The 144179-nt window shown below is 38.6% G+C and overlaps 1 protein-coding gene across 1 annotated transcript; it reads right to left on the bottom strand.

Annotated features, from left to right (window-relative positions):
- Positions 1-26380: 26380 nt before the first annotated feature.
- Positions 26381-117219, bottom strand: LOC149145868 (uncharacterized). Its single transcript, XM_089446542.1, has 10 exons — positions 115509-117219; positions 113184-113657; positions 112747-113048; positions 110005-110766; positions 109497-109775; positions 109172-109333; positions 108102-109037; positions 107786-108001; positions 29132-29392; positions 26381-27080 (listed from the first exon to the last, which is right to left on the bottom strand). Exons 1-10 carry the CDS (start codon positions 116830-116832, stop codon positions 26721-26723), a joined length of 5076 nt encoding a protein of 1691 aa, XP_089302668.1. The 5' UTR covers positions 116833-117219; the 3' UTR covers positions 26381-26720.
- Positions 117220-144179: the final 26960 nt, after the last annotated feature.

Genomic DNA, 144179 nt, shown 5'->3' with positions numbered 1-144179 from the left:
ACATACATACTAGCCCTGTTGAAATTGACCTTGATGAACTAGCCATTGAAGTATCTTGAAGATTATTTGAGCTGAAGTTCTGAACCAGACCTTGGAGTTATATTTGGGACTTGTTGAAGAAGATATTGGAAGTATCGAAGGAGTACTATAACCATTTTGAAGAATTGAAGCAGAGGGTTGGAGCCCTAGAGGATTAGAGTCCTCACACAAGGTTGGAGACCTAGAGGATTAGAGTCCTCAAGAAGGCCAAGTTGGAGCTTGGTGTAGTACAGGTTGGAGCCTGAATTGTTGAGAGGATTGGAGTCCTCAAGAAGGCCAAGTTGGAGCTTGGTGTACTACAGGTTGGAGCCTGAATTGGAATCAAAGATTGGAGTCTTCGTCTAAGGTTGGAGCCCTGAAGTAATTACAAATGTACAGATTCTTGTCGTAAAAAGGGATTGGAGTCCTCGTCATTATTATTAATAAAATTATTCCTTTGTTGTACATTTTTGTGTTCAAGTTTATTAAGTGATCTTAACTGGCATAAAATAACAATTGTAAAAGAAAAATTGATTCACAACCCCCCCCCCCCTCAATATTTCCAACACTTGTTTAAGCAAATTTATTTTTTCAGGAAGTGGCAGATCACCTATTTTTATAGACAAATTCATCATTTTAAAATCAGTCCTGCAAGGAGGGATTGAGTAGCAGGATGCATGAGAGAGAGATTTAACTGATTCCTTTCTAAATCCATGGCAGAAAGCAACCTGGTTTAATAAACCGAGGTTGATACTACTAACAGCTGGTTTCCATATCACCTTTCATCTTGTGACTTTTTTCTTTAATTTGTTTGTAGTTTTTCTGCAAGGCATCTACATGAGATGGAGTCCTATCAGTTGAAAGTGCTGCAAGATCAGTAGAAATAGAGGAAGAAGCTGTGTACTCTGGATTCTCCAATTGCATTTGGAAACCACGTTGTTTAGAGGGCACTTCAGTCAATTTGACTTGCAAATCTTCCTCTTCTTCTCCTTGAACTTTAGCTTTCTTTCCTGGTTGTAAATCTTCCATTTCAATGTCTGTTTTCTCGGGAGAATTCATCTTCAAAAACTTCTCCCTTACAGAGGGGGTTTCAATATCCATCTTCTGTTGTAATTTGTCACCTAACCCAGTTTCTTGATTTTCCAGCTTTTCCAGGTCTGGTTTGCCATCATGTGAATAAGGGGTTAAACCAACCTCAACTCTTTTATCAGAAATTATGTGATGTGAATCATATTTCCATCTTTCCTCTTTCTCAAAATTAAACTTTTTCAACATATATTCAATCTGTGTAAGAGCTTGCCTAGTGTTTAAAATGAATGGTCCTACAGTCCTCTTCAATTTAAAAATGTATCCTCTGCATCCAGGAAGAAAATGAATCTGGTCTGCATTTAGACTTTGTCTTATAAATTCCATAGAAAAGAGTCTCATGGGAAAAATGTTGGCAGCCGATATGGCTATACTTCAACTCCATATATTCGTATTTCCATGTAGTCCTCAAATACATACCAATCCCCCACTCTCAAACTGAGTATTGAGTTGCAGAAGTTCTTTTGCCTCAGGCAAAATCCTTGGAGGTTGTTCATATTGAATTTCCACAATCTTGGGTCTAGGATAGAATCTTAGAATCTCTGACACTACCAAACCAAGAATCTCAACAGAGCTACTTTGCACAGAGGAACAATATAAAGCAGTAAATCACACATGCACAAGTATAAACAACTTTTTACACATTTCAACCCAACATCATTATATTAATCAACATATAATACAACTGTGTAGGGCTCCCATACAAGGGATACAAGATACAATGACAATCTCGTTGCAGTTTCTATGTCATATCTCGTCCTGCCAGTCCTTCGCTTCCGTTCTGCTCTCTAGCTGACCCTTAGTCCATCAAGGGGCAACACATAGAATCTCCAGGAGGGCTGCCACCTATCACTGCTGCAAGTCGCTTCTGCTACAATGATCACAAGCTAATCCAATCTGCTCTTCTAGGCTGGCCAAAACCTGAGCTCCAATCTGCCTTCTATTAGCTTCTTTCGTCCATCAAAGAGCTACACATAGGCTCAACAACTTCACCCAACCTGCAGTTGTCAACCTCTCTTTATGATTGCTTGTCAAGGGCTACTTTGGGCCATCAACACACTGCCCTCCACCAGTCCAATGGCACCCAATACTTCACTGCAAGATCTGCTCCTAGGATAGGCTTGCACGCACCAAGACAAGCCCTCCAAATGGCTCACAGACTGCTACAATTCTGTCCACACTAGGACAGCCTTCCAACTAGCATCAAATCAACATGAGACAATCAACCAACCATGCTTGACTGCTTTCTGAACTAGTGTAAACTGCTGTAGCCTGTTAATGAGGCTGCCTGGTTAGGGCTTCCAACAGCCACCTGTCAGCCCGTTTATATGCTCTCAACTAGCCTCCTACAGCTCTAGCATAATTCCTCCTCCTTGCTGCTGTCAAATGCTTAGCTGTAGGGCTCAATTTATGCCACTGTTTACCCAAAACGGCTCACTGTTCACCAAGAAACGGACCTCAGCTCCCTAAGCAGACTCCTGTACCCAACCGCAGCCTAAACAGAAATGATAATGCCACAAACTTATCTCTACATGGCCCAGACTTGTCCCTTGAGGTTTCAATCTACTGTCCTAACTCGGCCTCTTGAAAAGCACAGTTTCAGACCAAAACGGCTCTCCTTCCACTTCGACCTCCTCCCTGAGCTTCGGCTACCTCAGATGATGCTCTCCTATGATTTGATGCACGTTGGATGATTGAAATGAACTCACAGATCTGCCTAATTTATATCCTTCACATGTGGTTCTGATCCAGGTGGATATTGGTGGCCACCCACTTATTCCACTTACCCCCAACATTGTCTCTTTCAGTTTTTCGGTTCCCTTAATTGTAGCATAGTTTACTATTTTTGGCAGTTTTTCGGGTCCTGAACTTCCGGAGCCATTTTGAGGCCCTAAATGATGTTTTTAGGGAAAATGGAGAGACCGAAAACGTCGCAATATGGTTTGCTTGTTTGTTTTCGGCCTTCTCTTCGAGATCTTCAAAACAAGGTATTCTGATAGCCAAACGAAGATTGTATGCCAAAGTTATGTCCCCGAGAAGTTGATGTACCAATTTACCCAAACGGGGCCCACAGTTTTGGCGCTTCATCTCCTAGGGTTACGTTTTTGGATGTTTAGGGTTTTCCATTGTTTTTCAATAATAAATAGGCCTTTGAGCCTCATTGTAACACAGTTCAGAGGCATGTAGCTGCCACATCTCTTCTTAGAGATAAACTACCATTGCCCGAGCTAGTCTTATTTCCATTCTGTTTGTAAGCATATTTCAGTATTTGATATTAATGAAATTAAGTGTTATTTCTACTGCATCTTTGTATTTATGCTTATATCTGTAATTTGTTGTGTTCCTGTTTAAATTTGGATCACGTTCCGACAAATTCATGCCAACTGTCAACAAGTCTTTCTAAAGCCAAGCCTACTTGCACAATTCATGACAGTGACATTCAAAAATTCATAACTCATGATCTAGAGCTCCAATTTGAGTGATTTTCGAAGCGTTGGATTCGCCACGCCATCCTCTATCACCTCAAATTTTCTCATGCTCAAATTCCTCATGGTTTTGTCCCAACTACTTTGGGTACAAAACCCCAACCTTGGGTTCCAAGCCCACAAATTGAAATAAATTTGTGGTGCTCCAACCTCCAAACCTTGAACCCTAGAGCTTGGAGTACCTCCCAAGCGACTCAAAATCAACACTCCCTCTTAGCGATGGAGGCACTTCCAAGACTAGGATCATCATCATCACTACTCGTAACCAGTGTTGATAATATCGGCATCGGGAAAATATCGGCGAGGGTCCAGAAAATATCTTATCGGCAATATCGGCAATATCGGCAAAATATTGGCAAATATCGGCAAGCATAAAAAATGCATAATATATTCATTTTTTCCAGATTTTTAAACATATAAAGCAATAGCAACATGAAATAAACAAATTTGCACATAAATATATATGATGTCAAATAAAAATGATACATCAAAGGCGATACCAAATCCTGCTGATCCCTGATAATTGTCCATTCAAGGACTCAAATGTGGAGAACCAATACAAAATAACATCACATATATAAAAGTATCTCATCATCATGAGTTATATGTAGCACAACAAATAAAACTAGCAGCTATCTATCTGAAATCACTGCCCTCTCCCCCTTTTACGGGAAAACATGATGGGCTGTTTGCCAGGCCTGCCCCTAGTAGTAGGAGGCCCTAACCCTGCCTCTGCACCTAATGTCAAATAATGAGTGCTAGGTATGGGGCTATGCTCTCCTATATCTATAGCAGATGGTGTTGATGTTGATGCTCCCGCAGTGTCCTCCTCCTCCTCTGAGTGCTGCTGCTCCTCTGACTCTGAGTCCTCCTCTTGCTGCCCCTGCTCTAATGGATCATCTGCCACTGGCTCTAACCATGAAGGTGACTCCTCCAAGAGGGGCTCCTCAGACTCCACCCTCCACGGAGACAATACATCATTATTGTCTAAGCTAAGTCACATGACACGAGGACACGAGACACGGAGGACACGTAAATACGAGTATTCAATACGAAACACAACGACCTGGAAACAAGACACGAGGGACACGTTTTATATATATATATATACCAAAATATAGTTTTTTATCCATATTAAATTGCAGGTTGCAACTTATCTAATCAAATTAAAATATAATTACTTCTCAAAGTTCATAGTTCACTTTAAAAAAATAAATAGAATCAAAATTTACTATTTAGAAATTAGAATGTGATATGCTTGGTCTTGATTCTTGAATATTCAATGTTCATTGTTCATGTACAACTTACAAGCACATAAGAAAATAACTAAAGTCTAATCCTATTGATTTCCTCTACCCTCTTGCGAGAAAATGCCACAGCTTTCCCTTTCCCTCTAGATGTAGATGCTGGTGCTGGTGGAGTTGGCAGTGGAGTTTGCTAAGCTCTAGACGCTGAAGAACTAGAAGTAGGAGCTATAGGAGGTAGACGACGTCCTCTACTGGTGGCAGGGGTAGCCCGGGCAGGTGGTGTCACCTAGAAACATTACAATCTCTCAATCCTGAAATCCTAAAAAACTAATAAGTCTGCTGCATTTTGAATGAAATCTAAAATTCTACTTTCTCCATATGAAATCCAATGAGGCCGGAACCACTCTCAAACATCCTGAGTCATTTCATGGTAATGTTAAAAATTTAATTAAAAGGATGAAAATGAAGATTAAGGAGAATGTCACTTTTACTTTAAGAATTTAACATTACCATGAATAGCATATCAATACTAGGGCCTAGAACGCTCAAACCCTCCTTGGCAGCAACCACATAGCTCTCCCCTTCCTTCTCTAGCAATCAGAAATGAAAATGATATGAAAAAAACCAAAATCGGATTTTTATAGGCTGTGCAGAAATTTTTTACAGTCACTGGGCGATATTTTCGATTGTCACGCGATATTTTCCAAAATATCGGCGATATTTCGGAAATCGCGTGATATTTTCAAAAGCCGAAAATATCGCGATATTTTGTCGGCGATATATCGGCTCGTCGAAAATATCGCAATATTTCCGAATATCGCCGATATCTCGGCGATGTTATCAACACTGCTCGTAACACTCGCCCAACTCTTGGAACTCACCACTGCAGCAATCTCTGTCGGATGAACTACACCTCTCTCGGAAGTGTCGTTGTCAATGGAAACATCTTGCTTCTTCTTCTTCTCCTGTATCGCTTTCCAATCCCTCCATTATTCCTTCTTGGCAAGATGTGGAAGCACCCTTGCTCCCCACTGACCATGCGCTCTTCTTGGGCTGCAAAGTCTCCCTTTGTATCTACAAGCTCCCACTAGAACTCAACTCCCTCTGAGCCTCCCGAACCTGGACCTTCTTCTTTGGAACCTGTACTCGCCCCTTAAAGCCTGCACCTACAACTGCTTCTCTAAAACCTGCACCTAGTCCTCCTACTTATTCTTCCCATGATCCATAGGCTTGCCCATCAACCTGTATAGACCATGCTCTCTAACTCCAAGCTCAATACCCACGGAGTTAGAGCCTCTATATCTGAGTCTTGCCTTCCCATCCTGAAGAAAAGACCCCAAACCCTTTCTTCTCAATCATCGAGACAAATATCACACTATATCTAAGTCCTGGTACAAATAGTACATCCTGGACCCACATCACCCGTCCTGTCTCCATCCTGAATGGCACAACTCCTAATCCTCAGATCTCCTTCTGACTCTTGTCGCCCAACACCATGTGCAACTTCGAGTCCCATTCAACTAGAGTCTCGAAAACCTCCTGTGACCCTGTCATATGTTTCGACGCACCACTGTCCACGTACCATCCATCCTCATCAATAGTATCGTGCGAGAAATGAGAGATCATAGCAAAGTCCTCCTCCAACCTTCTGGAGAGAGCATCTATCTCAGCAAAGGTGACAACATCGACGCCCTGCTTCCCTTTCATCTTCTTGTCATCTCGTCTTCTTCATTGGACATCTTGACAAAAAATGACCCATCTAGCCATAGTTGAAACACTTGACTTTACTCAAGTCCTTAAGCTTACCCTTCATTCGTGCCACAAGTGCCATGTCATCATCTGAAGCCCTCTTCTTCGAATGAAGATCCTCATCTCGTAAGTCTTCCTGAATGAAGTCATCCCACAACCTATTCCAGTCTACAACTTCTCTCTGGCAACAATTCCTTTGATGAAGGGCTTCCATTCCTCAGTGAACCATTTCAAAGCAATCATCACCATATCAGAATCTGAAATAGTCACACGAATGGCAGCGAGCTCATCTTTGACCTAAGACAATCTAATCAGATACGAAGTCACTCCTTCACCCTGTATCATCTTGGTGGACTTCAACTTATCCTCCAATACCAGTACCTAGTTCTTATTCTTATTCTGGAACAAATTCTGAAGAGCCATCCACATCTCATGTACAGTGTTCTTCCCGGACAAATGAGGTATTAGGGATCCTTCACACCATCAAAAGATGATCAATTTCGCCCTCATATCTAAATCCTCGTACACTTCCAACTCCTTTGGGTCAGTTGGCTTCTTGATGGCTTTCTCAGCGAACTCCCAGATCTTGTTGACCTGCAAGACCAACTTGATCCTTTCCTTCCATGGACTATAGTTGGACAACCCCTCCAACCTATCCTCATACCGAAGACCAGCTTGCAACTTCAACATTGTAGTGAGCCCTTCACCTACAATGTGACCAACTCCCTCTTAAGTTGTACTTCATTATGCACACTCTGATTCATTGTCTTCAAAAGTAGCTTAGACACGCTTTGATACCATGTTGAATTTCCATGATCTTGGGTCTAGATAGAATCTTAGAATCTTTGACGTTACCAAACCAAGAATCTCAATGGAACTACTTTGCACAGTGGAACAATATAGAGCAGTAAATCACACATGCACAAGTATAGACAACTTTTTACAAATTTCAACCCAACTTCGTTATATTAATCAACATATAATACAACTGTCTAGGGCTCCCATACAAGGGATACAAGATACAATGACAATCTCGCTGCAGTCTTTGTGTCATATCTCGTCCTGTCGGACCTTCGCTTTTGTTTTGCTCTCTAGCTGCCCCTTATTCCATCAAAGGACGACACATAGAGTCTCTAGGAGGGTTGCCACCTATCACTGCTGCAAGTCGCTTCTGCTACAAGGAACATGGGCTAATCCAATCTGCTCTTCTAGGCTGGCCAACGCCTAATCTCCAATCTTCTCTTCTATGCTAGCCAACACCTAAGCTCCAATCTTCCTTCTAGTAGCTTCTTTCATCCATGAAAGACCTACACATAGGCTCAACAACTTCACCCAACCTTAAGTTGTCAACCTCTCGTTTTGATTGCTTGTCAAGGGCTACTTTGGGCCATCAACACGCTACCCTCCACCAGTCCAAGGGCACCCAATACTTCACTGCAAGATCTGCTCCTAGGATAGGCTTACATCCACCAAGACAAGCCCTCCAAATGGCTCCCACAAGCTGCTACAATTCTGTCCACACTAGGACAGCCTTCCACCTAGCATCAAATCAACATGAGACCATCAACCAACCATGCTTGACTGCCTTCTGAACTTGTGTAGATTGTTGTTAATGAGGCTGCCTGGTTAAGGCTTCCAACAGCCACTTGTCAGCCCACTCATATACCCTCAACCAGCCTCCTATAGATGCCGCATAATTCCTCCTCCTTCTTGTTGTCAAACGCTAAGCTGTAGGGTTCAATTTATGCCATTGTTTATTCAAAACGGATCACTGCTCACCAAGAAATAAACCTCGTCTCTCTAAGCAGACTCATGTACCCAACGATAGTCTAAACGGAAATGATAATGCCACAAGCTTACCTCTACACAGCCCAGACTTGTCCCTTGAGGCTTCAACCTACTTCTGTCATAACTCGGCCTCTTGAAAACTACAGTTTCAGACCAAAACAGCTCTCCTTCTTCAACTTCGACCTCCTTCCTAAACTTTGGCTACCTCAAATGATGCTCTCCTATGATTTAATGCACGTTGGATGATTGAAATGAACTCACACATGTGCCTAATTTATACCCTTCACATGTGGTTCCAATGAATTCATGCCAACTGTCAACAAGTCTTTCTAAGGCCAAGCCGACTTGCACAAATCACAACAATGACATTCAAAAATTCATATCTCATGATATAGAGCTCTGATTTGAGTGATTTTAGAAGCGTTGGATTTGCCACGCCATCCTCTATCACCTCAAATTTTCTCATGGTTTTGGCTCATCTACTTTGGGTACAAAACCCCATCCTTGGGTTCCAAGCCCACAAATGACTTTGTGGTGCTCCAACCTCCAAACCCTGAACCCTAGGGCTTGGAGTACCTCCTAAACTACTCAAAATCAACATACAATGGCCATGAAAGATGATAAATATTGATAAAATACCTCATTGTTCTCTTTCCATCTTGATGACATGGGTCCATTCAACCACTAACCTCATTTGACTATTTGAATCCATTATGTTCAGGTTCAAATGGTTAAATTTATCTACATGTAAATATAGAAACAAATGGACCAAAATGGATGGATATCTAAAATAACAAGTTATATGAAAATTCTAAAATTGAAGATTGATGGACTTAGCTAGGTATGAGGGAACATCTAAAACAGCATCAAGACTTGGCATCAGGCTTAAGAATCCTCAAGCTTGTTCAGTGATTATCCACGTATCATCCTCCCGAAGAAGGAACAAAATCATTGTTAGGACTTGCTATGCAATCTTGAAAAATAGAGCTATGGGGTAACTAGCTGTAGGTGGAGGAATCTGAGAGTTTGATGGTAAAATCAAATCTAAAACAGTTCTCTCCATCAACTTTAGAAAGGGCTTTGTATGTAAGGGCCAACATATCATCAGGAACTTTTTGTCCTAATGATGAATCCACTTCTGGACCCAAAACGTAGACATTCCTAAAAAGTGACAGTGGAAAATCTGAGCTTCCAATTGTAAATTCTACCACAAAAATCTGAAACATTGGAGAAATTTTTAGGATTTTGAACTTTAAGAAACTTAAAGGCCTCTTGTATTCACCTAAAGAGGACATAATAAATTTCTTTGAGGAACAAGAGAATACATATGCCAACTTACAAACTTCAGGAAATTGTAGAAAATTGGCACAATGGCATCGTAAAGACTCGATTACACAAAGCAGAGGAGGTCATTAGATTCTTTAGAACGATCAAGGGCATCCTGTTGAATTTACAAAAGGTATAACGGGCAACAGGTCATCAATTTCAAATTCTCAGTCCATTGATGGAATGGAACCAGATGGTGAAGTGGTTACAGGGTTTTGGGTGATCTTTTGGGTTTTTTTCATACTTACAACTTAAAGAAACAACGGAGCTAAGAAATGGGAAAATGTGAGTTACCCAGTGTGTATAGAATGATGCGGAACTAAATGTAGATGTGGAACTAGTAACAAGGACGTCTTTACGGACCAAAGGATGAACAAGCTTAGACCAAGAAAAACCCTTTTAACCTTGGTGGGATAGGTAAGAGAAATCAAACGGTTGATGACATTACAAAGGTGACATGGACTAACAAGTCAACAGGTAATGGTTGATGTGACGGTCACTTGACTTGTCGATTTTCGATGCTCTTTTACCGGTTGTTTTTTTTAAACCAATTATTGCTTACGACAGGTGCCTCTCATGGTTTATGGAAATGCGAGGATACCCATCGTATCAAACGACAGTTGTAGATCTTCAAATTAGTGGTTTCCATCATACCACTCTATAGCGAGTGCTCCTCATTTAAATCTCGGTCGTGTTAACCTGTCATAAAACCGTTCATTTTGCTTGATTGTGCTAATAGGCCGCAATCAGGTCTCAACTTGCGCACTTTTTATTTTTTATTTTCCATTGCATTATGATCCACTTTTGCATAGTTTCATCAGAAACTATGGCGGGTTCATCGCAATTTTGAAAAAAAAAAGTGAGTGTGTCGATCTTTCGACGCCACTTCCATCGGTAACAACATTGCAACCATGGCAAGTTTGTCGCAATATCTTTAAAAATAAATTGTGAACTTGTCGGTCTTGCAACACTACTTCTGACATCAGCAATGTTGCAACCGTGGCAAGTTTGTCACAATATCTTTTAAAAAAACTAGTGCACCCGTCAATCTTGCAACGCCTAGTCCGACAGCACCAACATCGCAACCATGATGAGTTCGTCACAATATCTTTTAAAAAAGTGTTGGCCCCATCAGTCTTGCAACACCTCTTACCACAACACCAATGTCACAACTGTAGCAGGTTTGTCGCAATATCTTTTAAAAAAAATGTTGTTCTCGTCGGTCTAGCGATGCCAGTTACGACAAATAGCAACGTCGCAACCATGGCAAATTCCAACAAGTATTTGCGCCAAACATGTGTCAACACTTCAACGATGCCTATCGTCGGAATTCTAATGAATAGGAAGAGGGCAAAAGTACAACTGCACCAGAAACAACATTTCACGAAATCTCCTTTGTCGTTTGTTATGAATAAATGTTAGGATATTCCGACACATAGGATATAGTTAAGTTCAACTTGGTCTAGTATAGAGTTAGGTTAGAGTTAGGTAAAGTGTGTTTCTTTACCGTTGTACATTTTGTAACTTACAATCCGACGGTCACGATATGTAGTGATCCGACAGTTCACTCTCACCTCGGTATTACCGACACTTGATCCGTGGCTTGACACCCGATTGGTCCATGAGTTCTATTTAAAGCGCATGGAGGGACATTGTTCGGGTAATCTGTGCATGAGAGAAGCTTATGTAAATTTTCATTCTTTGATTAATAAATTGCCTGTAGTACCCACGTTGGGACAGGCCGTGGACTGTTTCCCTCCTTGCACTCTGAGGGTTTTAACCACGTCAAAAATACTGGTGTATTGATTTGAGATCTGGTTGTGAGCGGTGTCCTTTTGGTATTCTTTCTGTGGAACTTACCCTGTAAATTCCTACATGGTATCAGAGCTATTTGAGGGCCGCGTCCGTTGGTGATCCAAATCTGAAGCCGGTAGAACTGCATGCGGCTGTAGTTTCCTAGATCTGCTGTTTCTGACTGCTTTCGGGCCGAGAGGACTGCTCTGTTGCGTTCGGAGCATCTGTTCCAGTGAGGAACCCCTTTCGTTTCACGCGAAAAGGTTTCCGGTAGCCCTAGTTGCGTCATTTTTCAGATCGGGAGGTATACAGTGTTTCTTTTGCAGTTTACTGTTATTTTCTCTCTGCTTATTTCGGTCTCAGTTTATTTAGCCTTTTTTTTAACCGGATCTATACCTTTCATTTCTGCGTATGCTCTTTGCCCTGCGACTCTGTGCGATCTGGGCAAATCAGAAACAGAAAGGAAGGATTTTTCTCATGCGTATGCTCTTTTCCCTGCACCTTAGTGTGATCTCGGAAAATCAGAAACATTGAGAAAAATATTTAGTTTTTCGGCTAAAGCTAACTTTGAGATTTTTTTTAAAAATTTCTAGTTTTTTGGCTAAAGCTAACTTCGAGCCGCAAGGTTCGTTTTTCTTTGCATATTCGTGTTGGGTTTTGTGTTTTGTGTTTTGTAGGGAAAAAGAGCTTTCTCAAGGCAAGCACGCAAACCAAGGCCCCCCCCCTCTCTCTCTCTCTCTCTCTCTCAAATTTTTTGTATAGATCAATTGGTTCAAAGCTATTTTAAGAGAGTAGAGGTCTTGGGTTCAAGTCTCCATTTTGTGGGGGCGGATTTTTTCATTCGCGCACTTTGCCGGCAACGTCAACAATTTTTTTTCAAAAAGCCATAACTTCTTCATCCGGAAGCCTTTTTCAGAGCCGTTTTTTTTAAAACCGCCTATTTTTTCGAGATCTATCCGTTGGAACACTTACTTTCAGCATCTTCAGCTTCAGTTTTTTTAAAATGGAAAGTCCATGCCAAGTCATTCTTGACAGCACTAACTACTTCCAATGGGTAGAATACATGGAAGATTTACTTAGAAGTAAAGGTCTCTTCAGAATAGCCACAAACCAAGAGAAGAAACCAAAAGATGAAGACAAAGCGGCAAAATGGGAAAATAGACAATATCAAGCACGTGGTTTGATAGGGATGTCTATTTCTCCTGATCTTAGATTCCACATTGCAGGACTTGAAACTCCTCATGAAGCATTAGAAAAACTTGCTAAAGTTTTTGGGATTAAAAATGAAATTAGAGCCCATCAACTTGAAAATGAGCTGCTTACTTTGGATCCTAATAATTTTTCTTGCATTGAAGATTTCTTGTCCAAATTCAAGACCCTTAGATATCTCTTGGAAGGTGTTAAAGTTAAGAAAGAAGATGGTAACCTTATTTATTCCATCCTTACTAAGTTGGGACCAGCCTACTCTGTATTTGTTTCCACTTTCCATTCTACAAGGGAAGCTTTCATTTGTCAAGGACAAGACTACAAGGCCCCTTCCTTTGACTCCTTTTGTGATTCCTTAATAAGAGAACAAGAAAAACTCTTACACCTTGGTCTTCTTAATCTTGGAAACTCTTCCACGAAAGCGTTAGCCGCCCAGCAGCAACCAAATTCAAAGAATCCTAAGAAGTCATATCCTCAAAAGAATGGTCCTAAACCATCTCAGCCTCAAAATGAAAGATCATTTCAGCAAAATGATAAGACCAATAAAAACAAATGGAAGAAGACTGATAGACATTGTAACTTTTGTAATCGAGATGGCCACTTAGAATCTAAATGCTTTAAGAAGATGGAAGCCTTGGAAGCCGCAATGAAGAAACATAACATCCATGTGGAGCCTACTTCAACTTCAACTTCCGGAATGGCACTTTCTGCATCTCATTGTCAATCATCTCAGTCTGGTTATGCATTAAATGTATCTTCTTCTTCTTCTCATTCTCATGAGTGGCTCATTGATTCTGGAGCCTCTTGTCACATGGCCAAAAACCAAGCCATGTTTTCTTCTTTAAATGATTGTAACACCAAAAATATATATATTGGTGATGATAGATCTCTTAATGTTGTAGGGACTGGAACTGTTCATCTAGACAATGGTCAGTTTAATGATGTATTATGTGTTCCAACCTTATCCTGCAACCTTCTATCTGTCTATCAGATAACTCACTCAGGTGAAGGTAAAATTGTTGAATTTTCACCTCATGATGTTGTAATCAAGGATCTAAAAGATCCTAAACAGATTCTAGCTACTGGTCTTGCTAATGATTCCAAAAGGTTGTATAAGTTTCACAACTTTGGGTCATCCAATCTTCCCTCAGTATTTGTTGCTCATAATGATGAAGTGAGCAAACTTTGGCATGAGCGATTTGGTCACTTAAACTATCGCTCCCTTCAGCATCTATGTAAAGAAAATATGGTGACAGGTCTTCCTATGGTATCTTGCAGAGATGGTGTTTGTTCCGGATGTGTACTCGGAAAACATCATCGGGACAGTTTTGACAAACGTGCCTCTTGGCAGGCCTCAGCCCCTTTACAGCTTGTGCACAGTGATTTATGTGGTCCTCTTCCCGTTGCTTCATTCTCTGGCTGCAAGTACTTCTTAACTTTCATTGATGATTTCTCCAAACGCACTTGGGTATACTTCTTAAAACTCAAGAGCGAAGTATTTAACACTTTTTTGGCCTTCAAAGCCTTTGTTGAAAAACAATTTGGACATCAAATTCTTAAGCTAAGAACTGATAATGGTGGAGAATATGTTAAAAACACATTCATCAACTTTTGCACCGAAAATGGAATTCAAATGCAACATACTGTTCCATACACTCCACAACAAAATGGTGTAGCTGAAAGGAAAAATCGCACCTTAAAGGAAATGGCTAATTGTATGCTGCAATCTAAAGGACTCAGTCTTAGTTTTTGGGCCGAAGCAATTAATTGTGCAAATTATATAATCAATCGCACTCCTACTAAGGTTCTAGAGAATATCACTCCAGAAGAAGCTTGGAGTTCCATTAAACCAGATGTAAGTCACTTTCGTGTGTTTGGAAGTGAAGCATGGGCCCATATTCCAGATGAAAAGCATAAAGCTTTAGAACCTAAGAGTGAGAAATGTACTTTTGTTGGATATTCTGAAGATATAAAAGGTTATAGACTTATTCCATTTAAGTCCAAAAATGTTATCATTAGAAGAGATGTAAAATTTGATGAAAATAAATCGGCCTGCGAGCCTAGTCCGGCGGATGTGCCACCTCTTCCTATCTCTTCTACTTTTGAAAACCTTTCTTCTTCAGATGATGAAAGCGAGGATGATAATCCTCCCCCACCTTCTCAGGATCCTCAACTTCCAAGATGGATCCGTGCTACTCGGGATGCAGCAGGTGATCTTGCCGGTGATCCTACAGATAAGCGACGTACACGTTCTCAGTTTGAAAGAGCCTCTTCTTTACTGGCTCAAGCTCCAGTAAATCATGATCCTGACACTTTTGCAGAAGCTTCAGGCCATCCACATTGGGAAGCAGCTATGAATGAAGAATATCATTCATTAATGACAAATGATACATGGGATCTTGTTCCTCTACCAAAGGGACGCAAACTTGTTAGATGTAAATGGGTTTACAGAACCAAGTATGGACCAGATGGGAAAGTTGATAAACATAAAGCTCGTCTCTTTGCTAAGGGCTTTTCACAGGTTGAAGGCATTGACTACACTGAAACCTTCTCCCCTGTTGCCAAAATGAACTCTATCCGCCTTGTTCTTTCCCTTGCTGCCTCTTTAAAATGGGAAGTCCATCAGATGGATGTTAAATCTGCCTTCTTGCATGGGGACTTGCAGGAAGAAATCTATATGGAACAACCCATTGGCTTCATACAAACAGACTCCAGCCTTGTTTGTCGACTTAAGAAATCCCTTTATGGCCTCAAGCAAGCTCCTCGGGCTTGGTATGCCAAAATGGATAATTTTCTTTTAGAATCTGGCTTTTCTAGGTGTCATTCTGACAATACTGTCTACACCAAGAAAGTGGGCAACTCTCTTATCATCCTTGTTCTTTATGTTGATGATCTTATTCTTACTGGTAGTGATCCCAACCTTATAAACCATGTGAAGTCCAGCCTTAAAAAGAAATTTGAAATGACAGACTTAGGACATTTACACTATTTTCTCGGTCTTCAAGTCTTGCAATCCCAAGAGGGTATTTTCCTTTCCCAGTCCAAGTATGCTTGTGATATTCTTCGTCATTTTCACATGGAAGACTGTAAGCCAGCCCCTTCTCCCTTTCAGTCTGGAGTCAAACTTTCAGTCTCTTGTACTTCTCCTGAAGTTGATGCTACCTTATACCGTCAACTTGTCGGAAAACTCTTGTATTTAACCCATACTCGTCCTGATCTTTCCTTTGCTGTTGCCCTTGTTGCTCGTTTTATGCAAAACCCCCGTGAAAGGCATTGGAAAGCAGCTAAAAGAATACTTCGTTATGTTCGAGGTACAGTACAGTTTGGGATTCATTACAGTGCCAAAGCAGCTCCTCTGTTAGTTGGTTTCACTGATTCTGATTGGGCTGGTGACCCTGCTGATCGGAAGTCTACTGTCGGTTATGTCTTCACTCTTGGTTCAGGACCTATTACATGGGCTTGTAAGAAACAGGCTGCCATTTCTCTTTCGTCAGCAGAAGCAGAGTATCGTGGTGCCGTGGAAGCTAGTAAGGAAGCCTTGTGGCTTCGTCAGATCCTATCAGAGTTTGGCTTTGAGCACCAGCATCCAACCACACTTTGGTGTGATAATCAAAGTGCCATTCAGCTATGCAAAGATCCAGTCCAGCATCAGCGCAGCAAACACATTGAACTACACATGCACTTCATCAGAAAGCTCATTCATGACCATGTTCTTGAAGTGCAATATTGTCCAACAGATGATTAGGTTGCAGACATCTTCACAAAGGCTCTCACAGAGGCGAAGTTCACTAAACTTCGATATATGCTTGGAGTTCAGGAAGTTGTCACTAAGGGGGGATAGGCTCTAGTGCCTCCTTCCTTCTCCTATTGTGTCATATTTGTAAATCCTTCAATCCTATCCCAAGTTGTTCTTAAGGGGGGATGTTAGGATATTCCGACACATAGGATATAGTTAAGTTCAACTTGGTCTAGTATAGAGTTAGGTTAGAGTTAGGTAAAGTGTGTTTCTTTACCGTTGTACATTTTGTAACTTACAATCCGACGGTCACGATATGTAGTGATCCGACGGTTCACTCTCACCTCGGTATTACCGACACTTGATCCGTGGCTTGACACCCGATTGGTCCATGAGTTCTATTTAAAGCGCATGGAGGGTCATTGTTCGGGTAATCTGTGCATGAGAGAAGCTTATGTAAATTTTCATTCTTTGATTAATAAATTGCCTGTAGTACCCACGTTGGGACAGGCCGTGGACTGTTTCCCTCCTTGCACTCTGAGGGTTTTAACCACGTCAAAAATATTGGTGTATTGATTTGAGATCTGGTTGTGAGCGGTGTCCTTTTGGTATTCTTTCTGTGGAACTTACCCTGTAAATTCCTACAATAAATATACAGGAAATAATGTAAATGATAATAATTAATAATGATTAGTTAATTAGTAATTAGGTTGAAGAGTCATGTCTAAATGAGACATGACTCTCCATGAAGAGGCACATAGGCAAACCTCTCACTTTCATTTGTATCATATTATTCATACATATAGTATATAATATGTGTATCCTCATGAATAGCTTTATATTCCAAGTCTTTTGGAGTAATTAATCTAAAGAAGGAACTTTGTTCGCTTCATTTTGTATCAGAGCAATTCGATCCTTTGGCAGCTGCACAAAGCCGCGCTCTTCAATCCAGGGCTTTGGCCATCGACTCTTCGTCAACTTTATTATTGTTGCTATTCAAGCGTTTCGCTACAATTTGGAGTTTCTCTGTCTTTTTGGCCATAATAAAGAATAAAAAAATTTAAATTTAAATTTAAAAAAAAATAATAATAATAAAATAAAAATTAAGCAAAAGAGGCAATATAAAAGAAAAAAATAATAATTTTTAAATTTTTAAAAATAAAATATATATATATATATACAAGATTATTAAAAAAAATAAAAATTAGAATAAAATAAATTAAAAATAAAAATAAAAATACTTTCGTCTAGTTATAGCCGTGGTGGCACAGAGAGAGCTACCACCACTGCTCGATGGGCACATCGTCGATGGTACCAATGATCTAGAGTTGCCCCGGTCGTTGTCATCGTCCAAACTAGAGGCTATCTACCGGTCAGCTAAACACAACCTCGATTCCGCTACACTGAGTTAACCGCCAACCTCATCGACACTGGTGTCGGTGTTGGAACTGCAGCCATCAGGCAACCATAAGTGCATACCACCCTAACCAAGTCTCCGCAACGGACAAAGGGAAGTTGCAACAATCAACACGACCAAGCACTGTAGCTGCCGCAACTACCTTTGCCCTCCGCCACGACCGCCATTCTTCACACCCAAAACTCGTCATTATCTCTTTGTCGTAGTCATTGCTCCATGTTGCTCTATCAACCATCGCATTCTCCCTCTTCTCCCATCCATAAAGACTCGTACGAATCTGCAGCCAACACTAACCAAATCGAACCATTCCAACCATTGTGGGGAATGTGACCCATCCAAAAAGTCACACCTTATCATTTTCCATTAAATTTTGAAGAAAATCTATTATATTAAAAGCATTAAAAATTAAAAATAAAAGAGGAGTGTGCAATAACATATATATATATATATATATATATATATATATATATTTATATAGTGTAAGAAGGGAAGATTTGAAAAAAAAATAGAAACAACAGAACTAAAAAAAAAAAGAAAAAAAATATAAATAATAAATAAAAGATTTAAAATATATATATAAGATAAAATTATTAAAAAGGTGAAAAAAATAAGTTAAATTTTTTTTATAAAAAAAAAAGAATAACAATAAAAATTAATAAAAAAATGAGTTAAAATAAGTGAAGAAAAAACAAAAAGATGACATCCACCAAAAGCAGTGGCTTTTTTTCAAAATGTTCGTTTTGTTCAGAGGGATATTCTAATTGTCAAGAGCCATTCCAAAATCAAAATGTGGTTTGCTAGAAAATGCTACAAATTTTTTACCTTAGTCGAATATCTAAGTGATGCACAAAAACAATCAATTACAAGAGATATAGAACAATTAATGGCAATATATAAGCAACAACATGTTGATTTTAATAAGGAAATGAAGAAAACAGAATCCACATTACAAGTTGAAAGCCCATCATCACTCCTACCAAATGATGTAATCCAGTGTACCAAGAAATTGCAACTAGAAGATCAAGAGAAAGGAAAAATAGCCAAATTTCAGCAAAACAAGAAAGCGTTACAACACAAACATAAAAACCTTGTGGATGTGCATTACAAGGAAATAATGGAAAAGGATGAAGAAATCTCTCTCCTCAAGGACCACATCGAAAAATTACTTGCACAAGTTAAAAGACTAAGGTCACAAAGAAAGAACTCAAGAAGCACTTATCAGAACAAGAAGAGGAAACTTTACGTTTAAAGAACCTTAATAAAAATTTATTAGAACAAATCAGAGATCTAAAAAATGAAAAACTTAAAAGTCAAAACATTGAAAATAGGGTTGATGAATCAGAAACCAAAGAAATTTTACGTCTAAGAAACCATAATCAAAGTCTACTCACTCAAATTAAGAAACTTAAAGATGATAAGAAAGCATTAGAAGACAAGTTAGAACAATTTACTCAAGAAGAAGTATCGAAATCTCCAATCGTAATAGTCCAAATTGAAGACAAGGGAACAAATACCGATCCAGTGAATATCATAACTCAAGAAGAATGTAAACTAGTAGAAGAGAAGACACACTTAGATGTTGCAGTTCAAATGATAAACACCCCAAGTAAAGGTTCTGTAACCAACTCAACAACATCGTCACCTGAGGTAAATAAAAAAAATTCCCCACACTTAATAAAGGAAAGTCAAACCAAAAAAGTTCCCTATCGACATCCAAATCATGAGAGTAGACAACTCAACCATGCTACATATCGGGACCAATCAGAACAGAAACAACAAACTGATGTTCCAAAGAATATTGATGTAACCTCAATTCAATCCTATGATGACAAGTCGTTACAAAATCCCAGTGATCAAAATATTCCGCAGAAAATTAATCTAGGATGGTATGATCCCTTCTCAGTGCGACAGCTTTGTTTGTCACTTGGAAGATCATATCAACTTGTATCAACGAAGATGATTGTTCCAAGACGAGAAGACATTCGAACCCGAAAAAGAGATCAAACCTTTTTCATCGACAAGCTTTGAGGACAAAGATTTTTAAGGAAGAAGGCAATGTTATGAATAAATATATAGGAAATAATCTAAATGATAATAATTAATAATGATTAGTTAATTAGTAATTAGGTTGAAGCGTCATGTCTAAATGAAACATGACTCTCCATGAAGAGGCACCTGCATAGTATATAAGCAGACCTCTCACTTTCATTTGTATCATCTTATTCATACATATAATATATAATATTTGTATCCTCGTGGATATCTTTATATTCCAAGTCTTTTGGATAGCTACGAGACATCATCGGAAGAATGACAAAGAACCATCGAAAATTGTGTCAACATTTAGTAGTGTCATGTGTTTGCTGCTTAAGAAACTAATAAAGACTATTGGATAGAATCTAGAGCATGAGCAACCTTGATATTCAAGAAATAGTCGGTAACAGGATCTCCTTGAAAAACTGAAGCTGAAAGCAGGATTATGGTCAAATTGTAAGAAAGATCATCCTTTGGTTGAACGAAAAGTTCTTCCCCATGTTGCAATGGTGTCTAATCAAATTATTCCTAGACCACTGTGCGGATAGGTAATGACAATCACTTATTGATCCAATTCTGCATGGTTGATTTGTTGCTCTTTCTCTTGAACTTGATCAACATCAATTGAATGAACCAATGAACCCACTTGAATATTTGGATTTTCAGCTTCATCTTAATGAAAATCTGCATATGACTCAGACTCTTATGGGGAACTTGGATCTATTGTTAGCATTGCCACGTAGATACTGCTAAAAGTAGAATGTTCTTAAAATTGGATGAAACCACCACCACCACCAGACTCGGAACTAAGTGGGAAGTCCCTGCTAAAAATAGAAAGTTCTCACATTTGGACAAGGACAACACCATTGGATCCAGAACACATTGTGCAACCGGATGCATAATCAAATCTAACATGCAACCACTGCTAAAAATATAAAGTGCTTGGAATCACAGGTAAGTATACTTGTTGGATTCATCTTTCAATAAGAAATCCAAATCCAAATCATCTTTCAATAGAAAGTGCTTGCATGCCACCCAAAAGTAGCTCATCGCACTCAAAATCTCACAAGGATTCTAGATATGTCATTATCTCTAACATGAGAGCCTCTAGATGCAAACTAATAGAAATAGTAAATGCCATGAATGTCACCAGAAAATGGCTCACTGGAATCCCAAGTTCATAAGGACATCAAATATGTGATCCTTATCGTTGTACCATCCTTGGAACTCCTCCTAGAAAGTAGGCAACCTGCTGAAAATAGCAACTCTCTAAAAAACTATGCAAATAATGTGACTCAATCATCATTGAATCAATTATGTGACTAGTCATGCTCGAAACGTTCCCCAGCCTGTATCTGTATCAATCTGTGAACCTCCAACTGAATGAAATGTGCTGGTCCTTGACCAATTCATAGGCAAAAATTCAACACTTCTCAATAGATTGGGGAGTCAAGATCCATCTAAAAGTTGATGGAGGTTCTTATAACTTATAAAACTCTCAACTGAGACCATAAAATTTAATTTCCCAAGTTGATACTGTTAGTGTCGGTCTTGAAAGCCCTCCATCAGTGATCAAAGCTCTTTGCATTTGCATTAGTAGGTGTCTCATTAGTGTCAAATTTTGCATCCCGTTAGGCATGTCATAACCCTGATGGAGGAGCTGGTCTATTTATACCCCTCTTGGCTTTGCTGGATCAGGTCATATCAGTCATTGAGTTTTTCAAGCTTGTCTTGTTTTGTCTTAAGGTCAAAGGTCCTAGGTCTAGGGTTTTGGTCATTTATCTCAGCAAGGTCATGTCTTTGAAAGTCCTTGAGTGCCCAGCAAGCCAGAGGGAGGATTGTAAACATGTTTCTTTGATATTTTCATCATGTACAGTTCATTTTTAACCTTGGATTTAAAAACTCTGTTTTTAAAGCCAAGGTCATGTTAAATTTTTGTAAAAAGAATGAAATTCCAAAAAGTCTTCAAAAAGGCAGCAATAACCCTGGTCCCCTTGCCAAAGTCCCTCAGATGATCTACCTGCAAAAAGAATCAAGTCAAAGCACTCAAAAAGTCAAATTCAGGATAAAGGAAACCAAAAAATCAGTGTTTTAAAAAGTGTCAAAAATAAACTTTATAAAGTGGGTTTATGGATGAAATCTTTTCAAATGGAGTCTATAAAGGTTCTACTTCCCTCCTTTTACTCTCATTGTGCATCCCAACGCTTGGAAGAGAAGTTTGAGAGAGTGATTGGAGAGAGGAGCGAAATTGCAGTGATTTCGGGCAGCTGAGTGGTGCACGACCCGTTGAAGGAGGTGCGCGACCTGTTGGGCGGTGCGCGACCCGTCCAGAACCCCTCAGCAGTGCAGAAATACTACGGGCGCGACCCGTTGGGAGGTGCGCGACCCGTTGGGAGGCCTGCGCGACCCGTTGAATCGTTTGCCTGCAGACTTCAACAACATTCCTCAATCTCCCTTCAAATCATCCAAATTGTTCGAGGTAGGCTCTTTACACATTGTCTTGGAGGTTAATGATGGATGTAAGCCCTCATGCTATGATTTTAACCTCAAATCATGCAAATGAAAAGACTTATATGGCTGCAATATTCATGTGCAAATTGTGCTAGGGTTTATGGTGTTTCAAGCTGTTTTTCCCTTTGATTGGTTTCCTTCCCTTCCCTTTTGCCCACCCTCATATGTACATTTCTTTTCCCCATGATTATTTTATAAACGAAATACAAATCCCCTTCCCATCCCTAAATCACTAAAACAAAAAACCCTAATTCCCCTCTACCATATGCATATGCAAGATAACAAAAACTGTTGGTAAAATGTCAACATGTGTGGTGTATGGTTTCCCTTTTGTTTTTCCCTATTAAACATGTATGCATATGTTCCCATGTTCACTTTTATGCATGTTTTTCCCATATGCAATACTCTTTGCAAATGATTTCCCTATTACAAATATGTGTTCCTATATGAATATGATTTGCAAAATTTCCCTTAAAAACTCCCTGTTATTTTTATATATTCCCATTCCTGGTTAAAAAGTTCCCTCCCCTAACATTTCCCTCATGTTTGGTTCCCCTTGAAACAGCATAGATTTCAGCACTTTTTGCAGGCAGAGACAGCAGTTTAGTTTGTCCACTTTGCTCCAAAACCATGTCAGAAACCGAAACTTATGAGCAAAGTGATGACCATTCATCATCTACAGAGGTTGAGGAACAGAGGAGGCCTCGTAGAGGGGGTAAGGGAGGACATCATAAGCGAGAGGAGCCTACTTCTTTGGCAGAATTACAGGCCTGTCCTTTGGCAGTGAATTGCTTCCAGTACATGTCTTGCTATCAGTTTTGTGAGAGGATCTCTCGATTCAACATCATAGAGAGTTGGCCCGCTTGTTTGTCTTACACCTCCATGATGGACATGTCACTCTGGCAGGGGTGAACTTCACATTGACACCTGAGGTGATCTCACAGGCTACAGGGATACCAAATGTGGGTGAGGTGTGGCCTAAGCGCAGGTTGCTTGATTTTGTTCACTTTGAGCCCTATGTCCGGCCATCATTTGTGAGACTTTTGACAGGTGTTTTCCCATTCAGATTTCTCCGGAGCGAGTATGCTCCCCTCATGAGGCTTATTATGCATTATTTTACCTGTGAGGGCAGATTTTCACAGGTGTATTCATATCACATTCGCCTTTTGATGCATTTCACCCGAGTGAGGATGATGAACATCCCGGTCTTCTTGTTTCATAACATTCAGAGGATGGTGCCCATGTTGCAAAGGAAGACCCCGGCCCAGCAGTACAGGAGCCTTTGCCATTATGGTTTGATTCAGCTAGTAGTATTGCATCAGTTGACACAGCAGGGCATCTCATGGGAGGAGTTCATCTCCCGTGAGTTTTTCACAGTGCCACCTCAGCCACATCAGGAGGTCATTCATGAGGAGGGAGGACCATCTCAGCAGCCTGATGCTCCCGTCACCCGACATGTCAGCTCCACTCCTTTGGTCACTTATCAGAAAGGCCCAAGGGCCTTATTTGCAGCAGCTAGGCGAGTACTATCTCCACAGCAGGTGGAAGGGGTCTCGCCTTCATCTTCAGCTCAGCGAGTGTTATCTCCACATCAGGTGGAAGGGGCCTCGCTTTCTTCACCAGCACAGGTACTGCAGAGGGGCAAAGAGCCCATGATTCATGAGGATCCGGTGATTGATCTCGAGGCCAGTTCTCCTAGCCAAGAGGCGAAGGAGATCATTCAGCATCTTAGGGCTGAAAATGATGTTTTACAGAGGAGACTTGAGGGTGCCCAATGGACCATCACCTACCTGGAGCAGCGGAACACACAGCTAGAGGAGGAGAAGGCACTTGATGAGCTATGGAGGATTCGTAGCGACCGAGTCTTGAACCGTAGGAGGCCCGGTGATCCATTGCCTGTTGACCGAGAGTCACTGCTCATTCAGGAGAATGCCCACTTGGAGAGGCTGTTGGCTAAGGCCAACCAAGAGAAAAAGCTGTTGAGAAACATGAAGAATCACTATTGGGCAAGAATGCATGTATGCAAATCCAAGATGAAAATGTTCCAAAGGAGGTTGTCTGAGGCTCTTAGGCGGAGGAAGAAGACCAATCCACTCTGTATCTTGGCTGAGGCATCCCTCAAAGATCATGGCACTCACTAGCATCAGCTACAGCACAAATCCCAAGAAAAATTAAGAATTTTGGGTAATTTTGGTATTTTTGGGAAATTTACAGGTTTTGGCTTCTCAACGGGTCTCACCCCCGGTGAGACCCTTTGTCATCGTAGCTCCGTTTTGCAAAAACTCAACATTTCTAGATTTGTCATGCAAAGTTACATATGCCTATGGATGGACTTGAGTTTTTATGGAGTTTTGGGCCTCCAAAAGGTCAAAATACATGCAAAATTTGACTTTCTGCCCCTTTTTTGAGTTGCAGAAGCAGTCTTGGGAGAATTGACTTTTGACTGGGCAAATGACCTCCAAATCCAAAAATTCCAGTTGGGTTGGAAAGTAGACTCAGAGACCTTTCCAACGAGCTATCCTGCACCTAATTTTGACACCGGGAAGGCCTCCAAACAGAGCTCCAAAGTGCGCGACCCGTTGAGGAAATGTGCGCGACCCGTTGAGGAAACTTTGTCAGATTTGACCAGTTCAGCCCAGAAAACGCAGTTTGGCTCCAGTTTGACTTTTTGAGGTGGATGGTGGTCCTCTTGGATGTAATTGTGACACTTTTTGGATATTTTTACTCTTGTTTAACTCTTCTAGAAGATTCTTGCATGTAAAGGGTAAAAATTGAATGTATGAACTGGTTTCCAAGTTTATAGAGGCAAGTTGTTTTGACTGCCTATTTTCTAGTGCTTTTTCTAGTGCTTAGTTTAGAAGTGGTTCAAACAGCTCCTAGGATAGTGAGCTCGACCCATGGAGGCAGGGAAAGAGGTTAGATCATCTATATTATGTACTTTCTTGCTCATTTCCATGGTTGGACTCTTGAGGGAGAAGCTATCACTGTATTATTTCACTTATATCTCTGCAATTTTTGGCTAAGGAAGACCAGGGTTTTGCAGTCATCTTTGGGATTCTTGTGGACTCATGTGTTGATTGTGTGTTTCTCCATGTTATTGTAAGCTTTGTTATGTGATTCATTTCCTTTCTATACTGCTGCATATTAAACAAATGAAGTGTTAAAGTAAGAATTCATGCTTGCCATGCTCTGCTTTTAAATTTGTTTAATTTCTATGTTTTCTACTGTCTAAAGAGAATTCAAATTCATTGTTTGCTCTCTTTAGCCTTCTTATCTTTCTTTCCTAAACATCCACTTCAGCTAAAGACATCAATACAGGCTCCTACCTCGCCCCAAAGACCCCCCTGCAGAAACTGTGTCCAATCCCCGCACCCTAAATTGCAGCTCCTCAATTTGCCACCAAAAACCCCAAAAAAAACCCCCAAATCAACCTTCAAATCAGTTTACTAGCCTAATATCAGTGTTACCGTGTTGGTCATCTCATCCCATTGAAGATCTACCGAGATTGATCGGAGAGAGCCTTCTCCTGCCCCGTAGGGCTAGCTACGAGGCTGAATGGTTTGATGTAGCTTTGAGGTTTACCTTTCTCAGCCTGAGGTGAAATTTCAAGTGCTAACAGATACAACAAACTATTTCGCTTTGTTCTTGAGTACAGATCCTGAGAGGAATACTACTTTCACAACGGTGGTAGTAAGCCTTTGTTTCTAATTATCATTATCTCCAACATCATGAGAGATGTTTCAATATTTACTTGGGAAAGTTTTTTGACTTAAAACCCTGAAAAGATTTAATAAGGGTGACAATGAACATAATACAACAAGACTCAAGAAATTGCCTACAGATTGTTGATCTTACAAATGTGTCTAATCTTCGCAAGAACATTTTCCAAATAAGAATCTATAGTAAGTACTTAATTATGAAAGCCTCCCTGTATTTTTTGAAGGGTTCTCTTTGCTATCAAATTTTCCATCAACTATCAAGAGGACCTCAACAGTGGCATTTTAAACCTTTGTATTCATTGATAAGAATTGAATACCATATCTCTATTGTCTTCAGAAATGCTATAGAAGACAAATTACAAGATCTGGTGCTTCCACATTTAACTTTATATTGGACGTGAAATGTCCAATCTAACAATAAAATAGCTTCCTCCCTATTTACAATTAAAAGCTTTTCTTGAAAGCAGCCATCTGCTTAGACTTGAGAATGATTTCAGATAGGAAAATACAGACACAAGCTGAATGACTGAACGTGTCCACAGGATGAACACATCATTTCAATCATGTTTGAAAAATAGCATGTTTCACACACCAATATCTACACTAAGTTGGAGAGAACCAAGGGCCAATGGCACCATTTATGTGTCCATTGGTGTGAATGCCCATACCATTAGGAATGACTGATGGCAGCCCTACAGCCATCGGAGGTGATGTGGCATACATGCTTGGAGGAGGATGAAGTGGTGCATGATTCACCAAAGGATCCAAGTTCATCATCAGTACCTCACTGCCACCGCCCTTGCATTGCTGTTGTATGTTAAGGACTTGCCGAAGTCCCTCTTCATGAATTCGTGCAAGAGTTTCGAGTTCACTCACAGAGAGTGCTTCTAAGCCAACTCCATAGAGTGGAGCATGACGGGACATCTCCTCTCGCAAAGATCCTTCCAGAGATTGGATATAGTCCTGCAGCATCAACAAACAAAAATTTTAATGAGTACCCTATCAATGGAGTAGGCCAAACAGGATTTTTGCAATAAAGAGCATTCATTTGTTATCATAGCCAAGCAATATTGCATCTCATAAGAGGGATGGTTATTTGTAAGAATTGAATTATATTTTAGGAAAAGTACTATTTAAAAAAAAGTAGTGCAGAATATATATCCTTAACTGCTATAATTATTACGAGAACAGTAATTTCATACAAGTTTTTATGTATTCATCTGTTTGCTATAGGCCAGGAAAACTGACCCTTGTTTCCATCAAATAAAATATTCCCTTTACATGACACTTGTACCAGTTCTGGGCATTGAATGTGCTTTGATTTAATCACTTGACCACAGCCAATATGTATATAACAATTTGAAACTTAATGAACAATGTCAGACAATCCCTGCACATATTTAAAGAACATGTGAAGAAAAGGACTTGATTGGAGCATCCATTTGGTCTGAACCTAACGTAGAAAAATAGATATGAAATGTACAGATTTCTATGGCATTCAAGATCTGGAAAAGATAGAGAAGATAACAGGTTCAAATTTTGACTTAGTCACTAGTACATTCAACAATGAATTCTTGAAATCGGCAGAACCACTAGTTTTATTCTGTTGCAAAAATCTAAAAGAAACAGCCACCCTGATATAAATTTGATTGGAAACTCTGGGCTCAGTAAATATCCTTCAAGTTTCTAACTTCAATTCTATATCAGAATTGAACATCACATCATATGCTTTAGACGGGCACCCTAAGCAGTACACCTGTAGTGTTAAAACAACTCAGAATTTTTATTGCATCTCGTTATATAACCACTGACAAAGTAAGGCAGGGCAACAAGTTAATTAGTAAAAGAGAAATTATATTTGCTTTAGCTCCCCTTTGGATAGTTGCTAGTTCCAGAGCCCCCAGAGAAATTATCTAAATGTAAAAGAGCATATATAATAATTTGCACCATCATAGTCGAGTGGGTTAGCTGAGTGGTTTAGTGCATTTGAGCTTCATGTAGGAGGTTTCAGGGTTGATCCCCCAGCCTTCCTACCTCTGTTACATGCCTCACTCAATGTCCCTGCTGGGTGAGATGCCATAATCAATGCTGACTGGTCTAAACTGGGTCCAGTTTGTGAAATGTGGGAAATAGGCCCAGAGTTCCCCAGAGGGTTTTCCTTCGAAACAAAAATAAAAATTTGCGCCATCACAAAGCAAATCTAGCAGTTACTGGAAACCCTCCAAGTACCAAAACTTTCACCTCAATATACCAAAAACTAGTAGGGTGAAGTGCACTAATAATGAAAAAGACAGAAACAGAGTAGCAGAAAATGACTAAGTCCTTACAGAAACTCTGGAAGATAAATGTGAAGTGCTGCAGCCTACACTGGCAACAGATAACAGGCACATAGTTAGCAATGAAATTAATTTTCTGCAATTAACAATCTAAGATAACATAAGATAAGTTTATTAATGTCCAACAAATGACCAGAAAAGTAGGTCAAAGGGACTAAGATAGTACAGCGAGTGTCAGTACAGAGTGGGAGTGCCAAGATATCTCCTAGGGCAATGCTGAAAGCAGAAATATAATAAAAGCTAAGAGCAGTCTAGAGACTAGTCGTTAAAAGTCAAGCTAGAATAGAAAAAATAGAGTATAAGATAAGGTGCTGGTGTAGTGGAAATGCTAGAAACTGAAGAAGCATACAATATTACAAAAACACAGTTAAAATATTTGAAGTTCAGACTTACTGATTTTCATATCCTGCTTTCATACATGGTTCTATAGGGGATTCCTTCAGAAGATATATGGACAGAAACACTAATTAAGTTGAAATTTGAAAGGTCATATTCAAAACAGAGTAGAGAATGCAAAACAATATAACCACAAAAGCCGATTTAAAATAAGAACAGTACATTAGTTACTGCTTCAGTAATAAACTGAGGAAACTATCAACCAATACTCCCTGGGACCATCGTTCCCAAAGTTTCCAAGTTAGTTGAAATTTCAAAAGTATGGAAAGAAGCACTATGTACCTGGCAAGCATGTTGCTTTGCTTCCAACCCATCAATATATTCTTCACATCGAACAACCTGTTGTTCTTTTTCCCTGAGGCCTCCTTCAGTTTGCCCAACTGTTTGAGTAAGCCGTAGAACTTCATCTTCTAGTGACTGACGTAATTCTTCTCCAGATATTGTCTCAGTAGCAAATCGTTTTAGCTCTTCATCAAATCTTTTGCGTGCAGCCTCAGCACTCTTTAGCCTCTCTGCCAATGCATTCTTTTCTTTTACTACTCTCTGCAAGTTTTTCACAATCAGACACATCAGTTACAAAATACCTTGAAAATATCTCTCATGAATGAAAGGCTTACAGACATGTAATGGCATTATGACCTAAACTGTAATCAAGGGTTTATTATAAGGACAGACGTTGAGCAAAAACTAACCATATAATCTGTAACTTGTCCAGGGAAAATTGCAAAGAGATGAAACTGAATATGCCTGAGAATGTGAAATATAATCAATATCAACAACAAAGCAATTTTTCGAGCATGTAAATGCATAAAGTTTGTAACAAATAAACAGATTTTCAGTAAGATCATTTATCTAGATATTCAGAGGGCCCAACATGTCATGAACGATGCACATAGCACATATCTCCTATGCAGTATACACAATAAATAAAAACTCAAATGCACAATGCATTCCATAACCAAGAAGCAACTGTAAGGAAACTTGTGTCATCATTGGAGATGTGTCACCTAACACATAATAGAAACTACAATACCATGTACGTTTGAGTCACAAAAAGGTCACCATATATCTAATGCATTTTATTTAGCAATGCAAAACCTTTACCTGACCTCTACACATCCCTGCAAAGCTTCTCGAGCCATATCATCTAAGTCTCTCAACAATATTGCACATTGTCGGGATCTTGCCAAGCCAATTGTCTACAAACAGGATGCCCAATTTGATAACCTTTAGAATGTTGAAAATGGTGGAAGCTTCACTTTTTGCCATGACCAACCATATGTAATAATATGTAGACATTATATATGATTGGTCATGGCGAAGATCGACCTACTACACAAGGGTAAATTGTGCAGGCCCATAATCCCTCTTGGGGAAAGTGCCCTACCACTTCAGATGGGTATATAAATAAACCCCAATTTATTTGTACTTCACATTATGTGATCATTTTCATTATTTCTTTCCTTATACAAGTGATTAACTACTAACCTAGAGGCACCTTTACCAATTGTGATCTCTTTACTCTTGGTTGTTATGGTTGTGATCTTATCTCTCTAGCACACTTGATTCTCTCTCTAATGCACTTATGGTTCAGTTCTAGCACACTTGTTATGAATTCTACGTTCATAACACCTCCCGGACTTGTTGGTTGCCAACGAGTCTTGCATTCCTATCCTTCACACCCCCAATAGCCTGTTGTTGGGAGACAACTAGAACAGAGAGGTCAGGGATCAGAGTGACAGCCCCCAACTTGGGTCATTGTCGCACCGCGCCTTGTACAATCTCAGCAACAACAGGCACTACAGAACTACATTTCGTCCAAGTAGAAAAGAGGCAAAAGCTCATGCCCACTTCCAAAAGAGAGAAGGGTGATGATGAATGGTGATCCAAAGTGAAAAATGTCCCCCTACTTATATGAGGGTAAGCAAGCTTTAATTCATTAATCCTTCATAGGGACTACCCCAAATTGCCAATTGTTGGGAGACAGCTAGAACGAAGAGGTCGGGGATCAGAGTGACAGCCCCTGACTTGAGTCGTTGTCGCATCGCCCCTGTACAATCTTAGCGACAACAGGAATTACAAAACTACATTTCATCCAAGTAGAAAAGATGCAAAAGCTCATCCCCACTTCCAAAAGAGAGAGAAGGGTGATGATGAATGATGATCCAAAGTGAATAAAGCCTCCCTCTACTTATATGAGGGTAACCAAGCTTTAATTAACTAATTTTATAAGCAAAACCCCTCAAAAATTTAACTTGAGCATTCAACTAGGTCGAAAGTCACAAGCCAACCATAAAATAGCTCTAAAAGCATAACAAAATTGCCAAAAATAGCCCACGTGTGGGAGAAAATGGTCGCCACCATGATGTCATCCTCCAAAATATAAAATTAAGCATCAAGTAACATGAAGCAAGGGTCCAAGGATGCTCCATGTTTCCAATCAAATCAACAGTGTTGTTAAGGTCCTAGCAACCTACTAGGTGGGCACGCAGTGCAGGGACCCACTATCACCTCAGCCCAAGCCCCCACTATTTAGGCCCATACCTCCTAAACAACCAAAGGACGAGTCTCTAAATAATCCCCAACTATTCTAGTACAAGACCGCTTCCTTATCTGGGGTCTAATGGGAGGACGTGTTCACTTTGTACTTGACCATTGTAAAATTTGTCAATATAGTAGTAGAATTTTAAACAACAAATATTAGTAGCCAAAACTCAATTAACATATAACATATCACCTATAAATTTTGGTCTACTCTAAAAATCGTATCCAAATATACAAATATCTTTCAATTTAAATGATTGATTGAGGAGATATAGCTTAAAATAGCTTGTGTCTTGTATGACAAAGTGTAAAGTCAGCATAAAATGGAGGGAGAGCAACCTCATTTAATCCAAACAGCCACCCAACAAGTGTTAAAACACTTCTAAAGGGTTAGTCTAGGGGTGGAATGGTAAGATGATCTATGTAGAGGCTTTTTAAGGACTCCCCTCCACTAAAGAAAATTGAAAACTCAATTTCAACCTAGCTAGAAATTGAATTTCAGAATTCTAGGTTGAATAAAATTATGTTTGTACACCCAAAAATGGCTCTAAATGATGAAATATGAATCTTGAACTTGTTGTAAGTCGTTGTAAATTGCAAATCCAATGTAGTGCAGCTTTCTAAACCTGTAGATCTACAACACATATGGCTAGATAGAAGTGTAAAATATAGAATAATATGGACTTGTATCAAATCTTAAATTGATCTAACAATTATGGCATTTTTTTTCAAAATTACAAATTGCTAAATAGATAGAGAAAAAAAAACAGAAAGTAATTTTTCCTAAACTAACTATAGAAAAAAAAAAAAAAATGAATTATTTTGGGATTTTATGGTTGTTGTAACTTGTAATAATATGTGTTCTTGGAATTTTCCCTCATACCAAAGTGTGACATTGTTATTCTCTTAAGTCGCTTTAGATGGCTTTAGTTAAGGGAATGGGTTTGGTCCTTTCAAAAAAAGCCCCCACTTTTACTTATTTTTTTTAAATGGGAGGGGCTAGTTCCTAGCAGAAGCGGAATGGGGCCCTCTTTTAATTACATTATATTGTCAGACCGAGCTGAATAACCGTCATATCATTCATACATACGCTGAAACAGTCGTCATATCGAGCATCACTGGAATAAACGCCATGGGATCAAATATGCTGCAGCATCGCGCAGCGCCACAGGACTCGAACGCGGCCGGGGAGCGTGCAAACCGATTGCCCCACTTTTACTTAACCATGTCAAACATTTTTTAATCCCCTTAGAAGCGACCTCTTCACTTGGTGGTGTCACCAACCTTCATCCTCTGTGTGTGGTAAAATACAAAGTCAAAAAGAATAATGAAGCCTTCTCTTGAAGTAGTCAAAGATCTTGAATTGATTCTACTTGCAAAACAAAACAAAAAAGAACAAGTGGGGCTCTCCCCCTAATTGTTCTCTTCCATGTAACTATGTGGTTCCTCAATGGCAAAGGACATTAGTGTTAGGGCAATTTTACTCATCAAAAATAAGAATTAGAATACAAATTATAATGTTCAATACATATAGTAAGAAAAATAAATAGAACAAAAACCCCTCCACCCATGCATAAGAAATTATATAAGGGTTTGCAGTGAAAATGAGCTCTTTATTTTTTATAATCCCTATCTCCAATGAACAAAAACAATTTACAAATGAAGAGAGCCTAGCCTTCATAGAAAAAATTATAATGGCTAGTTTGACTCTTTCTCAATAAAATATTTACTAGTCATCCACGTGTTGGTGACCTTGTACATTAATGCATAAAATATTAGAATATAATTTTTTATTCACCCACTACGGAACTTGGACAAATTTCCATAATTTAGTTCAAGTTTCTCTTTGCTCATGGTCCACTATTGAACAAATTGGTCCACTGGGTCTCCAACTAGTTAAACCCTCTAACGACTAGTTGACTTCACCAACGGCTATTTTTTATTTGACTTTGTAGGAATTTACAAGGTAAGTTCCTCAGATAGAACACCAAAGGACACTGCTCACAAACAGATCACAGATCAATACACCAGTATTCTTGACGTGGTTAAAACCCTCAAAGAGGGAAACAGTCCACGGCCTGAGCCAACGCAGCCACTTCAAGCAATTTATTAATAAAAGAATGAAAAATTTACATAAGCTTCTCTCATGAACGGTCACCCTACAAATGACCCTCCATGCTCTTTAAATAGAAATCATGGACCAATCGAGTGTTAAGCCACGGATCAAGTGTCGGTAATACCGAGGAGAGAATGAACCGTCAGATCACTTTATGTCTAGAACATATCGTGACCATCAGATTGTAAGTTACCAATGTACATAGTAAAGAAACACACTTTACCTAACTCTACACTAGGCCAAGTTATACTTAACTATTTCCTATGTGTCGGAATATCCTAACATCCCCCCTTAAGAACAACTTGGGATAGGATTGAAGGATGTACAAATATGACACAATATGATAAGGAAGGAGGTATTAGAGCCAATCCCCCCTTAGTGACAACTTCCTGAACTCCAACCATAAATTGTAGTTTACTAAACTTCGCCTTTGTGAGAGCCTTTGTAAAGATGTCTGCAACTTGATCATCAGTTAAACAATATTGCACTTCAAGAACATGGTCATGAATGAGCTTTTCAATGAAGTGCATGTGTAGTTCAATGTGTTTGTTGCGCTGATGTTGGACTAGATCTTTGCATAGTTGAATGGCACTTTGATTATCACACCAAAGTGTAGTCGGATGCTGCTGCTAAAAGCCAAACTCTAACCGGATCTGACGAAGCCACAGGGCTTCCTTACTAGCTTCTACGGCGCCACGATACTCTGCTTCTACTGAAGAAAGAGAAATGGCACTTTGTTTCTTGCAAGCCCATGTAATAGGTCCAGAACCAAGAGTAAAGACATAACCTACAATAGACTTCCGATCATCAGGGTCACTAGCCCAATCGGAATCAGTGAAACCAACCAATAGAGGAGATGCTTCTGGAGTGTAATGAATACCAAACTGAACTATGCCTTGAACATGACGAAGTATTCTTTTAGCTGCTTTCCAATGACTTTCATGTGGGTTTTGCATAAACCGAGCAATAAGGCCAACAGTAAAGGAAAGGTCAGGACGAGTATGGGTTAGATACAAAAGTTTTCCTAAAAGTTGACAGTATAAGGTAGCATCAACTTTAGGGGAAGTACAAGTCACTAAAAGTTTGGCTCCAGAATGAAAGGGAGAAGGGGCTGGCTTACAGTCTTCCATGTGAAAGTGGCGTAGAAGATCACAAGCATACTTGGACTAGGAAAGGGAAATACCTTCCTTGGATTGCAAGACTTGAAGACCAAGAAAACAATGCAAGTGTCCTAAGTTTGTCATTTCAAACTGCTTTTTAAGGTTGGACTTCACATGGTTGGTAAGGTTGGGATCACTACCAGTAAGGATAAGATCATCAACATAAAGAACAAGAATGATAAGAGACTTACCCACTTTCTTGGTGTAGACAATATTGTCAGAATGACACCTAGAAAAGCCAGTATCTAAAAGAAAGCTATCCATTTTGGCATACCAAGCTTGAGGGGCTTGCTTGAGACAATAAAGGGATTTCTTAAGCCAACATACAAGGCTAGAGTCTGTTTGTATAAAGCCAGGTGGTTGTTCCATATAGATTTCTTCATGCAAGTCCCCATGCAAAAAGGCAGATTTAACATCCATCTAATGGACTTCCCATTTGAAAGAGGCAGCAAGGGAATGAACAAGGCAGATAGAATTCATTTTGGCAGCAGGGGAGAAGGTTTCAGTATAGTCAATCCTTTCAACTTGTGAAAAATCCTTAGCAACAAGACGAGCTTTATGTTTATCAACTTTTCCATCTGGTCCAAACTTAGTTCTGTAAACCCATTTGCATCTAACAAGTTTTCTTCCCTTTACAAGAGGAACAAGATCCCATGTATCATTTGCCAATAATGAACGATATTCTTCATTCATAGTTGCATCCCAATCTGGACGGCCTGAAGCTTCTGCAAAGGTGCCAGGATCACAATTTGTTGAAGCTTGAGCCAGTAAAGAAGAGACTCTTTCAAACTGAGAACGTGTACGTCGCTGATCTGTAGGATCACCTACAAGAGTACCTACTACATCCCGAGTAGCAGGAACCCATTTTGGAAGCTGAGGAGTTGAAGGAGGATTGTCATCCTCGCTGTCATCATCTAAAGAAGAAATATTTTCAGAAGTAGAAGGGATAGAGAGAGGTGGCACATCCGCCGAGCTAGGCTCGTAGGCCGATATATTTCAGCAAACTTTACATCTCTTCTAATGATAACATTTTTGGATTTAAGTGGAATAAGTCTATATCCTTTGACATCTTCAGAATATCCAACAAAAATACATTTTTCACTCTTAGGTTCTAAAGCTCTATGGTTCTCATTTGGAATATGGGCCCATGCTTCACTTCCAAAAACATGAAAGTGACTTATCTGGTTTAATTGAGCTCCATGCTTCTTCTAGAGTGATATTCTTTAACACCTTTGTAGGAGTGCGATTTATTATGTAATTTGCACAGTTAATTGCTTCTGCCCAAAAATTAAGACTAATTCCTTTAAATTGAAGCATACAATTAGCCATTTCCTTTAAGGTGCGATTCTTCCTTTCAGCTACACCATTTTGTTGTGGAGTATATGGAACAATATGTTGCATTTGAACTCCATGCTCAGTGCAAAAGTTGATGAATTTGTTGTTAACATATTCTCTGCCATTATCAGATCTTAGCTTAAGAATTTGATGTCTAGATTGCTTTTCAACAGAGGCCTCAAAGGCCAAGAACATGTTAAATACTTCACTCTTGAGTTTTAAGAAGTATACCCAAGGGCATCTGGAGAAATCATCAATAAAAGTTAAGAAATACTTGTAGCCAGATAATGTAACAACTGGAAGTGGACCACATAAATCACTATGCACAAGCTATAAAGGAGTTGAGGCGTGCCAAGAGGCACGGTTTTCAAAACTATCCCGATGATGTTTTCCAAGTACACATCCAAAATAAACACCATCTCTGCAAGATACCATAGGAAGACCTGTCACCATATTTTCTTTACATAGATTTTGAAGGGAGTTATAGTTTAAGTGACCAAATCGCTCATGCCAAAGTTTGCTCACTTCATCATTATGAGCAACAAATACCTAGGGAAGAGTTGATGACCCAAAGTTGTTAAACTTATACAACCTTGTAGAATCATCAGCAATTCCAGTGGCTAAAATCTGTCTAGGATCTCTTAGGTCCTTAATTATAACATCATGGGATGAGAATTCAACGATTTTACCTTCACCTGAATGAGTTATCTGATATACATATAGAAGGTTGCAGAATAAGGTTGGAACACATAATACATCATTAAATTGACCATTGTCTAGATGAATAGTTCCAGTCCCTACAACACTAAGAGATCTATCATCACCAACATATATATTTTTGGTGTTTCATTTAAAGAAGAAAACATGGCTTTGTTTTTGGCCATGTGATAAGAAGCTCCATAATCAATGAGCCATTCATGAGAATGAGAAAAAGAAAATACATTTAGTGCATAACCAGACCGAGATGCTTGACAAACACATGCAGAAAGTGCAATTCCTAAAGATGAAGTTGAAGTTGAAGAGTGCTCCAAATGGATGTTATGCTTCTTCATTGCTGCTTCCAAGGCTTCCATCTTCTTAAAGCATTTAGATTCCAAGTGGTCATCTCGATTACAAAAGTTGCAATGTCTATCAATCTCCTTCCCTTTGTTTTTATTTCCCTTATCATTTTGTTGAATTGATTTTTCATTGAGACTGAAATTTCTTAGGACCCTTATTTGGTTTAGGACCATTCTTTTTAGGATACTGCTTCTTAGGAGTCTTTGAATTTGGTTGTTGTTGGGCGGCTAAGGCTTTCTTAGAAGAGTTTCCAAGATTAAGAAAACCAAGATGGAAGAGTTTTTCTTGTTTTCTTATTAAAGAATCACAAAAGGCATCAAAAGACGGGGGCTTGTAGTCTCGTCCTTGAGAAATAAATGCTTCTCTAGTAGAATGGAAGGTGGAAACAAACACAGCGTAGGTTGGTCCCAACTTAGTAAGAATGGAATAGATAAGGCTACCAGCTTCTTTGTTAAACTTAACACCTTCCAAGAGAAGTCTAAGGGTCTTGAACTTGGACAAAAAATCTTCAACAAAAGAAAAATTATTTGGGTCTAGCGTAAGCAGCGCATTTTCTAGTTGATGGGCTCTAATTTCATTTTTAATTCCAAAAACTTTAGTGAGTTGTTTCATTGCTTTATTAGGGGTATCAAGTTCTGCGATATAGAATCTAAGGTCTGGAGAAATAGACATCCCTATCAACCCACGTGCTTGATTTTGCCCATTTTCCCATTTGGCTACCTTATGTTCATCTTTAGGTTTAGTTTCTTGGCCTAAGGCTATTCTGTAAAGACCTTTACTTCTAAGTAAATCCACAATGTAAGACCACCATTGGAAGTAGTTGGTGCTGTCAAGAATAACTTGACATGGACTTTCCGTTTTAACAGAAACTGACACTGTAGATGTTAAAACTAAGTGTTTCAATGGAAAGATATCGAAAAATTAAGCCGATTCAAAAAAACAGCTTCTGGATAAAAAAAAGTATGGCTTTTTGAAGAAAAGTTGTGGACAATGCCGACAAAGTGCGTGACTGTGCGGAAGCGAATGATAATGTTATATTTAAAATAAAAAAAAACCCCTCCCCCCACCCACTTCCAAACTTAATCTAATTAACTCACTTTAAAAAAAAATATTATGTGACCCACTTTTATAAATAAGTGAAAGTCACTTTTACAATGATACTTTATGAGCTACCCACTAAATTGTAACTTAAATAAAAGATAAAGAGACTTTAGAATTATAAGTGACTCACTTTTTATAATGAGTGAGAACACTTTTACATAAAGTAACTTTAAAACATAAGTTACATGTGCTTTTTGAAAAGTAACTCAACAAAAAGAAAGACTTATACTCAAGATCTATATTTTCATAAAGTAACTTTGGACCAAGTGAGCTAGTTTAAAAAGTTAGTAATTTTTGGAAAAGAGGAAGGGGGGTTTTTTTTTAGTCATCGAAGCTTTGGAGTGTGTGCTTATTTGGAAAAGCTCTTTTTTCTTACAAAACAAAAAACCACACAACCCAACACGGACATACAAAAAAGCCAAACCTTATGGTTTGAAGTTAGCTTTCGCCAGAAACTAAATATTTTCCTCAATGTTTCTAATTTTCCGAGATCACACTAAGGCGGGGCGAAAAAGAGCATACGCATGAGAAAATTCCTTCCTTTCTGTTTCTGATTTGCCCAGATCGCACAGAGTCGCAGGGAAAAGAGCATATGCAGGAATGAAAGGTATAGATCCGGTAATAAAAAACAGAGAGTTAAATAAACCGAAATAAATAGAAAGATGAATAACTAAAACTGCAAATAAAGATTTTATACCTCCAAATCTTAAAAATGACATAGCTAGGGCTACCGGAAACCTTTTCGCGTGAAATGAAAGGGGTTCCTCACTGGAACAGATGCTCCTAATACAACAGAGCAGTCCTCTCAACCCAAAAGCAGTCAGAAACAATAGATCTAGGAAACAACAGTCGGATGAAGTTGTACAGGCTTCTGATTTGGATCACCAATGGATGCGGCCCTCAAATAGCTCTGATACAATATAGGAATTTACAGGGTAAGTTCCTCAAATAGAACACCAGAGGACACCGCTCACAAACAAATCACAAATCAATACACCAGTTTTCTTAACGTGGTTAAAACCCTCAAAGAGGGAAACAGTCCACAGCCTAAGCCAACACAGCCACTTCAGGCAATTTATTAATAAAAGAATGAAAATTTACATAAGCTTCTCTCATGAATGGTCACCCTACAAATGACCCTCCATGCTCTTTAAATAGAGATCATGGAAAAATCAGGTGTTAAGCCACGGATCAAGTGTCGGTAATACAGAGGAGAGAATGAACCGTCAGATCACTTTATGTCTAGAACATATCGTGACCGTCGGATTGTAAGTTACAAATGCACATAGTAAAAAAACACGCTTTACCTAACTCTACACTAGACCAAGTTATACTTAACTATTTCCTATGTGTCAGAATATCCCAACAGACTTTTCCTTTTAGTAATTTGTCTTAGCCACATGGAAGTTGGATCTCCAATGTCCTTGACTTTTTGATAATTCCAGCACCTAGATATGCTAAAATCAGCATGGACCTAAACTGTTTATCTCTCGAAATCTTGCCCAACATTTCCAAATCATCACTTGTCCACCACATCATCATGCCCTACTAGAGCTCCACCCTTGGGAATTTGGAGAAACTTAGACATGGTTTTTGTTCATCTCATTTTGTAGACCAACTTTGAAATATTACACATCAAATTTTGTCAAGATTTTCCCATGTTGAGCCTCCCAAAAACCTGTCAGTGTGGTTCACTAGCCAACCGGGTCAAACCGGAAAAAAAACCAAGTTCCACCCCTCCCTTCACCCAGAAACCACAAAAATTGGTGTTAACCGGCCGATTTATGATCAAACCAATCAGTTGGATGCCAAGGCACGAAGGACCACGCAACGCAATTTAGGAAGCTTCTAGGGTGTTTTGGAGGGAAAATAAGGGTTGTTTCCCTCCAAAAACACCCTCTCCAAGCCTTTAAAAGGAGATTGTCCCTCTCATTTGTCTCACACATCTCATTAGGAGCTTTTGTGAGTTTGATTGGGAGCTTGGAGAGTGCTGAGAGAGGAGAGCCTAGCCTTCATAGAAAAAATTATAATGGCTAGTCTGACTCTTTCTCAATAAAATATTTACTAGTCATCCACGTGTTGGTGACCTAGTAAATTAATGCATAAAATATTACAATATAGTTTTTTATTCACCCACTAAGGGCTCAACTTCAATAAATTTCCATAATTTAGTTCAAGTTTCCCTTTGCTCATGTTCCACTGATGAACGAATTGGTCCACCGGGTCTCCAACTAGTTAAACCCTCTAACATCTAGTTGACTTCACCAATGGCTATTTTTTATTTGACTTTTCCTTTTAGTAATTCGTCTTAGCCACATGGAAGTTGGATCTCCAATGTCCTTGACTTTTTTATAATTTCAGCACCTAGATATGCTAAAATCGGCATGGATCTAAACTGCGTATCTCTCGAAATCTTGCCCAACATTGCCAAATTATCACTTGCCCACCACATCATCATGCCCTACTGGAGATCCACCCTTGGGAATTTGGAGAAACTTAGACATGGTTTTTGTTCATCTCATTTTGTAGACCAACTTTGAAATATTACACATCAAATTTTGTCGAAATTTTCCCATGTTGAGCCTCCCAAAAACTTGACATTACTAGATTATCATGCCCAAGTGGATGATCTCTAACACTCTAAAGCATTTGCCAAATTTGAAACATGGGTTTTTTCCTCTCATTAAGTAGACCACTTTTGAGGACATGTCACGAACGACCCAATGTTGCCCTAGTTCTAACACCCTAAAACCTATTTTGACTTGTTCTCCAAGTTTGACCAAGTTGTAAATAGCCACCATATGCTCAGATTGGAAAATTCCACGTGCCATGGAATCCTCTCATCATGCTCCACAATATGAGATTGGATTAATTTATTGACCACCTAGACCATTTTGCGACGAGAACCATGAACTCCCTCACAAAATGTGAATTTGTCATATGAGATACTATGTTATGAGAGATGTCACGAGGAATATGACTCCATCCATAGGGAATGACATACGTGCACCTTGACGCGAGCTAGACTAGCCCATACACAAGTGATCACCCCTACAAATGAAAGTTCCCATAAGACCATTTGTCCTCAAGAGAGTCCACCAAAATCCCTCCAATCTAGTTAGGGGTGAGAGTGGTCCGACCAAACAATTGAATACAAACTCATATTAATAAGACGCAAGTCTAGGATGCCTAATGTAGGGCTTAACATGGTTTTTACATGGTTGCTAACTTATGATCTTGGGCTTACAATGGTGGAGAATGTTGCACTTGAAAAAATGTAAGTACCCTCGCTAACAAGAGGGGTAACACTCCACACTCCAAGAAAGTCCCAAAATGCATGTGAACATCTTAAAATAGTGCCTCCACTATCATGTTTCCATCCCAGAGATGCACTACGTCACCCTTCTCAAGCATATGGGAGTGATGTGGCACCTCTAAGGGCAAGTGTTGGCATCAAAGAGGGATGTGCTAACCCTCCCAAGTCATGTCAATGATAACCATTATCATCTAAGCTCCAAAACAAGGTATCGTCCATCAAACAAGGTCAAGGCCATCTAAGGGGTTTCTGTTAGAAAATTATATATTACGGAGCAATGGAACACATAAAATATTGCAGAAATATAAACACAGAAAACGCATAAAACAAGAGAGACACAGAGATACGTGATTCACCCAGTTTGGGCTACGTCCACCCCGAACAGCCAGTCCTTCCTTTCTATTATCCAGCAAAATGAAGAGACACAACCTACAACAGATCCGCTGTAATATCCTCTGTTTTCTCTCACAGTCTCACCTCTCTGTTTCTCGCTCACCAGATACACATCTATTACACAGCCTCAAATACAATGCCCTCATACAAAGAGAGGGGTTGCCTTCTAGGGCAAAAAACCCTAAACTAAACATAAGTTCTATCGTCAGATCATCCACCTAATGAACGGCCCAGATTGACTAGAAATTACTATACTTTTACAAGGCAATTTTACATCTGTTTTTAGCTTCAGGGGCGCTGCCCCCGAGCCCACCGGGGGACCGCTAGCCCCCGGACCCCCCAGCCGGGGGGGGATCAGCCCCCCCGCGTGGAGGGGTGTACAAACTTCCTGGGGCATACATCCGGCTGAAACAAAGACCTCTGAACAATCATGCTCCACACACAACAATCTCCCACTTGGAGAATGATTGTAGCAACTCCACCGCTGCTTCATTTGCTGGACAATGACTCCTCTTTGGACCTGACTGTTTCTCATCTTCATCGTCATCCTTGAACACCAATTGAAACTGAGCATGTTCTCAGTTTCTCCCTTGTTACAACTTTTGTTAGCATATCTGCAGGATTCTGGCTAGTGTGTATCTTTTCCAGCTTCAACTCTCCATCTTCCAACACTGATCGTATGAAATGGTACTTGAGCTGTATGTGTTTAGTCCTGGAATGAAATGTTGAGCTCTTTGCAAGATGAATGGCACTTTGGCTATCATTTTATAACGTGCCCATATCATGCTCCTTACCCAATTCACCCATAAACCTTTGTAACCAAATCATTTCTTTACTAGCCTCTGTAGCAGCAACATAGTCTGCTTCTGTTGTTGAAAGTGCAACAACACTTTGGATTTTTGAAACCCAACTGACAGTTGTTCCACCAACAGTAAATACATATCCTATAGTGCTCCTCCTGTTATCTCTGTCACCTGCCATATCTGCATCAACATATCCCTGTAGGGAAATGTTTGAACCACCAAAGCATAATGCTTGATTTGTGGTACCTTTCAAATATCTGAGAATCCATTTCACTGCCATCCAATGTTCCTTTCCTGGATTGTCCATGTACCTGCCTACAACTCCCACTGCATGTGCAATATCAAGCCTTGTGCAGACCATTGCATACATTAAGCTTCCAACTGCTAATGCATATGGAACTTTAGACATATAATCCATGTCTTCTTGGGTCTTTGGGCACATTTCCTTACTAAGTTTGAAATGACTAGCAAAAGGTGTGCTAACTGGTTTTTCATTGTGCATGTTAAATCTTTTCAACACCTTTTGTATGTCCTCATTCTGAGACAATGTTAATTTGCGATTTTTCCTGTCTCTAGTTATTCTCATACCAAGGATTTGTTTTGCAGCACCCAAATCCTTCATTGCAAATGAATTTGCCAATTTTCTTTTGAGCACATTTATTTCCTGCATGTTAGATCCTGCAACAAGCATGTCATCTACATACAATAACAATATAATATAGCGTCCATCATTTTGCTTTTTCAGATAAACACAATGATCAAAGTGACATCTAGTATAACCTTGTTCAGACATAAACTTGTCAAATTTTAGATACCACTACCTTGGAGCCTATTTTAAGCCATACAAGCTCTTCTTCAACCTGCACACTAGTTTCTCCTTCCCTTTCACTTCATATCCTTGTGTCTGCTCCATATATATCTCTTCCTCCAAATCCCCATGGAGAAAGGTTGTCTTTACATCTAACTGCTCAAGATGCAAATCTTCAACTGCCACTAGACTTAAAATAGTTCTGATTGAAGTCATTTTAGCAACAAGAGAAAATATTTCATCAAAATCAATACCTTTCTTTTGTGCAAACCCCTTCACCACAAGTCTAGCTTTGTACCTCTGTTTTCCTCCATCTTCTTCCTTCAGCCTATAAACCTATTTATTCTGCAATGTAGTTTTATCTGCAGACAACCTGACTAAGTCCCAAGTCTGGTTATGCATTAAGGAGTCCATCTCTTCTTCCATGGCTACCTCCCACTTCTTCCTGCTTTCAACCTGCATTGCTTCTTCATAACATTCGGGTTCACCGGAATCAGTCAACAATAAATAATATAATGAAGGAGAGTATCGTTCAGGGGGTCTACTTATCCTGGTAGATCTTCTAACACCACTTTCAGGTGTTTGGGGTGCCTGTTGCTGTTATGGTGGTTGCTGCTGTTGTGGTTGTTGATTATTATTATTTTCAGGCACCTTTACTTTTTCAGTGATTTCATCGAGAACTGCGTATTCCTTGTTTTCTTTTTCCTGTTTCTTTTCCTGCAAGTGATTCTTATACAAAACCTTTTCATTGAATATTACATCTCTGCTCCTAATGATTTTGTGATTTTCATAATCATATAAGCGATAACCAAAATCATTAACACCATATCCAGTAAAGGTACATTTCTTTGACTTTACCTCAAGCTTTGTTCTATTTTCTTTATCAATATGGACAAAGGCCTCACAACCAACAGGCTTTAAAAATGAGTAGTTTACCTTTTTACCTGTCCATGCTTCCTCCGGAACACCACCATCCAAGGAACTTGAAGGCCCCCTGTTTATTAGATAAACAGCAGTATCTACAGCATCTGCGCAAAACTGTAAAGGCAATCCTGCATGCAATCTCATGCACCTTGCACGCTCCATGATTGTTCTGTTCATCCTTTCTGACACACCATTTTCTTGTGTTGCTCTTGGAACTGTCTTCTCTCTGCGAATTCCATGCTCTGAACAGTACCTATCAAACTCTTTGCTGCAATATTCACCTCCATTGTCTGATCTAAGACACTTCAATTTCTTTCTTGTCTCAATCTCAACCAAAGCTTTCCATTTCTTGAAAGTATCAAATACATCAGATTTATTCTTAATACAATAAATCCAAGTTTTTCTAGTTGCATCATCAATAAAAGTAACATAATAACAAGAGCCACCGAGAGATGATACCTGAGCAGGTCCCCATACATCTGTATGCACAAGCTCTAATTTTTCATTCTTCTTTTTTTCCCAACTCTGAGAAATCTGACTCTCTTCTATTTTCCATAAATGCAATTCTCATAGAAGTCCAAATCAACATTCTTCAAACCCGGCAACAAATTCCTTGAGTGAAGAATCTTCATCCCCTTTTCACTCATGTGTCCAAGCCAATGATGCCATAATGCTACATCTGCTCCTTTGGAAGTTAAAGCATTAACAGAGTTAGAAATACCATTGCATAAATGCAATGTACCAACCTTTTCACCTTTTGCTATTACCAGGTCTCCTTTGGTGACATTCCAAGCTTTGTCTGTTAAAGTTGTCACACAACCTTCACTGCCTAACTGCCCTGTTGAAATCAGATTTTTCTTTAGATCTGGAACATGCCTTACCTCCTTTAGTAGCCATTGGTTTCCATTTTGTTGTTTTACAAGAACCTTACCCATTCCAACAATTTTACAGGGTTTATCATCACCCAAACGAACTTGTCCAAAATCTCCTTGAACATAGTCATGAAAGTATTTCTTATCAAGTGTGGCATGTAATGAGGCCCTTGAATCTACCACCCACGAATCAGTAATATTTTCGAAAGAAAGAATCAAAGCATCTTGTAACACCTCACCTGTCACATTTGCTTCATGATTGTTTTCTTGCTGTGAATCTCCTTTTCCCTTCCGAGATTTACAGTCTTTCTTTAGGTGTCCTTTCTTTCCGCATTTCCAGCACACCATCCTCAATCTGGACTTGGATCTGCCTTTCCTTGATTTATTGCGATATCCTGAGCTCTTTCCTCTTTCCATTTTTCTTCCCCTAGACTCTGCACTCAAAGCATTTCCCGATGTCTCACCGGAGCTTTTCCGTCGCATTTCCTTGCTAAGGATAGCACCGACAACATCATCAAACTTTAAAGTACTAGATCCAGACACAGAGTTACTAATGGCCATTACTAAACCATTCCAACTTTCTGGCAATGAGCACAAGAATAACAGAGCTCTAGCTTCATCATCAAAGTTTACCCCTACAGAACATAACTGACTTGTAACAGTATTAAAATCATTTAAATAATCTGCAACAGATCCACCTTCCGACATCTTCATATTAACCGTTTCATAAGAAATACCTTGTTTGAGGCAGAGGGTTTTTCATATAGTTTCTCCAACGTCTTAATCAAACCCTCTATCGTTGTTTCCTTCGAAATGTTGAAGGCGACCGACGCTGCAAGGCACAACCGTATTGTTCCGAGTGCCTTTCTATCGAGAAGGTTCCATTCTTCATCTTTCATACCCATCAGCATCTTTGCTTTTCCGCCCAATGGTAGGTATAGATCTCTCTGATACAGATAATCTTCCATCTGCATCTTCCACATTGAGAAGTTTTGGCCGTTAAATTTCTCGACCCTGAACTTACCATCTTCCGCCATTGCTCCCACTCGAACGAGGAACCCTTCTTTCCTGCGAGTTTATCAACCAAATAGACCTTCGGCTCTGATACCAGTTGTTAGAAAATTATATATTACGGAGCAATGGAACACATAAAATATTGCAGAAATATAAACACAGAAAACACATAAAACAAGAGAGACAGATATACGTGGTTCACCCAGTTTGGGCTACGTCCACCCCGAACAGCCAGTCCTTCCTTTCTATTATCCAGCAAAATGAAGAGACACAGCCTCACCTCTCTCTTTTTCTCACAGCCTCACCTCTCTGTTTCTTGCTCACTGAATGCACATCTATTACACAGCCTCAAATACAATGCCCTCATACAAAGAGAGGGGATACCTTCTAGGGCAAAAAACCCTAAACTAAACATAAGTTCTACCGTCAAATCATCCGCCTAATGAACGGCCCAGATTGACTAGAAATTACTACACTTTTACAAGTCAATTTTACATATGTTTTTAGCTTCGGGGGCGCTGCCCCCGAGCCCCTGCCAGGGGACCGCTGGCCCCCGGACCCTCCAGCCCGGGGGTATCAGCCCCCCGTACCCCCCCCGTGTGGAGGGGTGTACAAACTTCCTGGGGCATACATCCGACTGAAACAAAGACCTCTGAACAATCATGCTCCACACACAACAGTTTCATTTGGGCAAATCATCAAATAGACAATCAAATAGTCCATTTGGGTTACGTTTCAGTATCTGGAGGCTCATTATGGGGTGTAACATCATGTCTCATTAAGGTCCAAACGATCTTCTTTGGAGAGCCAACATTGGGGCCACAAAGTTAGATATGTTCTCAAAACATAGCAAAGAACCCACTAGAAGGTGCTAATAAAGAATAATGAACGATCCCTTGGGGAATTTTTTTTGCATATGTGACACCACCTAAACAAATCCTCTCAAGATCAATTGAGATCATCCTCATTAGGGACATAAAACCATTAAAGCATTGTGGTGAACCATATCTAATGTTAAGGGCACAAGAATACTTCACACAAGACTCACCTTCAAATTTCTAACTAGACCAAAATCTGTAAACAAGTTACCTCACTTATTGTTAGGATATTCCGACACATAGGAAATAGTTAAGTACAACTTAGTCTAGTATAGAGTTAGGTAATGTGTGTTTCTTTACTATGTACATTTTGTAACTTACAATCCGACGGTCACGATATGTAGTGATCCGACGGTTCATTCTCTCCTCGGTATTACCGACACTTGATCCGTGGCTTAACACCCGATTGGTCCATGATCTCTATTTAAAGAGCATGGAGGGTCATTTGTAGGGTAATCCGTCTATGAGAGAAGCATATGTAAATTTTCATTCTTTTATTAATAAATTTCCTGAAGTGGCCGCGTTAGCTCAGGCCGTGGACTGTTTCCCTCTTTGAGGGTTTTAACCACGTCAAAATACTGGTGTATTGATCTGTGATCTGTTTGTGAGCGGTGACCTTTGGTGTTCTGTCTAAAGAACGTACCCTGTAAATTCCTACATGGTATCGGAGCTATTTGAGGGTCGCGTCCGTTGGTGATCCAAATCTGAAGCCGGTAGAACTGCATCCGACTACCGTTTCCTAGATCTACTGTTTCTGACTGCTTTCGGGCCAAGAGGACTACTCTGTTGTGTTGGGAGCATCTGTTCCAGTGAGGAACCCCTTTCATTTCATGCGAAAAGGTTTCTGGTAGCCCTAGTTGCGTCATTTTTAAGATCTGGAGGTATACAGTGTTTATTTGCAGTTTACAGTTATTTTCTCTCTGTTTATTTCGTTTTTCGGTTTATTTAGCTTTTTTTATTACCGGATCTATACCTTTCATTTCTGCATATGCTCTTTGCCCTGTGACTCTGTGCAATTTGGCAAATCAGAAACAGAAAGGAAGGATTTTTCTCATGCGTATGCTCTTTTCCGTTGCGCCTTAGTGTGATCTCGGTAAATCAGAAACATTGAGGAAAATATTTAGTTTCCGGCTAAAGCTAACTTCGAACCGCAAGGTTCGTTTTTTAAAATATTTAATTTCCGGTTAAAGCTAACTTCGAGCCGCAAGGTTAGTTTTTTTTTGTATGTCCGTGTTGGGTTTTGTGTTTTTTGTTTTGTAGGGAAAAAGAGCTTTCTCAAAGCAAGCACGCAACCCAAAGCATCAACCCTCTCTCTCTCTCTCTCTCTCTCTCTCTCAAACTTTTTGTATAGCTCACTTGGTGCAAAGCTAATTTATGAGAGTAGAGGTCTTGAGTTCAAGTCTTCATTTTGCAGAGGCGGATTTTTCATTTCCGCACATTCCCGCACTTCGTCGGCGACTTCATCAAATTTTCTTCAAAAAGTCATAACTTCTTCATCCAGAAGCCGTTTTCAGAACCGTTTTTTTTAAAACAGCCTAATTTTTCGAGATCTTTCCATTGCAACACTTAGTTTCAGCATCTATAGCTTCAATTTTTTTAGCTACTATCCTAGACAAATTTTAGCTACTGGCATTGCTAATGATTCTACAAGGTTGTATAAGTTTCACAACTTTGGGTCATCAAATCTTCCCTCAGTATTTGTTGCTCATAATGATGAAGTGAGCAAACTTTGGCATGAGCGATTTGGTCACTTAAACTATCGCTCTCTTCAGAATCTATGTAAAGAAAATATGGTGACAGGTCTTACAATGGTATCTTGCAGAGATGGTGTTTATTCCGGATGTGTACTCGGAAAACATCATCGAGATAGTTTTGAAAAACGTGCCTCTTGGCACGCCTCAGCCCCTTTACAGCTCATGCATAGTGATTTATGTGGTCCACTTCCAATTGCTTCATTCTCTGGCTACAAGTATTTCTTAACTTTCATTGATGATTTCTCCAGACGCACTTGGGTATACTTCTTAAAACTGAAGAGTGAAGTATTTAACATGTTCTTGGCCTTTAAGGCCTTTGTTGAAAAACAATCTGGACATCAAATTCTTAAGCTAAGATCTGATAATGGCGGAGAATATGTTAAAAACACATTCATCAACTTTTGCACTGAGAATGGAATTCAAATGCAACATACTGTTCCATATACTCCACAACAAAATGGTGTAGCTGAAAGGAAGAATCGCACCTTAAAGGAAATGGCTAATTGTATGCTTCAACCTAAAGGACTTAGTCTTAATTATTGGGCAGAAGCAATTAACTGTGCAAATTACATAATAAATCGCACTCCTACTAAGGTTTTAAAGAATATCACTCCAGAAGAAGCATGGAGCTCAATCAAACCAGATGTAAGTCACTTTCGTGTTTTAGGAAGTGAAGCATGGGCCCATATTCCAGATGAGAAACATAAAGCTTTAGAACCTAAGAGTGAAAAATGTATTTTTGTTGGATATTCTGAAGATGTCAAAGGATATAGACTTATGTTATCATTAGAAGAGATGTAAAGTTTGCTGAAAATATATCGGCCTGCGAGCCTAGTTCGGCGGATGTGCCACCTCTCCCTATCTCTTCTACTTTTGAAAATATTTCTTCTTCAGATGATGAAAGCGAGGATGAAAATCCTGCCCCACCTTCTCAGGATCCTCCTTCAGCTCCTCAGCTTCCAAAATGGGTCTGTGCTACTCGGGATGCAGCAGGTGATCTTGCCGGTGATCCTACAGATCAGCGACGTACACGTTCTCAATTCGAGAGAGCCTCTTCTTTACTGGCTCAAGCTTCAGTGAATTATGATCCTGAGACCTTTGCAGAAGCTTCAGGCCATCCAGATTGGGAAGCAACTATGAATGAAGAATATCATTCCTTATTGGCAAATGATACATGGGATCTTGTTCCTCTACCAAAGGGACGAAAACTTGTTAGATGCAAATGAGTTTAAAGAACCAAGTATGGACTAGATGGGAAAGTTGATAAACATAAAGCTCGTCTTGTTGCTAAGGGTTTTTCACAAGTTGAAGTCATTGACTATACTGAAACCTTCTCCCCTGTTGCCAAAATGAACTCTATCCGCCTTGTTCTTTCCCTTGTTGCCTCTTTCAAATGGGAAGTCCATCAGATGGATGTTAAATCCGCCTTCTTGTATGGGGACTTGCATGAAGAAATCTATATGGAACAACCTATTGGCTTTATACAAACAGACTCTAGCCTTGTATGTTGGCTTAAGAAATCCCTTTATGGTCTCAAGCAAGCTCCTCGAGCTTGGTATGCCAAAATGGATAACTTTCTTTTAGAATCTGGCTTTTCTAGGTGTCATTCTGACAATACTGTCTACACCAAGAAAGTGGGCAAGTCTCTTATCATTCTTGTTCTTTATGTTGATGATCTTATCCTGACTGGTAGTGATCCCAACCTTATAAACCATGTGAAGTCTAGCCTTAAAAGGAAGTTTGAAATGACAGACTTAGGACACTTACATTATTTTCTCGGTCTTCAAGTCTTGCAATCCAAGGAAGGTATTTCCCTTTCTCAGTCCAAGTATGCCTGTGATATTCTACGCCATTTTCACATGGAAGACTATAAGCCAGCTCCTTCTCCCTTTCAGTCTGGAGTCAAACTTTCAGTCACTTGTACTTCTCCTGAAGTTGATGCTACCTTATACTGTCAACTTGTAGGAAAACTTTTGTATCTAACCCATACTCGTCCTGACCTTTCCTTTGTCGTTGGCCTTGTTGCTCGGTTTATGCAAAACCCACATGAAAGTCATTGGAAAGCAGCTAAAAGAATACTTCGTTATGTTCAAGGTACAGTTCAGTTTGGGATTCATTACAATGCCGAAGCAACTCCTCTATTGGTTGGTTTCACTGATTCCGATTGGGCTGGTGACCCTGCTGATCGGAAGTCTACTGCAGGTTATGTGTTCACTCTTGGTTCAGGACCTATTACATGGGCTTGCAAGAAACAAGGTGCCATTTCTCTTTCTTCAGCAGAAGCAGAGTATCGTGGTGTCGTAGAAGCTAGTAAGGAAGCCTTGTGGCTTCGTCAGATCTTGTCAGAGTTTGGATTTCAGCAACAGCATCCGACTACACTTTGGTGTGATAATCAAAGTACCATTCATCTATGCAAAGATCCAGTCCAACATCAGCGCAGAAAACACATTGAACTGCACGTGCACTTCATCAGAAAGCTCATTCACGACCATGTTCTTGAAGTGCAATATCGTTCAACAGATGATCAAGTTGTAGGCATCTTTACAAAGGCTCTCACAGAGGCGAAGTTCACTAAACTTCGATTTATGGTTGGAGTTCAGGAAGTTGTCACCAAGGGGGGATAGGCTCTAGTGCCTCCTTCCTTCTCCTATTGTGTCATATTTGTAAATCCTTCAATCCTATCCCAAGTTGTTCTTAAGGGGGGATGATAGGAAATAGTTAAGTACAACTTGGTCTAGTATAGAGTTAGGTATAGAGTTAGGTAAAGTGTGTTTCTTTACTATGTACATTTTGTAGCTTACAATCCGACGGTCACGATATGTAGTGATCCGACGGTTCATTCTCTCCTCGGTATTACCGACACTTGATCTGTGGCTTAACACCCGATTGGTCCATGATCTCTATTTAAAGAGCATGGAGGGTCATTTGTAGGGTAATCAGTCTATGAGAGAAGCATATGTAAAATTTCATTCTTTTATTAATAAATTGCCTGAAGTGGCCGCGTTGGCTCAGGCCGTGGACTGTTTCCCTCTTTGAGGGTTTAGCCACCTCAAAATACTAGTGTATTGATCTGTGATCTGTTTGTGAGCGGTGTCCTTTGGTGCTCTGTCTGAGGAACTTACCCTGTAAATTCCTACACTTATGTTATGGATAATTAGGTCAACAACCCTATTAGGAGTTTCCAACCACCATAGGGAGTGAATGTCGCAAGATATCCCATCAATCCATAGGGGTGTTATAATAATGGTCATGGAGTGAGAGAGACATCAACGCAAGTATCATAGCTATCAGACCAACTAATGGGGTCCAAGATCCTCAGTGTAATGATGTAAGGAGGGAGCAACCGTAGTGGCATGAGTTACCCCTTCCCTTGGCCTACATTTTCCACCCCTTTGGTGCACCTTTTATTTTAATGATTTCCCTTTATTTGGTGCATAGCTCAGCAGCCCAAGTTTACTTTATGTTCTTCCAAAACCCCTTCAAGATGCAAAAGTTTCTCACTCATTTGGGGTCAAGACATTCAAGAGTTCATTTATTTGAGATGAAACATTGAGTGCTTGAAGAAATGAGTGATGGCTAATGAAGGGCATAGAGCTCATGCTAGGCTTTTGCCCATGTGCTAAATATTGCTCTAGCCATCTTCTACTTTTTACATTTTCTTTCATAGTGGCTTGATATGCTTTTAACTTAGTTTCAGTTGAATCAACCTCCATAGCAAAGTTTCCATGCTCTGACTCAAGGATGTGGATAAAGGGTGCCAACCCCACTAACTGATGACTACAAACCTAAAGAATGGAGATTGATAATCAAGAGAGATGGAAAGTGGTATGTATAGAATACCTTGGACATGCTATACACAGTGCCTCCCTAGTAGTGCCCTTCCTAAACCATAAGGCCTCAGAGAAGTCACACTAGACTAGATTCAAAGGCTAACCTCCCACGTGAAGTGTGGGAACAAGGATACAATCGACATCAGCCAATCATCTAGTTTTCCATGTGATCCACATCAATATGCCCATAACATTAAATGAAAGCACGTGATTGCAAGAATGGTTACGGTACCCACTGCGAGATGACCGACCTTCCTTTAATAAAGTGTCAAATGGGAAATAGTTTTGATCTGAGGAACAGATGGAGAATTTTGGCATAATATTGTGTGATGACCATTATAAGGCTTGTCGGTTGGCTTGTTGGCTAGTTGGTGGGTAACATTACCCACCCAAGTGTATGGGTAACCCTAAGAGAAAAATCTTCTCCAATGGTGCAGTTTGACCACTAGCAGCCCTACAGGCTACCATGATACACAGATAGTTAGCCATAGATGCTTCTCATCCACTCTCTAATTAGTGCATTCATTCATCTAGCTTGCTCATCCGATGAAGGTGGGTCATCTATTGTGAGGCAAATCAACCATTCTTGTATTCAAGTGCTTTCATTTAATCTTCAAAGGCATTCTAGTATGGATCACAAGTTGAATTGGATGATAGATTTCCATTGGTTGTACACTTGTTTTGTTGTTTCACCTTGGTGGTTATCACTTGCCCCTAGTCTAGTGTGACCTTCCTTACAGTATTTCTTTCACTGTACAGGAGGGGCACAAAAACAAGTCTTTGATGATGGTGGTGTTCCATGTATTCCATTCTTAATACTTGTCATCGACTCATCGTTACCCTTTACTCTGTTATATTATTTGTTCATTGGTTGTTGTCAATTGCTTATGTTGATTAATTGTTGACATTGTCCTATGAGAAGGGGTTGTAAATACCCAGGGTTAATGCAGCTATAGGAAAAGGAGGAGCATAAGCCAAAGACCACAATACAAAAGAATGGCAATGGATGCAAAACAAAAAAAGCCAAATCATAGCTTGAGCTCTACCCCCTCTTATCTAGTCACTCATCCTCTATAACGAATAAAATATATAAATAATATAAATATAATGTAAATGATAATAATCATAATTAATTATTAGTTAAGTAGTAATTAGGTTGAAGAGGCATGTCTAATAAGACATGACTCTTCATGAAGAGACACTTGCTTGGTATATAAGCAAGCCTCTCGTTCTCAATGTAATTCATCATCATTCTTATTCTTATTCACATATTTAATATAATATTTATATCCTTAATGGATAATTTGATATTCCAAGTCTTCTGGAGTAATTCATCTTAAGAAGGAACTTTGTTCGCTTCATGTGGTATCAGAGCCACGTTTCGCTGATCACCAGGCCTTTGGCTATCAACCTATCATCAACCTTGTTGCTGTCATAATTGAAGCGTTTCGCTATATATTGGGAGATTCTCCATTTTTTAGGCCTTTGGCCATTAAAAAAAAATAACCAAAAAAAAATATAAGTAAATAAATTAAAAAAAGAAGAAGTATATTTAAAGCTTTTTACGTGGAGAAGCCGTGGTTTTAAAAACAACCCATGGTATTTTAAAAAGTTAAAGGAAAAAAAAAAAGAAAAACAAAAAACAAAAGGAATAGATTCTTCTTCTATTAGATGTTCATCAAACGTTCAATAGAGATACATAGTCCAAGTACATCCAACAACTAATCAAAGGTCAAAGCCTTGACTTTTCAAGTCAACCAATCCAATATTCAATCAAATAAGACAAAAGTCAAATTTGGTCAAATAACAATTCTGCAACTTTCCAACCCTATCAAAGTCAAAGTCAACAGTACTCAACACATCCCTAAGTAGTCAAAGTCAATAGTACTCAACACACCCCTAAACAGTCAAAGTCAACAATCAAATCAACTCCAAAAAAGTTTGGTCAACTAATCAAAGAATGCGGCTTCTTTTGCTCAATCAAAATAGTGCGAGAATTTTGCCCACAAATCAGTCAAAGTCAACAGTTTGACTTGCAAAAACCCTAGCCTCAGACGTGTGGTCAAAGTGCCCAGAAAAGTTTGGTCTTCATCTCCCTAAATTCATCCTTCCAGAACAAATCCAAAAACCAAGTCAAACCAAGACAAATCTCCCAGAGTCAACATTGGTCAAAGATACTTGTTGACCACTCAAGTGTCAACTAATGAATTGTCAAAGAAGCTATGCCAAAGCACATTTCAAAGCATTCCATCATGGTCAAAATTTCAAAACTTCATCATCATCTTGCAATAGATTGTCAGCACTATGTATTCCAAATTTTGCAACCCTGTGGGATTATTGTAAAAAATGATTGCAGTATGATGAAAATCGAATCATGTAACACACCTAGGTAGCTTAAGATTTCTCTAGAGAATTTTCATTGTAGGGAGTTTTTTTTCCTTAGCTAATTATTTGGGTTTCTTACCACTAATAATTAGTTGAGGTTTTCTCCCACGTATCCCTCAAAGCTAGAGTGAGGCTTGATAGTAGAGTCTTAGGTGAGTCCTAGTGTATAAAGTCCATGTAAAATGCCATACTAGATCAAGTCTGAAGTTTCATAGAATTTGGTTGTGTCTATGTGCCTCTTTTTAATTATTAAAAAATTCCCACTGGTTGGGATTTTTAATAATTATTTCATGTAAAATGTAATAAGTATTATCTACAGAAGTTGTAGCGTGTATGAGTAATCAACATTAAAAATCAACACCTCAACTTTCTATCTAGACACACTTTGAGGATCAAAAAATGTGTTATTACCCCTCATTTTCCATTTTTCTGTTTTTTGGCAAAAACGGGTAATTAATTAGCCAGAAATTAATCAGAAAATAAAAATTCTCTCCAAGTGGAAAAAAGATTAAAAAAAAAATTGAAGTGGACTTTCTCAAGAAAAGAGTTGAGTCAAAAAGTGAGGGAATCTCCACAAAGCAAGGGGAAAAATACCAAGGAAAATTAGTTGGTCCTCTTCAACAACTAATGGTCCAGAAAATTGATTTTTTTAAAGAGAATGGTCCAAGTTGGTTAAATGAAATAAGAATTTTTGAGGAAAAAGGTTGGAAAATATTTTTGAGTGGTCCAAACCACTCCAGGGTCAAGTTTTATCTCCACCCATCCACTCCTTCAAGCAAAACGGCTAGCTTGCCTCTCGATCTGCGCATGCTCATCAAGGGACACAAATTGTTTGACACATATCTAGTCGTTTTCTCCTTGGATCTAGACGTTGCCACTTGGAGAGGTTTCTCTCTCTCTCTCTCATTTTTCCTATAAATTGAGGCTTTGCACTCTCATTTGAGAGAGGTAAGATCGAGGTCTTGGCTAAGCGAAGTTCTGCTAGACTATGTACTGGATATTCTCTGAATAATAAAGGAAGTCTTTGGGGGTAAAAAAAATTATCAGTGTTATTCTTCCATGACTATGGTAATATTTCACTGATTCATTGTGCTTAATATTCTACTTCTACTATTAAATGTTATTTGCATTTGCCATTATGGATTTATTGGTGTATAGTTATCTTGCATTGATCCTTGGATTGGGGAAATACTCTAGATCTGGAAACGCTAGTTAGTTTTTGGTTGAACCCCTAGTCTTCCTTTTCATTATACTATCCAATATCATTTTGTTGGACACCTAATCCTAAATGGGTTAGTGTGGAAGCTGAATAGACTAAGTAGTCCAAGAGACCTTGGGATGTGAAACCCAACGGTCACAACAATGTACTATAAATGTATATCAGTTGTTAATAAAAATCATACTACATGTTTTATCTTTCATATTCTCTCTTGCTATCCATGTGTGTTTAACATGGTATCAGAGCAGGCGAATTCTGGCCCTGCTCATATTTGAGTCATTGTTTGCTTGTGGCCTTTTGTTGTGTTGACCATTAATGTTATGTGAGTCGTGAACTCTCGGTGATATTGCTAGTTGATTAATTCATGTGCTCGTGTTGAATTCGTTGTATATATTTGTGCTAGCATATGTATAATTTTTGGTCCGTTGAATGAATACCACATGTGTGCGTTAAAAGTCCTGGCGTGTTGGCTCTGCCATCCCCGATATTCCTGACCTCTGAAATCTGCAGGTCTCTATTTTTGGTCTCTGGCTGACCCGTCTGTCCATAAATGTTTGTTGTTCATAAACGTCTGCCAGAAGGCGACTGTTTGCTGCTCCTCTCTACCATATGGTATTTTTAATCATTGTCTGCACTCTGCGCTCACTGAGCTGAACATAATTGCCTGACTGCATTTTCTCTTGACTTTATGTAACTCCTTCTGTGGCAGTGTCATATATACGTTTCTCTGACAAGTCTGCACCTCTGTCCAGACTGCGCCCTCTATCAGATTCATTTTTTAAGTGAACGTTGTGGTATGAATGTTGAACGTTATGAACGCTGTGGTGGAGTAGCTACAGGAGCAGCCTAGCAAAAGGAACAGCTTGGACAGCGTTGGCATAAACAAACTTTGGAAATGATAACGGGTGATTGAATCATGTAGATTCGGCTTCCATTGCATTGAGAGCCAGAGTTGAAGGCAGCGGGAGGCTGACCAAATACAAGTTCCAGCTTCTTATTGGATTCCTCGATGGCAGCATCTACTTGGCTGACATGGCTCACAGATCTACTCCATAGCTGAACAGGCAATTGGAAGCTGCTCAAGCATCTTTTCATGTTGCCTGCAGGTCAGTTGGAATGGCCATGATGGAAGCCAGGAGGAAAACGAAGTGATAGGCGTGAGTGGGAATGAAATGGTTTCTCTCAACGCACGAATTCGTCAAGAAGTCATTCTTACAGAGAGGGGCAACAGAATACCTCTATTTACACCATATAAGCAATAAATCATAGATGGTCTAGTTTTCTATAACTCATTGGTTTTAATCCAATAAACTATTAACGTTTCTGTTTTCTTACCTCGTTAAAAAACTGCATAAGGTTGCTGGTAGCAGGAACATCAATTGATTGTAGGAGACACCTGGGGCGAGGCAGAAGTTCTGCTGCTGAAGATTACCAATTATTGATTGGGGTTGCGTTCGACTTAGCTGACAAGGAGCTATTATGTGTGGAGGAGCAAAGCGTATTTGATCAGATTTATTCTCTTGTCAAGGGCTTCTCGTGCCTTGAACCTGCAGCGAAAGGAAATCTCATCGAAATCCTTAGACCAAATTTCAGTGTTCTCCTCCCGAACATCACATCGCTGTCGAGATCATCTCCCTCTCCTTCCGATGGGCAATCTCTGCAAGAGCGTATCAATTCCCACCGAATCTACATAAGAAGCGAAATGCTCGAAGAGATTTCTGTACTTCCACTGTTAACACCAAGTTTCCACCTGCTTCATTTTTCACAATAGTCACTCTAACACCACCAATTTCATCCACTGAAACAGAGTCATATAAACGTTGCTCCTCAGCGCTTTATCCCTGAACATTGTATCCATATCCTCGCTGATCAGACTACACAATACACTCCTCCCATTTTAATATTAATTCAACCGTGGCCTTTTTAATCCGCAATAGAAGGGACTGCAAACACGACGCGAAAAAGATTACGATATTAACGAAATGGATGGCATGGCACGAATTGGCGCAGCGAATAGAAGATAATTCATAATAAAATAAAATTAAAAAAAAAAATATATATATATATATATATATTCTGAGTGCTTTCCAGGAAATTGCGGAGACACTTGTCTGGCGTTTTTAATTTGAGGGGATAAATTAGCCTTGGCCTGCAGGTTAATGAAAAAAAAAACCAAGAGCAAAGTATCATGGCAGGAGAAGTGTGAAGCCATTGCTACCAAGAGGCCTGAAATGATAAAGTTATATATATACACACACAACGAAATGCCCCTTGCTTTGTAGGTAGATTTGGATTGAGTGTAGTAGAGATTGTTGTGAGAGCGAGGGTGGTAGATATCATATGGAGAGATTCGAACTGTTGTACAACATATTCTTGGACCCACACATGTAAATCGACAAGATCTTTAAATCGTAGGGATCACTGCTAACCAGGGAAAGAATCAAGAGCTTCAACTCGGTCAATTTTTCCTAAGGGTCCTCAAGTCCAGCCTTCGTGGGTGTTCCACTGCTGAAGACATTAAGCTGCCACCGTCATTTCCAGATTTGATGTTGGGCATACTGTAAACTCTTATTTGTTCCTTTATCAATACAACACTTCTTTGCCTTGCTTCCTTGATTCATTTGCTGCACATTTATAAAGGATATTGCTGTGTACTGTGAGTGGGTATTACTTTTTTGCATTGAGTTCATAGTTGTGATCAGTATAATTTTGACAATGAATAAAATAGCCAGAATTGGTGAAGTATTGGAGTTCATAAAAACTCTGATACATTCCTCTGATCATGGTACAGTAAGAATAAGCAAAGCTTCTCTTGTTGACATTAGAACCTGTTTGCATAATGTATAAGAGAATATTGAGTTTTTGCAGCTTGAGACAAAGCTACAGCAGGAAGAATTACAGCAGTGGAGTCATCATTCTGAACCTGTTTCTGTTCAAAACAATAAAGCAGACTCCCATAAACAACAAGACAATATTGTTGAAGTTCATTCAGATCCAATACCCAATAAAGCAGCAGTTGTACATGCAGATGCAGAAACTCATCCCATCATCAGACCTTGGGAACAGCTTGTCCACAACAAGCACAAAACTGGTCTTGGATATGAGAAGGACTTGTCCTTTCATATTCCAGACTACGCCAAGCCCATTCAGTTTCAGAGTGTTGGATTCATTCATGACAGTTCACCTGCTTCTCATGACAGTTCACCTCCAGTTGTTCCAGACTCTGCCTCTCTTCCACAGCAACAACAACAACAGATTGTAAAATGCCAACACTGTGACCGAGTTGGCCATCTGAAAGATCATTGTTTTGATCTTCATCCATGTAAGCACTGTCATAAAACCAGTCATTCTTCACACAGATGCTTCAGAAACAAACGTCCTGCAAGAACAAAGATTCATCTTGGATGGATCGCTTCTTGGCAATGGGCATCAACAGCCAAGAAGATATTCCAAACACATGTCAGAACTTGTTCCAGAATATTGAACAGTCCTGCAGTTGAGGTTCCTCCATCATCTCACCTTGTATCTGACAGGGGGGGAAATGATGGTCATCTACAAGCTTCAAAGTCACATCAAGCGAGCCTGAGCCACAACCTACCACACCAGTTTCAGAGTTGTAGCCAGAGACAAAGATGCCTGAACATGCCTTCAGTTGGCAATCTGGGACACTTTCTCTAGCAGAAGACTTCAGCTTCTTGCCAGTTTCGGAAGAATTCCAGAAACAAAATTGAGAACACTTCCTCTAGCAGAAGACTCCAGCTTCTTGCCAGTTTTGGAAGAGTTCCAGGAATTGCATTAAGCATTCCAGAGTTGTTGGTTATCCTTAAACCATCACAGGTTGAGACTTCCCTTTTCAGGTTGAAGTTTTACCTTTTATGCGGGGTGAGAACTCCCTTTTATGGTTGAAGGTTTCCCTCTTTAAAACAATACGATCACTTCCTCTAGCAAAAAACTTCAGTTTCTTGCCAGTTTTGGAAGAGTTCCGGGAACTGCACTAAGCGTTCCAGTGTTGGTGGTCATCCTTAAACCACCGCCCTTTATACCAACATTTCATAGAGCACATTCAGCCTAGTGCTGCCATGCATATTTGCACATTTTGTATTTCAGCTCTCTTCTTGGACTCATACATAACCCTTCGGATTAAGGGGGGGAATGTTGGACACCTAATCCTAAATGGGTTAGTGTGTTAGCTGAATAGACTAAGTAGTCCAAGAGACCTTGGGATGTGAAACCCAACGGTCACAACAATGTACTATAAAATTATAAATGTATATCAGTTGTTAATAAAAATCGTACTGCATGTTTTATCTTTCATATTCTCTCTTGCTATCCATGTGTGTTTAACACATTTGGCTCTAATAGTATATTTATGGAAGTGTGTAGAAATTATTTTCGAATCAGATTTTGAGCATTTGGGGACATTTTCGATTGAACCAACCAACTTCAAAGCATAGAAGTGAAAGAACCCACATTAATCTCTTCCAAAGGCTTATCAATCGGAACACAAGAAGACAACAACAACAACAAAAATTGAAGGGAGTTATGTTGCCATTGCTTGAAATCATTCTATATGTCAAAACTTACCTCTCTATCACTGTGATTTAACTGAATATTCTGGCTAGTTTTAGAGCTATATTTTTGTCTCCCAAGAGTGGAGTTGTACTCATACTCTTTGAGCTAACAAATTTGAAAATTATGTAAATATTTTGTATATTTCCTAACCCTCTTTGAATATAATTTTATTCTCTTGTATATACTTCGTTTTTCTCTCTTTGGGTTGCGTAGATCTAGCTGGAGATGCGGGTTTTTGGCTTGGAATTTTTCATACTTTTCTTGCAAGTGAACACTTGGGTATTTAAAGGGACACGCATCAAAAGAAAAAAAAAATTGAAGCCTCAAGCCTACACTTGTTTGTGATTTTGAGCCATTTATTTTTCCTCCAAACCCTTGCGCAGATCTGACTCTAGGAGGCTACACGGCTGGGGTTTCAAGAGAAATCTTTGTTAATCAAGGTTGTCATTGATGTCAATATGCCATTGGCCGAGATGGCAAATATTCTTGAGATGCCTGGTTCCAGATGATGATGTCATGACTATTGTTTGACAAGGATGCCATCAAGCCACTAATGAAGAAGTTTTAAGAAGTGCCAAGTGTCAATCATGTGCCTTGTTTGATGATCTAGACCTTAACCCTTGATGAAATATGGACACTTGATGAATGACCACACTTGATGATGGCACTTGATGAAGCATTGATAACATGGGTGGAGATCATTTGATGGTTGGAAGACTATTTTGGAGCTCTCCTAATGAAGGCTACACTATCACTGCACTAGTACATGACACACTATGATCCTATGACATAACATGATGACATGAATCCTATGACGAAGCCATGCTGTCCCAAAAGAAGCCATACTGTCCTAATCATCTTCTGCACTAAACAATTCAAGGGCAGTCACAAAGAAAAATATTTTTTACCCCCTTAGGGGCATCCCTCCATAATGATTTCTATACCATCTGAAAGAGGACTTTTTCCTCTTTCCAATGAGCCTTTACTCGCCTCCAAACTCCTGGTGGTTAGTGAGAAATTGAATTTTTAAGATGGAAAATATATATTTAATTATCTAGCCGACCTACACTTCACACTCATGTCGGCCTATTCTTAAAGACGTGTCTCTTCACCTCCTTTGCAAAAACCACTATAAATAAAGGTTCGGACCTCATTCCTTGAGCATTCTTCGATCATTCAATACACAGAAAAGATGCTGTAGTTCACAACTCGTGAACACAAAAGGATGCAGCATTACGAAGGGCAGTGATGGATCTTTGGTTTGGCTCTTAAATATTACTGACAGCATGGACAGCCGAAGTTGATCACCTTTAAGCATCTAAACAGAAAGTCTTGGACTGTGTATTATCTCATACACCTCAGCCTTCATAACATTGAACTGTGGTGACTCGGATTCTGCAACATCTCCTTTGCTCAGACTGTGACTGTGATTATAGTAGCTCGGACTGTGGTGACTCAGATCTCTTGCTGTAGCCTATCATACCTTGGACTGAATACCTCTTACTGTGGACTGTAATCATTTTTTGGATTGGATTCTTCTTAGACAATGGCTCGACATATCCTTGGTGCAGCAATTCTCTGTGGCTCGGATCCTCTCTGCAGACTGTGTATTAACATTGACAGTGAAGATCTTGGTTCGGATATCTCTTGTGGACTATGTAATCATTTTTGGATCGAATCTCTTTGTGGCTCAGTAGTACTACTTCCTTTGGCTCGGTGAACACAGTAAGTACTACTTCCTGTGTTGTGGATTATCATTCTCGAGTGATACTCCTTGTTGTGGTATAATCTCTTGACATCGGACTGTGGTTTATCTCAAGTACTTGACTTCGGACTGTGCCTTTACTCCTGAAACTTCGGACTGTGACCTCTGCAGCAGCATACACAGAGGCTCGGATCTCTGTATAAGAACTGTGACCTTTTCAGCAGCATAAACAGAGGCTCAGAAAACTCACTCCCATTACCTATTGTGTCTGTCTCCTTGTTAGCCTTGGACTGTGATAGTACAGTAGCTCGGATTACTGTACCTATGCTCAGATCAGTACCTGTGGCTCGGATTGATTAGGGCAACAACAGAAGATCGGACTAAGGGCTCAGACAGAGGTGTATACAAAGGCTCAGACAGTCGGACAGAGGTATTATTAGGATCTTGAATTAAGGTGCAGACAGTGGCTCAGATAGAGGGTAAGACAGTGGCACGAAGTTGGTGATCTCCCTGTGGTATAACAAGACTATGGTGCCTTGTTGGCTATGGACCGATGTATAACTTGAAGACTGAGGTACAGCAGATTAGTAACCTTCTTGATTGTAGCATTAATACTCTAAGATGTAGCTGCAGTGAAGACTAATGGTGTAGACCTACATTGTACAGTGAACCACCGTGTTTTGAACATGTACAATTAAGAATCTTATTGAAGGAATACAATCGTTGTGGAGTGATCTTGAAAAGATCTCAAATTGGAGCCTTCTTGTTGAGTTGCCTTGACTGACGTTGGAGTCACTAATAAAGACATTTTGGTAAAGTAATCTTGAAGATAACATTGAAGACCGTGATGCATCACTAATGTTATCATGAGGTAACTTGGAGAAACTGCTTAGGCATGATGAAGAGCAGTGGTGACACCTTCTAAGAGAACAAGGTTGTCACTGATGATGTAACGTAGAGACCAAAGTGAAGACTAAGCAAAGATTGACAAGACTCGTTGAAGAAGACATTTGGAGCCGTGAAGTATAACTTGTCGAAGTAAAGCAAGGATTGGAGCCCAAGAGGTTGGAGCCTCGAAAAAAAAAGGTTGGAACCTTGGAGGATAGGGTTGGAGCCCTAGAGGATCAGTGTCCTCAAGAAACCAAGTCGGACACTGAACCAGGTATCGGGTTGGAGCCCTTAAGGTTGGTGCCCCAAAATTGACAAGGTTGGAGCCTTGGAAGTCCACGTCGATATTTGGCACATTACAGGTTGGAGCCTGGGGAATTGAAGATCAGTGTCTTCATCTAGGGTTGCAGCCCTACATATATTGTACTTGATTTATTATAAAGAAGAAATTAATAAAAGCATTTATTCTTATTGTTCATTTTGTGCTCTAAATATAAGCGATCTAACTGGTAAAAATAACAATTGAAAAGAAACACTGATTCACCCCCCCTCCCCCTTAGTTTTTCCAACAATTTTTTTTGTGGATATCTCACATACTAAGGCTTGTAAAATTAAAATTTAAAATTTTTGAGGCCTTTCATCCTTGGGCATGAGCAAGAGAGGGCCATTAACTCTATCCTTTGCACAAATTTCTTCCATACTGGATATCCATGGTTTGAGGGCTTTTCAAGTTCAGTTTTGGAGAAGAGCAATTATTTAAAGGCTTGTAAATCAAGATCAAATTTTTTGGCAAGCCATCCTCTATTTTTCAAGCATTTTCTCTTGGTCGCAAGCATAGAAGAGGCCTTTCTCCTTTCTCTTCAACGAAATCCCTTTGGAGCTTAAGCGAATTTATTTTTTTTCGGAGGACTCTCCATTGTAATTTCATCAAAAAATTTGTAAATAATTCTCTTAGCTCTTTGAGGAGGGGTATTAGCTCATTGAAGCACACTATTCTTGTAAACCCTCCATAAAATTTTAAAACCTTCACTCTAGTCCATGAGCATTCTCTTTGTAGTATAATAAAACGATTTTTTTAAGGGAGCTTGTAGATTTCCCCATGGTATCCCTTCTCATTTGGTAGGAGATCTTCTTGATTGATTGACCACTAACTTGTTAGATTAGTTTAGTTTCTTGCATTATCTAATTAGTAAATCTAGTTTCTAATCTTTTAATCACTCGTCATTTAATTAGCTTGGTTTTATTTCACTTGATCTAATTTGCATTTGACTAGCTCTTGTCTTGATCTCATTTGCATTTTCATTTAAGAATTTTCTCTGACATTTTCTAATTAGCATTTTCATTTGCTATAGTTTCAAGTTTTCTTGATCTCATTTACTATGCCTCATTGTGTAGCTCGCATTTGCTCTTTTGATCATCTAAGCACTCTAAATGCACATCTAATTCAATCATTTAAGTGAAGTGTTATTTACTATTGGCATATCTAAAGCATTTCACATTTTAAGTATTTTGATTTATGTTGTTAATCTCACTTGAAGCACTTGTTTTACTCTCAATTTTCATTTTAAAATTTACCTCCAAGCATAAGCTTGGTTGATAGAAATTTTAGAATACCTCCTTAACTATCATTCAATTTTATTAATTTAAGTTGGGAGTAAAGGTTAAAACATGTGACCTCGCAGTTCTCTTGTGGTCGAGCCCTTGTAGGAACGAAGGCATGTGGGTTGTCTTGAAGTCTATGTGGGTATTGTTAATGAAGGACAAGTGCCTCCTCACCCTAACCTTCTTGCAATTCACATCAGTCCTTACCATGTTCTGAGGAATTGAGGGGAAGTCTCACTGTAGAATAGGCTTCAACTGAAGTTTACCAAGACCACTTTACCATCACACACTCACATAACTTTGTCCCATCTTCCAATTGGTTATTGTACAAGTTGAATTGTGAGCATTTCATTTTACTTGCACGCATTACATTCTATTGCCCTTGTACTTGTCAATTTTGATTACATGCTCATTGTCCTTTGATATCATTCTATCTTTTGGGAGCGTTTCTCTTTGATACAAGTATAAGTTCTAGATCTTTTTTTTAAATTTTTTTTTGCAAAAAAAATCGTAACCTTTTATTAAGATATAAAAAGTTACAGTTGTACATGCCAAGTGCATTCACTATCCATCCAGCATGAATTCAAAAAACAAAAAAACATAGCAAGGCCATCAAAAACGGACTTTTTACACATCCAACCCATGAGTCACTTTAATGTTTATTGCAGGTTGTTTTCCAGCACTTATCCCTAGCAAACACTTGAGTAGAAACCAAGCTACTCAGCCATATAGAAGTTACAACATATATATAACAATTGACCATTGAAACTGGCATATAAGAACTGTAAATGTATAAATAAGGTAAAACTGGAAATGACAGTCCTATGGTTATAGATCAGAAAACAATTGATGCTGAAAACTATGAATTGTCCGGTCTATGTAGTCGCTAACCTACCAAGAGCCCAGATCCTGCCTAGAACCATCCTTAGAGAGTTGATCTGCCACTGAATTCTGCTCCCTGTAAATATGATGGCAAGAAACAAAATCAAAAGTTGATTTTAAGCGGTGTACCTCTTCAAAAATAGGCAACAGCCTATGATTATGGCACCTCTGGACAGCATTTAACCAATTTATCACATTTAAAGAATCCCCAAAATTTTGTAAAGATAGGCATCCCAGCTCCAGTGCCTGGCAAAGGAAAAGTTTTAAGGATAGAGCTTTGCATAGTTCTTGGTTCCTAATCCTAGACCTATTTTGGATTTTAGGACTCGTTGAGAATTTAAGTGAATGATGAGTCCTCCCCCACATCGGCCATGTTCATCACAGACCCCGTCAAAATAAGCCCATGGGATCTCTTGATTGATTTCCTCCTCTTCCACAATCCTGGTTGTTGAGGGTGTTCTTTTGTGAACAATGAGAGAGTAAATGGCTTCTATTTTGGAGGATATTATTACTAGTGTTGAAGAGATGTCTTTGAATATTTCTTTGTTCCTGGCAAGCCAAATGCCCCAGCAGAAAAGTGGTGGTATGTTCCTGTGCATCTTTTCTTGTGTCGCATCCCACCACAGTTTCCATGCCTCTTGAAGAGATTGGCCTCTCAAACCAGGTTACATCTGAATCCCTGCTTGATGAGTTCTAGTGTATTGAGAGTGAAGGGACAATTGAGAAACAAATACATGACCGATTCCTCTGCAATTTTGCACAGGCTGCACTAACCTAGTCCTTCTTTCCCTCTCTTTTGTAAATTATCCCAGGTCGAAATTTTGTTCCTGAGTACGCACGAGAAAAAGAGTCTTGATTCGGCAGGGCAAGACAGTTTCCATAATTTGGACCACCATCAGTCAAGATCTACTTGGAACCGTGATTCAATCTGGAATAGATATCCGAATTTGGGAGCATAGAGACCTGAAGGTGCATGAACCGATCTTAGGATATCTTCCTGACCAGTGCTTCTTATGTGTGATCTTCTTAAAGTTGATATGTACTCTTGGCATATATTTGCGAACTCATTGTTTACTGTAGTTGCTCTGCATTCATCCATCCCTGTGACCAAAAGGTGGATCTTTTGTTATCTGCTATCTGGCTCAAGTACACTTTCCCTTGTGCATTCAGGACAATGACTAATTCCACTGGGAGAGTGAAATTTTTTGGCCCCCCGACCCAAGGGTCTAACCCAATTCTTAATCTTTCCCTGTTTCCTACATGCCAAGATAGTCTGGCTCCTACAAGTTTGAAGGAATCCACAGTTTCTTTTCAGATTAATGACAAATTGGAAATTCTTTTAATAGGATTTCTTATCCATTCATCCAAAGAGAGGAAAAATATATTTCCTTGAAACCACAGCAGTCTATAGGCTTTCAACTGATATGAGCCTCCAGCTAGATTTAGCCAATAAAGATGTTATGAAACTGGGAAGGTCCCTCAACACATAAGCCTCCCCAGGATATTGGCAATGCAATTTTGTTCCAGGCAACCCAAGGGGGCGTGGGATCTTCTTTATTTCCTGCCCATAGGAATTTGCTACACAATTTCTTGATGTCCTGTAAAATACCTTTCAAGACCCAGGTGAGATTAGCCCAATCAACCGGAATAGCTTCAATTATTGCTTTAATAAGTGCTAGTAGACCCGCTCTTGACAACCACTTATAGCTCCAATGTTTGATTATTTTCTCCACTTTTGCCACCAACCACCGCCAGTCAGTTTTCCTGTAGTTGTTTGCCTTCAAGTGAAACCACTCTAAGAAGATCATCCCCAGTCTATTCAAAGAAACCCTGATAGAATTCCACAGTCCACCCATCTGGGCCTGGACTTTTGTCTTTTTGCATGGACTGTAGAACCGCTTTGACTTCCTTCGTAGTGACAGGAAACATCAGGTTTTGGTTATCTTTATCCTTCGCAAATCTAGGGAAGAACTGGGCAATTCTGATCACTTTTGGAAATGATGCTTCCCATATCGTATTGATGTTTTTCTGGCTTCTAGCAAAATTATTGAAAAATTTGGAGTTTTCATCTCCACTCGTCAGTGAGATTGCCCTACTCTTCAGTCTAACTCTCCACTGTTCCTCCTAGTCTAGCAGGATCCTTCTGTCTCTAGCCTCCAGGGCTCAGATTTTGTACTTTGCCTCCTCTGTCTCATAACCCCTTCCTTTCGGGACCTCCATTCTTTCCAGTTCATCCTCAATCAATTTAACGTCTTCCTCATCCTACATCTTTTGTTTTGCCCACTGAATTGATACCTGTTTTGCCTTCTTGAGATTTACCATAAATTGATGAGTCGTCGATTGCGGGTTAAACTAGTTGCACGGGGTCCATGTCTCTTTGATGAGCTTAACATTTTAAAAGGGCTTCCTGGTTTTCAGACTCCCCCTCTTAATTCCAAAGAGACCGGATGATGGTCTGAGCCACCTCCTGCTCCAATCCACTGGAAGAACATCGGGATCTTACCCACCAATTATTCAGCCATAAGAAACCTATCCAGATTTTTTGCCACCATGGCATTCCCTGTGCGCCTATTTCCCCAAGTTGGCTTGTATTTAATCAAATTTATGTCAAGGAGCTTCCCTTCTATCAGCTTCCTGTAAAATTTTCTGTTTTCCCACCCCGGTTTTCAGTTTCTCCTTATTTCTCCCATGTAGTTAAATGCCCATTCCCATAACCATACATTTAACAGACTGAAAAAAATAAATATTGCTGAAAACACAAATTCTGGAAATTTTTCAGAATGCTGGAAATTGCAGAATTAAAAATCAGCAATTAAAAACAGCCATTAAAACACATTAAAACACTGATATTTTTGGTCAACTTGACCCTGGAAAAACCCCCTACAACTCTTGGGGAAAACCAGTTTGAGAGCTCTTCTTTATTTCTGAAAATTGTCTTTTTACAGTGAGAATTATTCAGCAAAAAATCAGCAAGCAAATTTACAACTTATCTCCTTTCCCGTGCCTCACAGCAATCTGGAAATTACAGCAAACAGGACAGCAATAAACGCTGTACGACCTCCGTTTTGTGTGCAGAAAAATCAGCAAACTGCTCCTCGATTTTTGTGCAAAAATCTGCCTTTCACTATGTGTTGAATCAGCTGTACAAATCTGCTCAACTGCTGCCTTGGAATGTGTGCCAAGCTGCTGTCTCCTTCTCCTCCCTGCTCAGAAATCTCTCTTGCTCTCTTGCTCTCCTTCTCCCAATCTGCTCATGAAAGAATGAATGACCTTTTCCCCCTTTTCCTCCTTTAATATAACTCCAAGTGACTTTTGGGTGATCCAAGTGACTTTTGGGTGATCTCTAAATCCAATGGCTGAAATAGATTTAGATCAATGGTTGAGATTAAATGTTCATTTAAATCTCACTTTCTATTTTTTAATTCACCCCACTTTAATAAAGACCCACTTAGTCATTTATTTCCAAAGTCACTTTTCCTTTCTAATTTTTCATTGACTTTATAAAAGTCACTTTAAAATTAGACTTAATAACTTTATCATTTAAAGTCACTTTTAAATTAGATTTAACTTTATAAAATTATAAAGTCACTTTAGGAGAAAAATTAAATTCTTTTGGACACTTTTCCCTAGGCCAAAGATCAAAGCCTAAGGGAACCACCTGTCCTCCGGTACCAAATTTCAACACTTCCTGGAGAAGAAATCTGCCAGAGGGTCTTCATGAGCTTGAGGGCCACAAACCTGCAAAGCCCCTAGTGAGAAGTTTAAATCTTCCCCTATCACCAGATTTTTAACCTTCATAAAGGATTTTGAGAACAAGGAGGTCCAAAAGGATTCCATATCTTGACATGGGCTATAAATGTTAAGGATCATTAGGTCCAGTTTGAGCTCGGCTGAATAGACCTCCACTCCAAGGACCAAATCAGAACTCCAGTAATTATTAATTATGAACTTGCTAAGGTTGAAACTCGTGGCTATGCCACTAGACCGCCCCCTAACATCCATAGTAATAAAGAACCAACCCGGAAACATCTTGGATAACACCTCCCTCATCAAGTCTCGAGGACCTAATGTTTCTTGAAGCATAATAATATTCGGACAAGAAGAAAAGACAAGTCTTTTTTGTGCTAGTCTTTTACGGGTACTAGCAAGACCCCTACAATTAACGAAAAGTGTTATCATTTAGAAACCCACTATGGGGCATGCACTGCTCTAAGCACCCCATCCAAGGATTTTTGTTTAACATAGATTATGTCTATTTGAGCCTTTAACTGAGCTTTGGAGATATTTGTCTTCCTACCCCTTCCTTTAGCAATGCCAGGTTGAACTAGAAGTACCCCTAACCCTCCCGATTGAACTACGTTGGAATCCTTCTATGAATGAGGACGAAGGTTCTAAGGATTAGCCATAGAGAAGGTCAAAGCCATGGTCATCATGGAAATGGAAGGAGAGTTGAGGCGTGTGATAGTAGTTACAATGTTGTCTAGAGGATAACCATAGCAATTCAGAGAAGTGATTAAAGAAGGAGAGCTAGTCTGACAGGGAGGAGAGGAAGTAGAAACAATGTTATCCAGAGGATTAACATAGTCATTCCAAGATGTAAGAGGCCTGGAAGGGCCAGGCCCCGAGGCTGGTAGAAAAGCAAAAAAAAATGATAAAGGGGACAAGGAGTCAAAGAAGGGTTTGTACCCGGAGGAAGATATCTGATTCTAGAGCTTGTGCTAGTACCATTTGACGGATCCTCTCTGGTCTCGTATTCCTATTGCCCTCCCTCAACAATTTCCATTCAATCATTTGCGTTGTTCGGATTAACCCTTATGCCCTCTTAAACCGCTAGTGGAATAACCATGTGTTTCAAAACCTTTGGCCTATTTACATTCCCCCACACCCCATTGTCCTCCAATCTCCGCCCCAACCCATTTTTGTCTTCTCTTGCCCCTGAACCCTAGCAGGCAATCCTTAGCCATATGCCCTAGCTTGTGACAGCACCTGCATCGGAACAACAACTCTTCATAGTCTAAATTTTGCACATCTATGCCCCTCTAAGGAAATTTTGAGATTTTCAAAGAGACCTTCAAGTGGATCAAATTTAACAAGGATTTTGGCCACCCTTCTAGTTCTAGTAGCAATGAAGGACATGCCAACCTCTGAGAATTCCCCTATTTTCCCCCCAATTGCCTTGAAAACATCCTCGGTACACAATTGTGGTGACAGAGCGAGTAACCTTACACATATTGGTACTTGCTCTAGTTTTTCCCTGCTTGCATCAAATAATGGAGTCCATCTTTTGATTAACAAGGGTGAAGAAGCAATACTCCAGTTCCTTCCTAGAACCCATGTCACATCTTCAACTGTCTTGAAACGCAGAGTGAACCATCCTCGGGAGAGAATCGTCATCTCTGCCTCTCCTGTCAAGGAGTTGCCCCAATTTTGCTTCACCCATTAACTAATTTTCGATGCTATGAAATACGTCCCTTTGGCTCGCCCCACCAAAATTTGTTGAGAAGCAACCATGGCTGTAACAAGTCGGATTTCTGCTCCAAGGACCAGATTGTTGTCCTTTGATTTCCAACGAATTCCTTTGACTTTCTTTCTTTTTGAACCAGTTTTTCAAGGCTCTTCTTCTTATTATGAGGATTGCTCAGTTAATGTTTGTCTCGGACCTGAGAGAAATTGGATATGGAGCCTTCCCCTATTGCAAAACCCCTCTCTAGGCCTAGGGTTTCTTGCAAACTTTGTGACACATATGCCTTCTGTTATGAAACCCCTATACCTCCGACTTCCTGAACCCCATATCTATTCAACATGGCAGCCCATTGTTAACCCACAATCCACAACTCTTCATTATGTCCTCCAAACCACCAGTAAAAACAATTTCTTTGAAGGCTCCTACTTTAGGAAAAGAAAGATCGAGATTGCTTACCGATGCCTTATCAAGGACCTGACCCCTTGCTAATTTGAGCCTCGAACAGAGCATTTATGTTTCCAAGGAGTTACCTCTATGACTAGATGTCATTACCACACCTCCCATTTCGTTTTTTAGGCTTAATTGCCTACCCTCCCTACGCTGAAATAGTTTGTGGTCCTTGCATGGTAGCAAGTGGAGAGATAGTTGGAAGTTTCACTTTTTCCGGATTTTGTTTATTAGGTTCCAGGCCTTAAACTGCAAGGATGTCCAATGGGATTTGGCGGAAAGAGTGGTGCTAGCTCTGTACTCTTGTGTCCTTTGCCCGAGTTGGTGGTTAGCCTTGTATCCTAGTCCTGTGGGATCTCCTTTACTAGCCAACAGTTTTAGGGCATGCCACCATGAAGTTTGATTCCATGATTTGTAAACTCTTTTATTTGATTACTCTAACGAATTGTTATACTGCAAGGCAAAGGGACGCATTGGATCTTATGCAGGATTGCAACTAGGTCTCCGCTTGGGGTTTGGTCTCCCTATACAGGTTCTAAGTCCTCCAGACGGTCACATTGGCACTTGCAGCATGAATATTGAGAGCCATGGGCCTCCACCATAGTAGAGAGCACTTCATGGATCCCCAGCACCATTAAGTGATTGCTCGTGTTCCACCTTTTGGAGGAGGATGATGCACCTGGATCACCATGCCCAACCGGATTCACATATGTACCACACACTTGGTAGAGGTTCCAAGGTCCAGATGAGGATGTGTCTCACAGCGGGAGACAAAAGGAGGGCTTATGTCATCATCCCAACCCTTGTAGATGGTTTACAAGCATTATCAATCCACTTGGAGACCCATGACGATGTCGTTGTGCCCCCACACCCACTTGGGGTCACCACATGTGACTTGAATGGATATCAAGGGCCTGACCCCAACCCCTTGATCACTATGCTTGGAGCCTTTTCTCTCAACTTGGCAAACTTTGGACTCCACTATGCCTTCTCAATGGCCCAACGACTCATTGCGTATACTATTTTGCCCAGTTGAGAGGCTTTATTGTTGTATTATTGAGCTATCTTGGTGGGCTTGTCACCAAGTCATGTCATTAGTGAGCATTATTTTATTATTTGGGGCTAAATAAGACAAATTATGTTATTTGAATCCCTTATTGGATTGTATAAATAGATGAGAGAATGATTCATTTCTCTCATTGTCACTTGGATTGCAATAGTAACTCTTGCGAGATTTTCGCACTTTTTGTTGGGATGAACTTTTTGGAGTTTTCTTAATGCACTATGATATTTGGATTTTCGTTATTGACTTTGGAGCTTCTTTCTTATGTGAAGATGATGAATGGATATACTCTCTCTCTCTCTCATGTAAGTAAAATTTTAACGCTATCCCTGTTATCTTACTTGTCAAATGCATGTATATTGTTCTCATTATTCTTGTATGGGTTAAAGTAATGTGAAATTCTTCTAGGAACCTAGAATAAGTGATTTAATGCATGCATTGCTATTTGAGGGAGTGAGTGAATGTTCCTAGAGGCACCTCATAGGTTGAAGACCTCAAAACTTCATCTCCTTGGCAAATTTGAAGTATAAAGTCGTATTAACCTAGTTGTTGCCCAAGGAGAGGTTAGTGAAGGTCAATTAGGACCCCCTTAGCTCACGAAAATTCTCGATCTAGGTGTATCTTGAATCCATTGTGCCCAAGAAACAAGGCACTAATCATCACATCCCTTTGGTGGTCGAATTTACCTTTCTTTTCTACACTTTTCACAATTCTCAGCCTAACCCTAGACAGTCACTTAGTCATCAAGCGAAATTCCTTGTAGCCATCCATAACCCTTGAATTTTGGTCCACTACTGCATTGGAGTTTGCTCAAGAGGTCCTCCAAGTTTAAGGCGAATCCGACGATGGAATACCAAGATATAGCAATCCCTCGCCATAGCACCATCTCTTTCCCTAGGTTGATTTGAGTTAGTGTCCTCACTAGGATCATTGCATTCAAATCTCAAAAGAAAATTAGCCCGTTGATCCTATTCTCTTCCCTAATTAGGTCAAGCCCCTCCTTGGTTGATCAACTCCATACCCTTGACCTAGTTTAGGTCCACTTGGGTTCTTTGTGGTCCTACAACTTTATAACTTAAATTCCACAAAGATTACATATAATCCATTTCTCCACAAGGATCCTTAAGTCTAAGAAGCCCCTTGTCAAGGCATATCCCCCAAACCTAGGCTCAAGTGTCCAAACCTAGGCTGAGGTGATAGTGGGCTATCATTCCATTGTTTCCCCTTGACCTAGTAGTTTCTCTTTAGGATCCCCTCCTAGGACCCTTGCTAGTTTGAGCGGTAACAGCACCCACATTAAAAATAATATTTTCCCATGTGCAAATTTAATTTTTCTAAGGACAAGTGGGGTCTTCTTAGCGTTTGTTGGGCTTCTCCAAGGAGGGAATTGCTCCCTCGACTACCAATTTTCAACACTCCCTCTCAGCTAGGGAGGAATTTTTGACTGCATCATAAGTCTCATCTCAGATGTACATATCTCATCATAGGGTAGCTCATCTTGTCTCATCTTTGCTCATATGTTGAACAATGATGTCCCAATCTAAATAAGAAGAATAATCATTAGGGAGATTAATTGGCCACACTATATCCAATGACAATAGGCAAGATACCACTTATCATGAGATATAACGATCACACACATCCTATTATTTGTTGATCTTCGCACCTTGATCCTCAAGAATCAAGAGGTAGAACACTTGCATCCAATCACTTGGGGAGATACACACTTACAACAAGTGGTAAGGATAAGACACGTCCCAAGTCTCCTCACCCATTCGCCAAATGGGCGGTAATCCCAACAAGCCCAACTTGTGGGTAGGATGCATACTGGGTATACTTGGTCAAGTCCCAAACTTGATAGTAGGGGGAGATACACACTTACCATTTCTAGTAAGGATCAGACACATCGTTGCATTGACAATAAGGGAGATACACACTTACGATTTCTGGTAAGGAGCAAACACATCCTATTCTCCATGAGTTCCCTCAACCCCAAGAGCTCTTTGGTTCCATTCCCCTCCCGAAGCTCAATAGGAGGGAAGAGCATAACTCAATGTTCTCGAACAGTCATATGGTTGTGACCAGGATGTGATACATTCTTTCCCTGCTATTGATTCAGTATCATCCTACCCATGTAGTCCGGGACACATGGGAAGTACCTCTCATCTGGCCAATGAGTTGGGAAAAGTGGTTAGGGACCATAGCACTATTGATGGACGCATCAGGTACTGCCGTACTCCCTATGACTAGGATGCATGGTGTTCTTCAACTTGATCTAGGATCAAGTCTGATTGAGGTTTTACCTCTGGACTGATTTTTGTCAGTAGAGAGTGGTAAAGTCTTGTGACTCACTCTCGATCAATTCTTCTTCATTATTACATTAGTGTTCAGCAAAGCAGAGACGAGATTCATAGATGGTTCATAGTGTCTGGACAGATTTATGATCAGTGACAGTGGCTGATGGTTTGACAGGTGGAATTCTCCCTAGTTGAGAGGGAGTGTTAAAATTGGCAACTAGGGCCAAATTCCACCTTGGTCTGCTCCTTTGAAGAAGATTATTGTGGCATTGAATTCCTCTTTTCGAGAGGTCCAAAATCGACCTTAAGATCATCAAATTTGGATAAGGAAAAATATTTATTTACTTAAAAGAAATTCTACAAGTCATGACCTTATTAAGGCGGGAAAAATGAAAATTTGAAATTCAAATTTGCCTCCAAAATGCTAAGGTCGGCTTCACCTCCATAAGGACAAATTGTTATATATAAAGGTGCCCTCCATTCTCATTTGACACATCAATTCTCTCCTTATTCTCTCTGAAATGGCCGCAAAAGAGGAAGATCTCTAGAAAAAGAATCAAGGGCAAGATTAGGATTTGTTTAGTCTTCTTCATGAGCCATGTTCCTCGGGCAAGAGGCCGAGGTCAGTATGGAGGAAATTTGGGTTTATCTAAGAATAATTATGGGCTCATCTATCATCCTTTTCAGGACCAAGTTAGAGCACAAAAGGAGTCGCGCTTGGCAAGGGTTATTAGATGGTGTTTTTGGTATATATCTGTATGGGTCTCCTCTCCAATAGCAAGTGGCACTCCTATTAACATGGTTCAGATAAACTGCAGTACTTGTGTTAATTTTAGATAATAATGGTATGTTCTATGCTTAAGAGCAATTTTACTTCAGTTTTCTTATTAGGCCAATATCAATATCCAGATTAGCAATCACATCAACATGATAGTAAAATATAGATAGAACATAAACAATAATAGTAGAAGACAAGCCAAGACAAGAGGACACAAGATATGGCACCAGCCAAGGACAAACCCCAATGTGGGAAACGCTTTGATCAATTCTTCTTATTATTCTTCAAAAGTTCAACACAGATAGAGAGAGTACAATATGTAATATTCACTTGCCCAATCCCAGTGTAATCTGTCCCAACAAATAGAAGCTATAGAAAACCCTAACCAAAAAGTCCACATTGGTCAACAGGGCAGAATTTGACCTCCAAAAAAACTTGGTCAAACTTGGTCAACTTGGCCTCTGACAGCAAGTCAAATCAGCCCAAAAACAATTCGAAAATATCTAGTCAAATTTGGTCAACAAAAGTCAATGTTGCAATGAAACCCTTCTGCAATCAACGCTGGTCAAACAATACGGTTTGCCTCGCTGTCTGTGCCCATAAATGTGGCCTGCCCAAATAGAGATAACACTCACAAAACCGTAGTCAAACAAGTCAATGCTGACGGACAACGCTAGTTGAAAACCCTTCCTGCAACTTCAGTCAATGTTGGTCAACGCACGAAAAAAACTACCCTTCTTCGCACGTGTGGAGAGCTACCTGAAAAATTCGTACCCAATCAATGAAGGTAGAGAATGTGAGTGAAGTGACAAAATGAGGAGGAGGCTCCTTGTATTTATATGCAACGTTGTGGGCTTGAGAGCCTAAATTAGATTGTTGGCCGACCTCGACAATTTGTCCATAAAAAAAATAAATTCATAATTCCATTTGTACATGTTAAAATGAGATGATCTTCAGATCAATCCTACACCTTTTGGAGAGAAGAATCCAATAAAAATATTAGCTGCCTCATATGAGTTGTCCAAGCTGAAGTTTGGCCCTAGTTGCCAAATTTAACACTCCATCTCAACTAGGGAGAACTTCACCTGCCAAATTGTCTGACAAATACCGTCCCTACCTCTGCTCTGCTATGCTAAACTATGAAGAAAGAAGAAATGATCGAGAATGTATGATTCCATTGTCCACTAACCCGAAGTCAATCTCCAATAATCGAGCGTGTCATACCTCTTAACTGACCCAAAGTCAATCTCCAATAACCGAGAGTGTGTCATACCTCTTAACTGATTGGAAGTCAGTTTCCATTGTAGTACACGATGTTTCCATTGGTAGTACTATGATCCTCATCCTCATTTCCCTACTCATTGGCTAGATGAGAGGTACTTCCAATGAGTCTCAGACTACATGGGTATGATGTGCCGGTTAGAGAGAGTGAACCACTCATCCTGCTCATATGCCATAGGATAAGGTGAACCACTCATCCTATGCATATATCAACATGGGGTATCACAAGGGAAGGTGAATCATTCACCCTGTACAGAGCGCACCACTAGGGGAAGGTGAACCACTCACCCTGTACACAGGGCACCATTAGGGGAAGGTGGACCACTCACCCTATGGTCACTCATCACTCCAAGAAGTACCCCAAGCCCCCCGGAGCTCCCAGAGCTCAACATCCATCTCATATGGGACCCTCATAAGAGGGTCTCTCCACAACTCCAAGTCGTTCACGGAAGGTTAAGAATTTGACCTTCCCCAGGGGCTTCATAAGAATATCAGCGACCTGATCATTAGTCCCAATATGACAGAGCCTTATTGCTCCCCGTTGTACCATATCCCAGAGAAAGTGGTACCTTATATCAATATGCTTGGAGCGGTCATGAAACACGGGATTCTCAGAAAAACGAATCCCACTCTGGTTGTCGCAATACATCACGGTGGTATCCAACACATGTCCAAACAGCTCACTAAAGAGCTTCCTCAACCAAACAGCTTCACAGGAGGCCATACTAGCAGCAATGTATTCAGCCTCAATGGTGCTCAAAGCAACTGACTTCTGCTTCCTGCTCATCCATGATATCGAAGCAGAACCTAAAGAGAAGCAACATCCAGATGTGCTCTTACAATCCACCATACTGCCAGCCTAGTGAGCATCAGAATAACCATGGAGCCTCACATTCCCAGCGGTGTATCTCAATCCATATGTGATTGTGCCCCGGAGATATCTCAAGAGATCCTTGGCAGCAATCCATTGTATGTGATGAGGCTCGACCATAAACTGACTCAATGTGTTCACTGCAAAACATATGTCCGGACGGGAGTTCACCAAGAACATCAAGGCCCCCACAAGTTGACGATACTTAGAAGGATTTCTCAAATCGGGCCCAATAGCACTTCCGCATAACTTCTTGAAGTTAAGCTCCATCGAAGTAGTCACGGACTTGCAGTCCACCATCGCAAATCTTTCAATTAGCTTCACGATGTATTTTCCTTGAGAAAGGAAAATCTCACCTGAATTTTGCCAAACCTCCAACCCTAGGACGTAATGCATCAATCCTAGGTCCATCATCTTGAATTCAGAAGCCAACTCCCTCTCACATTGATGAATAATAGGATCCGCACCAGTCAAAAAGAGATCGTCCACATAAAGTACCAAGATGAGAGGTCTATCATTCTCAACCTTAAAATAAAGGTTAGGATCAGCTTCACTTCTCGTAAATCCCAGCTTCATCAAATAGTTGTCAATCCTATCATACCAAGCTTGGGGAGCTTGCTTCAACCCACAGAGGGATTTCTTCAATCTGCATACATGTGTCTGACGATCTTGAACTCTGAAACCCCTCGGGTTGTTCTACATAGACTTCCTCCTTAATTGAACCATGTAAGAAGGCGGTCTTGACATCCATCTAATGTAGATTCCATCCTTGCGAGGCAGTAAGGGCTATAATTGAACAGATGGTGGTATATCGGGCAACAGGTGCAAATATCTCATCATAGTCCACACCTTCCTTTTGAGAGAAGCCTTGAGCAACAAATCTAGTCTTGTACTTTTCAGCACTTCCATCAGCTCCACGTTTGATCTTGTAGACCCATTTCGAGGTGACAACGGATTTGTCCTTGGGTCTAGGGACCACATGCCAGACATCATTCTTCATAATCGACTCATACTCTTCGTTCATAGCATCCTTCCAAACTTGGTGCTTCACAACTTCTTTGAACGTGCCAGGGTCAGATTGAACAATGGTGTTCATTGCAGTTAAGTACCCTTGGTAACTATTCGGCTTCTTGCTTTCATGAAATGTCCCCCTTGGTGCAACATGTTTCTCAGCATCTTCAAGAGTTTCCCTAAGCCATGTTGATCTCCACTTCGAGGAGGAGGGCTCATGAGGGGGTGGATCAATGGGATCCATTGGTTCTTCAACATTGGGCATTGGTTCATCCTGCGGTTCTCCCTGTTTTCCTAAATCTGCTTCTCTACAATAGTTATTGAACTCATTTGATTCATATTCGATTCCATTATCGGTCCTCAATATTTTGATCTTCTTCCCTGTTTGATTTTCAACCAAAGCTTTGAAAGAGCAAAACCATGAGAATACTTTGTCCTTCTTCAAGAAATATATCCAAGTCTTACGAGAGAAATCATCCATAAAGATAGCATAATATAAATATCCTCCCAAAGAGTTCACAGGGATTATACCAGATAGATCAGAATGAACCAATTGTAATATGTCGATAATCTTGCTATCACTTGAGGGGAATGGTCCCCTTGTATGCTTTCCTTTGGCACACCCCTGACAAACACCTTCATGTTATACTTTAAATTCGGCCATACTTGTCACCATCTTCCTCACATCGGGTAGAGCCTTATAATGTAGATGGGCAAACCTCAGGTGCCATAATTTGGATTGAAGTGATGTGTCGCAAAAAATAGCTCCCAATGGACTTCCTCCAACTTGATATAGGTTATCAACCCTGAATCCAAGTGTAAATGCATCTTTGAAATTTTTATTCCACACATGTACCTTTCCATCGATGAATGCCACCTTGAATCCTTTGTCCCCCATCGCTGAGATAGATACCAGGTTCTTCTTTAGATCGGGTACGTATAGTAATTCTTGTAGATGAATGGTGTTACGTTGATTCAATTGAAAAGTAACATTCCCAACTCCCTTCATGGGATAGGTGGCGTTGTCTCCAAGGATAATTTCCAAATTTGTATCCTTTTCAATAATATTTGAAAGAGCTTCCTTATACCCGATGAAGTGCCTTGAGGCACCACTATTAATCAACCAATTTCCCAAGGTGTCCAAACAAGAGGCAATAGAGAGGGCAGATATAAGATAAAATTATTTTTGCTTGTTATTAACAACATTAGCTTCATCATACCTAGTGTTTCTTGATCTCTTGGGAGGGCGACCATTTCCTCATTGAGGAGCAGAAGAATTCCTTTTTCCTCTGTTGTTGAATCTGCTATTCCTTTGTTTGTTGTGGTTGTCATCATGATAAGGTGTATCTCTTGTATTAGGACACTCCCTAGCATAGTGGTCAAACTTGTTGCAAATGAAACATATTCCCTTCCTTCCATTTTTAAAACCCGGCTTTCCTGAACATTGCTTCTTTGAACCTGCATTGTTCTTCTTTTTGGCATGAGCAGAGAATGCAGTAGGATCATTCCTATTTGAAGGCATATCTAGTTCCATCATCCTTGTTACTTCTTGAGAACATCTAGTCAACCATTCTTCAAAACCTAGAATCTTGTCGTTGTTAAGAATAGTAGTGTTGAACACGTGCCATTCACGAGGGAGTCCTCCAAGGGCAATGAGAGTGAGCTCCCTATCAACAATAGCTTCTCTAATGGAAAGAAGATCATTCTTGATCTTGATAATCCTCATGAAGTAGGATTGAATATCTTCACCTCTTCCCTTCTTGATGTCCTTCAGCTTGTTCTTGAGAAAGAGAACTTGGTTTGCATTGCTAGCTTTGAACATGCCAACCAACCTATCATATATCTCCTTTGATGTGTTCAAATCGGAGACGTAAGCAACTATGAATAGAATCCCTGATGATCTCCTTTGCTTTGACTTCACCTTTCTTGTACTTTGTCTTAGCAGCAATCGGTGCATTAGAAGGAGGTTCAGAAATCTTTCCTTGCACATAGTCCATAACATCTTGCTCTTCTAAAGTCAAATGAAGAGACATCATCCATGCATGATAATCAGACTTGTCATGAAGCTTGTCATCATTTTTGAAGTAGGATGTGGAGGCCATTGACTCTTGTCCTTGTCCAACAAATCTCATCGATTGCTCTTCTCAGTGATTGCTCTTTTCACTCTTGCTTAGGCTTTGTCTTCACCTCACCTCTGATACCATGTTAATTTTAGATAACAAAGGTATGTTCTATACTTAAGAGCAATTTTACTTCAATTTTCTTATCAGCCCAATATCAATATCCAGATTGGCAATCACATCAACATGATAGTAAAATGCAAATATAACATAAACAATAACAATAGAAGACAAAACAAGACAAGAGGACACAAGATATGGCACCAGCGAGTGACAAACCCCAATGTGGAGAAACCCTTTGATCAATTCTTCTTATTATTCTTCAAAAGTTTGGCAGAGAGAGAGAGTATAATATGCAATATTCACTTGCCCAATCACAATGAAATTTGTGGCAATCACATCAACATGATAGTAAAATGCAAATATAACATAAACAATAACAATAGAAGACAAAACAAGACAAGAGGACACAAGATATGGCACCAGCGAGTGACAAACCCCAATGTGGAGAAACCCTTTGATCAATTCTTCTTATTATTCTTCAAAAGTTTGGCAGAGAGAGAGAGTACAATATGCAATATTCACTTGCCCAATCACAATGAAATTTGTCCCAACAAATAGAAGCTAGAGAAATACCTAACCAGAAAGTCAACACTGGTCAACAAGGCAAAATTTGACCTCCAAAACAACTTGGTCAAACTTGGTCAACTCGACCTCCAACAGCAAGTCAAATCAGCCCAAAAACAATCTAAAAATATCTAATCAAACCTGGTCAACAAAAGTCAATGTTGCAATCAAACCCTTATGTAGTCAACATTGGTTAAACAGTACAATCTGCCTCGCTTTCTATGCCCAAAAATGCGGCCTACCCAAACAGAGACAACCCTCACAAAACCACAATCAAATAAGTCAACGTTGTTGGTCAATGCTGGTAAACAACCCTTCCTGCAACTTCCGTCAACGCAGGAAGAGAATTGCCCTTCTTCGCACGTGTGGAGAGCTGCCTCAGAAATCTGTACCCAATCAATGAAGAAGAGAAAGAGATGTGAGTGAAGTGAAGTGACAAAATGAGGAAGAGGCTCCTTGTATTTATATGCAAGGTTGTGGGCTTGAGAGCCTAAATTAGATCGTTGGCCGACCTTGACAATTTGTGCATAAACAAAATAAATTCATAATTCCATTTGTACATGTCAAAATGAGATGATCTTTAGATCAATGCTACACCTCTCAGAGAGAGGAATCCAATAAAAATATTCGCTGCCTCATGTGAGTTGTCCAAGGTGAAGTTTGGCCCTAGTTGCTAAAAATTACAACATGTCACAGAATACCGAGACTTTGGTTGTCATCACAGCTAGGCTGTGGGCCTAGTCTCCATGATCTAGTGGATTGAAAGGCTTATACATTAGCCCAAATCTACTAACTAAAGTGCACAAAATCTTGTGAAGGAAAGTCACTGCCCTGAAATAAGAACTAAGGGTGAGTAAGTGAGTTGCATCAGCATGAAGTAAAACCTAACCAGAACTCAGTCTTGAAGAGGCAATTTCCTTGAAGATTGGACAGTGGTACTGATCCTCATATTGGCAAATCTATGATTGTACTCTCTCTTCCTCTGTTGAACATTTGATAATAATAATAAGAAGAATTGATCAAGGGTTTTCCCCATCTTGGGGTTTTTCCCTGGCTTGTGCCATATCTTTGTGTTCTTTTGGCTTGGCTTGTCTTCTGCACTTTCATTTAATGTTCTTTTGTTAGTCACTGATGGTTTATGGTCTAATAGAATTGATAATGAAGTGACTAAATAAAGCGGAGAACATGTTAACCGAAATTTTAAGAAAGAAGCCAGGAGTCAGCCACTTCAGGATATTTGGTAGCATAGTTTATTGCCATGTGCCTGATGAGAAGTGCACCAAGTTGGATCAGACTGCAGAGAAGGGGTACTTCGTTGGATATAGTGAAACCTCTAAGGCATACAAGATCTACATTCTTAGCAGTAGGAAGATTATTGTGAGAAGAGACGTAAAGTTTATGGAGGACAAAGCCTTCAAGGAATCTCGCAAGATGCCTGCACGTGATCAAAGTGAGCCAATAGAAGTTCCATTGGTCCAACAGCAGGGGCAATCGCAAGGACCAACACAAGGACAATCACAGGGATTCAATGAATTCGCAATAGAGGGAGCAACAGAGGCAAGGATGAGGAGTTGGTCAATCCTCCCACAACTAGTGGTCAAACCAGCAGGGAAGTTCGTCAAACATTGAGAGATGCAAAGGAGTTCATTGGAGCTCCTAGGATGAACAAGAGAGAACGCAAACAGTTAGACAAGTACCAAGCATTGGTGGCACAAGTTGTTAAACCTTCCAACTATCAGGAGGTCACATAACATCAGGTGTGGGTAGATGCCATGGTAGAAGAGTATAGTTCTATCATGACAAATGATGTTTGGGAGGTAGTGTCAAGGCCTGAGGGCGGGTCAATTCGATGGATTTATAAGATTAAGTATGTTGCAAACAGCGGCGTGGAGAAGTACAAGGCTAGGTTCGTGGCAAAGGGGTATGTGCAAAAGGAAGGGATAGACTATGAGGAGACCTTCAACCCAGTTGCCAGATATACTTCTATCTGGACAGTTATATCTCTAACAGTGTAGATGGGATGGCATATTCACTAGATGGACATCAAGACAACCTTCTTGAACGAAGTGATAGAAGAGGGGGCATATATAGAACAACAAAAAGGCTTTGGGACACATGAGAGGGGCACGCATGTGTGCAGTGTTGAAATTTGGTACCGGAGGACAGGTGGTTCCCTTAGGCTTTGATCTTTGGCCTAGGGAAAAGTGTCCAAAAGAATTTAATTTTTCTCATAAAGTGACTTTATAATTTTATAAAGTTAAATCTAATTTAAAAGTGACTTTAAGTGATAAAGTTACTAAGTCTAATTTTAAAGTAACTTTTATAAAGTCAATGAAAAATTAGAAAGGAAAAGTGACTTTGGAAATAAATGACTAAGTGGGTCTTTATTAAAGTGGGGTGAATTAAAAAATAGAAAGTGAGATTTAAATGAGCATTTATCTCAACCATTGATCTAAATCTATTTCAGCCATTGGATTTAGAGATCACCCAAAAGTCACTTGGAGTTATATTAAAGGAGGAAAAGGTCATTCATTCTTTCATGAGCAGATTGGGAGAAGGAGAGCAAGAGAGCAAGAGAGATTTCTGAGCAGGGAGGAGAAGGAGACAGCAGCTTGGCACACATTCCAAGGCAGCAGTTGAGTAGATTTGTACAGCTGATTCAGCACATAGTGAAAAGCAGATTTTTGCACAAAAATCGAGGAGCGGTTTGCTGATTTTTCTGCACACAAAACGGAGGCCGTACAGCATTTATTGCTGTCATGTTTGCTGTAATTTCCAGATTGCTGTGAGGCACGGGAAAGGAGATAAGTTGTAAATTTACTTGCTGATTTTTTGCTGAATAATTCTCACTGTAAAAAGGCAATTTTCAGAAATAAAGAAGAGCTCTCAAATTGGTTTTCCCCAAGAGTTGTAGGGGGTTTTTCCAGGGTCAAGTTGACCAAAAATATCAGTGTTTTAATGTGTTTTAATGGCTGTTTTTTGATTGCTGATTTTTAATTCTGCAATTTCCAGCATTCTGAAAAATTTCCAGAATTTGTGTTTTCAGCAATATTTATTTTTTTCAGTCTGTTAAATGTATGGTTATGGGAATGGGCATTTAACTACATGAGAGAAATAAGGAGAAACTGAAAACCGGGGTGGGAAAACAGAAATTTCTACATGGTATCAGAGCTTGAGTGCTGAAGGGCAGTTTGGGACAGCAAAAGGAAAAATTACAGTTGCTGATTTTTCACTCAGAAAATTCCAGCAAGCTGATTTTTTCATAAACAGCAGTTTTATCTTTACTACAGCAGTGCTATTTTTCAGTTTTAGGACAGCAGGATGTCATTGGGATTGAGGGTGGAGGATAGGTTGGATGGGCATACAAATTACAGTGTTTGGAAGGAGAGAATGCAGAGTATCTTTGAGGAGGCAGAAGTCTGGGATATCATGGTGCATACCACACAGAACCCTGTTGTTGTGCCCACTGATGTTACTCAGTTGGCTGAGTATAAAAAGAAGAACAATAAGGGTAAGAGGCTGATTCTAGACGGAATCAAAGACCATTGCATTCCTCATGTGAGAGGAAAGAGCAATGCCCATGAGATGTGGACAGCATTGTCCAATCTCTACCAGAGTACCAATGAGAACCGGAAGATGGTCCTAAAGGAGAAGCTGAAGAACATTAAGATGGGTAATGATAGTGCAGCTGGATATCTCACAAAGATTACTAATGTGAGAGATGAGTTGGCAGCGATTGGAGAGGCCATTCCACCCACTGAGTTGGTGCGGATTGCAGTGAATGGCCTCCCCCGTTCATGGTTGAACTTTGCTGATGGGGTTTGTGCACGTGAGACCCTTCCCACATGGGAGAGGTTTTGGAATGATTGTATTCAGACAGAGATCAGGAAAGGACAGCTTGGGGCAGCCAAGCCAATTGAGCGGGATGAGGACGTAGCACTGGTGGCAGGAGGCAAGAAAGGCAAAGGGAAGAAGCAGGCTTCCACAAGCGGTGGTGGAGGCAAAGGCAAAGGTAAAGGTAAACAGAGTAACTCACAGAAGGACTATTCCAAAGTGAAGTGTTGGAATTGTCAAAAGATGGGACACTATGCAGTTGTGTGTCCGGAGAAGAAGAAGAAGAAGGGGAAGAACCAGGACGTGGCAGCTTCAGCGGAGATTGAGGACTTTGCTGGTCGTTTTGACCGAGAGTTTGCGTTCACTACGTGTGAGTCCTCTAGTGCAGGATCACCTGCCACACAGGTTCAGAGGGAGCATGCTTTTCCCTCGATTAGCGGAGCATCTACAGGTATCTGGTATGTGGACAGTGGGGCTTCACGTCACATGACAGGAGTCCGGGAGTACTTCTCAGAGCTTTCAGAGAGTGGCACTGATATTGAGGTAGTACTCGGTGATGACAGAGTTGTTAGAGCGGTCGGGGTGGGGACAGTGACATTTCAGAAGGAGTCCAAACCTCCCTTGAAGGTGTCAGAGGTTCTTTATGTGCCAGGGATGAGGAAGAACCTCATATCCGTCTCAGCTTTGGAGGACAGAGGATATGAGGTACTGTTCAGGGGAGGACAGGTGTTGATGTATCCCAGGGGCACTCCAGTTGATTCAGCTAGAGTGATAGGTGTACGCCATGCAAAGGTGTACAAGTTTGCATTCCAACCCCTTTTGGCATTGAGCAGTAGTACCGACAGCAGAGCTAGCAGTTCTGAGCTGTGTGAGATTTGGCACCGCAGGATGGGACATATGTATCATGGAGCCTTGAGGACATTGTGGGAGATCACTACAGGTGTGCCAGATTTCAGTACTGATCACTTTGATACTTGCAGAGGTTGTGCGATGGGCAAGTTTGCCAAATCCCCTTTTCCCAGCAGTGACAGCAGAGCGACGGGGATACTTGATTTGATTCATTCCAATGTGAGCGGTCGGAAGTCTCATGTTTCCTTGAGTGGATATTTGTACTATGTTTTATTCATTGATGATAACTCCAGGAGGACCTGGATTTATTTTTTGAAGACCAAGAGTGAGGTCTTCAAGCGGTTTCATGAGTTCAGAGCTCTTGTGGAGACTCAGACAGGTCGAAAGATCAAGTCCTTGAGGTCGGACAATGGAGGAGAGTACACCCTTGGAGAGTTTGTTGACTATTGTGCGAAGGCAGGCATTAGGAGGGAGTTCACTGTTCCTTACAACCCCCAGCAGAACGGAGTTGCAGAGAGGAAGAACAGATCCATCATAGGGGCTGCCAAAGCCATGTTACATGATCAGGGGTTGCCATTGTTCTTGTGGGCAGAGGCCTGCAACACAGTTGTTTACTTGCAGAACAGGAGTCTGCATCGTGCCTTGGGGCACATGACTCCGGAGGAGGCTTTCTCTGGGAAGAAGCCTGATATTGGTTATCTTCATATCTTTGGATGCATTACATACTCCTATATACCAGTGTTGTTAAAAGCGCGATTAAATCGCGATTTTTTCAGCTTGCCGATTTAATCGCGATTTTTATACGAAAAAATCGCCTTTTTTTTTGCCGATTTTTATTGAAAAAATCGCGCTTTTTTCAAAAAATCGCGATTTTTAATGAAAAAATCGCGGGGGCTTGGGACAGCGCGATTTTATAATTTTTTTTTTGGTTTTTCATTTGGTCATTTGGGTTTTTTCATGCAATTTTTTTTGAAAGAAACAAATAGTTTTTGAGTGGGGCAGCTTAATGATAAAGTCTAGGCCCTAGTATGGATATGCTATTCATGGTAATGTTAAATTCTTAAAGTAAAAGTGACATTCTCCTTAATCTTCATTTTCATCCTTTTACTTAAATTTTTAACATTACCATGAAATGACTCAGGATGTTTGAGAGTGGTTCCAGCCTCATTGGATTTCATATGAAGAAAGTAGAATTTTAGATTTCATTTAAAATCCAGCAGACTTATCAGTTTTTCAGGATTTCAGGATTGGGAGATTGTAATGTTTCCAGGTGACACCACCTGCTCAGGCTACACCTGCCACCAGTAGAGGACGTGGTCTACCTCCTATAGCTCCTACTTCTAGTTCTTCAGCTTCTAGAGCACATCAGACTCCACTGCCATCTCCACCAGCACAGGCACCGACATCTACATCTAGAGGGAAAGGGAAAGCTGTGGCATTTTCTCGCAAGAGGGGCAGAGGAAATCAATAGGATTAGACTTCATTTTATTGTATATGACATTATGACATGATGAGATACATTATCATATTTTTTGTTGATATTTTGAGGCTGAGTTGGGACTCAGGAGTCAGGACTTACTATTCAGGACATGATTCAATGTTATGTGTGATTTTAGCGCTAGAAATGATATTAAACATCTTATATATTAGTTTTTTTATCATATTTATGTGTCAATGTATTTATTTTATGTTGTAGATGGTTTAGATATTAAAAAAAATGAAAAAAAATGAATATTTTTGTACCAAACGATTTTTTCCCGCTTTTTTCCGATTTTTTTCCCGATTTTTCCGATTTTTTCCGATTCGTTCCCCGCGCCGATTTAATCCCGCTCGCGCTTTTCACAACATTGCTATATACCCAAGGAGAAGAGGACCAAACTAGAGCCCACCACAGAGAAGGGTATCTTTGTGGGCTACAGTGAGACCTCAAAGGCCTTTCGGATTTACATCCCTGCACAGAGGAGAGTTGTTGTCAGACGGGATGTGAAGTTCGAGGAGGACAGGGCCTTTAGGAGGTCACGAGAGTTAGAGTATCTGGATCAGCCAGACCCTCAGCAGCAGTTGAGTCAGTCACAGGGATCCAGTGGGCAGGGATCAGGAGGATCCGGAGGTACATCCATGAGGATGTCAGGTCCATCAGTGAGCAGTGGCTCGCCGAGCCAGAGGGGTGGTGCTCCGGGCAGCATGCAGAGCAGTTCACAGAGCAGTTCACTAGGGAGTCCACTGATGGACAGTTCACACGGTACCTCAGCTTCTACAGGTTCAGGTGCAGGCAGGAGGACAGCAGACAGACAGTCAGGAGTTCAGGCTACTGATGGTGATGAGGAGGAGGAGTTTCATTCTCCTATGGGAGAAGCATGCTCAGGGAAGAGGAAGCCCAAGTGGCTTCAGGACACCTTGAGAGATGCCTCATCTGTTGCTGAGCCGAAGAGGCCGGTCAGAGAGAGTAGACCACCTGAGAGGTTTTGTAGTTATATGGCGATGGTTACCAGCATCCTTGACTCTGAGCCTTCTAGCTATGAGGAGGCAGCTAGCCAGCAGGTCTGGAGAGAGGCCATGCAGGAGGAGTATTCTTCTATCATAAAGAATGATATTTGGGAGGTGGTGCCGAGGCCTGAGGGCAAATCCGTGGTTACTTCCAGATGGCTTTACAAGGTAAAGCATGCTGCAGATGGCAGCATTGAGAAATTCAAAGCGAGGTTTGTGGCTAGAGGGTTCTCCCAGGTAGAGGGAGTTGATTATGAGGAGACCTTCGCTCCCGTGGCTCGATATACTTCGATCCGCTCCATTATATCGATAGCAGCAGAGATGGGTTCGAAGATCCACCAGATGGATGTGAAGACCGCATTTCTCAATGGCTTCATACAGGAGGAGGTGTACATTGAACAGCCACAGGGCTTTGAGGTGCATGGGAAGGAGTCCCATGTGTGCAGATCGAAGAAGGCCCTTTATGGCCTGAAGCAAGCTCCCAGAGCTTGGTACTCCAGGATAGATGCATACTTGCAGGGAATGGGTTTCACAAAGAGTGAGGCAGATCCGAACCTTTACTTTATTGTGATTGGTGAGGAGCCTCTCATTCTGGTGCTATATGTGGATGACTTGATCATTACAGGTGCAGAGAGACTCATAGAGCACTGCAAGAGAGATCTTGCGGCGGAGTTTGAGATGAAGGACATCGGTTTGATGCATTACTTTTTGGGTTTGGAGGTGTGGCAGGAGGAGGGGCATTTTTTCCTGGGGCAGGGGAAGTATATTGTGGACATCCTTAGCAGATTCCACATGGAGGATTGTAGACCCATGTCGACACCGATGATCACCAACTGGAAGAAGCTTCATGCTTCGGATTCCGAGTTGGTGGATCCCACATTGTACAGGCAGCTGATTGGTTCCTTGATGTATTTGGTCAACACTAGACCAGATATCTGTTTTGCAGTCAACACGATGAGTCAGTTTATGTGTGAGCCTAGGAAGGTTCACTGGGTGGCTGCAAAACACATTTTGCGGTACTTGCAAGGGGCAGTGGATTATGGTCTGGACTACAGGCAGGGAGATGGAGTGAGATTGGCAGGATACACTGATTCTGATTGGGCAGGTTGTGCTTCTGATAGGAAGAGCACTTCAGGGTGCTGTTTTGGGTTGGGTTCAGCAGTAGTGTCATGGTTCAGCCGGAAGCAGCAGTCAGTAGCACTGAGTTCAGCGGAAGCAGAGTATATGGCAGCCAGTCTAGCTAGTTGTGAGGCTATCTAGCTTCGCAAGATGTTGTTTGGCTTATTTGGTCAGCCGTTGAGACCTTTAGTGATTTACTGTGATAATCAGAGTTGCATTAAACTCACGGAGAATCCAGTATTCCATGACAGGTCAAAGCATATCGGGATCAGATATCATTTCATCAGAGACTATGTTCAGAAGGGAGTTGTGAAGCTTGAGTATATTTCCACTGATGAGCAGGTTGCAGATATCCTTACCAAAGCCTTACCACGGGGCAAGCATGTCTACTTCAGAGACAAGATGGGTGTGGTGAGGAACACCTTCCTCGGTAAGAGGGAGTGTTGAAATTTGGTACCGGAGGACAGGTGGTTCGCTTAGGCTTTGATCTTTGGCCTAGGGAAAAGTGTCCAAAAGAATTTAATTTTTCTCCTAAAGTGACTTTATAATTTTATAAAGTTAAATCTAATTTAAAAGTGACTTTAAGTGATAAAGTTACTAAGTCTAATTTTAAAGTAACTTTTATAAAGTCAATGAAAAATTAAAAAGGAAAAGTGACTTGGGAAATAAATGACTAAGTGGGTCTTTATTAAAGTGGGGTGAATTAAAAAATAGAAAGTGAGATTTAAATGAGCATTTAATCTCAACCATTGATCTAAATCTATTTCAGCCATTGGATTTAGAGATCACCCAAAAGTCACTTGGATCACCCAAAAGTCACTTGGAGTTATATTAAAGGAGGAAAAGGTCATTCATTCTTTCATGAGCAGATTGGAGAGGAGAGGAGAGCAAGAGAGATTTCTGAGCAGGGAGGAGAAGGAGACAGCAGCTTGGCACACATTCCAAGGCAGCAGTTGAGTAGATTTGTACAGCTGATTCAGCACATAGTGAAAGGCAGATTTTTGCACAAAAATCGAGGAGCAGTTTGCTGATTTTTCTGCACACAAAACGGAGGCCGTACAGCATTTATTGCTGTCCTGTTTGCTGTAATTTCCAGATTGCTGTGAGGCACGGGAAAGGAGATAAGTTGTAAATTTGCTTGCTGATTTTTTGCTGAATAATTCTCACTGTAAAAAGGCAATTTTCAGAAATAAAGAAGAGCTCTCAAACTGGTTTTCCCCAAGAGTTGTAGGGGGTTTTTCCAGGGTCAAGTTGACCAAAAATATCAGTGTTTTAATGTGTTTTAATGGTTGTTTTTTTATTGCTGATTTTTAATTCTGCAATTTCCAGCATTCTGAAAAATTTCCAGAATTTGTGTTTTCAGCAATATTTATTTTTTTCAGTCTGTTAAATGTATGGTTATGGGAATGGGCATTTAACTACATGGGAGAAATAAGGAAAAACTGAAAACCGTTGTGGGAAAACAGAAATTTCTACATGCAGACTAAAGAAAGCTTTATACAGGCTCCCAAAGCATGGTAAGGTCGAATTGACAGCTACTTGCAGTAGATGTGATTCATCAAGAGTGACGCAAATCTCAACCTTTACTATTTGATAGTAGAGGATGAGCCACTCATCCTAGTGTTGTATGTGGATGATCTCTTCTTGACAAGGTCATCAAGGCTCATAGAAGATCGCAAGAGGAGCCTAGCAGTAGAATTTGATATGAAGGATTTGGGGTAGATGCATTACTTTCTAAGCTTGGAAGTATTGCACAAGGGCAAGGAGATCTTCCTTGGTCAAGGGAGATATGCTACAAAAATTATGAAGATATTCAAGATGCAGGACTATAGACCCATGTCTACTCCTATGATCACAAAATAGAGGAAGATCGATGCATTAGAGGACAAGGATGTTGACCCCACCTTGTATAGACAGCATATCAGTTCTCTCATGTATCTGGTCAACACTAGAGCAGATATCTGCTTCGCAATCAACACTCTTTGTCCATTTATGGTGGGAAAGAAGAGAATGCATTGGACAGCAACGAGGCACATTTTGAGGTATTTACGCAACACGGTCCAGTATGGATTGAGGTATACTCGAGGTGATGTTGTCAAACAATGTGGATTCACATATGCAAATTGGCAAGCAATTCAGCGGACAGAAAGAGCACATCAGGGTGTTGCTTTAGTGTTGGATCAGGGATGATTTCTTGGTGCAACAAGAAGCAAAAGTCAGTAGCATTGAGCTCTTCAGAAGCAAAGTATATCGCAGCTAACACAGCAACGTGCAAAGCTACATGACTTTGGAAGCTGCTAGTAACTCTGTTTGGTCAGAAGATGGAGGCGACCAATATCTATTGTGATAATAGAAGTTGCATCAGGCTCTCTGAGAATCCAACGTTTCATGATAGGTCGAAACACATATATATCTTATATCACTTCATCAGATATTGTGTGCAGCATGGAGCAATCCAGCTAAAGCATGTTCTCATAGAAAAGTAGGTTGCAAATATACTCATGAAAGCTCTAGGGAGAGCAAAGTTTGTATATTTTAGAGAACATATGGGTATAGTGGAGAACCATTTTTAGTAGCAGGGGCAGGAGTTTTGTTCTCAGTTGCAATAGTTGCAACAGCATGAGATTAGTTGCAACACAAAGAAGAGTTGGCGAAAGTGCAGGAGGCATAGTGCAGTGTCAGCAGCAGTGCGAATGCAGGGTGGTTCAGCTCAGAGTGGCAGATGAATCAACGTTGCGCAGTGACATCATGGACAGTGGAAGGTTGTCACAATTGTCAGACATCAACAGCATGTATGGAGGATGTTATGGAGACAAAGTGAGAGAACACCTTCCTCACTAAGAGGAAGTGTTAGTTTTTGTAGCATAATTAGGTGTTCTAGTCACGAATTTGGTCAAAGAGGTTAAGGAATACAAGATAATTTCAATTGTTGGAGGCCGAGAGATCACCTGAAAGGCAAAGCAAGTCACTTCCAGGGCCAGAGGGAAGCAGGACAGCTCATCCAGAGCTAGCAAGCAATGTGAATTATCTGGGCCAAGCAGTGCACATTTTTGGCCAGTACAAATAGTCGGGAGGAAGTACGAACAGCGCCAAAGAGGGCGAATTTGGTTGCATAAGGGAGGAATTTCCTCCAAATAATTTTGGCAAAATATTTTGTTGGAGGATAGCTAGTTTGGAATCCAAATTTGTACTCGGAATTTTTGTTGTTGCACATAATAATAAAACACTCATTTGTTGCATCGGTTTTCCCACACTGGGTTTTTCGAGGGACAATTGTCCAAAAATAACAGTGTCAATTTGATTGTGTGTGTGTGTGCTCTATTTTCTCAATTTCCAATTTTATTTTCCGCGGTATTTTTATTGTGAAGAAATTGTCGTGTGATTTATTCGTTATTTTGTCGTAACAAAATAAATCACATAATTAATCAGTTAGAAGAATAAATTCCAACTATTGCATTTCAAGGAATTTTCACAAGCTTCGACCTTCCTGGATGTTTATGGAGCCAAATTCTTTCTCGATCTTTCTCTCATACAAGGTTCCTGCCATTAGTCTTTACATCACTTTCCATCGATCATTATCTTCGTCATCAATAGTATCTTGTCAAACCAACTAATGTAGAGTTAATCATAGCATCTTTTGTCCATCAGAAACTGAATAGCATCAAATTCAACATGACCAACATGTTATCATGCGACTTACTACTTTTTTTGTCATTCATACTTCTGTCTTCAATACTACTAAAGTCAAAACCAATGTTGCCCACTCAATCCATGTGACTAGAATTGAGCTTAAACCAAAACAATTGTAGATATATTATCTCAACTGCCATGCTTCTTGTAATATGTCCTTCCAGGTAGCCAAGTCACATTTTAAATGAATCATTAATACCAAATTATCGAAAATCAAAGTTACCTAGTTGTGATAGCCTTCAAGATGTCATGTTTGGCTAGTAGCTCCCTCTGAGATCAGCATCCCTTTGTATGGTCTATCTACACACTAGTATCCTTCTTTATGCTTTTTGCTTTTTCAAGTATCGATCAATGTGTTTGTGTAGTGATCTAATCAACAAGCTTGAAAATCATATCTAACAAAGTTTTATGCAACTCCCTCTGAAGTTGTACATCTTTATTTCTTCGAGAGACCAAATCAAATGTTGATCAATATCATGTCTTAGAAGACCATATCGAATGTTGTTTGACTTCATCATGAATTATGCCCATCTATCATGCTTCTATATACTGGATAATCATATGGAAGAGTTTCCAAAACATATCATCATGCTCATGCTTATATATATATATATATAGATATCAGTGTGGAAAAAGTCGGCAAAAAGTCGGGATTAAATCCCAAAAACATAGTTTTCCCAGCAAAACGATTAAATCGGCCGACTTTTTGTAGAGTTTTTCACTGCCGGAAAAAATCGCGATTTAATCGAATTAATCCCGATTTTATCGGGGGTCAACCGAAAAAGTCAGCCATCTCTCCCAAGCAACGGATAAGAGGCCGAAAAGGGTGAAAAAAACATATTTTCTTGTTGCTTTTGCTCCCATTCGTCCCTGTGGAGAGAGTAGTTGTTTGCCATTGCCCAAGAGGAAGAGATTTACTAGTTTTGTGGTGGGGATTTGGAGATTTGTCCACTGCTCAACGTGAGAGATTCAAAGTGCCTAATTGCTACTGCCAAGTATGTATTTTAATTTCTCTCTTAGTCTTTTTTACACAAATGACTTCTTAAATCTTTCTATAATTCTATTAGTTTGTTTAAACTTTATATCTTATTTTTGCCTAGAATTTTGAATCAAAACATTGTTTAGAATCTATATTGAAGCAAAACTTCAACTTTCAAGAATAAAATGACAAAAATTCAAAGCCTTGTTTACTAGATCTGAGTGTTTTAAAGTGACTAAGAAGAGGCATTTAAAATCTAAAGTCAACAATTGCATTTGTGTTTGCTTCTTATGTGATGGGAAATTTTTAATTTGTTTCAAAAAAAAATTGTGCCTAGGTTCAAATTCAAGTTCAAAGTTTAAAACAAAATGGCAAGGCTTTTGGACACTATGTGGGAATATGGTGAACCTGATATTATACCCAAATCTGGGGGAATCAATAGAATGTATTTGACTTGCAAGTTGTGTGGCAAGCATATGTAAAGAGGTATCAACAGATTAAAATTCCATTTGGGGCAAATTCCGGGGTAAAATGTTGACCTTTGCCCAAATCCATCTCCAGAATTCATCCGACAGGCCATTCAATCATTGATGGATAAAAAGGAGGGAAAAGGCACCAGGGCAGAACTAAAAATCCAACTTGTACGGGCCTCAAGAGTGGGGGGAAGTGAGAGTGCTTCTTCAGCATCACCTTCCACACCCATATGTCCCAACTCCTCAGCTTTCTCATCTTTTTTTGTTCCTAGAACCACACCTGGTGCACAACCTAACATCAAATCAGTACTTTAAAGAGAGGAAAAGGCAGACGCCGACAGGTTGGTCAATAAGTGTCTTCTATGGAGTGATGTTCCTTTCAACATTGCCAAGACAAACCCATTCTACCAACCTATGTTTGATGTTGTTACTGTCGTTGGCCCCAAGGTACAAAGCCCCCACCTTTGCAAAATTGAGAGCGCCTCTTCTTCAAGATGAAAACACTGATTGCACTTCTAGATTGGAGGAGTTTAGGGCATCATGGGAACACACTGGATGCACAGTCATGTCAGATGGTTGGACTGACCAAAAGGGTAGGACCCTTCTTAACTTCTTGGTTCGTTGTCCCAAGGGAACAACGTTTATGAAATATGTCGATGTATCTGCACACATTAAAGATGCACATTTATTATGTGAGTTGTTGGACCTCTTCATTCAGGAAGTAGGCCCAAGAAATGTTGTCCAAGTCATAACGGACAACGATGCAAATTATGTTGCAGCTGGAAAGTTGCTTATGGAGAGGTATCCTAACTTGTTTTGAACACCTTGTTCTACTCATTGCATTGACTTGATGTTGGAGGATATAGGTAAGGTTCCTATTGTGAGGAATATTGTTGAATCATCCAAGAGCATAACACAATTTATATATAATCATGCATTTGTGCTTAGCTTGATGAGGAAATTCACCAAAAACAAAGAGTTGGTGTGTTCTGCCATTACACGATTTGCCACTACTTTCATATCTCTCCAGTCTCTATTGAACTCTATGTGGGATGTGAAGAGCACGTTTCTTTCACCAGATTGGTGTGCTTTATCTATTAGCCGCAAACCAGAGGAAGAGGGCATATGCAGACTAGTTTCATATGATCAGAGCTTTTGGGCAAGAGTAGAGGAGGTGTGTGCCATTTCAAAACCTTTGGTAAGGGTTCTTCGGTTGGTTGATGGAGACAAGCCCGCAATGGGCTACTTGTATGAGGCCATGGATAGGGCCAAAGAAACCATTCGTGCTTATTGTGAAGACAATGGAGACAAGGGGTTAGAGAAACCACAGGTCATATAAAGAGTGATTGATGAGCGATGGAAACAATACCCTCCGTCGCCCCATTCATGCTGCAGGTATCTACCTCAACCCTGCATTTTCTTACGGCTGTGGTTTCAGATTTCATGTCGAGGTGATGGATGGATTCTTCACTTTTGTTGAGAGGATGGTGGCATCTAAGCAAGAACGTGAAGATATTTCTAAAGAAATGGAGGTATATAGGATGGGAGGTGGCACATTTGGTTTTACCATGGCCATTAAGAATAGGACGACCAAAATGCCAAGTAAGCTTCAGTTTGTTTCAAACTTTTAAGTTTAGAATTTCAATGTTTTTTTTTATGTTTCTCATTTTTCTTTTAACTTGTAGATGCTTGGTGGACAAGCTATGGTGGCAGAGTACCCCATCTCCGAAAGCTTGCCATTTGAGTGCTCAACCAAACATGCAGTTCCTCTGTGTGTGAGCGCAACTGAAGTGTGTTTGACAAAATACACAGCAAAAAGCACAACAGGGAAAAAAATTCAAATTGAATTTTTTGAATTCATTTGATTATTTTTAATATTTAAATTTTCCAAGTACTAATTTACAATCTACGACCCTAATACAGATTGGAGTCCCAACGCCTCAATTACATGGTCTACATTTACTACAATCTTCGATTGTGGGTGAGACAACTTCAGAAACCTCCTAATGTGGAATCCATCTCATTGGTCAATATTGATACCACTGTTGCATGGAGGGTCAAGACTGAGAGGCAGACCATGGACTCGATCGTGGATTGTTAAGATGTGGATCTAGAGGAGGTAGCAGTTGCAGGGAAGGGAGAGCCAGAGGTAGAGGAGGAGGAGCAACATCAAGGTCAGGAGGCAGAGCTAGATGAGGATGATGAGGAGGAGGTGACATCATCCAAAATGGGCAACAACAGAATAGGACAGAGGCCACCTCCTTTATTGGCTTCTAGAGGACCACTGACTCCATTTGTATTTCCAGGGGCAGGGCCTTCTTCCTCTAGAGGAAAAGGTAAAGCCATTCCCTATTCCCGTAAAAGGGGCAGAGGATCTCAGTGAATGATTACTTTATGACATGTAGATGACTCATGATATACATGTATTATATTTTTTGTTCATATTTGGACTCTTGAGAGTTGAGACTCAGACAAGACTCAAGATTCAGGAGTTGATTCACTATTTTGATATGGGATGTAGCACTAGACTTCATATACATATTATATATTAGCTTTCTTTACATGTTTATGTGGAAATGCATTTATTTGATGTTGTGGATACTCTAGATGCTAAAAAAATAAAAATAAAAATGAATGTTTTTGTGTTCTTTTTTTAATTTGCCGACTTTAACGAGTTTTTCAACTTTTGGACCCTTGCTGATTTAATCCTGACTTCAACTTTTTCCACATATATATATGTATATATATATATACACACGTGTGTGTGTGTGAAGAGTTTCCAAAACATATCATCACGCTCATGCTTCTACATCTGTGTGTGTGTGTGTGTGTTATCCATCATGCTTCTTTGTGATGAGTACTTGAACATAAGAGTTTTGTCTAATCCAATATTATATAGAACATATCATGCTTGTGTTGCCTAGCATATTTATGCAATAATCTCTTCCTGCAATATTGAAGACATGAATTCTACTTCTTAGTGAGAAGTTCTTAAATATATACATACCTCTCCCTTTATGTTTTCCATCTAGTATTCCTTCTTTTGAACGAGTTGCATCTTTCCTTAAGGATGATGCTTAGAATGATGTTCAGCATGCGACTCCTTCTCTAAGATGCGAAGTACTCAATTATATCTTCATGTTGCAACTCGATTATCTTCATTTCTGCAACTCTTCTTTGATTCTAGCTTTCATAATTTTAGTAGAAATATAATTTTTGTCATATTATAAAGAATCTTTCACATAGTGAGGAACCTTCATAATCATTATCAAGGATCCTTGTGATCCTTTCTAGTTAGTAAAGTGCTTCTATGATGATGTGAATGCCAAATAGTAACTACATGAATGGTGGAGTGTTGGATGGTCCAAAATCTTCTATCTTCTTTTTTATGATTGCTACCAATGAGATGCAACCGATAATGTAGACTCTAATCCTTCCAATGTTTTATGCTTCTTTTATAATGCCATGCTTCAAAAACAACCTTCTTCTACAAATGTAATTGTACATGCTACTCTAACTACCATCCTTTAATGAAAAGAAAACATACTATAAGCAGACCCGATAGTGGTGGAGTCCTTCAATAGTATAGATCCTTGGTGTCTTCATTCTTCAGCTTCTTCTCAGGTTCTTCATTTCTTCAGCTATATGTGCTCCACTTCTTCCCTTCCTCTCATTATTCTTCTTGTTTTGTGGGTCTTTGGGACAATCTCTTTTAAAATGTGCATATTCATTACATCCAAAGCATTGTACTTTGGACATGTCTAGATTTCTTCGTGGTTGAATGGTGTTCCTTTGACGAGGTTCAAACTTTCCAAACTTCCCTTTCTTCTTCTTTACTTTAGCAGCAAAAGCTTAGGACCCTTTCATTTGGTTAGATGTCATCTTTTGCCTTTATTCTTGTTTCTTCTATCATACATAGAGACCATATTTCATCAACGTTTGGAGTGTCCTTCCTTGAGTAAATGCTTGTCACAAAGCTACTCCATTCTGGAGGTAATGCATTGAGTATACACAATCAATTCAAAATCAGTCACAATCTCTCCAAGCCTTTGTAATTGATCCCTTAATTGTGAAACCTTCAAGAGGTATGAGGTCAAGTCTTCATCCTTTGACAACCTTGTCTTGTAAAGCTTATTCCTTAGAGGTATCTTCAAACCTATAGTGCTTACTGGATACAATTTCACCACCTTATCATAAATTGCTTTAGATGTGCCCAAATTTGCCACAAAAAGGAATGAGATGATCTTTAATGGATTCAATGAGAGTCCTTTGAGCTCTCACTTCTCCTTTCATGTACTTTGCCAATTCTTGAGTCTTATCCTTTTTTGGTTCTGCAACTTTGCCTTGAACATGGTCCATGACTTCATTCTCTACAAGTATCAAATCCCTTTTCTTCCATGCTTGAAAGTTTGTTGAGCCATCAAGCTTATTGCCTTCCTTACAAAATGAAGTTATTTGATTTGAAGATCGAGCCATAGAGATTGATGTAGTACTTACTTGATAAAGAGACCTTCAAACTTTCAAATACCTTGATGTTGCCAAGATTCTTGATGCTTTTTTGAATGATGTTTCTCATCTTCCTTGTCCTTGTATGATGCTTCCAAAGATCCTTCAAAATGATAGCCTTCCAAGAGAGAGAGATCACAATAAAAAACCTTCAATGGAGGAGTAGCAACCTTCCTTCAAAATGATCCTTTTGAGTCCTCTTTCTTGTCGCCTTCCTTGTATCCTTTTCTTATGTCCCTCCTTATATTCTTCTTAAAGTCTTTCCTTGTGTCCATCCAGAAAATGATGTCCTTCCTAGTGTCTTTGATGAAAGTCTTCTCCTTGTGCCAACAAGAGTGATCTTCAAGTTGCCTTCTTCTTCACCTTAGCTTTGATATCATCTTGATAAATCAAAGGGGGTGTAGGGAGGGGGTCAACAATTAGGGTGATTTCTCTTTACTTGATAATTGTTTGTGAAGTTATGTTGGCTTCTTATTACTTTATTATGTTTTGTACATCAAACAACTACCAAAAACTTAAACAATGAAGATCACAAATAGACAATGAACATGGGATGTAGGCTCCAAGCCAAAGTAAAACTCCTCCAAGGGGAAAACCCAAAAAAATCTTCTCTTCTTGTAGATTTAGATCAAATGAGGAATCCATGACCTAAACAACAAGACCCAAGTCAACCCTAATCCCAAGCTCTTCCAACAAGACAAAGTCAACTCAAGTCAACACTTTCCAAATCAACGCCAGCAACAAAATTTCAGCAAATTTCGGCCCTAGCTTTAGAATTTCGAACTTGTAGTAGATCTGCAACTTCGACCATGTAGTAACTTCATAAATTCCGAAAATGTGAGAGCTTTAGAGCAAATTCTAGGGCAAAAACTCAACTTTTCCTTTCTTCTCTCTCTTGCTTTCAACTCCTCTTGAATTTTGCATTTCTTCTCTTGGAGGTCAAACATGCTTGATCAATGCTTCAAATGAGGTCAAACTGTCTCTACATATACACATCTAGGAGGTCGAATTACCCCTTTCAAGGCCAACTTGACGACGAAGGGCCAACTTGGTCTTGGAGACACAAAAATTACATTTATGACTCAAATGAATTTATTTTTCAAATTTCTCTTCAATGTCCAAATGGAACTTGACTCAAGGACAATAAATTGACTCATGACAAATATTCTTTTGACTCAATAAACCCTAAAAGCATGAAGAACATGCTTGACCTAGTTAAACAAATATTATAAGCATGAAACCTGTTGACCACTGGAGTGGCACCTGATGATTACATGAAGACTCCATGCCCAACGATGATCCAGAGGACACTTGTACCATCAGATATCATTAGTCAACAGAGTTTTTTAACTCTACTTCTATCTTCTCATCATCTTTCTTGTACCGAGATTCCACACTCTGCGAGGAATTGTAATAAGTAATACTAGTAATTATGAGTTTTTGAGTCTGTAACAGGCCTCTAGGATGTTTGGACTCAATCAGCGAACGAGTACACCTTCGAGTGTTTTTTTATCCGGTTAATTATCCCTTCTTTTTCAAAGGCGAATAATTTTCTAGGTTTTTTCACTCATTGTTTACCCCAAAGTCGGGGTGACGGTTTGAAGGTTAAGCCCCTAACACATCTTAGTGTTTAGAGTCGATGTATATTACCATACTAGATCACAAAAAAAATCGTGGAATTTGGTTAGGTCTAGGTAGTCATTTTTTAATTTTTTTTATTTTCTGCAATGCGGAAATTGCTAATAAAATTGTACTTGTAAGGTAATAAGTGATGTCTAGAGAAGTTGTATGGAGTATGAGTAATGAAATTTACACCTCTCACCCTCAACTTTCTACTATGACACACTTTGATGGGTTAAAAATGTGTTTTGAACCCTCAAAACCCACTTTTCCTAAGTTTAGTGGGAAATCTGACAATTAATTAAGCCAGAAATTAAATAAATGGAGAAAAATAAATATCCACACATGCTAAATGTTGTGGAAATGAAGTGGAAAATTATGGGGGAGTTAAAGTGAAGTTCCAAGGTGATGTGGACTCCTAAAATCAAGGAAAGGACGTGCTCAAATAAATCGAATTTCTGGCATTAAAGGAAAGAGATGCTTACTTGGAAATTCGAATTTGTGAAGTTAATGCACATTTTGGAGGATTTGAGAGAATATTTGGTGGAAAATTGTGGGAAATTGTCCCCACATGAGTTACCACCCATATACACTTGTCATTCTATCATAAAATTCGAATTTGGCACATAAGGGAAGAAGAAAATGATGTCCAGTTACTAGAATTCGATTTTTACAATTGGCATTGGAGCTCCATTCAATAAATTCGAATTTCTCTTTGGGATTGTCACCCCATGCCACTTGTTTAATCACTTCTACATTGGGATTGGCTCCAATGCCATTTGTCATTGTCATTCTTCATTGGGATTTGCTCCCAACTCTCTCTATATAATAGAGCCATGGGTTCTCATATTGCTAATTTTAGATATGTTCTATGTTGAGAGCAATTTACTTCAATTTTTCACGTTAACTCAATATCAATTCCAAATTAGCAATCACATTTAGCATAATAGTAAAATGCAAATAGAACATAAACATAAATCGTAGAAACCCCAATGTGGGGAAACCCTTGATCTGTTCTTCTTATGTGTTCTTCAATAGTTCAACAAAGAGAGAAATAGTACATATACATCAGAAGTCAGTATCTTGACTTATCAAAATAAGAATCAAGATCTTCTCTAAGAAGATGTCACATGAAATAGTTGATCTGAAAACAGGTGATTCCATCACCTTGTTGTACCTATAACTGTGCTACACCACGTTGCACCATCATACCATGTCCATCATCATTGTGTTGCACCATGTTGCACCATCACTAAGTTGTACATCATCATGTTGTACCCAACATGTTGCTCTTCATCATCATGTTGCACTACGCATCACTGTGCTGCACCACTGTCATTGTGCACTATGTTGCACCCATCATACACATGTTGCACTTCAATTTATTCATGTTGTTGTACCCTTTTACTATGTTGTCCCATCATATCATATTGTTGCACCTCATGTTGCACTTCAATACATTCATGTTGTAGTACCCTATTATTATGTTGTCCCATCATATCATATTGTTGCACCTCATGCTGCACTTCATTGCAGCATTCATCATTACGCTATGATACACTTCATCACTATGCCCTTCATCATGCTGCAGCATTCAACATGTTGCACCTTATTACAATGTTGTCACATCTTATTATATCATATTGTTGTACTTACATCAGTTCACAGTAAGGGAATTCTCTGATTGCCACATTGCCGGATTGGGAAAGGCATACGTGGATCCAACGCACATTCCCACGATGTTGTAGTATGTTGTCCTGGTTAGGGCAAGTGCGTGCTGCGACTTCCCTTCATAAACCGACTTGACAACCCTCTCTTTATTGCGGCATAGGCCAAGACGTACACCACCTTTGTGGGTTGTTATTCTGGGCAATTGCCATCCCTTAACAACCCAAATTTAGGCCTATTTTGGGAGGCTAGGTCTGCAGCCTACCTCAGCTGGTTGCATCTCTCCTACAGCCCACCAAAACAACCCTCATACTAGCCCTAAAACAATCTGCAATACTCTCAAGAGTCTCGGCCTTCCTCCAAGGGACCTCGGCCCCTCTCCCAGCAACTCAGACCCCAAAAACAGCAAGCTCTCCATGTTGTTCCTTCCTCGTTATTGTTGTGGCTAGGGCACAAGAGAATCCTCCTCCAATGAGTCTTTCTTTTGAGAATGTGTTGAACAGAACCTTCTCTCCTCTGCTGCATAAACTCCCTTTAGACCTGCGGCTAGGGCATTCTGCCTTCATGACGGCGTTTAGGGCATCATTAGGACAACAATTAGGGCTTGCTTCATACCAGCGTTTAGCCTTCTCCATGATAGCGTAGAGCCTTCTCCATTAGGGAAGCATTGTCTCTTAGGATCTCTCCTCCCACCAAAACCCAAAGACAAGTGGAGAGGACGAGATCACAAGAAGAGTGTGCATAAAGGACTAGCAAGCCACCTCTTTTTATACTAAAACATTGAGCGCAAGTGGGGGCAATTTGGTTGCTAGCCAACCTTGACGAATTGTCCCATAACACAAATAAATTCATATCTCCATGAATAGATATCGGAATCGGATGACGTTTAGATCAATCCTACACCTCTCGACGAGAGGAATCCAAGAAAAATATCAGTTTCCATGAATAAGTATAGCCACATGGAGTTTGGCCCTAGTTGCCAATTTTAACACATATTGTAGCATGTAATAAGCGATTGGGCTTGAGGAAACTCTAACATTTTGTACTTGCATACTTTCTTAATACAATCAAGACTTTGGGGATATATGGTCGGTGTTATTTTGGCGTTAAGAGGTGATGTCCTTTCATACTACCTCTATTGTGTTTAATTTCTTTCGCATGTTGAATTAATATTAGTTTATGCTGGCCATCTTGCTTGGATTGATAAGTGCAAGCTATCTCGCAAATATCATTGATTTAAAGTAGTGTTCTAGGGATAAGCTTGCCAATTAATTTTAGGAGAAATGCCTAGTTTATCTTATTCATTATATCGCTCTAATCTTGTGCAAACTAATACGTGTTCAATTGTGTGGGAAAGATCTTTTGTATTGTGTGCAGGAATCCATCTCGAAGTGGGAGAAATCTCAATTAGATCAACTCACACCTAGAATCACAGCGATCCAAAACTCAGCCATTTTTTCACTTCAAGTTTTCAATCCAACTTAGAGCAAAAGGGAGTTTTCTTAATCTATAGCTACTTGATCATGCATTTAAAATTCAAAATACTTCTTTGATTCTATTTCTTTCAAAGTTATATCTCATATTCAAGAGTAATTTCTAAAGCTAGGCAAGTATGGGAGTTCACTCCCATTACTTGAGCTAGTACTTTGTAAATTACATTCTAAGTTTAGTTTTACACTGACAATTGGTATTTTTTTGTGTTTTGCAGCCTATAGGCTTGAGCATTAGGTAGTAAAGAGTTTGAGGAAAAGCTTTCGAAAACTACTCACTCGTGTGTATGCAGGACCCCCTCGCGCTATCCAAAGACTGATTTCTAGGGAGGCCATAAGCACTTGGGAGAGAATTGCAAACTCATCGAGACCGTGGGTCTTTTGAGCCTTGTGAATCTCTTCTGAAGAGTTTTTTCCATCTTCAAGTTTGTTGTTGTTATATTTTTTGGGGAGAGAGTTTGGCTTTGTTAGAGTCTCATATTTGTAAAGATCTCTCTCGTATTGTGAGTTCCCTCTTAGAGGCATTTTTGCCTGGTTTAAACGCAAATAAAAGATAAAAAAATTGTTGGAGGGAGCTTGGGATTTTTCCCATGGCATCCCCCTTCCTCATTTAGAGGAGGGATTCTTGTAGGTGGCCTAATCTTGCTTTTAGTTTTTTCTTCGCTTTCTAGCATTTAAATTTCATATTGTGCGTGCTTAAAATTAATACATTTCACTCCGCATGCAAATTTTTACTAATCTTGTATTTAAATTCCCACATGCATACGCTCTCAAGTTTTGCAAACTATTTCTCTTTGAAGCATTTGCATGAAGCAATAGTTTAATTTGGGGAATTAATACAATTTGCACTTAGCCTCATTAAAACTTACCTCCAACTTAAGTTTTTTGAATAGACTTTTAGGGACCCTCTATCTCTATTGACTCCTCATTGTGAGATCCAAACATTTGGGTGAGGATGAGGTTTGAGGACTAGAGTTCAATTGTAACTTTGCCTTAGCACTAATTAATAAAATAAACCAAGAACCCATTCCATCATATTTGTTTTGTTTGCAAAGTTAAGTTTTTTGAATAGACTTTTAGGGACCCTCTACCTCTATTGACTCCTCATTGTGAGATCCAAACATTTGAGCGAGGATAAAGTTTGAGGACTAGAGTTCAATTGTAACTTTGCCTTAGCACTAATTAATAAAATAAACCAAGAACTCATTCCATCATATTTGCTTTGTTTGCAAAGTTCTTAAATTTCTTGCTATCTTGATGGTTTAAAGTCTCACATGCAAATCTTATTTCAAGAGGTACTTTGGATGTAAGCATTGTAATTCCTTTTTAATTTTGCAACAAGTTTAATTTTTCTTGTACTTGGAAATTGACTCATCTTGTAGTTTAATTATTGTCATAAATAGTTGATTTCACTTTCAAGTACTATTATTTTAGGTTGCAAAGTTAATTGCATGATGTCATCTTGGTCTAACATTTGAGTTCTTTTTGTATCCTTTTAAGCAAGATAGTTTCCATGCTTTGAATTGTAGACTTATTCATCTTGAAAGCATTTATAATATCTCGTGCTAACAATTTATTGTTTCACTTTTCAGGGTTATTTTGGCTTTCCATTTGAAAGTATTTCACTTCATTTTAAGCAAAATACAATTTCATTTCTTAAAGAGCAAATACTTGGAAGGCACTGGTTGTTTATGTATTTCATGCTTATCTTATGATGGTTATTGCTCATAGCAGTTTTTGCTTATAAATCTTAAAGAGAGAATCTATTTAACTCTAACAATTCTCCTAGAAACTCACATCCATTTTAACTTAACTTTTCATTAGGGACCACGCCCCTTAGCTAACCTAGGAGATAGCTTAAATGGAGAAAAGGGGATTTAGTGTGACAGCACCTTCTCTTAGTTCCTTGCCACCAACCACACCTTGTGGAGTTGAAGAGTTTTCTCACTGACTTGTAGGTAGGTGTAGGCAGCAAGGTCAACAAAACCCATGCTTGAAAATAATATGTCTTTTTCTTTTTTTTAATCTTTTACATAAAAAATGCAATGATATAAATACAATATCAATTATGAAGACCGAACCTAGTTACATTTTCTAACACCCTTCGATATTATTGTCCCAGGATTAGGACATGTATGCACTTATTTTGATAAGCAAAAATATCATTTTACATACATTTTTTAACCATAAATTAGGGTTGACATCTACGGTTTATTGTGTTGCTATATGTGTTTTCCACTACATAATTGTTATAATTATCTCTTGTTTACTTTTTATTGAAGCCCTACTTATCCCAGGGCTCAATTATATTGATGTTACAGACTATTCGTCTGTTGTAATTTCTGGTTTAAACCCTCGTGTATGATAGCCAAGTATAATTTCTTGATGTATGTGTTTGGGAACTTATTTGAGCCTCTATTGGTTGATGTAAACCTCTAGATTGCTCTGTAGGAACCCTTGAACTCAATCTCTTGAAATTATACCTTAATTCAGCCAAAACCCTAATTATTTTACACTTATTCCTGGGTAAAATTTTGTTGTAAAACCCTTAGGGGGCATTTAGCCAATGCCAAATTTATAACTTGATCCCTATGATCTACTAGGGAAGCCTCCCCTGTGGCAGATTGTATCCTTAACGAAAGAGGGGAGTTGCTGCCGAGGTGACAGTGGTGACACTCCCATTGTTACTCTCAATCTAGATTGTTTAATGAGTCTTTGCACTAAGGTGCTAGATTTTGCAGTAATAGTCCCATTGACCTACTTCTACAATCATTCATTCGACATTAAAAAATTACTTATTTTATCTCTCATTTCCATGTACATTATATAGGTACAAAACACAGAATGTAAAGATATTTCTGCAGTATCAAATTGCCTATTTTAGGTCCTGATAGTACTGTTTTTAGTCCCTTTGACCTACTTCTGCAGTCATTTGTTGGATATAAATAAAATTATCTATTTACGATAAAATTGACTATAGAACTGAACTCAAAACTGCAACCAAAGAATGCTTAATAATGTAAAATACTAAAATCTCATACAAAAAAAAGATATAGACTATAAGCTGTAGAAGTTTCTTCACTATGATCAACTCATGACTACCTTCAGTTCATCTCGTTTACGAGACTTCAGTTGTGCAAGCTGTGTTTCTGCATCATGAAGACGGTCCTGCAGGACCTTTTTATCTGCAATGAACTTAGCAATTTCTTTATCTCGTTCTAAACGAGCCCACTCAAGTTGGTTTTCTGTTTCATGTATTTTTTCCATGAGATCCTCCTTCTCCCAGGAGAAATGTTCCAAGTCAGATTTCATTTCTGACTGCAATACCACAAGAAGCCAAAACAACCTTAGGTTGCATTTTATATCAAAACTCACATTAAACCTATAGTCTAAAATAGAGATCTGGCATGAAAACTACCTTGAGACGTAATGTTGCTGCTTCAAATTCACCCAATCTCTGTGATAGTAAGGCTTTTTCTCTAGTTAGGGTAGCTACTTCATTTTGTCTATCTTCACGGACACGAATTATTTCATCTTCATTTGCACATAGTTGCTGCCACAAGGTAGCACGATCAACATTGGCAAGTTCAGCCACTTCACGCATCATGCTTAGAACTGGTCTTGCTGTTCCCTCCTCTCGAATAAGAAAAGTCAAAATGTTCATGCCTAGATCTATTTCATGACAGTTATTTGTGCTACTAGTTGCACGCTCAACAAGTCCCCTCAACATCCGATCATGATAACCTTCATCCCCATATACTTTGAACATTACAGCATACAATGTACTAACAAAATCCCTTACTCGAGTATCCCTGGAGACAGCCAATGACTCTGCAAGACCAAGAACGGCTGCAAAGTCATCATCTTCTTCGAAAAATGACCGATTGGCTGCCCCAGCTACAATGACCTCTTGATTTTGAGTGGAAGCAGTACAACATCTGGAATCCAATGCCAGCCTCTGAGCACGCCTTCTCTCTAGCACCATGACTATTGATTGTTCCCCAAAAGCCCCCCGTGCAATAGCTCTCTCAAAGACATGCTGAGCTTCTAGTGTAAGACAAGGTACTGAAAGCATCTCTACAAGAATATCCACATCAGCTATTCGCCAACATGCAGCCGCAACCTGCTCAGCTGCCACATGAAACTGCTCTGCAGCAGGACCACACTCCCTTTCAGCAGACATGGTGTTTGGTGCAGTAAACCCATTCTCAACAGTTTCACAATCAGAGTCAATATCTCTCAACAGAGCTTCAGCAACATCTCTCCAACTAACAACTGTACTTCTTAAAACATCTAAAACTTGTGGAGATACAGCAACTCCTAGAGTTTTTAGTCTGCCACGGACTGCCTTCACCTGTATCATAAAACAACAGAAAATGATATAAAGATACATCATAAACTATCATAAGCATTTTGATTTACATGTGAATTATCAGTGATTACATCTAGAAAATACCATGCTTCAAGAACAGCTCCACAGAAACATACCGCTTGAGGTAGTTGCTGGCATTGGGATGCAGATTTGAAAATGAAACTCATCACAACAGCAAAGGGTTCGTCATTTGTATCCATCAACAACTCCAGAACTTGAAACAGGATGTGTTCTTGGATATCATTCCCAACTTGAAGCTGGCTTAATGCAGCAAGAACCTGCAAAAGCTATTAACTTTTAACATGCATTCACTACAATGAGGACAACTGTCATATAACAAAGTTAAAAGGTCATATATATGTTAAAGCAGGATATGTGTCTGAGTACTATAAATTTTTAAGAATGTAATTGGTAGATTTGCAATATTTAGGCAACTCATACAGGTAACCACAGCTCAAGTTCTGTATCTGGTTTTTGAAGCCGATCCAATAATGCATAAGCAGCCAATGGATGTTCTGAAATGTCTACCAACTTCGGCACCAATGCAATAATATCTGGTTGCAAATGTTTTGGAGCCTTATCTAAAACAAGAGAAATTTTCTGAGCTGATTGTGGCCTCTGTCTCAGTTCTGGACCACTTTGGGGAACTGCACCATCGAGTGCCCTGAGAGAATTGACAATCAACCCTAATAGCTCTTCAGATTGCTCTGGCCATTCTGTCTGAGAAACAGCCGACAACAAAACTCAATGGACTGACAAAATTCACAATGTCTGAGAAACAGCCAACAACAAATCTCAATGGACTGCCAGAATCAACATTGACAACATACACTTATATGCAATGAAATACAAGCTTACAACTGAAACCTTGAGGCCTTTATATAGATAAGGAGTGGCACTGACTCAAGTTATTGCCATTTGAACCAAAAGCAGTAAAGAAAACTACCACCTCTTGCATTTGATCAGAATTGTTCACTCCCAAAGGCTCTTGTGCAGTTGATTCTGGAGGTGATGAAACAGGCCAAACTGCAGCCTTTCCCACAGACACTGTTGACAGTAAGTCAGTGCTTTGTACTGCTTGAGTTCCCATTGCTCCATCCATCCCAACATCGAGGCGCTGATCTACAGGATTATTTAGAGATTCCACTGTTCCATTTGTCCCTCTTAACTCAACAATTGTTCTGTTAGTTGCAGTTCCATTATTATCAAAAATGCTTCTTGACCTAGTTTCAGAAGCATCGTTGCATTTTTTCCTTTCTGATGGTTGACAGCATTCCACCATTATATCTAATAGTAAATCGACAATTGCTTGCTGTAATACTTTAACACCCATTAAAAGATTCATAAGACTCGGTGATGTTGCCTCACCCTTATTACCACCTTTCTTTCCACTGTTTGAAGATGATAACTTCGTTGGTAGAAGAAGTTGTTTCACTTTAGCAGGATCATCCAAATAAACCCGCAAACCAGTCAAAAAAGCCGCAATTGCCCCAGCATCCATCAACAACTTTTCCCTTAGAGTGACTTGTAACTGAGATGGATCAAGTAATAGCGGGGGATTATCACCGTATGTAAGGTGAAATCCTGCCCTTGCAAGTAGATTCCTAAAAATATCCTCTTCATCCCCACTTATTCCTTCACTGTCATCAGAATCCAATAGTTCATCTGGGTCTGTGGATAGAGCATCCTGATCATCATCTGAAGCTAAGACCTGCAGGATGCAGCTTCTGCATGAGTAAGATAAAATAAATTTTCACACGTATATGATTATCAGCATAACATGACTCTATCTTTTGACCGTAGACTAATTATAGAAGGTATTAATAATGTGCCAAATGGAACAAGCATGAAATGGGGCATAATTTCACTTCTGCCAAATTCAAGAACACCATAAATAGTATAAGACAAAATTACATATAATTATCTTAGCCTTCTGACCACAGCACAACGAAGTGAAATTAATAAAGTTTTATTGGTCAAATATGTTATATATTTCCATGGATAACAAAACTTAGATAATCCATAATAGAAAGGAAAACTGAATGCCAAACGCTGATCCTTACTTCAATTAGGCTTAGTCCTGTAGTTTATGCTTTTTGCGCACAGTAACTATGTTTCAATATTGATACAAATGTATACTTTAAGAATCATAGCACACACATTTACAGCCTGCAGTGTCATCAATTCTAATTATAATTCAACATCATTGGATAAAAAATAATATTATTGTAGAAAACAGTAGTTTATTGGCAACCAACTTTTGTTCAAACATACAATGCATCCCAAACAAAGCATAATATGCAGCACATATTCACTTCTGCAATAAATAGCTGTCTACTAATTTGGCTACCATTTTTTGTTACATGGTAGAAAGCATTCCAAATAAAACATGAAATGCAGTACAATTTCACTTCTGCAATAAATAGTATAAGACAAAACTACCTTTTTATCTTAGCCTTCTAACCAAAGCACAGTGGAAGAAGTTGAGAAAGCATTGTTGGTGAAATATGTAACACATTGAATCCATGATAGAAAGAAAATCCCAAGTAACTTGGCTCTAAATTGTTATTAGGTTCCACCTCTAAACAATATGGTGCATCTTTCATTAGTATCCACCTTCTCCACCTTTCATATAATATTGCCAGATAAAACTTGACTAGTTAAAACCCCATAACCCCCTTTATATCTTTTAGAACAAATACCTTACTCAATGTCTCCTTTTGCTGAAGCTTCCAGTCAACATGAGAACCCAACCACTGCTCTGATTTGGATTTAACACTGGGACAGAAACATTCTGCCATGCTACAGAAGTCTCCATCAGCTAAAAAGCCATGACTGGAGGGGGGTATCTATTCTGCCAAAGACACCAAGGACTAGCACCTGGCCCTGCCTGTTTTTGCAAGCACAAGCATACATGAGCATGTCATTGAAAGACTTGAAACCTAGTGGTAGTTAACAACAGCCTGCTTCCACCAACCCAGTTAAGCAGCAGTTGACATTTTTCACTGTTTTTGATCAAGTATCACTTTCAGTTCTCCAGTGTAGTTTATGTGTGCCTATAAAAGAATCTATATAATCAATTCCCCAACGTGTTCCAATTAATAATTGATTATACAGGATCCAAGACCTTTGTTACTGTAATCTCTCCTTCTATAGCACACTCGATATTTGAAGCCTGGTAACTTAAGTTTAAGAATACTTATACCAGGTTCCACACCCCATGATAAAATATATTTTTGAACAGTCTTCCTAACTTTTGCTCTTATACTTATAGGTTAATTATGTCTTAAGCCATGATCATGTGCTAAAAAAATTTACAGCATTATAGAATAAACAGGACAGACCATAAAGGAAACCATTAGAGAGTATACTTCAACACCTGTCCTTTCTTCTCAGGTTCAGTGTAGCTTTGAAGCATACCTCAGTAATTTTAGAAACTAAAAATCAGAAGAGGAGGATACTGACATTGAATGTCTCTATCTCGATGTCATAGTCATAGTAGTTACACAGGCATTGCCAGGACACTTCATAGTAATCTTGTTCATAATTCTAACATAAACTCTAAATAAATATATATGCTGGAAATGCTACTGGATTGAAGAAATATGCATATAATAAAAATAAATAAATAAAAATCTAGAACACTAACTCATATACTGATAACTTGGGCACCAACTCAAAACAGGCATACCTCCAGATCAGAGAATTCAAACCATGGACAGCAATCCATGATTTCACAGACAAACACAACAGTGTCACGAACAAGGAATCCTGCATCTGCCTCCAACATATCAGGGACCTTCATGAATTGAAGAACAGAATTGTTCCAGGTTTTTGTGCATATTGATGACTCCTTCCACACTGATCTATTTTGGTATTTCTGATTCACAACTCCCATTCTATATCTGACCCAGAAATTCTTATCAGGATCAGTTCCCATTGATTGGTTACTTTCTAGGTATATGCATAGAGTATCAAAAGATTCATACACACCTGCATGGGTATCGATTTTAAGATACAAAAGGTATATACGTCAGAAGAGGAATTTAGAGATCCAACATTGTATACTAGACTATGTTGAGATTTGCCAAGAATGTATTATTTGCAAAAGGGATTTCAAACACACACCTATACGAAGCTCACAGCCCCCAGCCTGAAAGAATTTGCTAAAGATCTTTCTGGTCTCCATAATCTCCTTAAAAGCAAGAAAGTTTTCAACTTTCCATGTGAATGTTCCCCTGCTTACAGTTCTTACAGTTTCAGTTCCCAAGGTATTGGAGTCCATCTCAGAATCTGAATGTTCTTGCATTACATATGTCTCCTTTAAAATAAGAACCTCTGCCGAAAACACTACTGTGTCTTGTAAAAGAAAACCCGATTCCTGATCAAAGAGACTGGTTAGTGTCACAAATTCACGCCAGCCCCAATCTTTGGCAGCTTTGGAATAACGATTATGTGACTCCTTTGTCACTGATCTATCTTCAAATTTCTGATTCACAACTGATAATCTATGACTGACAAAGCAACTCCAATCTGCAGAAGTATTGCGGGGATCTGTAACTTCAAGAAACACTGAAAGGTGGCAAGGTGGTTGTGATTGTCCTGACACAGCCACATCTTTCCTAGTAAGTTATATAAAATCTATCCTAGCAATATGCAATCAAAGCACAATTGGAATTGCACTTCAGTCCAACCTAGAGATTAAATTACAGATAAGTATTCACTAATCAAAACCCTGATACAAAGCAGCAGAAACTCAATCCAAGATTCTGCTCATGGCTTGACCTTGGAGAGTTTTAGAATTTTAGTCCACTTATTGAAAAACTCTATCAACCATAACCTAGCACAGCATCTTCATAAAGCAGAATAAAACACACAAAAAAAAGATAAAAAATCTAGTCTTCTATAAATGCAGTGAAATGTCTTATAAACCAAATAACTAAGATTGACTAGCATTTCACTAAAAATTAGGAATTTAACCGTGGCAAGAGATCGGAATCTGGGACTACATCAAGCCAAACATGCCTTGGAAAGAAAAACAGGTTTTGGTCAATATAACAACCAGCTCACAATGATTAATATGTGAAACAGGGAGATGGAAAAACCCAAGGAATAAAACAAAAAGATGGGAAGAATGCAAGCAATGATGGATAAGATGATGCGAGGTATGAGAAAAGAATGAGGTGGGCAGTCAAACTGCATTTCCTGCTGCATACATAGATTAAGGTGTGAAAAAAGAAGATGGGAGGAACCCAAGGAATAATGGGTAAAGAGGAGGTGCGTGGAGAGGAAGGGGTAGAGACCAAACAGCATTTCCTGCTGCATTGAGAGGCCTATAACTACATCGAGGAAGGAGCAGAATTACAGAAAAGCACTTGGAACAGCATACCCAGAGGGAAATGTAGAGGACATAACTAAGAAAGCCTCAAAGATGATGTGCACTAGGGACAAGCCACTGAAAACCAATACCAGCACGTTAGGAGAAATAACAAAAGAGAGAAGAAGACAAAATCGATATCAGTATACCAAAACTTATTTATATCACACTAAGGATCTTGCCTAGTTATTTTTATTTCTTCTTTCCATTTATGATGAGAAAGTTTAATAAGATGTAAAGCCTTTCGTCCCTTGGGATAGCTGACCTTGTGGAAGTTTAAATAAAGTTCAAATCCTCTGTCTCTCTCTCTGGAAGTTCTGCATCCACGTTTGTTCACGTTTCCCTTTTCCATTTTTAGGGGTTTCTTTTCCTCCTTCATTTTTATTTTCATTATTTTCAATGGCGAGAGACTTGAGAAGCACATATACCCACACAGTGAAGTTTCCTGATCAGAAATTCCGGGAGAACCAAACTAGAAATTGAGGAAAAGAGATGGTAAAGATATGCTTAATCTTGCTTTGAATGGAGGGGTTTGTGTGAACAGTCACTTCTGCAAATACAACGCCAGAGCCTTTAGGAATGAATTTTTGTTGAGTACATCATTCTTTTTGACGCTCTCCTTCCTTGGAAAGGGGTCACAAATGCCAGGTCAGGGAAGTAGGCAGACGCATCTGGGAATATCTATTTTTATGAAAAGGCTATGTCAAACAACTTTTACTGAAATGGCTACTCTAATCTGATTGCCTGAAATCAGTCGTTCATATTGTATCTAGCAATCCAGATATGAGCTAGGATAAGGATTTTCATAAAAGATATAGACTCACTTGAAATTGTTGCGAAAGCATATGCTGGCTCTGGGGAGCAGCAGTTTCGTATATTCAAGTTTTGGATGGTTTAACGTGGATGGTATGATGTACTCTCTTTTGTTTGCAAATAATATATTAAATGCATTTTCCCTCCAAAAAAAACAAAAAAATGAAAAAATTAATCGGCAACACTAAAGACAATCATTCATACTCATTAGCATTCACAGGAAAACCAAGAAACTTAAAACAGATTAGAGGTTTGTAGAGTACCTCTAGGATAGACAATAAGACGGCAGTCGCGGTTGCCAACTTGAAAACGCCTACTCTTGACACACAGCCCTGTGATCTTCCTCTTTTTCAAGAGGTCCTTCAGCCTTGTGAAATTCTCAATTCTCCATGTAAACTTCCCCAGATGCCCATCCCACTTCCTGGCATTGCCTCTTGCGCTGCCAGCCCCAGCAGCATACCCCAAGTTCTTGGTAAAACAGCTGGATTCCTTGATCACGTGGAAGGAAGCGCTGAACACAGCGGTCTCCTCCACCAGATAACCCATCTCAGGAGCCAGAAAGTCCGACATCTTCATGTAGTCATTCCACCCAAGACTAGTATTATCGCCATTCTTGTTGTCCGTCGCAAAGCGGCCGTAGGAATCCCTGTGCATATGATTCATCCCGGCCCGCTGATTCAGAATTGACATCCGAAAGAGGCACCAACAACTGCGCTCTGGAAGTGCAGACATGGACTTCTCTGTATCCTTGCTTTCCAAGCACATGGAAATATAATCAGCACCATTGACAGTAGATTGATACACGCTGAGCCGCAGATTGCATTCTCCAGCCGGGAAGACTTGGCTCATGATCTTCTGTGTCTTGATCATTTCTTTGAAAAGGGAGAAGTTGCGTATCTTCCAGGTGAATTTGCCGCTGATGGCATCAGGTACAGGTGCAACGACCGCAGCGAGCTGCTGCAACTGATGCTCATTGTCCCTTGAAAAGGACACCGACTCGTGCAGGACCAGTATCTCCGCCGTGATTAGCACTGCATCGTTTGCCAAGAATCCCGACCTGGAATCCAAGACGGCGGAGCTCGGTGTAAAGTCACACCAGCCATGGGACTTCTTCTTACCGGAGAACCGGTGCCAGGAATCCCGCTGTATCGACTTCGCCTCATCGCGCTGGTTCGTAACACACAGCCGATAGCTGGCAAAGCAATCCCACTTGGAAGCCCGGGGATCCATGACCTGCAAATAGATGGACAGATAACCCCGGAGAGCCTGAGTATCGCCACGGGGATACACCAGCAACCTGCAGTCATAGCCCCCAACCTCGAAATACCTGCTCCATATCGCCTTCGCCTTAACCTTCCCAAACTGAGCAATCGTCCACCGGCATACCGCCGCACAGTCGCCCCGCCGCTCCACCACCACCGATTCTTGGCCCCCTCCTTCCCGCGGCTCCTCCGCCGCCATTTCCCCACCCCTCGCCACGGCCTTCTGATTCTCTGTGCGGCCGGACATCAGCCCCCGCTCCGCCCCTCCTCCGTCCCCTGAACAGGACGACGCTACAACTTCCTCCGCCTCCTTCTTTCCTGCCATTGTTACTACTTATCCTAATGCAATAAAATCACAGGATAGATCAAATTCTTCTCTGTAAACCCTGGGGTATCTTTATTTATCAAGGCCTGTGAGCCATTCTTCAATCTGTTCTCAAACCTGTGAGACCCTACCACCCTTGCCCTGCCAAATTCTGATTCTTGTACAAATTGCAGATTGAATATGTTGCGATAATGGTCGATTCATCGGTCTTTCAACGAATTCTGCAGTGACTCACGATAAATTTAATATATATTCATAGCTTGCAGTGACAGGGGATATATTTACTCTATATATCCAAAAATTATACACTACGACTGGACTGGACCAATCCTGTCCTATATTTTCTTCGTTCTCCTCCCCACCTGCCGTGGGATGGGCAATTACGGATTTTACGTGTGGTTTTATAGACGTCGTCACCCGCGAAAAATATATATGGAGCCATCATTTCAGCCCGATGATGATAATGATATTTAATTTCTTCAATTTCGGGTCTTTTTTTCATGTTAAAATACTTAATATTCCATCTATTTTAATATTCCATCGCTGTCGTCACCTCTCAGTGCATTCCATAAACAAGGTCTCTAGTATTCCATAAATTCTTACCGCCTAATATAATTATTGAAATTCTTGATTTGTTACAGCATAGTTAAATTGGAGTTAAACAATGAAAGCATACATGAAGGGATAGAAAAAGATCATCTCCCTAATAAAACAATATATTTTTATGAAAAAATTTATTCACGCGAGAATTTGTATGAATAATGGTTATAATATTTATTTTTTTATTTTTTTAGGTTGTTCATATTAGTGAGTTGGGGAGGTTTTTTCTAAGTTTTTACATAGCAATAAAATTTTAAATCAAACTAAATAATCGGTTTATTTTGGTTTGATAGACCAAAATTTGGTCTCAACCATTCTCTTTTTTTGCTGAACCAGAGTAGGACCTTCTTTTTCATTAATAATTTACAAAATTTACATCAATCCACATTGAAATGTGGCTCTAGGGAGAGACCTACCGAACAAACCGAGATCAGGCCCGAGGCAAAAGCCTATGTCCCAAAAAACTGGCCTGTCAACAAATAAAAGATAAACAGGAAGAAGCCAATTACAGAACCAAAACAGCGGACATAACAGATGTTTAGAACAAAGGGCCCCACCAACCCTCGGAAAAGTGGAGCAAACTGTGCCCATAAGAAACTCGTCCACCTTATTAACCCACCATCAATAAAGGGCAAACGCGCTTCGCGCCAACCAACCAACCTATCTCACTAATCTTCACTGTTGATCCGTCAAACCCTATCCGACAGCAGAGGACTACATCGCGATGAAAAGAAGCACGACACATAACCAACACGACCACCACACTGCTCGATCCATCCCAACTGTCAATCCGCTTCATTTGATCTGACGAACAAGGATCATATCGCACCCACCAAAATTGTCAAACATTAGCGTGCTATGAGGGCGGTATTCAAACCACCATCATCATCATCATCATTACAATATATTTTTATGAAAAAATTTATTAAGTGAGAATTTGTATGAATAATGGTTGAACATCTTTCTACTCCAATGTTTTAAATATTTTTTGAAAAATATTAAAAATGATTTGGGCTTATATTTTTAGAAGTTATAGTTGAACCTTTTAATCATTGAAAAGTAAAGAAATAATTTTATAAAAATTAATATCCTTTTTATTGGTGATGAATTGTACTTTTTTTTTTTTATAAATTGATGTAACATATTGTATTTTTTTGAAAAAGAGCTCTGACCTAAAAAAATTCCATTATATAAATTGATTTTAGTTGATTATCACACAATTTTATTATAATATATGAAAGAACAATAATAACGAACTAGAACCAATTTCTACATTTACAATGGCTACAACTAATTTTACTTAACTTATATATAATTAAATTATAAATTTTAATAATATGCAATTTTAATTAATTTTTTTAATTCAAATTACATTTACCTAAACTAAAACTAAAATTACTAATAAAAATAAATATAAATACAATATTTTAAAATTGAATGGTACAAGTACACTAGTTTATAATCAAAATTAAAACTATTATAAATAAATAATAAACATTAAATGAATAAAAAAATAACATTATTATAATCATATTTTAATTATTATTATAATAAAAATAAAAATATTATATATTAAAAATGATATATTTAATTTCAACGAATAATATTTAAAAAAAAAAATTATATATATATAAATTAAATATAATAAAATAAATAAATAATTCTTTTCAATTAAATACAAATATTATTTCTAAACTAAACATTAAGAATATTCTAAATTGTTGAATTGAGGCTTTTGTGATCCATAACAATTATAAGAAGAAATTTCGGCAAAAATTTCATTTAGAAAATCATTGTCGACGCGTTTCGAACCAACCAGTGTGGTTCATTGTCAGGACAAGTTGAAAAATCAGATCTATCTTTACCAATTAAATACTTTGGCAAAGATCAGTAGCTGTTGGATCCCTGCCATTTCTTTCTAGTCTTTCTTTTTCTTCCCCCGCCAGTTTTATCCCTTTCGAGCTTTGTTGCCCCCTTGGAGCCTTGTCTTTTTCTTTCCTCGTAAGGTATCTTCTTCTTGCTCTGTGGTTTTCTTTTGGTCATTTTCCTAATTTATGTAGCTCTTTTTATTGTTCTTCTTTTTTTTGTTAACTCTGAACTAATATTCTTTTAATTAAATCAAACCTTCCTTCTTTTTTTCTTTTTTAAGGTAGTTTATTCCTTCAGGTATATTTTATTATTATTATTATTATTATTTATTTATTTATTTTTATTTTTTTATCTGAATATTATTTTTATTTTTATTTCAACTACCTTTAATCTTAACCTCCTAAATATATATATATATATAATAATAATAATAAATATATATATATATGATAATAATAATAATTAATTAATTAATTTAATTTTAATAGTTATATACAAATATTTATATTTTCTATTTATCTAGTTAATTCTTTTAACGATTTATGAAGCTACCTATTTAATTTATTCTATAATTTATATATAGGTCCCTTGTTTACTTTCTTTTTTTTTTATAACCCTGGTCCCTAATCAAATTTAGACGTTGTCCTAGTTAGCCGTTGGAAGCTCTGCTCAAAGTATTTAATTGGCAAAGATAGATTTGATTTTTCAACTTGTCCTGACGATGAACCACACTGGTTGGTTGAAACGCATCGACAATGATTTTCTGAATATGAATTTCGCCAAAATTTCTTCTTATAATATCGCAAATCTAAAAGAAACATAATATTCTTTCAATGAAATCTACTAAATAATAATATCATAGTCCTAGTTAGCCATTGGAAGCTCTGCTCAAAGTATTTAATTGGCAAAGATAGATCTGATTTTTCAACTTGTCCTGACGATGAACCACACTGGTTGGTTGAAACGCGTGGACAATGATTTTCTGAATATGAATTTTGCCAAAATTTCTTCTTATAATATCACAAATCTAAAAGAAACATAATATTCTTTCAATGAAATTTACTAAATAATAATATCATAGTCAAATTTAGACGTTGTCCTAGTTAGCCGTTGGAAGCTCTCCTCAAAGTATTTAATTGGCAAAAATAGATCTGATTTTTCAACTTGTCCTGACGATGAACCACACTCGTTGGATTTTCTGAATATGAATTTCGCCAAAGTTTCTTCTTATAATATCGCAAATCTAAAAAAAAAATAATATTCTTTCAATGAAATCTACTAAATAATAATATCACGACCATTCCAGAATTTTCAGATAAAAAATATATTTTATAATTATTGAAGAAATGAAGTTTTAACCTAAACTAAAATTAAAATTACCAATAAAAATAAATATAAATATAATATTTTAAAATTAAATAATACAAGTACATTATTTTATAATCAAAATTAAAATTGTTATAACTAATTAATAAATATTAAATAAAATTAAAATTGTTATAACTAATTAATAAATATTAAATAAATAAATAACTCGCAATATTATAATTATATTTTATTTATTATTATAATAAAAATAAAAATATTATATATTAAAGATTATATCAACGAATTATATATATTGAATTGAATCCAAATATAAGTTCTAAACTAAATATTAAATCAAAGAATAAGAATATCGCAAATCTAAAGGAAACATAATAGTCTTTAAATGAAATCTACTAAATAGTAATATCACATGCTAGAACTTTCACATAGATTATATATTTTATAATTGTTTGAACACAGTGAAATTCTAACATCCACAGGATTAGAAGTATTTAATTTCGAAGCACTGACGGTTTATTCAGTTTTCCTATTCATGAGGTCTAAAAAGCCTTGCCAATGGACAAAACCTGATCAAGAAAAGGTACAACTCTGACGGCCACAAGGATTAGAAGTATTTAATTTCGAAGCACCAACAGTTTATTCAATTTTCCTATTCCTGAGGTCTAAAAGGCTTTGCAATGGACATAACCTGATCAAGAAAAGGTACAATAGATACAGTTTTTAGAATTTTAAATAATGGGCAGTTGGAGTGTGGCAAAATTCTTTCTAAGTGGTTGCCCTTCAAAGTACAAGTAGTCTCACAATGTGCAATGGTACAACGATATAGGTTTGGGTGTGTGCAGTAAAAGAACTATCACAATATTATCTTAGCATTGTTGAATAAAGCTTTTTATTTTGAGTTGGAGGGATCAGATGTTACTCTATGCTTAATATGCATCCATATTTTCACTGTGACCTGGAAGTTCTACCATGTTTTCAAAGAATCTTGTTGCTAATGAAATGACAAGCATCATAATAAAGATGTTAGTTCTCTCTCACCATGAATATGAAAAGGAGTGAAATAAGAACCTTGTAGACTAAGGTAGTAGCTACTTGATCAAAACTACTATAAACATTCCAAAGCCTAGGCTTGGTAAACACAATTAGAAGTTTTGTTGCAAGGGCCATGTTTAAGTTTAATCTGAAAGGCTCCTGGGAAGATCATGGTGAATAGTCAAAATGAACTTCTTTTTTTTGTAACGAAAGCAAATGTTCAAAGACTCTTGCTCTCCATTTAGGTAGGTATAAAATAAGCACAAATCACTAGAATTAGAGCAAATAAGACTCTCGCTCTCCATTTAGGTAGGTACAAAGTAAGCACAAATCACTGGAATAAGAGCAAATAAGACTCTCGCTATCCATTTAGGTAGGTACAAAGCAAGCACAGATCACTGGAATAAGAGCAAAAACTAAATTGAAGGCATAAAATCAGTCGAGAAGATTAATTTATAATCACAAATCACTTGAATAAGAGCACATAACTAGATTGAGGGCACAAGATCAGGCAAGAAGATTAACTTTATAAAATAGTATGTCAGATGAGTTATTTCAAAGTAATTTAGAGGAGTGCCTAATCGTATCACAATCACGAATAGAAAAAATTTGTATATTTAAAATATTTATTTTTTAACCATTATAATTAAATTTGATATTTGTATAATTTACGGGAGCGGTCAAGGAGCATTACTATGTAAAAACATCACATTCAGTTATCACATTTAATCTAAGCATGTAGAAACGTTGCAGCCTCTGTAATTGTGTAAAAGCAACCTCTGTAACTATGTAAAAACAAAATAGACAAAAAATTTCTTTTCATGGGGTAACTGAGCCATTTTCTCCAAAAAGAGGATTATGTCATTCTATTTAGATGCAACAAGTAAGATAGGATCAGATCAGATAATTTTATCAATGGGATGGGACTAGAAGGTACAATCAGCAACAAGAGCTTGTGGGAGTGCACAAAGCTACTCCAAAAGCATAAAGTAAGATGATCTAACAAAATACATGAAAAATATAACAAGCATTTGTGGAAAGAAATGAAATAGAGCAAGGGCTAGAAGCCTAGAAGCAGAAGGCCCTAGCTCAACATCAACATTAAAAATCAAAATAAGAGTATAGGCAGCATGTTTTTTTTTTTAGTTTACAGAACATAACAGAAAACAGGAAAATGCAGATAAGTATTAAAAATCAAAATAAGAGTATAGGCAGCATGTTTTTTTTTGTAGTTTACAGAACATAACAGAAAACAGGAAAATGCAGATAAGTATTATTTATAAACACAAAATTTTCAAAACATATATGTAATGAAGAAGTTATAAATGTTGTTGTAGTAATATGAGTATCAAAAAACAGTAAATCTTTTTTATTGGCATAGTATCAGTAAAAGCATTTCTATTGTTTTATCAAGTTTGGAACAAAAAAGTTGAAATTGTTCACTATCATGTTCATTTTCCTTTCAACATTGGGCATTTAAGTTCTGTCGTATCACAGAATGATTTACTGTTGTACTAATGTATTGGATAATTCTAGAGATGAATGGAATACAACCCCCCTTTCTAATATTTATATATGTCATGTTATATGGTGATGATGCTATGTATTGTTGTTGCTTAACTATTTTGCACAATAATGGTTACTTGGGTAACTAATCTGTTGCACCCTGGCATTGGTTGTGGGATGCGTTGTCTGTTGTTCTTTGTTGTTTAATATACTCTTGTTTTTGAACAATGGCCAACCTTGCAATAAGAGAAATACATAATACTTATGATGCTTGTATAAATAAAAAACTGAAGAATTTTGTTATATGACTAAACACTGAACTTCAAAGAATGAAGTTGTTGCCCAGGGAGACAAGACAAACTTGCTAGTTGAGACTTTCTTTTGCTTGTTGTTGTGGTCGGTATCTAAAATTTCATTGTTTCCATTTAGAGTGAAGATACCTTGAACTTGGAGATTGCGCAACATATAAATTGTTGTTGTTGTTTTCTTTTCTCTGCAAATATTTTTGGTAAGACATTTGAGCTAATGTTGGCAACAACTGCTTTAAAACTAGTATGTTTTTAAGGCAACATCGTAATGTGTTGTTATCAGGAGTTCTTATAATGCAGTTGATATAATGCAGAAAGAGAAGCAGAGTATTTTGTTTGCATTTAGTGCAAAATATTGACATATCTTCTATCATTACATTTGATGAGATTGGGAAACTACAAAGTGCACACACAGGTTCAAATGGTGTGGAATATGCATTTGCAACCAGAAGTGTTCCTTGCACCTACTAGAAAAGAAAACTAGTGAGTAAATGTATAATGGAAAATAAGTAATTGTGTAATTAAAAATAAGTAGATTATTGGATATGTATGTACCTGGTTTTGTCTATCAATTAGTTTTTTGAGATCCTTCTCTATTTCAGTATTCAAATTTCTGATGAATGTGGATGGTGTTGTATAGAATGTTTTTTCCTTGAGGTCTTTTCTTTTTGTTATGTTTTTGAAGAGCATAATCGGCATTTCTCCATTTTGCAGTCTCTGTTCAATTTCATTGTAGATAGGCAGCAAGTTTTCAAATAGTTGCAGTTGTGACATAAAGGACACAAAAAACAAATCTTGTTATTGCATAAAGACAATAAATAAAGATTCATAAAGCTTATGGGTGAATGGTGTAAGGCAGAGCATCTTACCGAGGCCATATCATCTTGAGAACTTCCATCTTTAATTTGCAATGTATATTGCATGCCAACTTTTTGAGCTGCTATTACAAGTGCTACAATTGTTGCTATTGGAAATGTTTCTATGCTTTCTCCCAATTGTTTTATTGTTGCATTGGGAACAAATTTGTATTCTGTACAAACTGGGCTAATGTTTTCTACAGTTCTTGTGTTGTCTAACAACAAAATGTGATCACAGTCGCCACAGTCGTAATTTGTTTTTGGTAGAATTTGGAAATTTGTCACTGCAATTCCTTTTCCTGGCAAGATCTTTTGATTGTGTTTTTTGATGAGTTCATTTGGAACAACCAATGTGATTATAATCAATCCCTACTTATCAATGAGTTCTACATGCAACATTTGACGAGTTTTTTGTGCTTTGTCAAGAAATGTGTTGTAGATAACCATTACATCACCATGGAATAATTTTCGAGTTTTGCGGATCTTCAATTCTTCAATTGGTATTGGAACTGTCGATGATGCATTTGAACTGTGGACATATGAAGCAAATTAGGGTCAACTGCAAAGAAACAATGTTGATGTGTATATTACAATGTGACAAATGCAAATAAGTGATGGGCATGGCTTGACTTGCCTTGTCGCTTCTTTTGTTAGTTGTTTTTCTTGCTCCAATGTTGTGTTGATTTGTTGTTCAAGGCTGCAAGGTATTTGTTTCATTGCAAATGATAATGAGTGGAAAATGGAACTAGTGATATTGGAGACATGAAAAGCAATTTCATATATATATTTGGTGAATGGATATTTTCAATAGTATATGTAAATACTTGCCTTCTGCATTTTTGGTCATTGCAGCTTTGATCCATTTTAGCTGTATAAGAGAAAAGGAAATTGCATTAGCAGTTTCTTTGGATATGGATACAATAGATGCTTGCAAAAGAACAATAATGAATAGTTAAGTTTCAATGACAATAAAAGGGGAAAGAAAATGATATTAATTGTAGATATGGAAAGAGTTCGATGTGTTTTGTGATTCATTTGCATGTACATGGTCCATTATGAGACAGATTGTGTCATGATCTGACCAATATGTATCTAGCTTGTAAATCTTGTAGTTGTTTGTTATGTTAGACCATACATGATCAATGAGTGATGTGTGCACATAGGTATTTGTATCTAGTAGGAAATGGAGGTTGTGGCTATGCATATAGTCTTTTATTGACTTTGTTCTAGTGTTATGTTCACGCATCTTAACATTGAAATCTCCTACAATGATTATTAGTTTACTAATAGATATATTGCAAAATGTTTTTTCAAGAATATCTAGTATATTAGGCAATGTGGCATAGGGCATTGCGTAAACATTAACAATTGTAATTTGCATTCCATGTAGAATGATATTTGTCATCAATGATTCTACATTGTGTTCTTGAAATTGCATATGCTCAACAATTATTATGTTTTCTTTGAAACATGTGAGCAATCCATATTTATAATGGCTTGATATGCAATTAAATGTTTTGAACTTTTATTGCAATATTTATTGTTTCAAATGTGTTTCCTATAAACGCATAATATCAGCATCCATTATATCATAGTCATTGAGGACATCGTTGATATAAGTTTCTAGGTTGCGAGTGTTTAGAGAGAAAACTGATGTGCATAAATGTCTATGCAAAGATTGATAATTGTAATCTAGTTCCCATTTTGCAAATTGTCATAGACAGTCCATTTTAGCTACTATTTTCTGCTTGACTTTGAAATTTTATTTCTTTAGTGGTTTTAATAGGAACAAGGATTGCATGTTTCTAACACGAGACAAAGTTGTATAGACTAATCCATGAGTTTGTATTCTAGTAGGATCAAATGCAAGGTTGTCTAGAGTGAGGCCTTGTGATCTATGGATTGTGCGAGCACATGCCAATTGAACAGGAAATTGTTTTCGTATTTTGATATAGCCTGTTTTTGCTTGCGCTATTATTGGTTTTGCTATTCGCAATATGGGGATCCAATCTTTGGAAATGCCTTCACTATAGAAGTGAGCCAATTTTTTTGCTTGGCAATGCCCTATGTTTGCATCGAAGAACTTGATCCATATGACATCAATTTCATTTTTTTGTATAGGCTTTAATGATTTTGTCTGCTCCATTAACAAGGCCATCTTGTGAATCGTAATTTCCAGCATATATCTCAACTAACATGTTTAATTTTATGACTATCTGTGAAGGCAACGTTGTTGTATGTAAATGGGAAGGGAAATCGCCATGGTTTTCTTCTTCTTGATCGATTGCATCGATAAAAATCTCGTCTCCAGGAACAATTGACAACATTTTATTGTTGTGCAAAGTGACATCTTTATTTTTATAAAAAAGATAGGGGAAAGCGGGGTCAATAGGTGCAGGTCTAACACAATTTCTGTTCAAATATTGCAAATCATCTTCTGTTTGAGTGTTTGTTCACATTCTATTCAATATTGAGATGAATTGCTCATCTGTCTGACGCATTGTAATATGCAATTCATAGCACTTTACATTTTCTTGCCAAAAGTCATATGGGATTGGTTGTTTGTTGAGAATAGGTAGTTCAAATATCAAGGAGTCTTGTATAGGTTGTGCTTGATAGAGATCACCACAAAAAATGATATCAACATTTCCGAAATATTTTTTTTGGACATGTTTTATGTTCCTCAATCGATCATCAATGCAAAACAAGAACCGACTTCCAAGTAGGGAAACCTCATCAATGAAAACTAGTCTCAATTCTTGGTAAAGTTTTCCGAGTGCATCCAATGTTTCATTGCTAAGTGGTGTGGGGGAAGACTTGTTAAAAGGCATAAGAAGTGCAGAGTGGATTGTTGTACCACCTGCATTATATGCAGCTTTGCCTATGTATGCTAGTATCAAACCCTTTGGTTTCAAAGGATCAGTTGAATGATGTGCATCATAAAGCCGCATGAGCATTTGGAAGATTACTTTTGTTGTGAATGTTTTGCCAGTTCCAGCTCCTCCAGTCAAGAATAAATATAGTGGTTTGTACATGTCCATACGCTTCTTCATTGCAATGTCTTTGATAATTTCTTGTTGTTCTCTATTGAGCATTCTTCTTAATCTGTGATATTCTGCATTTGTGAGCAGAAATGGATGCTTTGATAAGTGGAATCCGATATTTAGTTGTCTTTTTCTTTCATGGTGATGGGAATGTTGTAAATCTATTTCCAAGTCATATTTTTCGCTAATTTTTTCAGTGGTTCTTTGCTTTTTCATTGTATCAGTGGGATCTATGGTGCTATTTTGGATGTCTTGAATGACATTTTCTAAATCACCCCATAATGGGTTGATATTATAAGTGAAATTGGACTCATTTGTTTTTATTGTGTTTTCATGTAACATATAAGCAACTTCCCATGATAGCAAGTTTTGTATCAATGTACTTTCACTTTTTTCAAATGGGACATATAGCAAAAGATTTTCTCTGCAATAGTTTTCATAGTCAATGTGTTTTTTGTATTTCACGAATCATATGACCTTTGGTTTTTTCCTTTTCGAAATGGGTGTGCCATTTTTGTTGTACATTGAAGAAAATTCAACAAGGCATATATGTTTAATAGCATTAGGTCAATTGATATAATAATCAATAATGGAACTACACATGACATTTTTGGAGTTGTCATCTTCATGTTTTAGCAGGAACGATGGTTTGAGGATAAATGTACGTTCATCCATTGGTGCTGTGTTTATGAATATGCATTCTCGTGAACTATGATTCAATGGAAGAGAAAGTGTTATATGGACTGCTTGTTGAGCTGATATCTATTGGAGATTAAGCAAAGCATTGCCCAATGAGCGTATCATTTCAATAACATTTAGCTTGCTCTTTTCATGTTCTCTTCTTATCCTTTTAAATGCATTTGTCATTGATTTGTCAACTTTTGTCATGTAAGAAGTGAAATATGATGTAGCTGCATATGCATTAAGGACAAATTGGGCATCAGTATTTGCATTCCATAGCTTTGGCATATTCTTTGCAAAGCTATTATTCCAAATGTGCGAGGGTTTTCGTTCCAATAAAATCATTGGTTGCTTCAATGTACTTTGTATTGCCAAGATGTAATCAGTTTCAGTTAAATGCAATTCATCCAAAAACTCGTCAAATGTGTTGTTGCTATCATATTGTTTCTTTTCCAAGATGTTATATATGAATTTTGCTTTTTCATTTAATGTCTCATCTACCAACCCAATTGGTTCAAGAACTTTTGTGCTTCTCATGGGTGGCATTGGGAAGTTGTATCTACAATGTGAGTTTTTTCTCTTTTTACAACTTCTTGTATGGTGGTGTTCATGTATTTTTGCAAGCTCTAGATCAAGGTGATCTGTGCTACAAGTCAAGTAATTGTCAACGAAGTTTTCAATGTCAGAGTTACTATTGACTCCATATATTGGTACATTTTTTACCCATAACAATCCATGTTCATGTTCGCTTCCTCTATTTTGGAATTCAATTACAAAGTAGTAATCAACTATCTCTCCGAAGAATGTTTTTTCTTCAGATATCATTTTTTTTAGGCATTAATTCTATGCCTATAATAACGAGTACAAGTTACTGGATTCTTTCTTATGAGATAGTCGATGTTATAGTCTTCTATTCTTTCAATATGTTTTCTTGTTTTCCTCTTGCTATGTAATTTGTTCAATGTATTAACCAATGGATCCCATCGATGTTCAACACTTGTAAATGTGACGAAGAACATTGGAGGGCCTTGTTGACATATCATGGAAAATATATTTTTCTTCATTTGTTGTAGGTAATCATGAGAAATTATTATGTGCTTGAAATCAATGTAACCAATGTCACTTTTAAGAATATTGTCCAAGTTTGGTTTGTATTTAATGTCTTTTGCTAGTAACTTTCTTCCTTTTAATTTCCCTTTTCTGATTCTTATTGAAATGCATGCAAGGAATTTTTCAATTATTATTCACAATGTTTTGAAAAACAAATTTGTTGTGTGGTAAGAGAAGTCACCACTATGGTGCATTAACTCCCATTGTGCAATTTTTTGGTAGCGAAATCTTTCTACAATGTCACCATCACGTGGGTCTCCAAAAAAGAGGGTTGGAAAGTTCATTTCTTCTGCATATTTGTCTCTGAAAATTCCAAGGGGACGTTTCCCTTCAGCTGGAGCAAGTTCAATCAGCTTGTCTTGTAAATCATGGATGCATTGGGATCCTATGTATCTGTGCACCAATGTTTCAGTTGGCATTTCATTTTCTGAATCGCTACTTGTTTGATTTTTGTCTTCAATGTCACTATTTTCAATTGGAGTATTTGAAGTAGTTGATTGTAGGATGTTATCCCAATTTCTATTTATGTGTATGTTTTCAACTCTATAAAGGTGTCAAGAACATAGTTCCTTCAATGCTTTCATGACATTATGCACACAAACTTTTCCTGTTTGAAATGCATTTTTATATTCCAATTGTCTTTTCAATGCAACAACAATTGTTGTTGTGTTTTCCATAGATTGTGGCAGTGCAGTTTGAACAATGTTTGTTTGGACAGGAACATTGATGATCGATCTTGTTAAACCCATTTGTGATCATTTGTGGCCCCATTGTCTTATTTGTGCAAATGCAATTCTTAACGCTACAAGACATTCTTCAAGTTCTGAGAGTGTGGGTACAATTGGCAATGGTTTGTTTCACCTAATGTTCTCAGGTACAACAAATTGTGGCAATTTTCCATTTCGAAGTGCTCTTTTGCAAACCTTGCATATTACTTTCCTAGGCATATTTCTATGGTTTTTAGATAAATTTACATATATTTGTTCCAAGTCTTTTCCAATCCTCTCCATATTCTTGTGAAACTGCAATTGTTTACATATTGGACATTTTTTCTCAGGTGTGTCCTCTATCTTGGCTAGGTAAATTGTTATAGGGTTTTTCTTGGATAAGCAATTATGTTTATTCTGTGATTTTTGTTTGCATAAATTTTTATATTTTTTGTTTGTAATCGTAATAGTTGTTTTAATCTATGTACATTGACCCTATTATTTCTATCTTTTGTCATTGGCGTAATACCATATTGCAATTTGTCTTCATGCGCATGTGCATTTTTTGACATAGGTCCATGTTGTGTGTGCAATGACGTTGTTTCTATTGGAAGAATTTGACAATGTACATTGCTTCTATTGCTATGTCCATCTATTGACAAAGGCACATAATGGGTGTGAAATGCATCTATTTCAAACGACACTATATTGTATGTTTGACTTGAAAAGTTGTTGCATTGGTAGTAATTGACAATGCTCCTAGTTACAAAGGACCATTCTTGTATGTTTACTTTGAATAATATCGCTGCCCATTGCAAACAAAATGGCCCGCCTTCTATTCCACCTTTTTCATATGGCATTGCCATATTGATAAGGTATGTTTTCCAATTTGCAACTTTTTTTAGTTTTTATGACATCATTTGATAGATATTTTTGTAGACAATGCAATCAGTGTTTGCATTGCACATGATCGAATTGCAGAATGACTGCACAATGTAAAGTCTTAAGGATTCTACATCAAATTCAGGTGCAATCAAATGACAAAGTGCAAAGAACATGTTATCTCCACAAATGGATATAGTGTTTGTTGCTTTATGTAATCTATGGCCTTGCATTTTATCATTCATTATTTCCCAATAGGTTTGTAGATCTTTGTAGGGAGGAGAAAGGTATTCATTGCATATTACAATTGATTGAGCTATTTTTTTGTACAACAATGGTTCATAGTGCCCATTAAAGGGGTTTTGATCATGGAACAATATATGCAATGGATTTGTTGTTTTGTTTGAATTGAATAGCAAATACCTTTTTTTTTTGTTAATGACCAAATTCCTATTGATAAATTCAACCATTTCACTAGCCAGCATATGCAAAATGTGTCTCCCCATAGTCCTCGTTCATTCTCAATAAGACCATTTGAAGCGGGAAGACACATTCTTCGCAAATATGTTTTGACGTCACAAATTCCATGAAGCTGATACAGGAAATCAGGTGCTAGCTCGTAATTGAATGATTCCAGTGCTTCTATGTGACCTTGTTCAAGGCACATCAAGAAGTGGTCTATTATGCCATTTTGCAATTCAATGGATGTATATCGAAAATGCAAAAGGACTTCAATTGCATTGAAAATACAATCGCTTGGATTGTATGAAAATGCTTCAAGTCTAAAAAGATTGTTGGTGTTCAAGACATCATCAATAGTGCATCATTGTCACATTTTTTTTGGTTTGTAACTATCAACATCAATTATTTCAGACATGTTTATATTGTTATTTGGTGAATGTTTTTTGTTGAAATTGGCTAGCTAAATGCAATTGTCTTGTTGTTGCAAGATTGGGAAATTTGGAACAGGATAGGGAAGTTGTATTTGCAATGAAACAGAACTAGGAGCAAAGTGGAATACAATGTGCAACTAACTTGACATTCTTACTCCCACGTATTTGCAAGGAAACTCTGCAAAAGAAGACAATGAAGTTGCCATATAAGTTTCTATATGTGGAACCAATATCTTATGACATACAACGAAAGCATGAGGGAACCTCAAGAAAGGAAAATGATGACGAATGAATGCACTAACCCTGACATGGTTTCTCATTCTCATTTGCAATCTCTTATTGCATCTTAAAAGAAATACATTATTGGGTACCAAAGGATCTTGAATGTTTCTTTTGCCATCATTGCGATGGCAACAAATGGTGAAAGTCAATAAAGGATGAAGCATAGATTCCAAATGTTATGCAAATCATTTTCATACATTACAAGATTGTAAGGAAATTCAAGTTTTCCTATGGAATAACTATTTCTTGTTCTGTTGATCATTGTTGGTTGTATTTTCTTGTTTCTTGTATTGCTATTGATATGTATCTACAGTAAAGTGGAGTTGTAGGAAATCACAAAAGCCATGTACTTTAGCAAACTATCGAGAAGAGAAACAATGTTGTTGACAAGAACTACAAGTTAAGTGAGATGGTTCTAATTCGCCTAAAACAAGACTTCGTAACAATGTGATTACACATAATGTGTAGGCCATGAATATAGTTTTCAAGTGTTGTCTATGCTATATGAAAGTAATGTTAAAGTTTTTTTAAAAGGAATTTAGTTTAAGTATTGAATTTAGTTTGATAACAGTGAGGTCAAACAATTCAACTCACGGCACTGCAATTATTTTAAAAATATGCCATCAAAATAAATTCTTCATTCTGAAATATTAAATAAGGATACATTAATGTATCAATTTGTTTAAGTAACAATAAAACATAGACCATTTGCAATACAGAAGAAATCTTTGCCACCATCTTGATCCAGACTGAAAGCAGGGAGACGGAAACTAGAACTACATCTTGTTCTAAATCAGATATGTGAAAATTCAGCAGCAATTGACAACCAACCTTATGATTATCTGATTAGCATGCATAAAATCACCTACATAATAATGAGCACAACAAGAGTACCACAACTAAACGATATTAGCATACCTACTTCGTTGAACATGCTATCATGCAATACATAATTTGTCAAATTTGCCATTGGATAAGAAAGTAAATATGGGGATTGTTCAAGAATTTAAAACTATTGCTAGAAACAAAGCAATAAGGAACTAAATTTAAATATATAAAAGGCTTATCAGTTTTGAATTATAGTATTCTCCATGCATATCGAGGACCTAAACCAAAATTACCTATATTTAAGTGGACCGAAACCAAGTAAATGAAACATATACAATAGACTAGCATAGATAGACGGGTGAAATGGTTTCTCATAGGCTAATTCAATATATGGTGAACAACTATGATCAAAAAGCTTGATACTTAGCTGAAAATTGAAAGGAATTTGAATAAAGTCAAGGCCACAAAAATCACAATGTTATGAAACAAAATTACTTCATGACTCATTTCAAAAATCTTACAAATAATTACGAGAGTTTATTGGAGGATGGACATTGTATTACTGGGTCATTAGCTACAACGCGTGAGCTTAATCAACCAACATTGGCCAGAACAACCAATATGTCTGTTGTGGTACCCATTTAAAGGGAGTCCAACTCTCTTCTAAAAATATCTAGCCTAGCATGATCCTGAATAACTGGATTTGACCTGCAAGAAGCCTAGATAAAGCATAATGGAATCTCCATTAGAGGTTGTTCATAAGTGAATTATAAGCTTTAGGTCATCATATCCATTATCCATTTTTCTTGAACTGGTGCAGGGTAGGTTTTCAAATTTTAAACCCGGGGCACACCAGCATAATTAAAGCATAAACCTACTAACAACAAGAGAAAAAGGTACATGAGAATTGCTTATATAGTTATCCTAATATCCAAAATACTGAAATGCCAGAACACTGCTAGACACGATATGAAATCACCTCAATTCAATTGGGATAAAAATAAATACCCTAAATGTTCCCTTTCAGTGTACAAATATCATATTTTAGGTTCATGTATAAAGTTTAGGGTTAGCACTAAAGGAGGTCGAAAGAAATTGATAGAAATGTCTTGAAAATAAAATATCCAACCCCTGGGGATGGCCTGAGCATAAATTGCAACAATTCTCCACTATGAGACCATACAATACACATTCATAGACAGATTGAATTATTAAAAGCTCAAAAACAAAACTCATACGATGTAAGTGATTCTAAGGAACTATATAATGCACATCAAGAAAGTAATGTTTTGGAATTAGACAATTATAAACTAAAATAGTAATCTTCCCATGGCAAAGGAAATTAAGGATTTGAAACAAAAGAAATTTGGACCTTATGAAGAACATTCCCTCGCATTGTAAAAATTTAGCAAGAATTGAACTTTCTCAATTTGAAATTTATCTAACATATTTCAATATATTGTTGTAAGTGAAGACTTTAATGTCTTGGGAAATGATAAGGTGTTGATGTGTTGTCGGAAAATAAAACTTCAATAAAGTCTCCAATTGTAGAAACACAAAAGCAAATTCATCAAAAATATTCTACCTACACAGAAACTCTAGTTCAGCTAGAAGAAACCATTAACAAGAAAATTCTTTATATTAGTGATTCACAATCAAAAGTAGAAAATGAAAACAAGGGAATTGATTCCCTAGCTGTAATTAAAAATAATTAAGAAAATATTATTTAAGAAGTATTACGTCAAGTTATTGGAAACAACATTTGATTAAATTTAAACACAACATTTGACACTAAATTATAGGAAAATTGGATAAGTTCAAGATATACCTTGAATTAATCGAGTAATATGAAAGTCACAACTGATAATGCAAAGATATTAATGTTTTAATATGGAAAGATTATTACTCAAAGTGGGAGAAAAAGTTGAAGACAGTAAACAAAGTTTAACAGTGAAGTCCAAGAAATAGGGGTTTTCAATAAAGTCTCCAATTGTAGAATCACAACAACAAATTCATCAAAAATATTCTATCTATAGAGAAACTATAGTTTAGCTAGAAGAATCCATCAACAAGAAAATTCTCTATATTAATGATTTACAATCAAAAGTAGAAAATGAAAAGAATGGAATTGATTCCCTAACTATAATTAAAAAGAATTAAGAAAATATTCTTTAAGAAGCATTACGTCAAGTTACTGGAAACAACATTTGATTAAATTTAAACACAACATCTGGTTAAATCTAAACATCAATTTTGACACCAAATTATAGGAAAATTGGATAAGTTCAAGATATACCTTGAATTAATCCGGTAATATGAAAGTCACAACTGTTAATGCAAAGATTTTAATGTTTTAATATGGAAATATTATTACTCAAAGTGGGAGAAAAAGTTGAAGATAGTAAACAAAGTTAATCCGATAATATGAAAGTCACAACTGTTAATGCAAAGATTTTAATGTTTTAATATGGAAATATTATTACTCAAAGTGGGAGAAAAAGTTGAAGATAGTAAACAAAGTTGAACAGTCCAGTCCAAGAAACAGGGGTTTTTAATAAAGTCTCCAATTGTAGAATCACAAAAGCAAATTCATCAAAAATATTTTATCTACAGAGAAACTATAGTTCAGCTAGAAGAATCCATCAACAAGAAAATTCTTTATATTAGTGATTTACAATCAAAAGTAGAAAATGAAAAGAATGGAATTGATTCCCTAACTGTAATTAAAAATGCAGTTGTCTATAACGCGACTTTTTGAAAGTCTTTCCGGCGGGTTTTTCCGGTCGAAATCCGGCAGGAATTTATTGGAATCGCAAGTTTGATAGCTAGTTTCTGCACAATGAAAGCGTCCCAAGGGTTTTCGAGGGTGCTGAATCCAAATATGCAGTTAAAAAACCATTTTAACTGTAACAAATCAAGATTTAACCTCAATTTCTTCCGCCGGATTCCGTCACCGGAATCTCCAAAAAGTCGCATTATAGACAACTCCATTAAAAATAATTAAGAAAATATTATTTAAGAAGTATTACGTCAAGTTACTGGAAACAACATATGATTAAATTTAAACACAACATTTGATTAAATCTAAACATCAAATTTGACACCAAATTATAGGAAAATTAGATAAGTTCAAGATATACCTTGAATTAATCCAGTAATATGAAAGTCACAACTGCTAATGCACATATTTTAATGTTTTGATACAAAGTTGAACACTCTAGTCCTAGAAACATGGGTTTTCCACAAACCAATCCAATAAGCTAATGAATTAAGAGAATAAATATAATAATGAACCAGAAACAAATAGAGAAACGAAACTCAGAAGCAAAGCAAATCCTAATAGAGTATTCTTTTACTCAACGATCCAATTGGGAAATAAAACAGTTCTCAATATACTGACTAAAAAGCAAAATGTCTAAAAACAAATTAAGTGCACAATAATTGCATGCACTGAACATTAGTTTATTGTTGGCGGCCATACAAAGGTTACCTTTGTTTTTCTCTGAATCCTGAACGTATTTAATTCACAATCAACATATTGTTATATCATGGCATAGGTTCGATCCTCAGATGTTATACTCGAGGAAGTCATTGATACCAATTACAACCTAACTGAAGAGGGTAATTAAGCTTTGGATAATGCACCTCATCGCCATTTTTAATTGTTTAGGACAGGTTTGCAAACCTGTGGCTGAAAGATATAGAACCATTGATATCTTAATAGGCTATAATTGAGCATCAATTGCCCCGAAAATATGTTTCAACTTTCAATGGAGTAAAGATGTTGGAGATCTCAGCTCAGTTTTGTGGCCATCTAATGTTGCCATGTACAAGTGTGAAACTTAATTTCAGTAATTACTAATTTATTACGGCCGACTTATAAAAACAGAGGCACATTATAAAAAGATAAAAATAAATAAATTATTCTAAAGTAATTTATGAAGAATCTACATATTGGAATGGTTTAGGGATTGATGTATTGAAATTTTGGAAGAAATCGAGAAGCATCCCCAAATTTTTGCAGCAATATAAATCGACTCATTTGTATTTTCTATAATTTTGGATGAACAAAGCTGGATTTAGGGTTCCTAAAGTTGGATGAATATATTTGCTATAATTTAGGGACAAATAAAGTTGGATTTAGGATGATATTTGCTAGAATTCGTTCCTCTTCCCCTTGGTCATGACAATGGTGCCTATGTATGCCTGGTAGGTGGCCTACCTTGTAGCATGGTGGGTGGGGTGCACCCTGTAGACCCCTGTTTTCTTTGTTGATTTCCATTATACTATGTAGGTCTGAATGAGATGCTTGCTAGCTCAACTAGTACATATGATTTTTGCAATAACGCCCTATCAAACTCTCTCCAATCACTACTTGCACCATTGCATAAGGCTACAATCTAAGTCTCTCTAAGGCTATAATAAAAATATAGGCTCTTGAACCCTCCATTTCGAACAACAAAATCTGATCGACTCATCGTTGTAGTGATGTTTTCTTCCCCACGGTGCATGCATTTATGATTGGGTTTGCTTGACTGCCTTTCTAGCCATGGGAGACGGTTGACATTACAGATGTTTGTTCTACACCAGGACAAGCATTTTAAATCTCTCCCATAAGTAAGCACTCGATAAAGCAAGTTGTAAGGCAAGCACTCAAACTTTCTCTTGGAGCAACCACTGCTTCGATTGAAAAATGTCTAAATTATCATATCTATCCATACCTAAAATCCCTCACATAAATAAAATGATTCAAATAAAAGAAACTGAAACCGAAATCGTTCTTTAAATATATTAATAAATAACAAGAGGGTATGATTATGATACTTTGCCCCTATTATGCAGAGAATTAGAGTCAATGATTTGCCAAAGATATCACCTCCAAATATGGGGAGTTGCTTGTTCACATTACATTTACAGAAATGATAAAATATAATAAACAATTTCTTATTCTGATACTTTGCCCCTCATCGTTTTTAAAAAGAATTGATCTATGCGTTAATATGATATGTGTTACTAAAGAATGGAATGGAATTAGAGTTTGCGGATGATGGACGAGGATTGAAATAATGGGGTAGTAGAGGCATCGGCAATTAACGCAGCAATAACTGGTCTATCTCCGAGTTTCCTCATGTAAGAAAGAAAGAGAAATTATTTTAACGTCCACGAGGCTAAAGATAGCCTATGGGACATATTGCTTCTTCATTTGCTTTATGTATTCGGCCCTTGTTTTGTGAAGCTTCACAATAAATGCTCCCATCTTCTCGACAAACCCCTCGTTAAATAGATTATCCCAAGAGCTAGCTGCCAACGTATCTGCATAACTTTCCCTATTGTCTTTGAAGGCCTCACATTCTAAAATGAAATGTTTTTCTGTTTCCACTTTTTCGGAAGAACAAAAAATGCATACCCTTTCCTCCCACACTTCCTTTGGCCTTTTCCAGCGCCCTGTTTCACAACGGAGTTGATGAGAATTAGTCCTTAACTGAGCAATAAGAATTTTGGCTCTCCAAGAGATATTGGCCTCTATGTATGCTTTTGGTTGATGATTATGAGTGGGATTAAACACTTCAATATAGTAATTTTTCTTTCTTCCTAGCTCCTTCTCCCAAGTACGTTTGTGGAACTTTTCCATAACAAAAGCTTTTATCTCTTTGCTGTTTATGGGGCATGCGTTCAAGCAAATATCCCATTTACTAAACCATTTGTTATTTTGCTGCATCCAAGTTTTTTGCTCTTGCACAATCTATCATTAAAGACAACCTTAGGCCATCTACCCTCTTCCATTTGCTCAATTTTTTTTTAAATACCTTATGACTCGCACCATAGCAATTGCTTCAATAGGAGCAGTCCCTATTTCACTTAACAAGATATCATAAGGAACTGCACTTTTAATCTTAAATTTGTCTGTAATCAAACGCTTCTGAATTTGCTCAATTTGTCTCCACTGCATGTTGGAAGTACTGATAGCCCACAGTTCACAACCATATAGAATCATTGGAATCACTAAAAGCCCAAAAAGAGTTTGAGTGGTCTTCCAGTCCCATAACTCTGCCTCTCTACACCTATTTTGAAAAGCATAAAATGCTTTCCAACCCCCCAAAGTTCTTTTCTTTCTACAACCATTCCAGCTTAGATTTTTGTTGAAGTCAATTCCGAGGTATTTGTAATCCACAACTTCTTCCAGAATGTTGCCTTCAAAGTAGAACTTATGTTGGTTATGTTTTCTTTTCTTAGAGAAGACCACTACTTTCGTTTTGTTGATATTGACTTGCATCCCCACACTTCTACAAAAATGCTCAAGGGATAGTAAGTGCTCTTGCAAACCAAGAGCCGATTTAGCAATCAGAATAAGGTCAGCTGCATACAAAAGAAGCCTTATAAAAAACTTGCACAAATAGATACCATCACCCCCTTGCGAATTTAACCACTCCTCAAGCTTGTCGATATATAAACCAAAAAAGGTAGGAGACAGTGGGCAACCTTGCTTGACCCCGATATCTCTTCTAAAACTTTCAGAAATGCCTGCTGAAGTTCGAATTTTGATTTCACCTCTTCATACAGCCTATGCACAACTGCTCTCAAATGTTTAGGAACCCCAAGTTCCTCCATTCTTTGCCAAAGTTTATCCCTAGGAACCGAGTCAAACGCTTTTCTGAAATCAACAAAGCAACAAAAGACTTCTTCCTTCTTCTCCCAAACTTTTTCAATGATGTGCCTTAAAGTTATGCAATGAACAACTATGGAATGCTTAGGTCTAAAACCTGCTTGCCCTTTAGCACGCTTATTTCTTTCTTCTGCCCACTTGCTAATTTTGTTTTCTAGCATGCTTCCAAATAGCTTTGCAAACAAAGGGTTTATCATGATGGTCCTATATTTGGAGGGATTATTGATGTCGCCGCTCTTGAAAAGAGGTATTGCCAGACTAGTTGTCCAATCTATGGGGAGCCCTTGTTGTATGATGTTGTTGAAGATTTTTGTAATGTGAGGTGCAAGAATCTTTGAGCCCCACTTTAGATATTCTGCTTGGAGTTCAGCTAAGTCTTTTGCTTTTCCAACACCCAACTTCTTGATACCCATCTCTACCTCTTGTACCGTGAAGAGTTTAGTATCAGTGTTGACCAAGGGGGGAGGGTCAACCTTGGGAACCTGCCCATAGAGTTGTCTTGCATAGTCAAACCATTTATAAGCTATAATATTATTTCCAATTTGTATCTTTTTCGGTTGGAGCTCCTTCCAAAATAATTTGGGATTATTTTTCCCAAGGAAGATTAGTTCTTCCCTTCTTGAGACCATGAAATCAGCCTTTTTCTTGCTTAATAAATGCTTGTAATATTTGAGCTTTATGTTATCCTTGTTTGACTCTTTCCACATTCTCCTTGCCTTTTTGCATTCCTCGTCAAACCAAGCATTAACCGAAAAGAAATTTGTTTCAGACTTCTTAATTTTTGTTCTTTTGCACTTTGCAAGTGCGCATTGAATTAAATGTGTTAATTCATGACTATGAAGGCTGTGAATTGTAATTTTCTCCTTCTCAAAGAGTCTCTCTAACGTCATTTTGAAGGTATTACAATTTTCTGGGGTCAAAAGAATTCTTCCCTGTGGGAGATTTTGTTGGACATGCAGAATTTTTGACTCTAATTGTTTCTTTCCAATCCAAGAGAAACATAAATAAATTGGCTTCTGATCTGATTTCAAATCCCACAGCTGATCTCCAACCAAAACTTCTTCCATTTTCTCACACAAACCATGCGAGCAAATTACATAATCTACCACACTTGCTCCATTGTAAGTATTGCAAGTGAAATTACCGGACTTTGCCCATCTAGTCAAGCCATTACAAATAACTAAATCAAAGGCCCCACATAGAGTAAGCAATTGTTCACCAAAGAGATTGCAGCCCTTGTCCTCTGAAATTCTTTCCCACTGATGATTGCTTTCTTCTGTAAGCCAAATAGGGTCACAATAATCTTTACAGCAAAGAATGCTAGCTTGCTCACTTGCAGTCCTAGCATTGAAATCACCCACTATAAGGACTTCACCTAGCTGAGAATATGTTGCAATATTCGCTTTTAAAGCTGCAAATGGATCTTTGTGGTCAAGCCCTCTACCTTTGTAGATTTTTGAGACCTGTGGCGCAAAATAACATGCTGCAATTCTGATGTGGTTTCCATTTTCTGATATTTTAAACCAAATGAATTGCTTATTTGAGTCTTCTTTTTCTAACTGAATGAGATGACCTTCTTCCTCCCTTACTAAAACCATGATACCCCCGTGCCCTTTGCCATTCCCTGCTGCCTTGTTCCACACTGCCATCTTCCAGTATCCTTCAAACAAAGGTGTCTTGCACCCTTCATGCTCATGTGTTTCTATGAGGCAAATTCTGTCTCTATTTTCCGCAATAGGCCCTAACCCAGGTCCTCGTCTCCATGGGTAACCTCTGCAGTTCCAACAAACTAATCTCCAGGAAACTTGGGTATGACTTGATTGCTATTTATTTTGACGTGCAAGCCTCACATTTGAGTCTTTGTCCTTGTTTTCCCATACTTACCTTGCTTTTTGATTTCCTGTTGAAGAGTTTGTTGCCTCTTCTTTATTACCATCTTGCTGCTCTGTTCTGGAAGGAGGTCCAAATTGCGCTATCACAGCTTTGCCTTTATAAATCCATGCTCTCTTTCCTTCATCTCTTGCTGCCCTAACCTTTAAAATTTCCTCTCTTCTTTCCTCCTGTTGTTTTACAGTTAAATCTTCTTCTAGGAAAAAACGAGAACCCCTCAAGAAATGCTTCTTGCTTAGAATAATATATTTATCACGCAAGCTAGGCATAATGACTTTTATGGGGCTGGCTCTCTCCCCGTTAAACTTACCCACCCTCCATGCTTGGCATATTTGTCCTTGCCATAGCAACTTGTCTTTCAAGAAGTCTCTTGCAAGGTCAAGAGTACATTCATTTTTCCATAGTATTTCACCCCTTTAATAATTATGTTTTCTGCCCTATTTTGTCTTTCCTTGCCTTCACTATCTTGCATGTTGTCAACCTGGATATTTGTTTCTCCTTCCTTATTAGCATAATTACTAATAACTTGAGCCCAAGTTTTGGAAACTTTGGTGGAATCTTCTTTCATTTCTTCTCTTGCGTTCTCTTCATGGTTGTTTATTTGGACAATCATTTTCCCTTTATCCTGGGATGATTTCACATTCACCACCTTTGTACTTTCCACTACAGGTTTCTTTGCATTTTGCACATCCACCTTCATGCGTTGCCATTCTGTCTTCCCTATCAGGAGAGCTTCTTGTAGCAATGCCACTTGTTCTTCTAAGATTTTATTGCTTTCTGCTAACGCCTTGTTCTCAGCCGTTATTATATGAATTTTATGATCTCTTTCCTGCCCTTTAGCTTCTAAAACCTCCAACCTTTGTTTTGCATTTAACAATTCTTTCACATAGAGATCAGATGACCAGGTGAGAGGTGTGGATGTGGGACTATATAAGGCGAAATCCTCAATGGTTTTTCCTTTGGACTTCTTGTTGCCACGTGCTTGTGGAGGAGACTTGTTTGGGTGCTTTTTGCGAAGGAGTTTCTTCTTTGTTTGCTCCCATTTTAGACGAGCTATTCTTCGTTTTAAAATGCCCCGATATTGTTTGGCATTGACCCAAACCCACTTCCCAGGTTTGGCGGATGAGGCAATTTTCACTTGTCCTAAATCATTTGTCTCCACATGTTCTGAAATTTCTGGTTCCTTTGTCATGTTTGAATGCATTTGTTGTTGCTTGCTTGCTGCTCAATACTTCCGCTGCATAAAAACTCCCTGCTTTCACACTGCTCACTGTTCGCTGCTCGCTGCTGCCCAAATTGCTCTGCTCACTGTTCACTGCTCACTGTTCGCTGCTCGCTGCTCTCATTGCTGCCCAAATTGCTCTGCTCACTGTTCGCTGCTCTCACTGCTGCCCAAATTGCTTTGATAGAAATTTTGAAGAGTGAGGTTGCCGTTAGACTCTCCACTCCACTGCTGTGGGATTTGAAAACGGTTGGAGACTCTCCACTCCACCTAATGATGAAGCAAAGGGTGTACGGGCATCCTCTGGCACTTCGCTTGTCCCATGTGTCAAGCTCACTCCACCTTACCAAATGATGAGACCAAAAGGTGTACGGGCATCCTGTATCCTGTCCAGCGCGTCAATCTCGTAGGTTAAGATTAAGTTTCAGTGTATGTGTGGCTTGTATGTACTAGGATTTCGGAATGGGACCCTAATTATGCTCATTGACTTGCACTAACCAAGACAAAGAAGGCAAATCCATTATCTCATGTCCGTCTTGATTATAATGTTTACATACAATTTCTCTTGCTCCCTGGTGTAACTGGCTTGGAAGCAGGGATTGCAAACTAACTCGCTTAGACTTGAAGTAGATCTAGGCACAGGGACAAAGATAAGGATAGTACCACCACATTATTCAGGAATGTGGATACCTGGTATAATCTAATTAAATTTAAATTGTAAAGCATCGTAAATCAGACGCGTGCGGGTAGTTTCTTGAATTTCGAGACATCGAAACCAGCCTTTCTAAATTTCTTGTTTTCTCAGATAGTCTGCAAATCTCTTTGTAGTCTAATGATTCACAAAGGAACCACAAAGAGAGGAAAAACAAAATTTCCTAACTACCCAATCCAAAAAATAAGATTATCCAGAAACCCAACAACAAAGAAAGGAAGACACGATAATACCTTCGAGGAAGGTTAGGGCCACGACAAATATGATAATTCTTAAAAACTGAGCAAGTTTCAGCCATATTTTTTTTTTTTTAACGAAGTCGGTTACTTATATATTATAAAAGCCAGCATTACTGAATTCTATTACATAGGGGAGACGGATCTGAAAGCTGAGGGTCAAAAGCGGGTTCGCAGACCCATATTCCTCATTGCTTCTCTTGGTTAAACAGAAAACAAAATGAAGACGACTATACTGCCTAACGAAGGAACCGCCTATCCATCTAAATTTACATTGCATATCTTTAAAGGGAGGTGTTGAGTGACTGAATCATCCTGATTCCTTGCGCTTGCCTTGGTTGATGCCTCGGCCTGGTAACTCTGGGTGAGGGAGCGAATGTGTTCAATGGCTGCCTCCATGTGGCTGCATCTTTCTTTAAGAGATTCGATCTCATTCTTCCTTTTGTCTAGCTTTTTTCGCTTAGAATTCCTGTCTGCATGGTAGTCATCCATCAGCTCCTTGAGTTGCTTTGTTAGGCTGTTTATCATAATCGTATGGGCCTTGCACATGGTGCAGTCCCTGTTATTGAAGATCCTATCCAGAGGGATGTCGGGTTGGGCCTGAGCGGGAGGATTGTTTTGCTGATCAGCCATTCGAGCAAGAAGAGGACCAGTTTTTGGAAGAAGAGAGGACCCGATAAGAGCTGAGAGCAGGG

This window comes from Pinus tabuliformis, chromosome X (genome assembly GCF_031772625.1).
Source record: "Pinus tabuliformis cultivar Carrire ecotype Pingquan chromosome X, CPIR1, whole genome shotgun sequence".
NCBI classification, from domain to species: Eukaryota; Viridiplantae; Streptophyta; class Pinopsida; order Pinales; family Pinaceae; genus Pinus; species Pinus tabuliformis.
The sequence above is the reverse complement of the archived record's forward strand: the minus strand, read 5'-3'. Positions and strand labels throughout refer to the sequence as shown.

Excerpts from the sequence above, each read along its gene's own strand:
- LOC149145868 (XM_089446542.1), bottom strand. The coding sequence starts at position 116,832 with ATGGCAGGAAAGAAGGAGGCGGAGGAAGTTGTAGCGTCGTCCTGTTCA. Across the intron at positions 113,658-115,508 it reads TCTTATTGTCTATCCTAGAG|GACAATCACAACCACCTTGC; the intron begins GTACTCTACAAA and ends TGGCTGTGTCAG. Across the intron at positions 109,038-109,171 it reads GCCAGCAACTACCTCAAGCG|GTGAAGGCAGTCCGTGGCAG; the intron begins GTATGTTTCTGT and ends TTTATGATACAG.